The sequence below is a fragment of the Populus trichocarpa genome, chromosome 17 (assembly GCF_000002775.5).
Source record: "Populus trichocarpa isolate Nisqually-1 chromosome 17, P.trichocarpa_v4.1, whole genome shotgun sequence".
Classification (NCBI taxonomy): domain Eukaryota; kingdom Viridiplantae; phylum Streptophyta; class Magnoliopsida; order Malpighiales; family Salicaceae; genus Populus; species Populus trichocarpa.
In genome coordinates this window covers 12,975,084-13,086,838 of record NC_037301.2, presented here as the reverse complement: position 1 = coordinate 13,086,838, position 111,755 = coordinate 12,975,084, and the positions used below count along the sequence as shown (strand labels likewise).

At 31.9% G+C, this 111,755-nt stretch overlaps 10 protein-coding genes, 2 non-coding genes and 1 pseudogene across 16 annotated transcripts in view; 4 read left to right on the top strand and 9 right to left on the bottom strand.

Moving 5' to 3' along the window:
- Positions 1–2,033: 2,033 nt before the first annotated feature.
- Positions 2,034–6,365, bottom strand: LOC18099370 (double-stranded RNA-binding protein 1). The gene is made up of 5 exons (XM_052448754.1): positions 5,931–6,365; positions 4,682–4,944; positions 3,725–3,935; positions 3,134–3,617; positions 2,034–2,708 (listed from the first exon to the last, which is right to left on the bottom strand). The coding sequence occupies exons 1-5, from the start codon at positions 6,295–6,297 to the stop codon at positions 2,651–2,653; spliced, it is 1,383 nt and encodes a 460-aa protein (XP_052304714.1). The 5' UTR covers positions 6,298–6,365; the 3' UTR covers positions 2,034–2,650.
- A 4,340-nt stretch (positions 6,366–10,705) lies between these two features.
- Positions 10,706–12,801, top strand: LOC18099371 (pentatricopeptide repeat-containing protein At1g71060, mitochondrial). 2 transcript variants are annotated; one of them, XM_024588559.2, is made up of 2 exons: positions 10,706–11,144; positions 11,445–12,801. In XM_024588559.2, exons 1-2 carry the CDS (start codon positions 10,772–10,774, stop codon positions 12,269–12,271), a joined length of 1,200 nt encoding a protein of 399 aa, XP_024444327.1. In that variant the 5' UTR covers positions 10,706–10,771; the 3' UTR covers positions 12,272–12,801. The 2 variants fall into 2 exon arrangements, with proteins under 2 accessions (XP_024444327.1, XP_006383312.2); XM_006383250.3 differs by having other exon boundaries at positions 10,706–12,801.
- A 1,167-nt stretch (positions 12,802–13,968) lies between these two features.
- On the top strand, positions 13,969–14,042 carry TRNAN-GUU (transfer RNA asparagine (anticodon GUU)). Its single transcript has one exon. It is a non-coding gene; the product is annotated as a tRNA-Asn (tRNA).
- A 1,732-nt stretch (positions 14,043–15,774) lies between these two features.
- On the bottom strand, positions 15,775–15,856 carry TRNAS-AGA (transfer RNA serine (anticodon AGA)). Its single transcript has one exon. It is a non-coding gene; the product is annotated as a tRNA-Ser (tRNA).
- A 10,472-nt stretch (positions 15,857–26,328) lies between these two features.
- LOC18099372 (probable serine/threonine-protein kinase PBL7) lies at positions 26,329–29,962 on the top strand. Its single transcript, XM_006383251.3, has 6 exons — positions 26,329–27,461; positions 27,551–27,808; positions 27,895–28,076; positions 28,196–28,275; positions 28,366–28,513; positions 29,305–29,962. Exons 1-6 carry the CDS (start codon positions 26,903–26,905, stop codon positions 29,647–29,649), a joined length of 1,572 nt encoding a protein of 523 aa, XP_006383313.3. The 5' UTR covers positions 26,329–26,902; the 3' UTR covers positions 29,650–29,962.
- Positions 29,963–30,502: 540 nt separating this feature from the next.
- On the bottom strand, positions 30,503–30,918 carry LOC7460949 (polcalcin Syr v 3). The gene has a single exon (XM_002307397.4). It carries the CDS (start codon positions 30,855–30,857, stop codon positions 30,612–30,614), a length of 246 nt encoding a protein of 81 aa, XP_002307433.2. The 5' UTR covers positions 30,858–30,918; the 3' UTR covers positions 30,503–30,611.
- A 925-nt stretch (positions 30,919–31,843) lies between these two features.
- Positions 31,844–36,639, bottom strand: LOC18099373 (probable fructokinase-6, chloroplastic). The gene is made up of 7 exons (XM_006383252.3): positions 36,278–36,639; positions 35,459–35,667; positions 34,524–34,736; positions 33,820–34,017; positions 33,569–33,706; positions 32,912–33,028; positions 31,844–32,251 (listed from the first exon to the last, which is right to left on the bottom strand). The coding sequence occupies exons 1-7, from the start codon at positions 36,420–36,422 to the stop codon at positions 32,117–32,119; spliced, it is 1,155 nt and encodes a 384-aa protein (XP_006383314.2). The 5' UTR covers positions 36,423–36,639; the 3' UTR covers positions 31,844–32,116.
- Positions 36,640–44,790: 8,151 nt separating this feature from the next.
- Positions 44,791–45,632, top strand: LOC18099375 (calcium-binding protein CML24). The gene has a single exon (XM_006383254.3). The coding sequence runs from the start codon at positions 44,899–44,901 to the stop codon at positions 45,370–45,372; it is 474 nt and encodes a 157-aa protein (XP_006383316.1). The 5' UTR covers positions 44,791–44,898; the 3' UTR covers positions 45,373–45,632.
- Positions 45,633–47,596: 1,964 nt separating this feature from the next.
- On the bottom strand, positions 47,597–51,173 carry LOC18099376 (GDP-L-galactose phosphorylase 1). Of its 3 annotated transcripts, XM_052448604.1 has the most exons (6): positions 50,650–51,169; positions 50,370–50,436; positions 49,383–49,813; positions 49,084–49,269; positions 48,715–48,975; positions 47,597–48,109 (listed from the first exon to the last, which is right to left on the bottom strand). In XM_052448604.1, the coding sequence occupies exons 3-6, from the start codon at positions 49,722–49,724 to the stop codon at positions 47,777–47,779; spliced, it is 1,122 nt and encodes a 373-aa protein (XP_052304564.1). In that variant the 5' UTR covers positions 49,725–49,813; positions 50,370–50,436; positions 50,650–51,169; the 3' UTR covers positions 47,597–47,776. The 3 variants fall into 3 exon arrangements, with proteins under 3 accessions (XP_052304564.1, XP_006383317.3, XP_052304563.1); XM_006383255.3 differs by having other exon boundaries at positions 50,370–51,173; XM_052448603.1 differs by having other exon boundaries at positions 49,383–50,436; positions 50,650–51,173.
- Positions 51,174–54,430: 3,257 nt separating this feature from the next.
- On the bottom strand, positions 54,431–62,771 carry LOC18099377 (transcription factor MYB1). Of its 2 annotated transcripts, XM_052448309.1 has the most exons (4): positions 62,516–62,771; positions 62,177–62,306; positions 61,217–61,298; positions 54,431–54,960 (listed from the first exon to the last, which is right to left on the bottom strand). In XM_052448309.1, exons 1-4 carry the CDS (start codon positions 62,631–62,633, stop codon positions 54,514–54,516), a joined length of 777 nt encoding a protein of 258 aa, XP_052304269.1. In that variant the 5' UTR covers positions 62,634–62,771; the 3' UTR covers positions 54,431–54,513. The 2 variants fall into 2 exon arrangements, with proteins under 2 accessions (XP_052304269.1, XP_024444725.1); XM_024588957.2 differs by lacking the exons at positions 61,217–61,298; positions 62,177–62,306; positions 62,516–62,771 and adding exons at positions 55,456–55,585; positions 55,752–56,970 and having other exon boundaries at positions 54,431–55,042.
- Positions 62,772–62,976: 205 nt separating this feature from the next.
- On the bottom strand, positions 62,977–70,106 carry LOC127904480 (transcription factor MYB1-like; annotated as a pseudogene).
- A 16,595-nt stretch (positions 70,107–86,701) lies between these two features.
- Positions 86,702–88,971, bottom strand: LOC18099378 (transcription factor MYB1). Its single transcript, XM_024588234.2, has 3 exons — positions 88,583–88,971; positions 88,137–88,266; positions 86,702–87,364 (listed from the first exon to the last, which is right to left on the bottom strand). Exons 1-3 carry the CDS (start codon positions 88,698–88,700, stop codon positions 86,809–86,811), a joined length of 804 nt encoding a protein of 267 aa, XP_024444002.1. The 5' UTR covers positions 88,701–88,971; the 3' UTR covers positions 86,702–86,808.
- A 21,942-nt stretch (positions 88,972–110,913) lies between these two features.
- Positions 110,914–111,755, bottom strand: part of LOC18099379 (transcription factor MYB1) — a 1,932-nt gene continuing 1,090 nt past the window's right edge. Inside the window, exon 3 of the mRNA XM_024588248.2 lies at positions 110,914–111,536. Within this exon, the coding sequence (XP_024444016.1) occupies positions 110,978–111,536 (559 nt within the window). The 3' untranslated portion in view covers positions 110,914–110,977. The remainder of the gene's footprint in view (positions 111,537–111,755) is intronic.

Genomic DNA, 111,755 nt, shown 5'->3' with positions numbered 1-111,755 from the left:
GAGAGATACTGTTGCTAATTGCTCATATTAAGACTACGTGCTTACTCAATCCACCTGGCATGTTCTTCCTCCTCATTATTTTTAACATTGATTATTATTATTATTATTATTTGTTCTTCAATGGATATTAAGGTTGATCTCTCTACTACATTTACTCCTTAATTTATCTTTGTTCCCTTTTTCATTTACCAGCATGGAAGAGCAGATAGGTTTCCGTTGCTCCATTGTGCCAGACCCAAATAATACATCTAGAGTCTTTGACAGCAATGTATAATCATATTGTCAGACTTCTCCTAAGAAATTTAAATTTTAGAAGTAACCAGTTCTTTATTATGGTACTGAAAACTCATTGAACACATACTTTTGAATTTGAATTCTACCGTCTTATTTTTTCTTCTAATAAAATATAAAATATTATAAGATATAGTGATGAAACTATATAAATTTAAGGCTTCACCTATCAGCTTAAGAAGAAATAGCAAGTTTTGAGTTGAATTTTGTTTTGTACATGAAATGAGTTCTGATCTCCGCAAGCATCTATATCAAGTTGAAGCTTAAGAAAACAAAAGACGTGATATTGTAGTACAAAGATCACACCGTAGGTCGTCTAACATAAACCTCCACTTTTAGGAAGGTAACTTGAACAATGAGGAAGGAGAATCAGATCTGTTATGTTGGCTTGATCCTGTGCAGCATTTTTTTGTTCTCCTTCTTCGTGTCTAAGGTACGTAGGCATATAGACGAAATGTGCATCCATGATCTTCTACAATGCCTTTAAGTTGAAGAATTCATTGCTAAGGATAAATTCGGGACAAGTTATAAGTAAAATGGGTTTAACAGGATGAATTTATTTTTTTATTTTATATAAAAAAAATATGTTATTTAAAAAAAAAATCAAAGAGGTTCGACAAGGTCATATTGGTTAACTAAATCGTAAATCAACCTGAAATTTTAACCGGATCATATTACATCATTTCTCTTCTTATTTTTATTGAAATCTAACCCGGTCTAATCCTAAAATCATCCAGATCACATGTGCATCAGATTCAAGTTGGGTTTTAAAACAGCGCTGCAAAGCAAGCTATGGAAATCTCCTCATTAATTTGTGCAATACAGGTTCATTGGATCACATATATAGACGTACGTAAAGACTCTTCCAGTGCATCTAAGTGGATGGGCATGATTCTGATAAGCCATGGAGATTGCAAGGTCCTTTAATCCAATAGCAGTTTTTATCAAGTCCTTGAAGAGTATCAGCTTCAGCCATACTTTTAACAGAAGGAATCAACGTTGCAGGTTTGCTGGCAAAACAAGGCAGGCCGAACTGGAAACTAACCCGAGAGAGGGACTTGGTTACTTGGTGTTTTATTAAAACAAGTTGTTTTGTTTTTTCTTTAAAAAAATCAGATCAATGTCTTGTCTAATTTAATTAAAAAAACTCTATTTGAATTAGGTTTCAGATCTTATAAGAAACTATGCTAGGAAGATCAATGATTTTGTAGCTTGATTCTGATTTAGGAGTGTTATGCTCTTTCATTCATGCATTAACCGAGGTCACCATAGAAACCGAACAAGGCATCCATTTGAGATTCAGTTCAATTTTATAAATGCAGCTGCATGCTTCAATGAGGAGGCTGAGCGGCTTTTTTTTAAAAAAAAAAAAAAAATCTAGACAACTTCATGCTTCAAATTTGATTTTCAAAATTTTAACTACTATATATTTTATTTTAATTATTTGATATCTTAGAACTTAATTTATTTTTATTTTTATATTAACTTTAATCTTTATTTTTTTATTAAAATTTTTTTATTTATTAAATTTAATTCTTATTTTTTATTGCTATTTATTTTTTTAAATAATTTATAAAATTAAAATTTATTTCAATTTTATCCTCTAACTTTTTCATCTATATTTGTTTTTATTCTTTTAATAAACTTAAAAAATAAAATAAGATATTAATAAATCATTCTCCAAGTCATTTTTCCAAAAATATTTTCCAACTTTAATTTTTAATTTTCATGATGCTATCAAATAATAAAAAAATAATTCAATTTACAAAAATAATCTCGTTTTTCATGAAAACCTATCTCACAAACAACAAAACTAAGTAGCTAGAGAAATCCACCAACAAAAATATGGAAGAAAATGCTGGCCCAATTTAAGTCTCTAACATTTGAGGGGGTAATTCTCAACTAGCCAAAACATACAAATGGACCTTCACATGACTCTTCAATTTATGGAACTAAATCCTCAATAACAGCCTGGGCTTTCTGCACAGGGATAATCTCTCTTGCCCCATAAATGTCATGAAAAGTTGGAGCAGAATACATGTCATGGACGCTGTTTCAAGGAAAACCAGTCGTAACCAAACTGTCAATGGTCATATAATGCAAGAAGCAGCTTAGGGTATACACTCATTTATTGTTGTTAGCTATCATATCAGTAAAAAGGAAGCATAGAAGACCAATAATCATAAACAAAAACAAACTATTTCTACAGAACAATTACCATAGTTCCTACCATTAGTGTCTCATGTCTAATCCTATTTTACAACAAATGACGAGTTTTAGTATATACTCCTAATAAATATGCATACCCATAAAGAGTCATTAACTGCAGGCAGGAGCAGAAAAACACAGGTCAGGCTATTCATTGGGCTACAGAACAAGGTGATGCTTGATTCAGAGGAATTGCATCAGTAGGAAACCTGCATGTTGCACAAAAACGAGCTTCAAAGAAATGAATGAAAGTATAAAGGTGTTCATTCAATATGAATGAAATGATAAACTGAAATAAATCAGCCTTGTAAGTTTAATGGAAGTACATTCCCCTAAAAAAAAATTCAGGTTACTTCCAGAAAAACAAAATTTCAGAGGTAGAAGGTGATCCTTTTGTATCAATATTATCTTCGGGTTTGCTTCCAGAAGATTTGTTCTTAGCAAACAGCATAGATTGATCGTGTAAAGATGAATTATGGAAGTTGGTTTATTCACTAAATTGTCAAACCCATAAAGCATTTAGAAAACACATGCACATGCATATTCAGAAGAAGAATTCAACATATGATCCATCACAAGCAAAAATAAACAAAAGAACACAGCAGCAAGCACAGAAAAAGATATTAAAACTTACTGGGTATCAGTTTCTTTGTTATCCTTTTTCTTGTTCTTCCTCCTCTTTTTAGCTGAACTAGAACCAAAGTCAACAACCAGAGGCTGTTCTGAAACAGGGTGCAGATCTGGTCTTGGTCTCTTGGAGTCATGGTGGGAAGGATGCATTCCTGAAGCTGCAGGTGGAATTGCACTCACTGGTACAGCATCCCTAACAACAGCAGTGCTTACCTCTTGCTCTTGATCGACTGTGGTTTCAGAGCAATGTCCAACTTTTACTGCCACAGGTACAATGTTTGCACTCACTGGTGCAGCATCCCTAACAACAGCAGTGCTTACCTCTTGCTCTTGATCGACTGTGGTTTCAGAGCAATGTCCAACTTTTACTGCCACAGGTACAATGTTGGGTTGGGAATGGCTTGGGTCCTTGACCCTATCCAATGCAGCATAGAGTTTGCTTTTAGACTTGATTATTTCATAAAGAATTTTTGATGACCCAGAATTACCTGTTTCATAGCTTGAATTAGTCAATCACTCTCATGACCCATATATATATATATATAAAATCGGTAATATGAAGCAAATTCCCAATTCAAAATATAGGTAAGGGTACCTATAAGAGAAAGGATCACAGCACGTGCTGCCAATTGCTCAGCCTCTTTCTTGTTTCTGCCAGCATCACCAGTATAACTTACACCATCAAAAACCAAAGTAGATATGAAAACAGGCAGCAGCCCAGGCGACTGAACAGTGTTGTAAGTAGGTTTTTCACGATTCACCTTCACTGCAAATTCATTCAGAATGGATTTGCAAAACACCGTGTCCTGTAAATATAACCACACAAGAAAATAATAGGTGGAAATGGAAGAAGCAAACTGTAAATAACCACACAAGAAAATAATAGGTGGAAAAGGAAGAAGCAAATTCAACATTCTTGTCACGACACGGTGCTCTAACTGGGCTATTCCATATTCACCTTGACTTACAGGACAGATTAAAAAATTATAACCAAACAATAGAAAGTGAAAAGCAAGGAAAGGTAAGACACAAAGCAACATTTTAAGAAAAACTGGCACCAACATACTAAAACTGTTTGTATATAAATAGTATCAAAACCATTATGCTTCAGTGCAATGCCTTTTTCTATTCATTTATACGCAGAAGGGATTTAAAAAAAATCAAAGACTGTAGAATGAACTGTGAATCAAGTATTGAAATATAGTAATCAGCAATATTACATCAGAGGCAGCATTCCTTGAACCTAGTAAACAAATTTCCCAAGGAATATGGCATTCACCGCCAAGCAAACAGGGGAGGGATCTATACATTGACATGAAGATTAAAGACAACCAACGATAATTTATTTGAACAAAAAAAACTATTGTTGTTTTTTAAAACTAAGGGATGCCACATAGCTTGTCACAACAAGAACTTAATCTTTGGAAGAATGTAATTAGCCTAAAATAAAAAACTAAAATATGCACAAATTCCCTGAAGACCAACAACAAAAGGAAGAAGAAGAAAAGTTAATAGCATTTGACAAGGTAAAATTTACAATTTGTTCACAGACCCCAAGTAGAAGTGGACATCCTTCATCCTTTACTCTTTTTAGGATACTCTCAAGTGCAAGGTTCGCAACATCTTGTTCAGCTGCTTTTCGATGCAAGAAAGTTTTTTGGGATCTATACCGTGCTCCATCTACCCACACAGTCGATCTAAACCTTGGCATATGAGCAGGTCCTTCATTTAAAGTTTGATATACAGGGAGCTGTAAAGATGATTTTTGTGTGTATTCTTGCAGACGATTCTTGTACATCAGGTTGTCCGGAAGGCCTGAAAATTCTCATGCAAATAAAAATTTTAATCCATCTGCATTATCAAATATAATCAAACTTTAAACAATTACATACAAAACATGCAAGCACCAAACTAAATGTGAAATATCAATGGTGGGTGGCCATCAAACCACAATTAAAATTCATGAATACAGAATAATTAATATCACTTGCACATGATAAATTAAGATGGTTCCCTAAGCAAGACGCACAAGGCCATCTGCTAGCTTGTGCTGGTAAATTCCATAACATTGTTGGAACAAAAATCATAGGATTCAAGAATGACAACTAGTCAAATTTACAGTCAATAATAGCAGAGTGACCTTTTACTGAACACAGTGAAACAGATTTTACATGAAACAATCAATACTTTTTTCCTTAATCAAGCAATTATTCAATAATGTCAGCGTACATGCGCACCTCTGGCAATTCTTCTAGAATCATTAAATAATTTGCCTTCATAGTCAAGTAGAGAAACTTATTACACCAACAAAATGTGTTCTTCTGTTTTATCACAACGTTTTCAAATAGTGAAACTAACGCTATCTGGGACTAATATCCAATAATAATTACTATAAATAAAAAAAGAAAGCACTGTCCCATCACAGCAAGGAAACAAGATATTTTGCCACTCGGTAGCCTATAAACAACAAAAAAAAAAAGTGATTCCTCTTTTTTTAGATAGGAGAAAAAATGAGTACTTTTTAAAATTGAACCAAACTCAAAACACATTAAAGAAATGCAATTAAATAACCAAGACATGCACCAAAAAGAAAGTTTATTCAACTCTCTTTTTCTTTCTGTTTGTTTCGTAAGAAAATGGGAAAAAATCCCAGAAACCTTCAAGATACAAACTTTGTATTCCCCACAAAAAAAAAATCTCTATCAGAAACTAACCCAGTCAGAAACCCATTAAAAAAGTCCCAAAAAAAGTAAACACTCAAAACCAGACTTTGAACAAAATGCAAACCTATAAAAAGTCACCTTTTTTCACTAATTTCTTTGAGAAAGAGATATTTTCAGAAACCCGAGACGTAAGGGTAGTGGTAGAGGCAGCCGGAGACGGAGATAGAGTGGAATCAGGAGCTGGAGCTGGATTTGGGGTCGGGTCAGGAACTGGCGCTGGGCTTGGGGTCGGTTCATGAACTGGCGCCGGGCTTGGGGTCGGGTCAGGAACTGGCGCCTGACTTGGGGTCGGGTCAGGAACTGGCGCCTGATTTGGAGCTATTACTTGAGATGTAACTGGATGTGGAGCCAAATCAGGAGTAGTACAAGGAGGTGGAGCCAGAGCCGGAGGAGCTGGAGAAGGTGAAGCTGGGTTAGAGAGTTCGGATTCGGTCGGATTATCCATGTTTAAAAGAGGGTTTTGAAAGTGAAAATGAAAACTGGTTTTGTGACTGGTGCTCGAGAGATTTAAGCTAAGATACGATATGCTAAGAATCCAACAGAGCACGCACACGTGCGTGCGAGTCTTTCATACTTGCTTATGTGGCACTGGTTAAAGTGGTCGAACTGTGATTCATTTTTATTTTTTTTCCTTGTGTTTTTTTTAAAAAAATTATATCATTTTTATAGGATAACATTAAAAATTAAAAAATATTTTTATAAAAATATCTTACAGTGCATTATCAAATACACCATAAAATAGCTATGGTCGGTTTCACGATTCATAACAACTATGAAGGTGTTTCGTATTTTTTTTCATTTTTTTTATTTTATTTTTATTTTTTTAATGTTTTTGTGATCTAATTTTATAAAATAAAATTTTAAATTATAATAAAAAAACAAAATTAAAAAAATAGAGTGCCACAGTATAAAACATGAAAACAAATGAAAAATATAATTATTTATATATGTAATTCTTGATTTATTTGATTAAACACACGGTAACTTTAATATTTAAAAAATTAATTCTTCAAGCTAAAACATATATCAACTTGCATTTTTTTTATTAAAATTTTTTTTATTTAACTCGCGACTAAACACAAATAAAATTAACTGGTACATTTTAATGAGTAATAACCTCTTATTGTAAAATTTGCAATTGAAATTAGGTATTGTTTCGGGGATCATGATTTCACCGAGAATTTAATCAATTAGAATTTCATACAATACATTCATGAAAGTGAGTCGTGAGGATATAACTAAATTCTTTCCCTGAAAATATAATTTAGTTTTGATTAATAAAATGATTAGTTTAAAGATGATACTTGTTATAAAATAGAAAACAAATAGTTATTTGAACTCACTTTGTTGTGGGTTAAATAAAAAAAAATTTAACAAAAATAATTGAATATATAGGTTTTTTTTAATGTGTTTTTTGACATATATAATTCTAAATATAAATTAAAAAGTTTATACATATATCTAATTAAATAAATTGAGAACCATTTATATCAATAAATAAATAAAAATTATTAATAATAACTAGAGATAAAACTAGAAAAATTAAGAAATAAATATATATCTAAATATTATGCTTAATGACTTTGTTTATTAAAATTAATTTTTATTTAATAAAATAATAATAGAATAGACGCACCTGAAATCGATTGCATAAAACCAAAAAGAGAAACATATTATGCAAAGTTAAACATATTAGAAATATTATTTTGGAATAAATATTTTTTATTTTTTAAAATAAATTTTATCTATATAAAACATATAAAAAATTATAAATGAATTAGAGTAATCTCTTTAAGATGTTAAACAGATATAAAATAATTAAAAAAAACCATTATTTAAAAAACTAAAAAAAAACAATCTAAAAATTATAGAGAATGAATATTAATTTAAATATAAACTAAAAATACTTTAAACTATATATATTAAAAATAATATTCAAAAAATAATAATTTTTTTAAAATAATAATAATTTTTTTTTAAAAAAAAAAGAGGCGCTGCTAGCATTTACTAGCTAAGCTGGTACGCTTAGCACATTTTTTAAAAACTCACACATATGAGCATTTCTTTACATGGCAATGGGTGAATGAGTCATCCGCCCCAAAAGTTTTTGACAAAAAAATAAAGTTCGATGACATATCGGATACTTTTATATGTGCTAATGGTTTGTAGATCTAAGAATCCATATTTGATCTCAAAGAAACTATAAAAACACCTTGATAAATATGTATATGACATTAAAAAAAAATCTAAAAATATGCTTAAAAATCTAAAATCAATCCAAAAAAATTTTAAAAAACTTTTTGAGCATAGATTTATCATCTTAGACAAAACACTTATGATAAACGTCCATCATTAAATGTAACTCATTGAAACTAAAATTAACTTTTTTTCATAATTATAATTGATGTTAATTGATATATTTTTTTTCTATAACCAGAATTCAACCAGTTTCTTTTTCATCTCTCAAATTAGATATTGAAAAATAAAGGAAATAAGATGTTAGACCAAAATCAAATTTCTAAAAACTCGAGAGACCAAAAGTTTATAATTTGAAAAGTTAGAGGACCAAAGTGAATTTTTTTATCCAATTTTAAAATTATCACCTATTTTCTCTTCTTTTATCACTTTAGTCCTCATTCTTTCAATCTTATCTTTGGTCAATAAATTTGAAGCAATTTCGCTACAATTTAAGTCTGAAAAGATGCAATTGGTTAAAAAACAATTTAAGGATCAAAATGAAAAAAAATTATCAAAATTAGTACATGTGAAATGTGAAGAGCATGCACGATGATTTTTGCTACCATTTTTCCCACAATATTTAGGAAGTGTTTGAGAGTGTGATAATAATTTTTTTTTAAAATGTTTTATGCTAAAAAATAAATTAAAATAATATATTTTTTATTTTTTAAAAAATATTTTTGACATCAGCACATTAAAATAATATAAAAATATTAAAAAATAATTTAAAATTAAAAAATTAATTTTTTTTAAAACACAAAAACAAGTAATTTCTTATTGTTTCATTTTATTCATGGAACATCGTGAAGTGATAGTAGAAGATAACACACAGGAAACAACAATTAAATTAAAATATATATAAAAAACTATTTTATCATTGAAACTTAATGTCTTATCCAAGTTTTGTTTGAAATATTCTTTGTAATTTTTTTTTTAAAAATCATTTAATATTATTTAATGGTGGTATTATTTTTAGAAAAAAAATCATAGTTTAAAGTTTTAAATTATACATATGCATGAATAATTTCCCGTTATGGTTTTTTGAAAAACAATTACAAATTATTAATAATAAAAAGGTTACATAAACATATTAACTAGTTTAATATGCTTTTAAATCTACAATTTCATTGTAAAAATATCACGTGTGTGAAATATTAAATAAAATAACATGAAAAAATTCATATGAATAACAAAAGTAAAAAAAATTCAACATAATAAAGCATTGAAAAATAAATAATAATAATATGACAAAAAAAAAACTAAAGTCGAGGCGGGCATGCCTAGCATAGTTTTAAAACCCGGTCCGGTTTGGTGGGTTGACCTGGGGCTGGAACTGGGCCGGGTTGAAAAAAACAGGGGAAGAAAAAACTCAGTGTGATCCGGCTGACTCGATAAGACCTGATCAAAACCCGATTGCAACTCGTTGACTTATATTTTTTTTTACTAAAACGATGTCATTTTAATTTTTTTTAAAAAAAATTGACTCAAATAACCTGATTAAAACTCAAAACCCAAATCTTGAACCAGATCGGCCATCAGACTGAGTCTAAAAACTATGATGCCTAGCTCTATCTAGGCGCACTTTGGCTCGTTATTAGACTGTTATTTTTTAAAAAAAAAATTCTATATGAAGATAACGTGTCATATTCATAGATGGTGTGTTGTTTATGCATCGTATATTTCATTGCTTGTTGGAATCTGGATAATCGCATCAAATTCAAACGAGACATGGGCTAAATATAAAAATATTGTATTTTTTTCATTAAAAAAACCATATCCAAACAATCTTTTGAGCTTTTAAATAAATCCAAAGTTAAAAATCATTCGTGAACACTCTATTTAAAAATTAAATTTAAATTTTTTAAATTTAAATTCTCATATCTCTATATTTCGATGATGTAATGGTATAAAGTTTGTGTTTGTACCCTGTAGGTTTATTGGTTTTAATTTTTTTAATTATGATCAAATTACCTCAGAAGTAATTTGTTTTTTATTATTATTTTTGTTTGATCAAATTCAATGGTAAAAAATAATTTAAATAAAATCAATGGACATGACTTATATATAATAATAAGCTTTCCCAACAAGCTATAAATCATTTTCTGAAAAGTTAAAATAGTAATAGACTAGCTTAGAGATTAGTTTGATACATATGAATGAAAAATGTTGAATTGAGTGAAGTATCTTTTCCATTGTAGATATTCAACCTAAACCGAATTTAATTCATATAAAAATTAACTAATAATTAAATCATTTTTGTTTTAAAAAATGATACTTACTAGATAGAAATAATTAACAAAATTTATTTAAATATCCCATGATTTAATCATTTTTATATTTATTTTACATGTTTTAAAAAATTACGGTTTATATTTTAAATTTTATTGTATACATGATTTTTTAATTTAATTTATTTTAAAACTTTGATGTACGTGTAATAATTTATATTCTAAATTATTTTATAATTTAATCTATTTTATAATTATGTAAATTATAGTTTTTAAAAAATATAAAGATTAAATATAAAAAACTAGTAAATTATACGACTTTTAGTAATTTTCCCTTTCCTTTATTAAGCCGAAATAAAAGAAATTGGAAAAATGATAAATAGGAAAAAACCCCTGGACTCTGCAAAGTCTTACCAGAGAGGCAAACCCTTCCTTCTTCTCTGTCAAATATCGATGGCCAGCAACAGCAAGAAGAGACTACTCGATAATGACCTTAACCAAGGCTTCATCAGAAAACACCGCCACCATCACTCTCCCTCATCTTCCTCAATAACCAAGAAACCCTCTTTCCAATCTTATCTTGAAACCCCAAATCTCCCACCAACAATCAAACTCCTCTGTGAAATTATAGCAAACACACCTTCTCATAATGTGGAATCAGTTCTTGATGCCACCGTTATACGTGTTAAACAAACCGATGTAGAACAAGTTCTTAAATTGTCTTATTCTTCACCTGGCTCAGCTGTCAAGTTCTTCAGATGGGCTGGCTTGCAACTTAATGACAAACATAGTCCTTATTCTTGGAATCTTGTTGTTGATCTTTTAGGTAAGAATTCTATGTTTGATGCTATGTGGGGTGCTATTAAGTCTATGAAAAGAGAAAACTTGGTTTCTTTAGCTACTTTTGCTTCAGTTTTTAGTAGTTATGTTATTGTTGATAGAGTTAAAGAAGCTATTATGACTTTTGAAGTTATGGATCAATATGGTTGTACTCGAAATGTTGTTGCTTTGAATTCTTTGTTAAGTGCTATTTGTCGAGAAGGTAGAACTTTTGATGCTGTTGAGTTTTTACATGTGGCAAAGAATAGGATTTTACCTGATGCTGATTCATATGCGATTTTATTAGAGGGGTGGGAAAAGGAAATGAATGTGGCTAGTGCGAGAACGACTTTTGCAGATATGGTGAGCATGGTTGGTTGGGATCCAAGGAATGTTCCGGCATATGATACGTTTCTGAGTACTTTGCTTATGGGGTATGATGGGTTGCGCGAGGCGATGAAGCATTTTGACACGATGAAGGACAGGGGCTGTTTTCCTGGGGTAAAGTTTTTTAGACTAGCACTTGAAGAGTGCTTGAAGTGTAATGATGTTAGAGCGGCTATGTTGATTTGGGAGACATTGGTGGCAAGGGTTGGGTTTAGGCCTGATATTCAGTTGTATAATTTGATGATTGGTATACATTGTTATGATAACCAAACTGATATAGCGAACAAGTTTTTGGATGAGATGATTTATAATGGAGTGTTCCCTGACTCACAAACATATAATGTGCTGTTCCAATACTTGATTAAGTATAAAAAGTTGAAGGAGGCATCATTTGTGCTCAACGAGATGATCAAGAATGAATTCTTTCCTAACAAAACAAATTGCAATGCTGCTATTAAGGCATATATGGATTCGAAGGAACCTTATATGGCTATAAAAGTGTGGAAATGCATGATGGAGAATTATGGTGAATCAGACTTGGAAGAGGCTGGAAATATGTTGGTTGTTGAGCTCCGCTATCATCATATGGTTCCAGAAGCAGTAAAGTATGCCGAGGTTATGATTGAAAAGGGAATCAAGTTGACCTCTTCGTCATTATCAAAGTTGAAACAGATGCTTAATGAGGAGAAAAAGCCAATTTTGTATGAGGAACTTCTGAGAAAGTGGAAAGCTCATCGGGTAGACTAAAATATGTTGAAACTAAATAATATCAGCGATGCTTACATTAACTGGTGTCTTACAATTATTGCTGCAGGACTTGCACACATGTTTCATGCTGTAGACAAAAAAGACCACATGACCCAAAATGGGTGCCCTAGCCTTTTTTTATCATAATGCTATTTAAAATTGTGACTCTTCGATGTATTTGTAGAATGCTGAGTAATGTCATTCTAGCTGATTATCCTTCAAATCATTATTAGATGGACGTTCAACTTTACCTAAGGAGTATCCCTTTGTCCATATCAGAGTAGGAGGTAGATACCACCACTATTATAGTTTTTCTGTTTGTAAATCTATGTATCACCTTGATTCCTCTCCACTGTCTTGGCAAGACAATATTAATGGTGAACAGTATTTCTCATATTCCTGATGAATATGTTCCTAATGTTCATGGCAAATGGTGCCTCAAGAAGAAGAGGTTTTGAGGCGGGGGGTTCAATATTGCTTACATCAAGATAGTGGTTCTCTTGCTATTTAAATGTGTCTTTCTCCTGTTATTATTTGGATTTTCATTTAGTTTTTATGTGGATTTTCCTTCGCTATGCCTGCTGGCTTCTTTTTGGTTTCTGTTACATGTGGTTCTCTTGCTATTTAAAGGTGTCTTTCTCCTGTCTAGCACTTGAGCGTTCATCCTGCAGAACTTGGAACACCATTCCTGTGCCTAGAATCCTTTTCTTTTTTTCTTTTTTTCAATGAGAGGGGGAGAGGAAAAAACTTGGGATTCCCTTAGTTTGGGTTTCTCTTTCCGAACTTTCATGAATCTTTGGAAAATTCAATCAAAAAGTTTCTAAGAAGAACAGAAGCCAACTTCCATTTTAGGCATGTATAGAATTATTTATTCCTCTAGTTTCTCCTAGATTTCCAAAGATGGGATTTTTATTCTTGTCTCGTGTTTTTTCTTCCCTTCATTTTTTCAAGAATCAAACACAATGTACATAAGCATACGGTATTTCACTTATTCGTTTTTTTAAATGTATTGATTCTCCACATGCACACACTCACACCCCACACCTTCGCACTGTGTTTGATTAAACAGATCCCTTTGTTAATCTGTATTTCACGGAGTACATCGCACTTCAAATGCTTGCTATGCAATACTCCATTCAGTATAGTACACTCATGCGAAGGATGCCGCAGCTTGCTAGCAGTAGTTTTGGTGCTAGATTATATCTCCCATATTAGAATTGCAGCATGACTGGATTTTACTGATTTAGTTCATCTCCACTTGAGACCCCAGATCATGACTTCAATGAAAGTTTCCATTCAAGCAACTTCTTCCCCTTGGAAATGACTCTCCTGTAGCAAGTACTAGTAGTATTTTCCCCCTTTACTCAGCTTTTGAAGTTCAAAAGTTTGATTTTTTATTCTGCTTCTTTATGCTATACACCTTCCATTCGAGACGCATCAAATGATCCTTGTATGGTTTGTTCATGTTGGTGGCTTTTGAATAAGAAAGAAGCAAAAAGAAAATTGATGAGAATAATAATAAAAAAATAAAAACAAGCTGCAATATTTGGATAAAAAGAGTAAGAATATAGCTAATTACCGGTATTATACGGATGCACATGTTTTCCCTCGGATTGTTCGAGAGAAGCCGTCAACCGTTCAGAAACTTTGTCTGTGGTTTTGTATATATAAATGTAAACTTATTAGCGACTCAAGCAGCTGGAATAGCTCAGTTGGCTAGAGCGTGTGGCTGTTAACCACAAGGTCGGAGGTTCAAGCCCTCCTTCTAGCGCTTCCATTTTTCTTTATTTCCCCTCCTCTCGCTGGCCTTTAAATTGTTTTAGAGCTCAAGCAAAATACATTTTGAAACAACTATCGATTTGTTCTGAATCTTCTAATCAAATCACGAGAGTTTGAAAATAGAATTAAAATAATTTTTATTTTAATTCTATTTTCAAACTCTCCTAATTTGATTATTATATTTTCAAACGATATTTTTTTTATTTTAATTATATTTTCAAACACTCCTAATTTTTAGGGGTAAAATATTATAGGAGAACATTTTTGGAATGTAGGCTTTATCCGTTTAATACATTTCTTTCCTCTTGAATGCTTATTTTACAAAATAATTGTAACTAATATGGACATTTTGGTGGTTAAAGGCATTAATTTTTATATCTTTTTTCATGTGGTTAAAGGTATTTTGAATTAATTGTTGCCCATCAATATTAAATTGACTTTTCTGCAAAATGGCCTGGTCTATTGTTTGAATTCTATTCATGGCTAACCCTCTAATTCCTATTAATTGTAGCATTTGATTTGGTGCAAAATGGTAATTGAACAAGACATGGGTGACAAGGAGTGTTAAAGGTTTGGGTATGAGATATGAGAATGTTTTTAGTAATTGGAATGAGTATAAAGTGTGCTAAATAGATTAACATTAATAATAACAAAAAAACTAAAGGAGGAGGAGAATTTTTTATTGGACACTTCCTCACATATCATTATTTACTTGAATAATATTTTTTTAATTTATATATTTTTTTCAATTTTATTTTTCAATATGAGGTTTATTGAGATTGAGTTCATAATTTTTTCCAATTTAATTTTTATGAGTTTATCTCAGACTCATAACCCAGATCACGATTTTAACACGTTAACTCGAGTTTTTTTTTTCTAATTAACTTTATTTTACTCAATTTCATCCTTCAACATTATGTTAATTGAAAATTAGGTTTCATGATTTATTTCAGTCTACTTTCCATAAGGTTATTTCTATCTCATGACTCGGGTAACAAGTTTGATGAGTTAAACCTGGTTGACTCGAGTTGTTTTTTATGTCCTTTTTTAACTGATTTTTTTTTAAATTTTATCTTTTAACATTAGATTGATTGAGAATTGAGTTTCATAATTTGTCTCAGTTACTTTCTTTTAGGTTATCTTGGTTTCATGATCTAAGTCGTAAGTTTGACAAGTTTACCTGAGTTGACTCTGGTTATTTTTTTGGATTTTTTAATTGATTTTTTTTTCCAGTTTCATCATTCAACATTAGATTTATTGGAAATCGAGTTTCATAATTTGTTTCTATGGAATTATCATGATTTTATAATTTGATTTAATCTGAGTTGACTTAAATCAATCCAATATATTGTTGTCTCAATGTTTATTAAAAAAATTTCATTTTAAGTAAACTATATTTTTACCAGAGTCATCTAAATTTTGACTTAAACTATATTTTTACCAGTCATCTAGATTGTTTTTGGATTTAGCAAAACTACTAAGTTATCAGATAAATTCCTACACTTTTTAAATTTTTTTATTAAAAAAAAATCAACAATATCTAAATATATTTTTATATATATAAAAATTAATCTTACCTGTAATATTATTGTGGCTGATGATGTAGTAGCGTCTAAAGCCATAGCACCTTTGTTTATTTGGGCTGAAAAAATCATTCATAAAAGTTATCTTTCCCTCTGGAGATCCAAAAGAAATATAGCATGAAAACGTGAAAAAATAAAAATCGTGAGCGGCAGGATTCGAACCTGCGCGGGCAGAGCCCACATGATTTCTAGTCATGCCCGATAACCACTCCGGCACGCCCACAACAGTTGATGATGTTAATGTGAAAAACTATTAATACCATGTGTAGAATGGATGTGTTATACAAGAGCATCATAAAATTAAATAAAAGGAAAATCAAGGAATAAACAAAGCAAAGTGAAAGAATATTCCAGATTGTCTCCATCAAATAAACTTCTAGCATTAAGAGTTAATGCCAGGATGAGATTTGTACACGTGGCCTATAATTTGCCTGTATTTTGTATCGTGATATTTGTGTTGTTAACGAAACTAAAGAAACACAAGTAAAAATGAAATGATAATCAAAATATTATATAGTATTTTTTAGTAAATAAATTAAGATTCATATAAATTAAGAGCTCATATATTTAATAAAATAATTAAGGTTAGTTAATTTTAAAATATTTAAGGTTATTAACTATGTAATTAAATATCAGCTTATTATTATATATAAAACAAAAAGATTGAAATTAGTTAATTTTAAAGTTTTCAGGGTTATTTTTTCCTTTTAATCTCAGTAAACATCACTTTCTATATTTCCTATATTATTTAAAGTAAAAACTAATATAACTTTAAGCTGTTTTTGAAAAAAATCACTTTACGTACGTTCTAAAAAGTAATATATTTTAAAACAATAACTATAAATTTTTTGATGTTTTAATTTAAAATAAAGCTAGAAAAGAAGAGTAGAGGGTCAAATCGGCTTCCAATCCCATTCTCGAATTTAGAAGACAAAAATGGTAATTAATTACATGTTCTTTCGATCCTTACCTCGGCTATTGAACAAGGATTCAAATGTTGATATTTTCATATTTAAAAAAGATACAGTAAATTTAATACATCTTGTTAGAAGAAAATAGTTCAATCCACGAGATGAACTCTCCAAGAAATCAAGATTCAAGGAGGAAAAGAGGCTCTAACATGACATTATTATTCAATCAAGATTCAATAATATTATTAGAATAATTAGGGCATCAGTGTACGTATCATGTTCATGTGCATGGAAGTCAACGAAACCGATTTAAGAAACCGAAGCAATTGAAATATAAGCTCCACCATGTGAATTTTTATGTCATTCTTTTTTTTCAAAAGTTTGAAAATCAACGGCTCATGTACGATACGACCACCACATGGTCCACCTTATTATACAGGTTGCCCTACGAAGCAACAGGAATATTGGGGAAGAAAATAATTAGGACCCATTTTGTTACAACAAGTTGATCCGTTAAATAATCATACTTGTAAAATTTGTAGAATATATTGATAAAATTTCAGGTCGATGAAATGGTTGAATAAATCTTGTCGTTTGACTCATCTATATTTCTTCTCAAGTTTACATTTTTTTGATACATATCCATGTAAGTTATTATTCAGGATTCTGATTTTTTGCATCCTAAAGAATATTGGTACAAAACTAATTTATTATTAATACACCAATTTATGATCAAGGATTATATATATAGACATCAACTTATGATGATAAAGGAAGAATTTAGTAATCATCTAGTAGGTACTCTAGTAGTAAAAACTTGGGACCAAGAGGTTTGCTCTCCCTGTGATCTCAGGTTTAAACGCTGTAGTTGTTAATATTATGACCACTGGAAGCTTACATGATTATTAATTTTAGGGTCTGTAAAATTAGTCGAGATACACACAAGCTGACTGGATATCCACGTTAATCTAAAAAATAATAATTTAGTTAATGTGTTTGAAAGCTTGGCTTGTAGGCGGGCTACACAGAACATTATAGTGTACACTTTTGTTCTCGTGCTTCTTATTCTTTACGTGAGAAATATATCCCTTCTTTTGCACTTCTTTCAATCTTTTCATGGGTAAATCTACTTTCTTTTTTATAAAATATGATACTATTCTTTTCCCAGCCCCTAAAGATAAATGAAAGAGATGCTCTACTCGTTAAATTTCCCTTTTTTCCAGAAAAAAAAGATGTTCTAATTTTCTTTTTTAGAGAATACATAGAAGATGTTCTTAATTATGCTAGCACTATGTAAGATAAAAGAATAAAGAGAGAGAGATGTATGGAAGAAGAGTTATATAAATATATTTTTTTAATTTTCAATATTGTTACATCATGGTCTTATATATTACAATCTCTGATTCAAAAATCCTATCATTAAAAATGCAATGAATGATTTGATATGCACTTAATTCCTAGAATATCTTTTGCATATATGATTACAATTATTTTCAGTATCAGTAATCTCTTGTGCAGATATGATTAAAGATCACAATTATCTTCAGTATTAGTGATCCCTGATCATGATCTCTTCAGTATTAGAGATTCCTGACTATGATTTTCTTCAATATCAGTATTATCTTCAGTAGATATGATATTATCTTCAGTATCAATAATCACTGATCATGATTATCTTTAATATCAGTAATAATCTCTTGTGCAGATATGATCAGAGATCACGATTATCTTCAATATCAGTGATCCCTGATTATGATAGTAATCCATGATCATGTTTATCTTCAGTATCATTATTATTTTCAATAGATTTGATAATATCTTCAACACACTAAAGAAACTTGGACAAAAAAAGTACAATTCTATTATGATATTAAAAAATTAAAATCCACATCAAATTAATCAATGCATAAATAGAAATTATTGATAACTGTGACCCCTTCCTTCTTTGCCAGCACCAGAAAATGCTAATATGGATACAGATTTATCAATGCAAAGAAATTAAAAATGAAATATAAAGAAAAATTAACAAATAATACTCTTCGAGACTTCACTTTGGGGAGTAAATAAGTTTGTGCCAAATATTGTTTTCATGGTTAGATCTAAAAGAAAAATTAAGTAAAAAACAATTATAAACGTCGTGGGGTTCGGATGAGAAAGAAAAATTAAGTAAAATAATAACATAACTACTTCAGTACTAGATCACGAGTCATTTGTTGAAGTCAATGCTTCATTATGCAATCTGATATTCATTGCTCACAGTACATTTGTTTAATAATATTTAACTATCGTTTAATTACCATTTTTATTTTTTTTTCAATTAAGGTATACATTAATAAAGCATTGCTATTTTATCACTAAAAAAATTTATGTTCTTAATTGGAGTATAAATATAAAATAAGTACTTCATTTTTCTCAATACTCCATTTATAAATAAAAATAAATACTTGAGAGAGTTTTTTTATTTATTATTTGAATTGCCAGTTTTCATGGTACAATATATTTTTTTAATGCATTTCAATTTATTTTAAGAATATATGTTTTATTAAATATAAGTCAAGCTACTTGTTGCAAAATGTAATATATATGAATATTAGATCAGATAAATAAAGTATCAAGTTTAATAAATGACTTGTGTTCTAATAGTGAAGTGTTTGATGTTATTATTTTTTAAGGTTAAGTGTTCGACTTTAATAACTGACATCAAATATTGAATTATTTATAAGGATAATAATGGCATTTCAGATAAAAAACAAGAGTCAGCTTTGTTCAGTAAGAATGTCATTAGTAACAATACTTTAATATATGTTTATTATCCGAGAGATAAAAACATTAAAAATAATAATATATTTGATTGAATAGATAAAAATATATATATAAAAATATTTTTACTCGGAAAATTTTAGAATAATTTTTTATATTTTTAAAATATGAGATGCATAAGAGAGATGTTTTTAAAGACAATATCCATTATTTTTTTTTATTTCTAAAATATTATTGTAAATTTTTTTTTAATTTCAATAATATTATCCAACTAAAAATACAAAGATAAAAATAGTTATTATTATAATTTTAAAACTTAATTTGAGGTAATGCTAGAGTTACGGGGTGTGGGTGTCAATTTAGGTCAACATTTAGCCCGAGTTAATTCAATTCTTTTTAAAAAGATCAAAATGATATCATTTTGATAAAGAAATTCAAAACAAAAAAAATCAACAAGTTTGTGTCCTATGTTTTACCATGGGTTGAACTCATCATGAATTCAACTCAGGTTTTTGAACGAATCAGGTCGAATCAATTCTTCGTCTAACTTATCTTAAACCTGGATGGTCTGATCCAAGCTCCGGGTTGGTCGGGTCCTAGAGCGACCTGTCGGGCAGGTCCAAGTTTTATAACTAAGATTATCATACTATTTTTAATCTCAATACTCAAACTAAACTAAACTAAATAAATAATATTTAATTATTTTTTAAAATATGTAAATTTGATAATAAAATATATTAAAGGCAAAATATTTTTTTATATTTTATTTTTTTATTCACTATTAACCAAATATAATATAAAAACAATCACTTTATTATATACATTATTATGAAACACAATTTTATCTTTGTTACCCGTTTTATCTTTTTTTTTTTTTTTAGCATCACTATTTTTATTTCTTTTATTAGAGGATAGTAACGAAACATAGGAGCGACAATAAAAGCACCCCTTCCGTACTAGGGAAAAAAAAAGAAAAAAAAAACGTTATAGATGGGAAATTAGAATTGCAACTACTTCTTTTGCTCTTGTAGAAGTAACCACTAAATTGTATATAGGACATAAGATATACATTATTTGTAAGGTAAACATTACAATATTCATCGTTTTTATTTCTCAAGAATATCCTCTGGGGCCATGCTTTCTGGCCTCTGGCTTTGGGATCAAATTAAGAACTGGTCATGCTTTCTTCTCTTATGTAGTAAGAACATCATATCTTTTCAACATCACGTTCAATGAACCCCAGCTGGAATCCATGGAATTATTATGGATAATATCATGTCTTTTCAACCCAATTTCAATCAATTAATTGATTCACGAGGCGGGCCTCAAACAGTTCAATGCCATAATGATTGTGTCAAAGACATCAATGAATTATATAAGTGATCAATGTCGGAAATAGTTGTCGTTATGGTGATGTAGACAAAATCAATTTAAAAGTTATAAAATTAAAAATAAATAAAAATATAGGATGTCTCCTAAGTTTTTCCACTCATCATAATTTTTTTTATATATAATATATTACATTAGGACTATTATTTTTCTAAACTTTAAAAAAATATTAAGAGTATGAAGATAATTTTGGCAATATTATTAAATCCAATCAAGTGGTTTGATCTTGAAACCTGCTAACCCGACTCCTTGTCTAGCTTGAATTTCAAATTAAACCGCATGAAAATTGATCCAAAGTGAATCATTTAATTTAATGAGCCCAAAACAAACTTGGATGTCCGGTACAACATGATATAACTTTTAAAAAAACTGTAAGACAATAATTTTTTTTTAATATTGAGACAATGCCAGATTGGATTGACATCGGTTACCCTGGAACCTGGGTTATAAACTTCAATGGGTTTAGTAACTTTGATGTTTTTGTAAATTATTTTTATTTCATTTTATGATAAAATTAGATGTTTGCAACATCAAGCACTAGCTTTAAAAAAAGATGTTTATTTGAGTTTGTGATAAGCCTATAGAAAGTAAAAAAAAAATAAACCATGAATTTCATTTCCCAACCAATCCAATATTGAAGAAGAATTGGGTAAACTTGCTAAACCTGTTAATTGAGTAACCTGAGTCAACACGTTAAACTTGCAAACGGGGTAATGAATTTTAATGGGATTAATAACTTGTTTTTTTAAATTGTTTTTTATTTAACTATATGATAACAAAATTGATGATTGCAAAATCGAGTATCAAACCAATATTGAGACTTCTCTTAAGACTATAATAACCTTATAGAAAGAAAAACGAAACAAATTATGAAACTCAATTTTCAATCAGCCTAATATTGAAAGATGAAATAAAAAAAATAAAAAAATAAAAGAAAAAAAGTTAAAATCGCTAAACCCGTCAACAGGCCCATGGATTTTCTAAAATTTAATAACATTTTTTTTCTAAACTATTTTTTTAACTATACAATAAAGAGAAAAATAGACGATCACATAATCAAGTTTAATTAGTAAAAAAAAAAACTATCGCTAAACCCGCGAACTGGGGTAACCATGGTTACCTCGCCAAACTCACAAACCGAGTCATGGACTCCACAAAGTTTAATAACATAGTTTTTTTTTTTAAAATTTTTTATTTAACTAATTTTTTTTTAAAATAGACCATATCGTAATGCTGAGATATATTTTTGTTATATCAACTCGATGCTGAGATATTTTCTTGATACCGTGATAACCATATAAAAAACAATTTAAAATAAATTATCAACTATAAATCCCTATAAAACATATCATATAAGAACTAAATTAAAAAAATTAATAACCAAAGAAAAAAAAGAGTCAAGATAAAAAAAAAAAAAACACACTGCGGAGAAACAATGTTTTCCCCACCACCTTAATAAAATGAGTGAAATTGTTTTCGAATAAATTTTTATATTTTTAAAGAATAAATATATGGATTTATGTCTCATATATTTTTATTATTTATATATTTTTTTTTTATCTTGATATAGTAACCAAATACTATCTGATAACTATAAATCACACACTCTAAATCCAAGATAAGTCGAACTTTCTCGAAGAAACAAAGTCCTTAGAATTTGATATATTCTAAAAGGAGTCAAAATAAAATCTTGGGATGAAAAAGAAACTAAGCTTTAGAGGGTTTCCCTAATTAGTCGCTAAAATAAACTCATCTTTATGGGATGCTTTTTAATATGTTACTTACTATAGAAAAAGAACAAAAATCATCAACCTTAAAGCAACTCTACACAGGTTATGCCCAATCTGTCTGTACTTCAGCATTGAAAGTGTGCCATGCATCATGGATTTTTGCCTCACAAAAGGATCAGAATGATTGTAACCAAACTCACAAATTCTAATTAATCACCTCCTAATCTCTTTGGTAGGTCCTAATCAGGCACCGGCTACAAACGTGCACGACCAAAATCATAATTATCGAGTTGGTAACCTTATTTCGGACCAGTCAAAAGCGACCAACCTTGCCTGAATTCTACCATTTCTAGCATCACAGCCAGCCTTGTCAAAAATCCAATGCTTGGGTCCCAAATGGCATCGCATCCCAATTCTCTTCGGTGAGGAGACAAGTTGGGTCCCTTTTGTATCAACGATTCTACCAACAAGATAGGCTGAGGCTCAGCTTAAGCTTGTTCTGTTAAAATAATTCTTGTGGAGATCCTTTATCATATTAAAAAATGTTAATAATCAAGCTAGGCTAATTAGGACTGGCTTAAATTCTATCTTGTTTAAATAATGGTCACCTTTTTTGTTTTCTTTTTTTCGAGCCTCTTTCTCCTAATCCTATCACACTCTTGATTTGTGTTGTAGCATCACAGGCGGCAACAACAAAGAACTTCCAATTTTTTTTTCTATGTAACTTTAGTCAAATATAAATACATCTTGTATTATATAAATTCATTTAAGGAAAATAATTTAATCTTTCGCACTCTCTACCATATATATATATATATATTTTGTTAAATAATATTTATGTAGTCTTATTTATTAAGGGTAGAATAGTACTTTCAATTTAACCTATATATACATTTAGTTTAAGAGTAATCATTCATAATATATAGATTATTCAGAATTCTAACCTTCTTTTTGTATTTGATTTCAATTATTTTAACATATATATTCAATTAGAGAACAAATTTGATCGTTTCTTTAATTCTGAATCTATTACCAAAGCTTTCTTTTTATTATTTTCCCGTACCTTTTTATGGAATTTCCTTTTTTCTTTCTTTTTTGTTTTTCAAAAAAACATGATTTTTGGAAGGAATTTTCCAGCAATTGAGCCGATGAGGTTACGTAGGTAAGGTTTCATCATCAAATCAATCAAATTGTAAGAACCCTGTTTTAGAATTTGTCAAAGATAGATATGTAAGTAGTTCTATTCCCAAAATCTTTGGACAGAAACTAAGGAAGATTTGATAACAAGACAAGGTACTGAAATAGATAACAAAACATACCATTATAACATCATCATGACGTAAATACCAAAATTTCCATTTCCTATAAAATCAAAGTTATTAAAGATAGCTTCTTGTACGAGCTAATTTGAGATAATTATAGATTAATTAAAATGATATTATTTTAATTTTAAAAAAATTAAAAAGATATTATTTATTATTTTTATAAAAAAATCAAATTAATTTTGACTGGATTGACTAGACTGATGTTTAATCTTTTTGATTAATTAAGTTAATTTTTTTTTTAAAATTTAGAATAGGTTAGGGCCGAGTAATCGATATACAAATTTTGTTTTTAAATTTTGCTTAATTTCGAAACATGAGATGCTTATTACTGAGAAGTTAAAACTATTTTTCCATTGCTTGGAAGCAAGACCTTTCTCATACAAGAAATTGAGAGATGCTCTTCATAAATGTTTTTTTTTCCTGGTTATTTGTGATTTATTAACCATTAATTAAAAAAAATATAAAAGAATGGAAAAAGGAGTGCTTACAAAAATGTTACCCATAGTATGTTTAACCTAATACTCATAAAAATGTATATCCACGGTAAGAATTAACCACCTTTCCAAATGGGAGAAAAGTTTTGAGTGATTGGTTTTCTCGGCATATATTTAAGTTATTTTTTAAAATAATTTTTTTTTCTGAAAATAAATTAAAATATTATTTTTATTTTTTAAAATTTATTTTTGATATTAGTATATCAAAATAATAAAAAATATAAAAAATATTTTTTAATAAAAAAAATTAAAATTTTTGGTAAACATATATTCAACCGTGCATTGCCAAACAAATTTTTAGGTAATAAAAATAAGGGAAAATAAAAAAAACCATCGACTATGATGTGCATGGCTACGGGCTTCAGACATAAATCTAAGGTTTTTAACAATTTTCATGTACGAGATATAGGCTCCCTTTATTTGCTAGAAAGTAGTTTTCTTTCTAAAAATGAATTATAGAAAAGTAAATTATTTTCTGATGTTTGGTAGTGTAATAAAAAATAAGTAGGAAAACACTTTCCAGTGTTTGATTATGTCATGAAAAATAAGCTGGAAAAAAACTTATTAATGTTTGATTTTTCTCAAGTTTATTAAAATAATGAGGAACAAATCTTACAAATTAAAAAGTTGAATGAGAATGAAATTGAAAAAAAATATAATTTCATAAATTATGTAAAATAAAATAAATAATAATCAAAATAATAGAGATCAAATCTAAAAAAAAATAAAAAATAAAAGATGAAGAAATTAAAATAATAATAATTAACATTTCATAAATTATTTCAAATAAAATAAGTAACAATCAAAAGAATGAGGATCAAATTTGATAGATAAAAAATTTTAATAAAAAAATGATAAGAGAAAAACAAATAACAATTATAAAAATAAGGACCAAAGTTAATATAAAAATTAAATTTTAAGAGATGAAATTGAAAAATAAATATTTAAAACAAAATATATATAACATTCAAAAGTTTGAGGACCAAATTTGATATAATCAGCAAATAATATGATATTTCTAAATTTTTCACAACTTCCAAAAAGTGTTTTTCGCCCACATTTTCCAGAAAAACACTTTTCTGAAAATCAAGTTAAATTTTTCTTTGACTGGAAAGTGTTTTCCGTTGACCAATTTTTTCAATAACAAACAAACACAGGAAAGTTTGGAAAGTAGTTTTTCAGAAATCACTTTCCAGAAAACAAACATAGCTATAATATAGGCAAACCATTCATATATATATATATATATATATATATATATATATATATATATATATATATATATATATATATATACACAAAATTTTGTTGTTTAATTTTTTTTTCATTAATAAATCACAAAATTTTGTTGTTTCATTTTTTTTTCCCATTTGAATCCCAAAAGGTAAAATAGAAAATTTAAAACAAATTCCATTTACCATCTAAATCAATATTTACTATTAAAAAAAAACAATATAAGTCAACAATAACGAATAAATCTTCTTTTCTTATCCTAAGTTAGGTGAATTCTGATAATTCATAAGTTATATATATATATATATATATATATATATATATATATTCACAAAATTTTGTTGTTTCATTTTTTTTTCCCATTTGAATCCCAACAGGTAAAATAGAAAATTTAAAACAAATTCCATTTACCATCTAAATCAATATTTACTATTAAGAAAAAAACAATATAAGTCAACAATAACAAATAAATCTTCTTTTCTTATCCTAAGTTAGGTGAATTCTGATAATTCATAAGTTATATATATATATATATATATATATATAGCCTCCTTTGTTTACTTAGAACTGAAACTTAAATTCTTTCACCTTCTCATGAAAGTTTTCGGGATCGAGCTATAGCTAGTTTTGCCTGTACACGTAGAGAGGTTGTTGGAGGTTGGCAAAAGAGTAAAGACCTTTGGATGGTCACCAAACTACAAAGCAATCCTTGGTATGATACACATGTCCTAATCAATTTCTTTTCTTGTCTGAATTTTCGTTCCCAAAAAACCCCATCAAGTCACAGGCCTCACCTTTTACATTTAATAAGCCTTTGCCCCCTTCGTCATCTCTTTCGTGTTCTTATTTCATGATCCAATCTGAAAAGCACTCTTTAACCCACAATCTTCATCTTCTTGGTTGGTGCCCTTTCTTCTTTCATTTAGCTCATGCCTAAAACTTGCACTTGTGGGGTTCTATTTGTCCACTCTGACATTAGCTGAAAGAATCCCTTGTTTCTCTACGTAATCAACTCATTTTTCCCTTGAATAATAAAATACCATCAACTGAATCCAAACCTCAATAAAACCCATTTCATTTTTATAGGTTATAAGCTTCAAGGGACCATACACCTCTTCTTAATTGCCACCTTCTCCCTCTACTCGAATCCCCATTAAACTAATCAACCCTTCACGGCTTCACCTATACATACATACATGCATACATACATACATTGCATTGATTTATGCAAACAAGGACCATAAACCATTGAAGTCCATTTCTTTCCTTCCCATCTCTCTCTCTCTCTCTCTCTCTCTCTAGTCTGTATAGAGAAAAGCAAATTCTCCCCCACCCTTGAAGCAAAGGAGGCATCAACTTTAACTTTTTTTGTATTCTCTTTTTCTGGTTTCTGGGCCCTTGTGCATTCATTGTGATCTGCTTTCAAAATGGGGTTCTGTCAAGGCACTTGTAGAAACACAAAAGAGCCATCAAATAGCTCTACTTGTGATGCTCTCTCCGCTTCAACTATCATAGCCAAAGATCATTCCTTTGACTATGATAATGAGCTGAAAATGAAAGGTTTTTTGTCAAAAATGTTTTGGCAATCTGGCTTGGCCTGTTTTTTACCAAATGAGAGTGATGAAACCATTAAAAAGAGTAATAACAAGAATGGAAGTTTAGAACACAACAAGGCATGGCTGCTGGCAGAGTCCGGTGGTTGTGGTAGTGGTTCAGAGTTAACAAATGCTGATCCACACTCAGTTCACTCTTCTTTCAGGTTCAGTTTATGCTCTCAAGTTGAGCTTGAGTCAATGAACATGAATTCTTCAGCTTCTGCAACTGTTTTGATGGTGAATTTGGACAATGGATTGAATGAGACGAGAGCTAAAGAGCTTAAATGGAGGAGAATTCAGTCTCTTGAGAGGAGTATCTCTCCAGTTGCAAATTCTTTGGTCAGATTCAGTTATAGTGAAATTCTTGCTGCTACTAATAATTTCTCAAAAGGTAAGAAATGAAATCTTTTGTTTTTGGTTTTGAATCTTGAAGTTGGTTTCTTGCTTGAGATTTTGATTTGTTCTTGTTGTGATGGGTAGGTAGAGTTTTGGGAAGGGGAGCTTTGAGCTTTGTTTTTAGAGGTAAAGTTGGGTTCTTGAGGACCGCTGTGGCAATTAAGAGATTAGACAAGGAGGATAAAGAGGCTTCAAAAGCATTTTGTAGAGAATTAATGATTGCTAGTTCTCTTTACCACTCAAATATTGTGCCTCTGGTGGGGTTCTGTATTGATCCGGAGGAGGGTTTGTTCTTGGTGTACAAATATGTATCTGGTGGAAGCTTAGAACGCCATTTGCACGGTATAATTTCTTGTTCTTTGATTTGGAAATTTGAAATTTGATTGAATTTGGTGGAATTTGAGTAATTTATGGAATACCTTTTGCAGATAAGAAGAAAGTAAAGGTAGGAGTCAAGGGTTCTTCAGGCCTTTCCTGGTCTGTGAGATACAAGGTTGCACTTGGAATTGCACAAGCAATTGCATATTTGCATAATGGAACTGAGAGATGTGTTGTTCATAGAGATATTAAACCCTCAAATATACTCCTTTCTTCCAAGAAAATCCCAAAGGTAAGGGGGTTTGTTTTATGGTTTACAATCTCTCATTTAAGTGGTTCTGTGGTATTCGGAGTCAATTTTAGTCTACGCATGCTCTTTTTATTGACCAATAATGACAATTCTGCTTGCAGTTGTGTGATTTCGGTTTAGCTACTTGGACTTCTGCACCTTCAGTCCCTTTCCTTTGTAAAACTGTCAAGGGGACATTTGGGTATGAGAAAAGAAACCATACATGTCTTTTTAATGGTTCAACAAATTTATATTTCTTTTCTAATTTTTTGATTAAATTTTTATTGCACAGCTACTTGGCTCCTGAGTATTTCCAGCATGGGAAGATATCTGATAAGACGGATGTGTATGCTTTTGGTGTGGTCCTACTGGAACTAATTACCGGAAGGAAGCCAATTGAAGCAAGAAGGCCACCGGGGGAAGAGAATTTGGTCCTATGGGTAGGTTACTGAATTAATTTCCTTTAAAATTTCCATTAGTCCCTTTGACTTTGTAATGCTTGATTGAAGGGCCCCTCTACAAGCTTTTCCATGAAGAGATAAGGCATTCTATTAGGCAATGCCATAGTCTACAAGCCACATTCTGATCATGCCTATTTAGATTAAGTCAATCCTTTAATCAGACATCAAGCGAACATCACAATTCTTAGTAAACTTTGAGCAAATATAACCTCTATCCTGTAGTTCTGTAAAAAGGATGAAATTTATGCATCAGTTTTTCCCTGCAGATTGTAGGGAAATTGATTGACAGTAAAGACTGTTATACTGGTGGCTAGAAATCTAGGCTTTCGCTTGACATTTTCAATTCCATCTAGTTTACTTTCGACCTCAATTATATGATGACTTTAGCTAAAACATGAATTATTAAGCAATTGTCATCCCAGAATCATGCACGAATTTGCCAAATTTGTTGTAATATCATGTAGAGGATGATTTTATTTGTTCTCATGGTTTTGCTATTTTGAAGGATCCTATCATTACTAAATTTTACTATGATTTTTGCCTTAAAGCTCTAATAAAACCACGTGCTTTTACTTTGGAAACAAGGTCAGTCATAGTAGGATTTGATTGCACTATGAAAAATCATTTCGACTTGAGCAAGTAGCAAACAAGCCTATCATAAATATTGGCCATTTGTTCGCAACATGATGACATTTGTTCTTTTATTATGAATAGTATCTGCTTGGCTTGGATGTGAAATTGAACATCATGGACCCTGCATTCTTTTGCAGGCTAAACCTCTATTGCAGAAGGGAAAAGGAGCCATTGAGGAGTTGCTTGATCCACGACTTGAATGCACTTTGAGAAATACAACTCAAATAATCCAGATGATTCAGGCTGCCACCGCCTGTGTAAGTAATGAAGAATCTCGAAGGCCAGGAATAGACGAAATTATTGGCATGCTGAGAGGTGAAGAACAACCAATCTACTCAAACAGGAAGAAGTCCAATTTTTCTGGGATTATAGATTGTTACCCTCAACTACAACAGACAAAAAGTGAGATGAATAGTCACTTAGCCTTGGCTATGTTAGGAGTTTCAGAATTTGAGGATGATGATCACCTTTGTTGTCGTTAAAACATGGTATATTCAACTTTCTGATTTTTCTCTTTGGTGGTTTTGCTTGCCTTTTTTCTCTCTCTCTGAAGAGAAAAAGCCTGGAAATCAGAATCAAAACGAGTGTAAAAATTGTAAGTAGGAAAAACGAGTTTGCTTAGAAGTGTGTAAATAGCTTCCATTCTGCTGCCCTTGGCTTCAAGGGCCAACAAGATAGATTTTATTTAAAGGCTAAACTTCTAATTTTATAATCTTGGAAGCAATATGCTGATTTTCTAGTAATCTTCCCTTGATGATTGTAAAGACTGAGAGTAATAGATTCATTTCAAGGTTAGACTTGTTATTTTATATTTCTTAAACACAACATGCAGATTTGCTTGTTTTCTTAACTTGTTGACAGTAGAAAAGCTTGAATATGATGCCTCTTATCGTTCATGCGCGTGTTTGTTGGCATGAATCAAGTGGGACAGAGCAGTTCATCATGAAATGTGAATTCTGAGTTCTCGAGAGGCCATAACTTGCATACTAGCATATGGTTTTTCACTAAATCTTTGTACATGACCACAGAACTTGAAGATCATACTGTAGTAAATAGCCAAGGAATTGAGCATCCTATGACCATAAAATGATAGCATGACGATCACAATCAATGACTAAAATTAAGATGCTGGTCAATTCTTTGTGCATTTAAAATTTTCTGGAATAGGAGCCATTTTTCAGTATGGGATCTGAAAGCGTGAACTGGCAACGTCTTGTTTGACCGCAAAACCACTCTATTGTTGCAATATCACATCCAAATACTCAAGATACCTAATTTCATATATAGAAACATTAGTTGATAAAGATGTTTGTAGTGTAGCTACGAAAGCAAGTCTGTGTCAATCAAAATTCATTTAGACTTGCCGCTGCCTTAAAACAATCATAGATTACAGCACATCTTAAGTAAAAACAACAAAGAAAAGGAAAGGATATATGTTGGAAGATTAAAATATCTTAGCAACATCCTTCATCAGGCCACTGTTAGCCTTAGCAAAATCTAAGAACTCCTGATATGAAATGGATCCATCACCATCAGTATCTATCTCAGCCATCATGCGCTTGACCTCCTCTGCTGTGACTGAGCCGAGAGTCTTCAAGCAATCGCCCAGCTCTGCTGCAGAGATCTTGCCATCACCATTCAAGTCGAATCTTTTGAAAATGCGATTCAGCTCAGCTTGTTCGTCAGCCATGTTGGTGTTAAAAGAGTGTTTTGATCCTGGTCTTGTAACTGAATGAGGATGATTGGGAGGTAAAAGAATTGGGTTTTTAAAGAGATGATTTGTTTGTGTTTCACTCTAAGTTCATCCAATGAATTCGGAAAAGGAATGGATTGCCCGAAAACTCTCAACTATTTTGTCCATAAATATCCATCGGTTGAAATGGACAAATCTAAACTTAGAATTTGTTCAAAAAAAGGAGAAAAATTAGGACAAAACATGGGATGTGATTCGTATGACTCGACTCCTACAAGGAAACATAGGATGTGTCATTGGTTGAGACATCAGCTTGTCAAATAATGAAGAGTTATAGTTAAAGCGATAACTACTGTAGATTTTTGTTCTTTGGGACTCGTGTTGAAACATTGCGAGTGTAGATAAATGTCTAAATTTTGACAGGAACTAATGGGAAATGTCTTTGGTTGTTTCAATAGTATTAAGCTTTTCATTACAACATAACTTTGAAAGCAAGTCCTCCCCAAGAGAGCCTCCAAATTATTAAGCACTTGATATCTCTACTTGGAGTTCTCAGGTTCAAATATTGGAAGACTTGAGATTTACCCTCGGAGATCTGGGTTCAAATCTTGGGAGAGGGAGTAAGAATGGGAAAAGTTACTTCCTTTCGTAGCCTAAGAAGCGTTGTAGAAAATTAACAAGATATTTGAGAGCGAATTAGATGATGCTCAATATTCAAGCAAACTTACAATATTGGTTTTGCAGTTATGTTGATGTGGGTCATATCAAGGCTAGGTTTTCTGCAGGAAGCCAATAGGGAGAGAAAACAAGGCTTATACCAGCTGCAGATTGGATCGTGAACTTAATCAATCTCGTTAGATTCTTTCTGTTTAAAAGATCACAGCTGAGAGTTTATCAAAATTTTGCAGGCCTTATTTGTCAAGAAGCACTTCATTAGTAGGGTGAGGGAATCATATAAATTGCAGAGAAAAAGACAATAGAAATCACAAAAATTGTAAATTTATTTTATTGGTGGAGTCCTCAGCTGAATGTTTACAATATGGTGTGAGACAGGGGGTTTGGTGTTACCCGCAAGAGTCAAATGATTTCACTCAACAGATTATGGTAAACTTACAACAATGAACTGGGTAGATATGTTTTGAACAATAGAATTAAATAGATCCTACACTACCACCACCCTCCATTGCTAACATTGTCGAACAATCCAATGAAATGGAATGGAATTTATTACCTAATCACAGATATCACAAGAAACCCTATCCAACAGAATGAAGGATGGCATTGTGCACAGCTTCTCTGGTTGGTAAAGCTGGAATTGCACCTCTCCCCTTAACAGTCAATGCACCACAGGCATTAGCAAACATCAGAGCTTCTCGCAATCGGTCCTCATTCTTAAAGATTAAAATTAAAATAAGATGGATCAGATGGTAAAATGCTTTACGATGTTACAAGATGAAGTGCACTGTTTATTAAACAAGAAATCATGAAAACCAAAGACAATATTGCACTAGTTTGCATGACAACATTAACCTGGAATGTCTGTAAATTAAAGAATATCATAAAATAATCCTACTGGAGATTGGAAACCAAAATTGCATAAATAGATACATAAATTTTAGATGCTGGAAAGAAAAATAAATTGGGAGTTAAGCAATTTTGAGAAGTTCTCGACATTGTCTAGCTCTATGAAGTCCTTGCATGGTTATAACAAACTCCCTACCAAATATTATCCCTTCTAAGTACAGCCGAAGATCAAGTTTCTTCTATACAATGGAAGAAAGCGCCCTATATTCGTTATATGTTTGCATGAAATGATAGAACATGAGCGTATACGGTTACTGAGATTGCCAAGGGCAGATCCAAAACTCAAATGTTCGAGTCAACAGTTGATATATTGCAAAGGTAGGATTATGCAATACATTCGAACAAACAAAGTTACATTATGACGAAGATACCAAATGCATACATGTAAATTTGTGCATGCACACATACAACAGCAGTATTGACCTGAAGAAACTACCATTTTTAAATCAAATTGTTAATGGCATTACCTGGAGCAAGGAGAGATCCTTAGCTAGCTGTGACAATATTCCAGCAACAAATGCATCCCCAGCACCAGTGGTGTCCACAGCATCTACCTTTAAGCCCTTCACCCTCCCATTGAACTCCTGAAAACATATAAGAAGCTACTTAGCAACAAATTTAGAAGAAAAGGTTATCTGCAAGCTAGGGAGATTTCACAAGGCATTAGCACTATGTTAGAAGCTCAATCAGTTTAAAAATCATAGTACATTTTCCCTAAATTTACAAGTCAAATCCTCCAAATTGATAGAAAGACAGCATTTTATAGCTGGTCTCAACAGAACAAACTTACATAAGCAGAGAAGGTTTTTATAAAATTGCAGTTTTATGTTAGAGTTGATAAAAATATTTTCCAGTCACAATAATTCTCTCTAAATCAAAATATCTAGATTGCTTCTCCATGCCTGTTGTTCTACAATGTTACATGCTGCAGCAAGACTCTCTCTTTCTCTCTCATGAACTAAGGCTGTGGAAGTGCATCTTACATCAATTCCTGTCATCACCCAATCTCAAAGAAATAATACAGCAAAACAATATTTCTCAGTGACATGCATGGGCGAGGAGAAGGAGCGGGAGTATTGTAAGTTGTAAAAGTAAATGCTAAATGACATATTTTTAGGACTTACTTTGGTGTAATACCTGCAGCCCTCGGGCCCTTCGGTGACAAGAAGCAATTTATGATTTGGATGGCATAGCTTACGAACAACAGCATCATCATATGGATCTTCTCCTTTAGTCAAGAAGGATATCTCTTCTTCACTTATCTGAAAGACATAATTTAAATGTGACCGTCAGAGTGGTTTTTTTTATCCAGATTGTGTCTAGTATGTACATTAGGGGAAGGAAAACAATTGCCAAAAAGAACCCAGGTACTTACCTTAATAATATCAGCAGTGTCCCAAATGCTCAGAATCCCTTCTCTGGCACTCTCTGCAGAAGGCCATAGTGGAAGCCTCAGGTTAGGATCGTAGGATAAAACAACACCTGCATTCTTGGCAGCTTTTGCTGCAGCAATGTGGGCTGATTTGCATGGCTCTGTTATAAGACTTATAGAGCCATAATGAAGTATTTTTGCCTGCCAGGGGACAGAAAAGAGGAGAAACAAACGATTTTTTATCTTATCTTTTTTAAAACCAGTGGGTCTTAAATCTAGATTTTAAATTAGTTTTATCTAATAAGGTGCCCGAAGAGCAGTAAAATCTTCATAAGTTCTAAAAGAATGAAAAACTATAATCTCTGTCATTCAAATTAGAAACGTAATTCATACGTACATTAAAAGTTTCCATAGTTAAGTTAAATCTATCCTTCCATTTTGGGTCTGTTAGGTGTTTCTTTCTAAGAAACTACAGACTTTTGAGTCCAAGAACCATTTCTGCCCTATTGATTTATCATTCTTTTATAAAAAATTCAAAAGGTGCCTAAGCAAATGACTTTATTTCAAAAAAATATTTAAAAGATGATGAAGATGAAGATGAACAGACAATATTTGAACTGCATCTTCCATTTTAAAAATCTTCTATAAAAGGGATTTTTTGCGCTTTTAATTTTTAAGCAATCATTACAAGTATAAACCTCACATACCTTTCTAATCAAATCTAGATCAAGTTCAGCTTCTTGAAGCAACATATCTGCACTAGGATTACGGTAAAACATGAACTCACGTTCCCCATCACTCCTTAATGTAACAAATGCTAAAGCAGTCCGTGCACCAGGATCAAAACGCATCCCTTCACTGTTCACATTATTCTCCTTTAATATTTCAGCAAGCATGTATCCGAACTCATCTTCACCAACCTGTGCATGTCGTACAAAAGATTCGAGATCTGAGAGAATAGACGAGAGATAAAATATCTATGGTTAATTTTTGTCGAAAACACACAAATATGATAAATAAAAGCATGGAATGGCATGCTATGAAACTGATGCACAGTTAATTTTTAGAAGAAAGAGGGAATAAGCAATCCTTTGTCAAGAATGCACTAGGTTGAAAGAACAATCAATATAACTATGTTGTTAACAAAGCGAACTACTGCTTTGACAGCTCCTGGCTTTTACAGATAGGTTCTATCTCCAACTATCCATAGTCTATAAGCAATAAATCAATTTCCATTCAACTCAAAGAGGTTGATGACAGTTTTTCACTGTTAGATATCATGAATTTCAAGGAAAGAGTTTGTGGTAGTGGATGCACAGAAGCATTTAAATTCCTAAGCTGCTGTGCCGTACAATCTCAGAAAACTCCTGGAATCTGCAAGCAAAATCTCTGTGAAACAAGAAGGTTGTTCTGTGTCTTGACGCAATTAAGATGGAGAAAGGAAACATAGATGACACTATAATAGGATCCTAAATTTAATACCACAATCCTAGATTACCCGGCCCTATAGAATCAAAAAACCAGTCAGGCAGAAGTTTTAATCCACTCCTTAACAAATTGGCTCTTTGAAAATGAATTTATCCTTGCTTCCTTATTTTCTACTCATTTCCACAAAAATGGATTGATATTATCATAATGGTACCTTCCCAATAAATGCTGATGAGCCACCAAGACGAGCAATACCGACAGCAACATTAGCAGGTGCACCTCCTGGAGCCTTTTTAAATGCTGGCGCATCAGCCAATGAAAGTCCACTAATGGTCGGGACAAAGTCAATTAGCATTTCACCAAAGCAAACCACAAGAGAGGAATCTTTCGTTTCTGGAAACCCATCACCTCCTAATGCTTTACCTAGTATGCATAAGAAAGGAAGCAAATTAAAGGGTCAAGAGTCACATAACAAGTTGATGAAAAGTTGAAAAAAAGAGAGAAAAGAAGTTCATATATCTAAATAGATAGCAAAAACAGAAACGTAATGCATTTGGTAAAAGAAGCTGATGCCCAAGGGAATTTGAACTATAAAGGCAAAAAAAATTTCTTCTCTCCAGCAGAATATATTTCTCAAGATAGCAGAACAAAGCTCAATGTGCCAAAACTATTAAAGAATTTGAAGCCTCTTGATGATATGACATCTACAAGATTGGAGCTTTATAGGCCTTAAAGCTCAAAAATATTCTCTGACTCTTCTAAATTTATCATTTAACAAAAAAAGTTCAAAACAAAAACACAACCTGAGATTCAACTTGACATCTACTACGCTATTATGAGACTAAAACTGGCAGAAGCCAAAACTTGATCATCGAAACTTCAATTTAAAAGACATGGCCAGTCGTTTCCAACAAGAATCAGCGCAATTTAAACTGACTATGAAGAACCCATCAAGGAAAAAACACTTTGACATACATCAAAACTCAAGATAAAGTGAAGTAATTTATGATTCCAAGAAACAAAAAATGCTTACTTTGGAAGCTCAATCGAGGAATGGAAACCGAAGAAGGGCAAGAAAAAGCTGAGGCTTTAACATTCCCTCGTCTAAAACTAAGTTCTTGACGAGAAGACAAAGCCACACTACCTAAACGAAAAGCAGTAGAGTGAAGAGCAGCCATGCACTTCAAAATCAAAACTTGATAACAAATTGTGGTTACTTAGTTTTTATGATCTGATAAGCCAATTGGGTTTTGGACTTAGTTGTTAGAGAGAGATATAGAGTGTTTTGAGGGGTGGAGGGAGTGTTGTTGTATAAAAACAAAGAAGATTTGAGCGGAGGATGCAAGAGAGTGAAGTAGTTTGCTGTTTGCTGTTTGCTGTTTGTCAGCTTGTGGATTATGGACAAGACAACTCTTTTTACTCTTGCTTTGCTTAGGTAGTCTGTTGATGGCTATTCTCTTGTCTCTCGAGTCAAATTGGAATGCATAAATTTATTTTTATGTTTTAAAAGTGATATAAAAGAATTTTGAAGTTTTTTTTATATATATTTTTAAATTATTTTAACATTTTGATATTAAAAATAATTTTAAAAATTAAAAAAATATTAATTTAATATATTTTTAAATAAAAAATACTTTAAAAAATTATTATTATCACAATATTAAACAAGTATTATAACTAAAATTAGTTTTTTCCTTATTTTTTTCATGATTCCCTTAAAAAAATAAATATGATTTTGATTATGGTATTGCCGTTGTTTAGATAGCAATCCAAAACACTTTGTATTGTTCGAAATCAAAACAATTGTAAGTAAGAAAAACCTACAAATTAAAATTAAAAACTTAATTTGGATAGAGTTTTTAGTTAAATAAGATAAAATATTAATTTAAATAAATTTTAATAATTTATTTGACTTAATCAAACTTAAATATAATTTAGACTTGATCAGATGAACATAAAAAAAAATGATTGAAATATTATTGTTTTAATAAAAATAGTTATCCCAGCAACATGTTAATTGACTCAATAGCATAAGATTAAAGACAACTTATGCATTTTAATCTTATCCATGGGCCGGTAAATATAGCCCACGAAAAAATAGATAGAAAATATAAAATAGCGATCAAGCCCAGATAAATAGGGATCAAGCCCAGATAAAGCAGAAAGTTATAAAGCCCAGTTCCCTTTCCTTGTCGACCCAACTCATTCCTAATTCCTTCCGTCTATTTCCAAACACTGTGAATTCTCCGAAAATTTTATTTTATGGTACTTAATTATTGGATATTTACAATATAAAAAAAATGATATCTGATCCTATAAAAAAGTGATAAAAATTCATTTTCCTATTAAATAATAATTTTTTGAATTATCTCTTTTTATATCTATCTCTTTCATATACTATAAGTTTTTAATAGTTATAATTTGAGTGTCATAAAATTTCTCCAGACCCTCATGAACAATTATATTTTTAAATGGTGCCATTATGGACTGCAAGCTTTGTGGATGTTAATAGCAACTATTCTTATTATAAATTCATTGAAATTCTCAATAAATTTTAATAATGCATAGTTTTTGCTTAATTTATTCATTAAATATGTACTGTAATAATATTTTTAGTAAATAAAAATCATATAAACAATACATTAAAACTATCAAAAATATAAAAATTATGAAAAATATGCTGGTGGATCATACTTGTCAAGCTTGTCTGGAGTCATTAGTTAACTTGCGGGACACTAAATAACCACGAATCTATCATATTCAAAACAAAATTATTTTAACTTTTTTTTTTTTTTTTTTTTTGACTTAATTAGATTTGATTAGGTCTATTAAGTGGTGGATTAACTCATCAAGTTATCCATATTTAACTAAATCAATATGTCAAGGTTGAAATTTTCTAGAGCCAGGTTTAATAATTATATTTGAAGATAAAAAGTTAATTTATAACATGGAACTCATATTGACCCACTATTTTTCTCTACAAAGGCCGTTACTATAGTTATAATTGTGAACTCATATTGACGGTGTTATAACATGGAATAAAGTTAACAAATTACTATTATTTTGTCGAAAATGACCATTAATTAAAACCATTAAAAAAAATTGGCAAGTCGAATTGAAAAAAAAAAAAAGAAAAAGAAGAAATTAAGGAGTGCAATGAAGCTCGATAATGACTCCCTAGGGGGTTTTTTTTTTTTTTTTTTTGTGAAGTATAGAAGTAAAGTATAATTGACTGGCAGCATTAGTTGAACTAATTACAAGTCCAAGCCCTACAGAATTCGTTCCATAACACTCAACAGCAGACACAATCACTCACGTTTAACAATATCTTAATTACTCCATTATCTCCCCCTTCTCCAGATATCATGCTGAACTGTCCCTCGACCCATTTGGAATTTACTCGCTCGTTAAGGTTCACTTGTGTGCTTGTCACTACATTTAAAACTGCAACAAACACACGTACCAATTAGTATTGAGGTTGTGACTGAAGTTGACAATCAACCACAAATATTAATGTTTGATTAACTTAAAAATTGAGTTTTGTTTTTGGTGAGACTCATTTAAGAAGATGTTTGTTTACGCGGTAGATTCTACTTTTAAAACTCATTATGTAAACATCATGTTTGATAATATTAAAATGCAACTGAATGTTTGTGTGGGACCTATGTATTTTTTTTTGTTGAAACGCCGGTTCCTATAAAGCAGCTGAGAGCTGTTGCTCACGTCTGCCAACCTGGATAATTCACCTGAACACTGTTCACGTGAATAGTGCCAGGTGAATTTCACTGGCACTGTTCATGAACAGTGCCATGATTATAACTACTTATATTAAAAAAAATTATTTTTTAAAAATTATTTTTACTAAAAAAACTAGTGTTTAATATTATTTAGTAACACTACATAAATTAGAAGAACATCGCATGATGACGTAACATTTGTGGAATTTAATCGCAATTTCAATTTTGTTTCTGATGATATTTTACCTGATTTTGTTGCACGCTCAAAAAACCATGAAAACTATAGTCTTTATCCGATTAATTTCATACATCACGAAATTGTAGATAAGGTAATGAAATAATAAAAAAATATTTGATATAAAGTATTATTTATTTAATGATGTAATAATGGCAGTTAAATCTACAATATTTAAATTAAAAACCATTAATATTAATATATATATTGTTTAATTATTTTATAACCTCAATTTGAAAAGCATGTTAACACTACAGAAATTAGAAGAATATCGCATGATGACGTAATATTTGTGGAATTTAATCGCAATTTTAATTTTGTTTCTGATGATATTTTACCTGATTTTGTTGCACGCTCAAAAAACCATGAAAACTATAGTCTTTATCCGATTAATTTCATACATTACGAAATTGTAGATAAGGTAATAGAATAATAAAAAAATATTTGACAAAAGTATTATTTATTTAATGATGTAATAATGGTAGTTAAATCTACAATATTTAAATTAAAAACCATTAATATTAATATATATATTTTTTAATTATTTTATAACCTCAATTTGAAAAGCATGTTAACACTACATAAATTAGAAGAACATCGCATGATGACGTAACATTTGTGGAATTTAATCGCAATTTTAATTTTGTTTCTGATGATATTTTACCTGATTTTGTTGCACGCTCAAAAAACCATGAAAACTATAGTCTTTATCCGATTAATTTCATACATCACGAAATTGTAGATAAGGTAATGGAATAATAAAAAAATATTTGATATAAAGTATTATTTATTTAATGATGTAATAATGGTAGTTAAATCTATAATATTTAAATTAAAAACCATTAATATTAATATATATATATATTGTTTAAATATTTTATAACCTCAATTTAAAAAGTATGTTTAACCAAACACATTAAATTACCTTTTATTCATCCTCAATTTCAACCACAATTTTAACCAAACATATATAAATACCAAATCAACCTCAACCAAAAGTACTTTTTATAAAACAATTTTTTTCAAACCACAACTATAAAAGCTACCATAGTACCAAACATACTGACACTGTGACCGCGGTTTAACAAAAGCAAAATTTATATGCTTCTACTCTACTGTTCACATGAACAGTGGAGAGGTGGAGAAGTGGAGAGTAATTCACTCTCTACTGTTTACGTGAACAGTGGAGAGCATCTCCGCTGTTCATGACTCGGATGCGTCTCTAATGTTCATGACCTGGACAGATTCCGGCTCTAACCTAAATGCATTGGACTGAGTCCGACCTAGTAAAATAAAAAAATCCAACAAAATTTCTCAGGCATTATGTTTTATTTGAAAAACTAGTGTTTAACATTATTCAATGACACTACATAATTATATTAGAAGAAGATTCTATGATGACGTAGTATTTGCAGAATTTGATGGCAATCCCAATTTTATTCCTGATAATATTTTACCTAATATTGTTGCACGCTCAGAAAACCATGAAAAACATTCTTAACCAAATACATTAAACTACTTTTTGTTCAACCTCAATTTCAACCATAATTTTAACCAAATATATATTTTTCCAAACCAACCTCAACTATACTTTTTATAAAATAATTTTTTTCAAATCACAACTATAAAAGCTATCATAATTATGTTTGTTTTAATGATTGTAATTAAGGTTGAAGTTATGTGTAACTTAATTATGTATAAAATTTAATCATAAAAACTAATTTTTTAATGAATCGGATGCACAAAACAAAAACTCAAGCACAAAAAAAAAAAAAATTCCTAGTCGGTATACATTGAAGGCTATTCAGGATCCTTCAGGAAGTGTCCCAGTTGAGCTGGTAAATGTTCTTGGACGCGTATTTATATGTCAGAAAACTGGTACAATGTCGGCCCTCTTGTCGGATATCAAAATAACAGAATATCTAATCTTCTAGTTCATAATAATAATAATAATAAATAAATAAATAAGGTCCAATTAGATCCAATGTTCTGTCCACCATTTCACAACTTTCTAAGAAAGACCAGTAAGTTTTAAGTAAAGGAAAATACCGTGGTGACAAAAGGGTGTGTTAAGTGTTTAATTTTGTAAATATGTATGTCACGCCATGAAAAACATTATAAATAGTGAGTTCATAATATTTTCTGAGAGGATTTAAAGTGAAATTTTTCACAGTGAATCTCCCACGTCTTTTAAAATTTGTTATAATTCATCAAGATTAACACTAGTTCATTTCTGTTTAGACTTATATCACATGATACTTTTTAAAAATCAAAATCACGAATTTGTATTAATTAATTAATGCCCATCAACTCAGCTCATTTTCCTTTGTTTCAACGTGTAAATTATATTTTATTTCAAGTTATATCTAGAATATTTGAACTCAAATGAATTGTTCTGACCGTCTATCTCACAAAAAAAACATAAACTATTATGAAACAAGGAATAATAACATTCCATTGGATTTGTTAACCAAAGCATCCACATGGGTATATATACTTTAGACCAGACTTTTCTTTTTCTAGAATGCAAGAATCCATCTTTTTGCCTGGTCTGAATACTCGATTCAAACTGTCATAACTACCAAAACTCCTCAACATATTGGCAACCAAAAAAAAAAAAAAAGGAAAAAGACTTCAATGATGTCCTCCACGCTTTGTTTCCTGCCTAAGATGTCCTTTTCAGCCGTTTCTGCTTTGCTTCAAGATTTCGATTACACGCTTGTAAAGTCACATAAGCAAATAGGAGCACGCATGCGTTGAGCAAGTATTCCTTCATTATTATACTACCAAACTCTCAATTTGTGGGAAGTCTTTTATCCCCTTTCTAAGACGTCGTTCTTAATATATAGTTTTTTTTAGTGTGTGTTATTAATTCGTAGTCATAAATGGTAAAATAATGGCTAGTTGCCAAATTTGATTATGATATACCAACTCGATTTCTAGCCATTTACTATTATTATTTCAAGAAATTAAATTATGATAAAAAAATCCAATCTTGGCCAATTTTGCGGATCGAAAGGAAATAATTTGGACAACGGAATTTAACCCAAGAGATGAGGACGACTTAACAGAATAAATCATATCTCTGTCCGTGGACATTTGCCCTCTGACTGCAAAAATGACTCCATGGTGTAAAAGCAGCTCCAAATGTTTTACCGAGGGTATTTTTTAATTAATATGGTTATACATGCCAGTTTGTGTGTACCATAACTAATTTTATAGGTGCTAAAATTAATAACCATGTAAGTTTTCAGTGTTCCTGAGGTTTGTGAAACTTGAACTGGAACAAATTTAAGACCTGATCAATTGAACTACACAATTTAAGCTTAAGGTTATTCTTCTTATTATCTCTAGATACCGTGTTTTATAATATATTGTTATATTTGATTGAATAGATAAAAACAAAATAGTAGTTTTTGAAATAATTTTAGAATGAATTTATAAGTAATGATTATTTTTTTATTTTTACTATTTTTTTTATTGCGAAACAGTATTAATTAATTAAATGCTATCTTAAAAAAAAATGAATTGATGATTGAAGATGCATTCGCTTCTTAATTTTTAAAATTCAAATCTCCATCAGACTAAAATGGGGAAAAAATAATTATAATAAATTTCTTAATTTTCTTGTGTATAGTCTATTTTTTTTCCTTACCTAATAGGAGAGAACGATTTAATCTCAATTTCTCCAATGATACCATGCCACGAGAAAGAATTATATGTTAACATACATGTTCCTTTCAAGTGAATGGTATGCTTTAGCAACTACGCGCTTCCTTCAAAGAGGCTAAATGCATATTTTTCTTTTTAATCTTTGAAGTAAGGTATCATGATGCCAACTTCAGTTACATCTTCCTTTTTTTTTTTTTGGATTGGAGGAAACCCCACTTCCTGAAAAGCGCACTTTGTGGATCCAGGTGAACAAGTAAAATCCCGGCTGTCCCAGACTTTTATAAGAGATACACGCTGTGCCTCGAACTCGAAACCTGCTGTGTAGATCTTAAACTCTTTTTCATCACGACATGTTTCCTGGAAACCAACTGCTGTTACATCATTAATTACTACAGACTAATTACAGATTTTAGCATCCATGGCACATATATAATCATCTGTTAATCTTTATAAATTTCTTCTAATAAATCTAGAGGAGTGAAATTATAAGAAATTTGGTTCTTGTCCAAAATTGTTATCACATGCCTAACAATGATTAAAGTGATTTATTTTAATTTTATTCGACGACAAATGATAGTTCTAGACTAGATCCTTTTCTTAAATGATTTTAAAGGCATTTGATAAATTCTGATCCCAAATTTTAATTACCTTTGCATCCTTCTAATTATTGCTATTCTTCCAATCGAATTAATTAAAAACTTGATTAGGGTTTCTATAATCATATATATACTCCCATTAATTTACATCACGCGTGAGTCCCTATCATTAGCAAACAAGAAGAAGTTTCCTTCTGTGGAGTATTCATCATTATTAATTATAATCTTCTCAAGATCCATTATAAAACAAAATATCTAAAAGATAGGCTCTTTAATAACAAATCAACCAATTGGTTAACAAATCAAATTGATTATGAAATTATTATCTAAAATATTATCGATCTCCCTCTAGTCAAAGCATAAATAGTCATTGAATAAAAGTATTAGTGTAATTAGTCCCTTAATTAACAAATTGAGGATTAAAATTGAGACCACTACTTGGATTATATTTATCTTTTTCTTAATAAACACGTGCCATCCTCGTGCTTGACTATATTAGTCATTGAACAAAAAAATCCAGTGCAAGGAGCACATGAAAAGATTTGGAATTGAAATCGAGACATTCTATCAACTCTACTTGATTTTTTTTAATACTTTCATTTTAATCCCAGACTTGTTTAGATATCAATTGCATCCTTTTTTTTTTTGTTCACAGACTACTTATACTTTAACCAATAGCTTAGTGGGATTTTTAATTATCTTTTCCTCTTTTTTTCCTGTATTTTTTTTTTATTATTAACGTAAGTGTTCGAGCCAACTTACGTGTACCTCAACTAATCTTATGGGTCCTGAAGTTAATAACCATATAAATCTCCAATGACTTTGAGGTTTGTGAGATTCAAACTAATGAGAAAGCAAACCCATGGCTTGATCAGTTGCGTTCCACTTCTTAATTTTTTTTTTAATTCTTGGTTATAAAAGAGAGGGCGAGATTCTTTAAGGGATTAGAGTGATGAAAAACTTAAATTTTTTTTTTTTACCTTTTCTTAACTCTATTGGTAAATCATGCAATGTAAGATGCTAAAGGTTGTCCCAATATAAAAATGATGAACATATTTGTCTAGATGCATGACTTAATTCACCATAATAATACTTTATAAAATTGAATTAACTCTCCTTCAAAAGGTCAAACACCCTAACCACTCTCCTTCCATGTCCACCCACGCCTAAACCACTCTCCAAAAAGTAAATATTTGGTCACTTGCCAAAAAAAAAAGAAGAAAGGAAAATAAAAAACAAAAACGCGTGGAAGCCGCGTTTAAAGCCTTTAAACCAACACCACATACCCTATATAAAACGCTTCTTGATCTCCACAAATACGCTCAGAAAGAAGGAAAAAAACCCTTCTAGTCTACTCTTTAATTTCCTCCTCCAGCAGCAAAACCAAAAGTCTGTCTTTTCTTTTCATTCTACAATGGCAAAATCAAAAAACCCAACGACCTTCGGTTCCATGGACGACATAAGGAAAATATTCAACAAGTTCGACAAAAATGGAGATGGCAAGATTTCTTGTAGTGAGGTTGTAGACAACCTTAAAGAACTGGGCACCAAGATATCACCAGCGGAAGTCCAGTCCATAATGCAAGAATTCGACAAAGATGGTGATGGCTATATTGATCTTGATGAGTTTGTCGACTTCATCCAGAATGGTGGACTTGACGATGGCGGTGGCAATGATAGTAAAGAATTGAGGGATGCGTTTGATTTGTATGATAAAAACAAGAACGGGCTGATTTCAGTTGATGAGTTGCACTCGGTAATGAAGATGTTGGGGTTGAAGTGTAGCTTGAGTGATTGTCGTAAGATGATACGTGAAGTTGATCAAGATGGTGATGGTAATGTTAATTTTGAGGAGTTTAAGAAGATGATGACTAGAGGGTTAGCGTAGATTAATTAATTAATTAATTACTACTACAATGTTTTTCATTTTATTTCTTAGGTTTGGTTTAACGTTGTAGGATTAGGTTTCTAATTTAGACAATTAATGGTGTAATTATATATAATTAGCAGTTTGAGGTTTTAATTTTCCTTTTGTTTTAGTTTTCCATTGATGTTTTTGCGGGTTTGAGGCAACTTTAATCTGCAAAAACAGCAAAAACAGTCAGTGGTGGAATTTAGTAGTTTTTAATTTGGATTATTGTTGATAAATCTCTAGCTATTTTGTTCTTAATGAATTATGATAACACATGATTCGAGATAATTAAGAACCTTGTTTGTTTTTCTTTGGATTCTCAATATTTTTTTTGTGCTTGCGTGATCCGTGACTTTCTTTTTGCCTTTTTTTTTTGAATTAATTATAATTATATCCTTTTCCTTATAATTTCATTAAAAATATCTCATCTTTACGCCTTAAGTTCATGCCATCAAGTAGATGAGATTTACCATGGTTCGATAAATTTGGAGTCACATAGAATTATTGGAATCAATTCTCTTATTAGATAAGATTTACCAAGAAATTATGGTATTATTTGTTGATTAATCTTTCATAAATTGTAGTTTTGATTTTGAATTCGTGATTATCCTAAGGTGAAGGTAGTTTCTTCATGAAACTTGTGATGGGATTGGTGGAAATTATATCAACAAGAATCATGTGGGGGCACGAAAATTATGTGCTTCACGCTCTATATATATATATATATATATATATATATATATATATATATATATATATATATATATATATATGTGGTTGCTGCCGATTGCCTTTCCAATGCTGAGCTCAACACGGCATTGGTTTGGGTTCTTTAATTAGTTGCTCCATCTTTTTCAAGTCACGCGTTTTTCCTCCTCCGATGCTTCTAGTTGTATATTGGTAGTAGTTTTGATGGTTGATGAAGTCAAATTCTATCGATTATATTTGGGATTCAGAGTGTATGGAATTAAGTTTATATCTAATTGGGTTTTTTAAGACAATAAATAGGGTTTTTGTAGTGCTTTCAGTAGAATTCTATTTTTTTTTAATTTTTTTTATATTGAATTTAGGTAGATAATAAATATTTGACTATGTATAAATTTTTAAACGTCACATGTGAAAATGATTTGAAAATATTAAAAAAGTAATTTTAAATAAAAAAATATTTTAAAAATTATGAAACACATGTTACACCGGCAACACCGTACACCGCCCCTGAGTCAACTAGTAATTAAGAGTTGATTTATAGATGGACGTCTTTCGTTTATCCATTTCCCTTTTCGTTCATTGGTTGACGAGGCATGTATACGAACTACGTGCCAGAAATGATTTTCTTTTTCTTTTTTATTATTCGGATTGAGGTGTAGGTGGTGGGAATCAAAGCCATAACTTGTTCCTTCAGCAAGCTTCTGTACAAGTATAATTGAGAGACTGATTGAGCTTTATTTTAAGGATTCTTATCTCGACAAGCCCTGCAAGAAATCTCTATCCCATGTGGGTGTGATCACACCACTACTAATGGAGGTCAACAATTAGGATAGGCAACCCCTGGAAGTCCTAGAAGCTTACACCAGCACTAATGGTGGTCAAAGATAGGATTAGGATAGGCAACCGCTGGAATTGTTAGAAGCTTCTACCAGTCGTAATGCTATTTTGAGCAACCAGAGGTCGCCATCTTAACAGAGCATCATAAACTACAGTCTTTTAAAACCTGAAGCTAAGCTAATGTTGTCCTCCACTATATGATCCTTCCGTATTCAAGTGTTAATAGATTGCGCAAAAGCTTACATCATTAACCTAATCTATTCATTTATTTGTTGGATTGAATGATTGGACTAGTGTTAAATCAGTTTTCAGTAATTACATTTCGTTTCTCTTTAGCAAGTTGAACCTCTAATCAATTGGAGAAAGATGTGCCTTTCTTACAGGCTTTGTGGTAAGATTACTGTAAAACAGATGGTGGACCTTTGCTGTTCACCTCTTTGCGTTACTGGGAATTTACTGGGGTCTTTGGATCAGCTATTCAAAATTTCCATGGTGGTCTATGTTGGCAGATCATTGGTGAGCTGGAGAAATTTTATCCAGGCTTCTTGAAAAAAATGGTTATTGGTTTCTGAAACTATTCTCTTCCTCAGATTGTCCAGGTAAAAATGATCTGCCTCATTGCACCTCTACAACAATAATGTGATAGACTCAGCAATGAATGGAACGCAAGAACTTCAATTGAAAGCCTAAACCAAGACATCGATTAAAAGGATTGAAACCAGAACGAAGCGTATGGGAATGGAAAGAACCTGTTGTTCTGGTATAAATGACAGCTAAAATAGGGTATGAGAACTATTACAAAATGATAGTTTTGTAAATAAACATACATAGGCTTTCAATAAAAGACCATGCAATCTTGGGGTAAATGTGCTACAGCTTCAGGGGAAGGTTGCTCATAGATGGGTTCTCGCTCAAGATCTCTGTTATTTTCCTCTATTTCTGTCTGAAAGCCTGCTGCTTCCAATAAATAAGCCTTTACTTGATGGAATCTCTTGTTTGATAGCGAAACCTCAGCAAGAAGTCTCCACGCATATGTTTCTGAGGCATCGTCAAAATCCTCCTGTCTCTTCAGCACTATATGTCCGCTGATCTCCCAAACGGCTGGATTAACTTGAGTGTCCAGCAGCTCCTGGCTTGCTTCTCCGCGTGCTTGTTTCTCCGCATAGCACTGAAAGTTCATCAGGATGGAGGAAACAGCACTTCAGATATCTTTCAGTAAAAAGAGGGAGAGGGGGAGCTCACGAGACACTAAGTAAAGGGTAGCAGTAAAAACTGCAGTTTCCACTTGAAAAATGTACGTCTTCCTGGGAGGTGAAGGTTGCATAAAGCAAAGGTAAAATCCAAATCACCCCCCAGGATTTAAAGTGTTCCAAGCTATGTCCTATATCTAAATGCATCATTTTGTGGAAGAAAACCTCAGGCTGCATGACCCAGACAATAGGCAGAAAATCAAACTCTAAAATTAATCGATTTTTGCAGGTTAATTGCCAGAATGTCTTGGCCAACAATTGCTTGGGAAATTCAAGTTCTGACCATTCCAAGAAACATATTATATTCAAGGTCAATGTCATAGTTGTTTCAGATTTCTAGTTAACACAAACTTTCCTGACAGCAACAAAGCCTAAAGTATGGACGTACAAATTATTTGTCTCTTTATTCCGTTCTAATTACAAATAGCTTACAAATCTTGTCTCCACTTCATAAAATCATGTACCTAAAGGACTTCAACAATAAACTTTAATTCATGTGGGTTATAGAAAGAGGAATATTTACCTGTGGAAAGAGAAAAATTCTTCTTCCACAATCAGTAATGAGCACATTGAAAGGGATATTGTTGTTCTGGAGGAAAATGCAAGAACTAGCTACTGAATCAGATAGATCCTGAACTGTACTTCCACCCTCAAAGACAAGACCTCGCACTGGATAATTCAGGAGCTGCGAAACGATTACTCCTTCATCTTGCGGACTCTTCATTGTCATTATTCTTCTAGTTGGAGCTTTCTCAACAGGGAAGGGTGCTGCTAAGTAATAAGCCTGCAAGAATTAGAAAATTTATTCGTAATTAAAATCCAAATGATCCCTAAACCATAAATTAATAGCGCATAAATAGAAAAACGTTAGCAATTGGATATAGAAAGTTACTTGAAAGTGTAGGTGATTAATTGTGGCGAAAGCACCCAAACTGTTGTAACCCACTCTAAAGAAAGGATCTGCTGCTTCTTTAGCCATATGAAGAGCAAGTAAGAAGCTGCCATGATCAATCCTCTGAGGCAAGCAATTGAGAACTTGGGGTATCAAGAGAACATGTCCATACTCAATTGGACTCACCTGATTATCAGCATTTCACAAATAAATGAGACGAGCAAAACATAAATTCCTATGAAATATGAAAAGTGGAAAACAGTAAAAGAGAATCAGAATAATAAGATCAATTTGCTTACATTGATAGCAACAACACTTGAGCTGTTGGAATCAGCTGTTATAGGCGGCGCACTAGGAAAAAAATGTCTGTTGTGGTCAATGCTTTTTTCAAACCTGAAAAGCACTTCTTCTTGTCCCACTTTGGTGAAATTGAACTTAGTCTCATCAAAATCCTGAAGCACCTTATCAACCCTGAACTCAGTGGGTCTCTTCTTCAGATGGCGGCCCTTGTTCAGTTGCGCAATGAAACCATATCTACCAGGAATGATCTTTGTATCACAAGCAGTTACATCATAGCGGAAAAGGCCACGGCTCATTCGATCCTCCCATTGTCCCAGCAACAGGTTGTGCAGGAAACACATATGAGGCTGCTCTTCTGATGATTTCTCAACACTATTTCCAATCAAATTCGAATTGTCTTCCTTGAATGCATACAGAGGCAGCTTAGACACTGAAAAAAAAAAATCAGCATTAGAAGAATTTGTGGAGAAAAACAAGAGCGTATCCATAATATTCTGTCCCTTTTTTCTACACATTCCCTGTCAAAGCCATTCATAGTTTCTAAATTCTATAGGAATTAGCAAACAAGTTTGCTGCTTTCCTTTTTTTAATAACACTTTTAATCACAACACCTTGCTAGAATCATCTTCTCTTTTCCTCCTAGACTTTTCCACTATTTGGAACAGGACATAGTTCCTGTATGAAGGTTTTTGCACATAAAGTTCAACTCTTGCCTGCTATCAAAATCATAGAAAATAAAAAAAGCCAAGATTTTCATAATGAAAACTCATCCACACCCTGCCTAACAACCCATCATCAATCGCTCATGTGAACACTGTTCTCCATTTTTTCTCCACAAGCAAACAAGGCTTTACATGCCACTAAATTACCAATGTCAACAACAACGTCATGAGAATTGAAAAGTCTCTTTATTCTACGTACACAAAGACATAATCTCCAACCAAGATTAATCAAACAAAAAATCTGGGAAAAAAAACCCTACATACCAGGTAAGCAACACTTCCCAAGGCAATTCCTGCCACACCCTTCAAACCCCTTTTCAGAATTCTCCTCCTGATAATTTGAAACCACAGTAGGAACCTTCTTTATCGTCAGCACCATCTTTATATTATATATCTTCTTTTAATCAAATACAAATATTCCTAAAGAAAACCTGCAAAATATCTCTATACAACAACTAGTATAAATAAAAAGAAGAAAACGCAGAAACTGTCAAACTTCAGCTGCCACCGCCAGCCAAGAAAAGGAGATCAGAAGGGCAACCACCTTCAGAAGGAAGAGCACCCCTTCCACCGTGTGGTGCTGAGATTCTTGCACTGCCTATCTTGTTCTTGTTCTTGTTCTTTTGGTGTTGAAATAGTAATTCTTGGTCGCTATAGTTCTGATTTTGGTCTTGTTGGAATCCTTTTCCAAATAAAGAAGCCGTGTTTCTGGAAACTGATGAATAATCAAACTAGGTTATTATTTTTATTTTATTTTTGTGTGCCTTTCCGTTTCTTTCTCTGATTCTTCGTCTCTATATTTGGTCTCTTTACACTAGTTGGTGATGGCGGTGTCTCGAGCTCCATGAGCTTCGAAATAATATATAATATAAATAGTTTTGCATTGATTATAGGAGTTATTTTATGGGCCTGGTTTTGAGCAGGCTCAGGTCCAAATAATAACCGTATCCATGGATTGTTATTATTATATTTAATAAATTTGAAATTTTGGATTGGGTTGGATTTATTGTTAAATTGGATAATTTATTCATTTGATTAAAATATTATAATTATTAAACCTAATTTAACTTTGTGCGTTAACTTGATTTGCTAACTCAATATTTAACCTAGATTAGTTTTGTTTTTGATACATTTAGAAGTTGAAAAGTGATTTAATTAATTAATTAAAAATTTAGTTAATTTAATATCTAGCTAAACTAGATAAAATTTAAATGAGTTGATTTTAAAAAATAATTTTATTTTTTTTAAATGATTTTTTTATATATATCCAAAACAATGTTGTTTGAAGTAGATTAAGTTGACCTGATCAAGTTATGACTTAAATATTAAGACCGGTCTAATAATTATTGTGAACTACTATAAATTCAATTGATTTTATAATTTATTAAGCATTTTTTTAATTAATTTTCTTATTTTTCACTTAAAAAATGAAAAACAAATTGAACTTAAAAGTTAATTCAATAACATGTAAGTTGATACAGTAACCGAGGCATTTGATCATTCATATCTCATATTGGATAGAATAATTATAATTAGCACGGTCCATTTTTAAGTGAATAAAAGTATATTATATAGACATCTAATATTTTTTTTCATGAACGATAAAGATATTTGTCAGATAAATCTAGTCAATATTTATAACCGAAATAATTTTTTCACGTGGCTCAAGAACATTGACAAATTATTAATCCTAAAAAATAAGTCTGAAAATAGACGGTTACCTTTTTTTTTTTCTTTTCTTTCTTTCTTGTTTGAACATAGATACGTCATTAATCCGAGCTCAAGAAGAATTTTATTTTTATAAAAGCCCCCGAAGCTAGATGCTGGATATCGAACCACGTGCCAAGCCATGGATTTGCCAGCTACCACACAGTGACTCAAATGGGCCAAAACCAGGTCTGAATAATATATATGGGCTCTAATGGAGTTAGAAAGAGAATGCTTAAACCTCCATTTCAAAGTTATTTAAAAAACAAAAATTAAATTGAAGGTTTTTATAATTTTTTTTATTGTTTGATGTGCTATTGCTAAAAATAAAAAAATTATTTTAATATATTTTTAATTAAAAAATATTTTACACCACATTAATCAATTAGCCTAACAATTTCTTCTTTTTTTTTTCTTTCTTTTAGTTAAAGAAACATCTTGATTAAAAAGAAGACTAGAAATGTGGCCGACCATCAAACCTTATAGAATTGACAATCAAAGCTTCAATCATAGCATCCTGTAACCAGATAGGAAGGAAATTGGCTAAAACACAAACTCATAATCACAACACTTGTGTCTAAGAACAATGAACATGGGATTGATATTCTTTTTGTTTAGATATTCTTTTTTTTTTAGATATTCTTTTTGTTTCGCTGATGTGTTCTTCAGGGATTGATATACATGTTTAAAAAATTAAACACTTAACACACCCTTTTGTCACCATGATAATTTCCTTTACTTAACCATAATGATAAAGCCAACAATAACCACTTAGATTACAAAACCAAGATGGCTTGCCAAACATTTATAGTAATTATGATGATTTATCCATGATTTTAGACATATAAATACCTCATTAGTAAATTACTAAGAATTTAAAATTTAAACATTTAAACTAAGTGAAAATGAAGTATAATTGTGTTGGAGGACTACGTGGAGCATTTCTAGTTGATGGTAGCCAAGATGGCTTCTCATCATGTTAGACTTAGTAAAATTCCATATCAGAATTCTATGTTTCATTTGAATCAAATTACAGAATATATAGATATAACGGGAGATTTTAGAGGTCTATTCAGTTGACCCTTAAACAAAAAGATTCGATCCATACAATTAGTATTTCTATTCTAGTGTGACTCAATAACTCATGCTAACATCGAGCTAGAGTAATGGCCAATCTAAATTCATTACAAGAGATAGTAAAACTCTAATAGTATTTAGTTTAGCAACTTGTGAGATTATATGTCAATGTAAATCTTTTTGTCACCAATCTTGCTTTGTATCGGTCAATAAATCCATCAATTTTATATTTAATTGAGAGCACCTATTTGCACCGCAATATCTTTTTTCCTTTCAGGTTTTTGTATCAACCTCCATGTGTTATTTTTCTATAAAGCTTCCATCTCTTCTTGTATGGCTTGTGCCCACTTAGAATCAATTAAGACTTTCTTCATATTATTTAGAATCTGACACGAAGATAATGTCTATATGAAGGTCTTAATAGGCTTAGATAAATTGATTAAATAGACACACATACTAGGGATATTAATTGAAACATAAATTTAAAAATTATTTTTAAAAAAGATATATCAAAATAAGATATCAGTAAAAAAAGCAATATAAAAAAATAGGTTGGTTGTTGTGGTTTAATTCGTCAAATCCGTGATCTAGACTATGAACTCAACTAGGTTCAATATTTTATTTCCCCTTAAATTTATATACAAAGTAAAAAAAAAAAAAGGCCAAAAAGAGCCCAGACTCATGGACCTCTATCCTACATGTTTAGGCCATTAAAATGAAGAGCCCTTGAGCGAGTTTGGGCTTATTTTTATTTTTTAAAGGGAAGGATGTCAACGTTTTTGAAAAAAAAAACCCGGCCTACCAAGGCCGATAGTCATATGTTATTTGTCAACCCATATTCTTATCACCATAATGATGGCTAGAAAATCATGCAGCTAATCTTTTGGCCAAAAACCCTAATTTTCAAGCTATTTCAACCTAAAAACACCTCATCAACACCCTTATAACACTCTCAGACCATTTTATCAACTGTAAATACCTAAAAAATAGTTCAAAAACCCGAAATCAAACCGATTTAATTTTGGGTTTCTCGACTCAAATTTGGTTTTTCATGCAACATCGAAGATCTAAACAACCACCATAAGGCTACTCTCATCTCATGGAACCCGTGGAAACAAAAAATCATTTTGGTGGCCGAAAATAGAGTGAACAATGAATTTCTATCTCATCACCGAAATTCGGCAACCCTTCATCTCCTCTCTCTAACTAGGTACAAAAAAAAATAATGCAAATGAACTTGTGTACCAAATTTTTTTTTTTGAAAAATTTAAGAAGACTTAAATTGTATACATTGTATTTTTTAAAAGATCGAGGATCTAAGTGTATTTTTCATGCATTCTCTGTCATGCCTTCTATATTTGGCGTCGTTTTCATTTCGGTCTCCTTTCTTTTGATTTCACCTTTAACTAATAATTTAGATGCAATTGGTCTTCAATTAGGATTAAATCAATATATAAAACTTTGAGGACTAAAATGAATTATAAAAAAATAAACAATATATCCTTGATTTTTTTTTTTGTGAATGTGTGAATATTGTCGGCTAAACAGTAAACACCCCCACCATTTTAGATTTGCACTTCATTAGTTTGGCACCAAATATTACAACAATACAAACTAACTTATTTCAAGTATTGACTAAATTCCAAAGGTCTGCTGCATCAAAAGAATTGCCACTCCAACAATGCTGTCCTTGTTCACAGAACACGTCTCCAATTCTCATCCCTTCTGGAGCGCTGTCCTCTGCAAAAAGACTTTTGATGGGCTCTTGGTCAGATTCTGACCCCGAACGTAGACATCCGGTGTTGCTCGATACACTAATTTCTTTGTCATCTAACAAGCTTTCCCACCGCATACTTTCAACTTCAATAATATCGGAAGGGGACAATGCTGATGTAGACCATGGCTTACAAAGATCGTACCCATATTGAAAACCACCATTGAAAAATGGAATACCTTTTCCTCGTAACCAGCATAAACTTTTGAATTTATGAGGTCGAGGCTTTATTATGTTGGCTTTTGTTATTGCTTTTGGTTCTGGTTTTGTTTGAGCTTCTCTGGTGCCAGAAACCACCTTCTTACTCAGGTTTGTGTTCCAATAATTCTTTAAATCATTTGCTGTTCTTCCTGGAAGTCTACCAGCAATCAATGACCACCTGTGTAACAAAACATAATGTAGTTTATATATATGTACATATATCGCGCAGAAAGCATGACCTTTTGGCTTGGATTTGAGCTTTGTAACTGTGTAATTTCTTAGAGCCACTTTCTTGTTGGCTCCTTCCAATAATATTTCATCAACTTTCATAAATAAAAGTAAGCTTCGATCAATTCAAGCCTTCAAACTTTCTCGTTTCTCCCTCTCTCTCTTACAAGAATTTCTTTTAGTTTTGCTATATATTAGCTGCCATTGGTGATTTTTATTAGATCACTAGCAATATAGTCTACCACTTCTTCATCCCTTGTTTTTTACATCTTTTTCTTCAACAATCTCAGATCGAGTATTGATACTTCCATGCAAGGTTTGCAATGCATGTAATATATAATATATTTACACATTTTCACTTGCCTATTGCCAAGCAACCTGTGTAGCTTGATAATCAAGTCTTCTTCGTCCTCAGAATACTGTCCTCTCTTGATACCTGGCTTGAGATAACTCAACCACCTCAACCTGCAGCTTTTCCTGCATCTATTCAAGCCTGCAAATGAAAATTAAGAATCAGGGTACAGTTTTTCGAAGTGTCCAGCTAGCTAGTTGAATATTCTTTGTCGCTGTAACCAAACACGAGAGACTATACTCGATATAGGCATATAAACATGAGAAAATCTATTGATTTACAAGCATGAACGAAGTCATTTAGATACCTGCTTTGGAAGAAACTTGATGCCATCTTCCTTCACCATATTTCTCAACGCAATCCCTTAGAAGTATATCTTCCTCTCTGGTCCATGCACCTTTCCTTATTCCTGATGAACTCACCATAGTGCCTCTTATGTAGTCTATTTCCCACCTAATTAATGCTAGCAAGTCTATATACAAACAAGCGAAGTACATTTATATCACACTCACTCCAAACTATCATATATATATATATATATATATATATAGTACTGTTATTACCAAGACAATTTTGTAGTTTCAAACAACAGCGATATGCATGGAAACAGTTCTTGCAATCATCAGCTACCAGTCCAACAATTTCAAACGGTTAAATAACGTTTTTAGTGGAAACGGTGCAAATTGTGTAGTAGTTTCAAACAACAGCGATATGCATGGAAACGGTGCAAATTGTCTACTAGTTTCAAACAACAGCGATATGCTTGAAAACCGTGCAAATTGTCTACTAGTGCTAGTGCTCAACTAACAATCAATTGGAAGGATTATGAAATCCATCCAAGAGGCAAGACGGGCAAACACCATCTAAAGTACCCCAAATCATGGTTATAAATGTTTATTTTTTTTTTAAAAAAAACTATTAAAAAATTATATTTCTCGACATTGCCGGTTTTCGAAAACCAATTTCCTTATAAAACAATTCAGCTTAACCCTCTACTTCTTATAGGCCATAGGTTAGCGTTCTTATTCCTACCCAACATAGTAAAAAATAAAGGATAATGTGGTTATTTATAAGTTAAAATTTTCAAAACCAATCATGAAAAGACACTTAAAATATTTAATTTTTATTAATATAGTCTTCACACCAAAAAGCCATTACAATCTATCTTAATAATACTGAATAGAAAAACAAAAAAAATAAAAATAGAAAAGAATAATAATACTTAATAGAAAATAAAGTAGGAGAAAAATTCATTTAAGTAGGAAAACTAGAAAAGTAAAATAATAATGAATATGCAAAAAATTTCTAAATTAAATAAAAAATAAAAAAATATTTTTATAAAAAACTGCCATAACAACCATTTATATAAAAAACTGCGTCTTTTTTTTTAAGCTGGGTTTGACCCAGCCCATACAGTACTGAGCTGGACCCAATTAGTCCATCCGATCACTTGCCCAAGCTGGTGACCCGGCTGGGCAAAGGCTCGCATGCGTGAATTATTCAAAGCTAAAGGAAGAGAACGTGAATAATGGAGCTAAAGGAAGCTTACCTGCTCTGCTGGTGAAGAGGCCGATGATGGTGTGATGGCTGACCTCCTCTCCTCTGTTCCTTCTGTTTCTTTTTGGTTCTGTGTTTTGCTCCTTCGTCTTCGTTCCCTCTGCGTCTTTAGTTCTGTTCGTTCTCTATGGGTTTGCGTCCTGTGTTTTCGTTCTTCTCCCCCCGTCTCTGGTTTTTCGTTTCTGTTTTTTTCCTTCTGTTATCTCTGTTTTCGTCCGTCCCCGGTGCCTTTCCTCTGTTCCTCCTGTGTGTCTCTCCCTTGTGTTCTTGTTTTATCCCCAGAAAACCCCCTGTTCTCCGTCTGTTGTTTTTGTCTGCTCCTTCGTTCTCCCCCTCCCGGTGGGATGTCATCCATTACTGTAGGTGGCACAATCATGGGGCACAGAGAGTGCGGAGCGATTGTTTTTTAAATGAGAAGGTAAATTATTAATAAATATTTGATATTATATACTATATAGATATATATTATAATAAAAAATTAATTTGAAATATATGTACCAACTCAAATCAAGTAAAATTAATTTAAAAATACTTTTAAAATAAATAAAAAACTTATATTATAATTATTCTCTTTGAGATTTTATATTTTAAAATTATTTCATAATGATTTTATTTTTAATCTCATTAAAAATATCTTTTTTAATATATACAAAAAACTTTCATTCATCTATTTCTAAATCTTCTAAGGACTATGAAAGTTTTTTGCACCAATTTTATGCTGCCATAGGATACATAACATCTAAATTCATAGCTTAAAAAGATTGTCACAAATTGATGTTGTTCTTGCTGACTTGTTATTTTGTTCAAGTGGATTAAACATAAATATTAAATATTTTCTTTTTAATTTATCTATTATGTCCCTAATTTTTTGCGTTGTCCTGTACTTCATTTTTAATCACTAGTTAATTCATCACCATCATTTTTCATATGAAATTCATTGCAAAATACTTATCAATTCATCAAAAATCATTTCAATTAATATCCATTAGCATATAATATTACCCATACACATATATTCAACAAACCCATAAATTATTATAAACCCCAACATTTTCAATAACTATTTATAAAGAAATAAAACTAAAATTAGATAATGAAACAAATAGAAAAGATAAAGGAAACTTCCTAAAACATAAAGCATAAGAGGTTATTTGCTTAACTAATTAATAGCTTAGGGCTTGAAGAGAAATTTCGTAGAAAAAAAGAAACATGGACAATAGTTAAAAAAAAAAAAAACTTAGATTAATTAGTAGCTAACAAAGAAAATTAACTCTGTGAAGCTATTATATTAATATTTTAATATAAAATAATACTTAAAAAATAAAAGGATAAAGGAGCAATTGCATTCTCTTGTCCCATTGTGGCTCCGACACTGTATACTAAACCTTTTCATGGAGGAGCAGATAAAAGAACTCAAAGCAGTTAAAAATCAATATTGATTTCATAAAGGGGAACCAAGATTATTTCATGCAAAAATAAACCATATCAATCCTAGGTCTTATTTGGGATCGAGTGTTCTTTGTTTTAAGAAGAGACATTTCCATGTTTAAAGATACTATCTTCAATTGTAAAAGTTGATGCATCGATTGCAGTGGGCACAAAGTACATGGATACCATTGAAAATACTGTTATCGCTTATATAGCTTTTGCAATGCGCGATTTAAATTTTGAAAAATCTCTATTATATTAATATTTTAATATAAAAATATACTTTAAAAAACAAATTAAGGAGGCAATTGCCTCCTCTTGCTCTATTGTGGCTCCGCCACTGGGCACATACATGACAGTGATTGATGGTGGATTTCCTGTTGAATCGGAGGGATGAAGAAGGCGATGAAAACGATGTCGTTTTCAACTGAAATGATCATTTTCAATTTGATCCTTGAACTTTTAACACTTAATAATTGGGTCTCTAATCAAGGAAATTCTTCTTTTTTTAATTATACCCCTTGATAAAATTGTAAATGAACCCCTGAAGTTTAACGCTATTTACAAAACAGTCCTTGTGTTCTGGATTATTCAATTGAGTCCTTAATTGACTCTTCAACTTTTATTGTTTTCAAAATTACCCCTGGAAAAATCAATTAAACTCCCTAAAGTACCCCCGCCATTTCACTTTGGTCCATGAACTTTAATTTCTTGCAATTTTGCCTCAAATTAGCCCCAAACTTTGATATTTCTTCAATTAAGCTCATGATTTCATTAATTAATTAAATCAAAGTTTAATTAAGTCTTCAAACTTATCAATTTTTCTAATTTTTTACCAAATAGACTCCTAAATTTATAATTTCATCCTTGTTAGTCTTCAAACTTTTAGTATGTGTTGTCTTAACCCAATTATTAAATTATTTTTTTATTCATTTTTTGCTGTTATTTATTTATTTATTTTTAATTTTTTAATTTTTTTTTCAAAAATTGGATAATAATAATAATATTGTACCAGCCATATAACTTGCGCTCTGCTGTGGGCTAAATGTTTTTTCTCTAGCAAAAATATTGTACATACAAGTTTTTTCAGTGCATTTTTGTTCATAAAAAATCATAAGTATAAATTAAAAAGCTCATATATACATTTAATCAAATAAATCTAGATCTATGTGTGTTAATAAATGAAAAAAAAAAGTATTAACAATATAAAAAAATAAAACTGAGAAAATCAAAAGACATGTATATATCAAGATATTTAGTTTTGCAAGACATAACATTTAATATATTGTGCTTACTGAATTTATTTATTAAAATTATTTTTTATTCAATTAAATGATATTAAAAATATAAACACATATTAAATTGATTAAATGAAATAAAAGTGAAAAAACTATTATGCAAGACTGTACACATCAGAAATATTATCAAAAAATAATTATATTTTATTTTAAAAAATAATTTTTTTGTATACAAAAAATAAAAAATATTATAGATGAATCAGAATGATCTTTTGAAAAATTAAATACACTAAATACCATAAAAAAATCTCTATCCAAAAAGAGGTTAAATAATAATAATAAAAATCACATGGATATTAGTTGAAATATAAATTTAAAAATAATTTTTTAAAAAAATATATTAGTAAAAAAAGCAATAACAAAAAAAATAGTTCAATTATTATGGTTTAATTCATCAAAGCCATGATCTTAATAATAAACTCAATTAGGTTAAATATTTTCTTTCTTTAAATTTATATTCAACCTAAAAACAATGTGCCGAAAGAAGCTTAGACTCAAGTTCTATGACCCGACATGTCTAAGCCACCAAAACAAAGAAGCTAGAAACTAGGGGTGAGTAAAAAAATCAAAAAATTAAGAAAACTGGAAAAAAAATAATAGAAAAAATCGAACTGTGAAAAAAATAGATTAGAATTTTTAAAAAACCGACAGGTTCAGTTTTATAAGACCGAAACCAAAAAAACCGAACTGAACCTGAACAGAAAAAAAAAAACCCGAGCCAAACCAAAAAAAACCAAGGCAAACCGAAAAAACTCAAGCCAAACCGGTTTGAACTGGTTTTTGTTCTAAAATAACCGAACCGAACCGAACCGAAACCAGTCGATTTGAATCAGTTCTGGTTCGGTTTTGGTTTTTTTTTAAACCGGTTTAGTTATTTTTTTGATAAAAATCAAACTGAATCGAAAGTGATCATTCCTATTATAAACAAACATGGTTTATTTATTTATTTATTTTAATTTTTTAATGAAAGGACGACAAGCATTTTAGATTTTAACCTAATTAGTTTGGCACGAAATATTACAACAATACAAACTAAAGTATTTCAAGTATTGACTAAATTCCAGAGGTCGGCATCAAAAGAGAGGTCACTCCAACAATGTTGTCCTTGTTCACAACAGAACACGTCCGCAATTAATATCCCTTCTGGAGCGTTGTCCTCTACAAAAAGACTGTTGATTGGCTCTCGGTCAGCTTCTGACCCAGAACCTAGGCATCGTTTGTTGTTCGATATATTAATTTCTTTGTCATCTAACAAGCTTTCCCCCCACATACTTTCAACTTCAATAATATCGGAAGGGGACAATGCTGATGTAGAACATGGCTTACAGAGATCGTACCCATATTGAAAACCACCATTGAAAAATGGAATACCTTTTCCTCCTAACCAGCATAAACTTTTGAATTTATGAGGTCGAGGCTTTATTATGTTGGCTTTTGTTATTGCTTTTGGTTCTGGTTCTGTTTGAGCTTCTCTGGTGCTAGAAACCACCTTCTTACGCAGGTTTGTGTTCCAATAATTCTTGACATCATTTGCTGTTCTTCCTGGAAGTCTACCGGCAATCAATGACCACCTGTGTAACAAAAAATAATAAATTTTCCGTAGAGTTAATTAAGGTTTCGATCTACTTCTTCCTTTCTAAACAAAACGGAAGTGGCATGGGTAATAGAGTGTGAGTCGGGCAACGTTGTTAAATAGATGGAAGACACTCGTCAGGACCTACTATGGAGACTTCAAGGCTTGTTTAATAGCATTAAAATTCTCCAACCAAAAAAAATACTATTAAGATTATGCTTAGTAATTTAATCTGTACTTCTCAGCATGCCAATAGGGAAAGGAACTATTTAGAAGATGGACTGACAAAGCAAGGTCTACACAGACAGCATGCCCTTTCGGCTTGGCTTTGAGCTTTGTAATTCTGTAATTTCGTAGAGCCACTTTCTTGTCGCCGTCAGCTTTCATTAAAAAAAGAGAGGAGTAAGGCTTCCATATCAGTTCAAGTTTTCCTCTTAAATTTCTCATTAAATATATGAGATAGCATTTTATTTATAGAAAATTATCCTCTTCAATCAGTTGAAGTCCCTCCCTCTCTTTCGGAGACTTCTTTGGCTTAATTTGCTATTAGCTGCCATTGGTGATTTTTCTTAAACCACTAGAAACAGTACCACTTCTTCTTCATTCGTTGGTTTTTACCTCTTTATCTTCAACAATCTCAGATCGGGTATTCATGCTTACATGCATGGCTTGCAAGGCTGGGGTTCTTAGTAAGACTTTATCATCATCTCTATATCCTTTTGTATTGTTCCCAAGCTTTCTTTTCTATCTTTCGTATTTCTTTTTTCTCATTGTTAGTTCTTTTCCTTACTAGGTGCTTTTAGTGAATACTCTGTCTTGTCAAAAAAAAAAAAAAAATTCTAGATTGGTTAAGAGTCTTAAGACATTTTCACTTGCCTGTTGCCAAGCAGCTTGTGTAGCCTGATAATCAAGTCTACTTCGCCCACTGAAAACTGTCCTCTCTTGACATTTGGCTTAAGATAGTTCAACCACCTCATTCTACAGCTTTTCCTGCATCTATTCAAACCTGCAAATTAAAATTAATAGTCAGTGTATACTTTTTCGATCGTTCAGCTAGTTGAATATTATTCTTTGCCTCTTGCGTAGCTGTTCTAAAACACCATATGTAGAAAAGAGAGACCATAATGTTTGTCGAAAAGATAGGGATGAGGATAGCCCTCTTCGGTCCCTAGAAACCAACACTATTTACAAGCATGAACGAAGACATTTAGATACCTGCTTTGAGAGGAATTTGACACCATCTTCCTTCGCCATATTTCTCGACGCACTTCCTTAGAAGTATATCCTCCTCTTCGGTCCATGCACCTTTCCTTACTCCGAATGAGCTTACCATAGTGCCTCTTACGTAGTCTATGCCCACCTCATTAGATCTAGCAAGACTTCATTAATAAAGATACAATCACGTGAAGAACATTTGCATGTTGATCACTGACTCTAAAATATCGTATATATAAAGTACTTTTCTCAGCTCAATTTAGTAGTTTCTAACTGCAGCGACGTGCATGATTTGTAACCACACGCGGTTTTACTTCTGAGGTGTATGGTTCAAAATATGGAAACTGTTTTGCATTCATCAGCTAGCTACCAGTCCAACAATTCCAAATCGTTAAATAACGTTTTCGCCCCTCGATTGGAGTTTGGATATCAGTTCTCGATAAACACTAGGTGACAAAATTTCATGATCTTTTGGGAGAAACCACCTTCTTACGCAGGTTTGTGTTCCAATAATTCTTTACATCATTTTCTGTTCTTCCTGGAAGTCTACCAGCAATCAATTACCACCTGTGTAACAAAACATAATGTATTTTATATATATGTACATATATCGCGCAACATATGTGAAATTAATTGCGGTAATTATAATTAAATCAAGAGAATTTCCCTTTGTAACCTAATTGACTTCATTTTAATACAATTGGTTTTCTTATCATTAAAAACAAAAATACCTCTTTATATTCCAAAATACTTTAGCTTCCAAGTGAAGTGATTTTGAACTCTCCCCTAAGCTATATGGCTTCGATCTACTTGAGAGTGATTCGGTCAACGCTGTTTAAAAGATGGAAGGCTCTGGTCAGGACCGACCATGGAGATTTCAAGGCTTGTTTAGCAGGATTACAATTTTGATTAGTAATTTAGACTGTGGTTTTCAGCATGTCAATAGAGAAAGGAACTATATTGCAGATGGGCTGGAAAATTAAGGTCTGCACAGACAGCATGACCTTTTGGCTTGGATTTGAGCTTTGTAACTGTGTAATTTCTTAGAGCCACTTTCTTGTTGGCTCCTTCCAATAATATTTCATCAACTTTCATAAATAAAAGTAAGGCTTCGATCAATTCGAGCCTTCAAACTTTCTCGTCTCTCCCTCTCTCTCTTATGAGGATTTCTTATTGTTTTGCTATTAGCTGCCATTGGTGATTTTTATTAGATCACTAGGCGCAATAGTCTACCACTTCTTCATCCCTTGTTTTTTACATCTTTTTCTTCAACAATCTCAGATCGAGTATTGATACTTCCAAGCAAGGTTTGCAATGCATGTAATATATATATATATATATATATATATATATATATATATATATATATATATATATATATATATATATATAATATTTACACATTTTCACTTGCCTATTGCCAAGCAACCTGTGTAGCTTGATAATCAAGTCTTCTTCGTCCTCAGAATACTGTCCTCTCTTGATACCTGGCTTGAGATAATTCAACCACCTCAACCTGCAGCTTTTCCTGCATCTATTCAAGCCTGCAAATGAAAATTAAGAATCAGTGTACACTTTTTAGAACTGTCCAGCTAGTTGAATATTCTTTGTTGCTGTAACCAAACACGAGAGACTATACTCGATATAGGCATATAAACATAAATAGACATAGAAACCTAATATTCATTTTTTAATTTGTTGTTAAAAAAACACAACTATTTGATACGTGGCAAAGCACGAGTTAAATAAATAACACGTGGCAAAGCACGAGTTAAATAAATAACCAGTTAGCTATAACACACAAAGTTCTCCTATTATAAAGTGCTAATTGGTGTTTGAAAAAAAAACACTATATTTATAGAGACATTTAGACTGTTCATTGTGCAATTAAAGATTTATTTATCCACGTTTAATTTAGAAATGACAAATGAGCAAGATTTATTGAAAGCTATTGTTAAGTTTTTTGGATGGAAAAGCAGAAAAATCATTATATCATTCACTAAATTTTATGATTTGAGCTTTTGAGTTTGACAAGATATTCTGAGTTAATACAACCTTAATTAATATAATTACAAGTTTATCATAATTAATTTATTATATTATTTTAGTATCTAAATATATTTTTTATATAAAAAATAATTTGGTTTCGTGACAAAGCATGAAAACCAAGACTAGTTATAACTAGAAGTCCTTTGAGTTTTATTTTTAGCTAGTACTAGCTTTAATATAATCATATTACCCTAATTTTTAACCATAAATCATATCTGAGAACATCTTCATCAACCTGAAGTTAACGACCATGTAAGCTTTCAGTAGCCATCATATGAGCAACCACAGGGCTCGAATCTGAGACCACAGAGGAAGCAAACCTCTTGATCCGAAGTTCTTACTACTCCCAAATTCTTGATTCATGTAGATGATGTTCTAGTCACTCGGTGTCATCTAGGTAACGCGGGTGATCTTATTCAATACCTATGGAATGAGTTCTCTGTCCTAGATCCTCACCAATTAAATATTTATTGCCGTAACTATTTTTTCAACACATAATATGTATGTCATTTTCACCAATATATATAATGCGCCTTCATGGCGACAGGAAGCGTTTTAATGTTCACCTATAAAATCTGTTCCATAAAAATCTCTGTTCCAAGCACGTTAGAAATAGCTACGTCAGTTTTTAATGCGATGTATAATATTTTTTAAGAAAATGTTTTTTATTAAAAATGTATTACGATAGACACACGAACACACCTTAGGGAGTTTATTGATATACGTACGGTCTGAGTATTTGTGCAATTAATTAGTCTCTCGCAACTTGAAAGTGGCTATAGCATTAGTTTGACTGTGATTTTCTTTGGACAAGAACTAACTTTCATAAGAGTTTAGATGTTCCATAAGGGTGACTACGCACCTTGAATACAAGTTTAGGTCATCTCAGTTCAGTTCTCACAGTGCTAACAACTGGTACATGTGAATACACATGACATGGTCCATAGCTAGCTAGCAAGGTGTGAGCGAATGATCCATTGCTAGCCGGGTGGCACTGGTCCATGAGTAGCAGCACATAAAATCCCTACCCATCGACTTCAACCAAAGAGATAGCAGAGTTAAAGCTCTCTTTTGAAACCTGCCATTAACCATTGCACTGTTCTAGGCATACACCACCTAATCCCAAGCCAATTCACAAAACACTGCCAAAGCTTCCAGGAACCATTAATAAGAATTGCCAAGTTTGAACCTGAAATATACTCTATAACCATTTTCTTCCAAATCCCATTTAAGTCATTACTTCTTCTAAGTACTCTCATATAATAAAGTCGAAAGCCTTGTGAAAATGTACTTTCAAGATAAATCCATGCTTACCACTTTTTTTTTTTTTACACTGTGGACCACCGATTAGCTATCATGAATCCATTTAATATTTTTCTTCCCACTATGAAAGCCATTTGATTTGGGCTGATAAGACTTGGCAGTACATTTATCAAACCTGGAGGATAGCACTTACCAATTATTTTGTAGAAGCCATGAACCAAACTAATTGGTATGTACTCCGAGAATCTATAGTTGGTTGCTTTGCTTTTTTGAATTAGTGCCACGTGAGAAGTTTTAATACCTTTCAGCAATTTCCCATGTCTGAAGAATTCTATAATCATATCAAAAATTTCTCCCCCGATGATCAACGAGCACACTTTCTTGTAAAGGGTAAATATGAATCCATCAGGACCTGGTCCCTTTGAGCCTTCGGCCTTCGCAGTTCCACATCGCTTGTCTGACTTCAATCATAGTAATATTTTGTCCCATTTCACAAAATTGGGCTGAAGATAGTGTATTGAAACCCTCAGGACCCATACTTGCCCTTATTGAATCTGCCTTTCTGAATAGGTTGGAAAAGTATGAAACAACAGCAACCTTAATGTCTATTGGAGAAGTGCAAATGACTCCTCCACGACTTATCTGTGTAGTATTATTTCTGCTTCTTCTCATACTTGTTGCCAAATGAAAGAACTAGGTGTTCTAATCATCTAGCTTGCACTTATTTTTTCTTGACTTTTGACTCCTAATTGCCTCAGCACATTTACTAACTTTCCAATGTTCAGAGTTGAGTCTATTCAAATCTGTAAGTTCTTGTTGTATAAGTTGACAATACTCCTCTCCTTTTTCTATTTTTTGAATATCATTTTGAATCTGTATCAGTTTCCTATATATCCTGGTTGCCAAATTCAGCCATGTTCCACATTCTAAATTTGGAAGCTATACAACAATCTTCTTGACCAATCAAAATCTTTCCGGGTGCTTGCTGCAATATTCAGCCCATAAGTCTTCAAGTTTCTCCATCTGACGGTGGTTCGACAAGCCCCTAGGGTAACAGAATAAAGCCAAGTCTAGGAATTGCAAATGACATTCTGGAATCGCAAAGGCTCTATCAATACGACTCATCGATTGTCCTCGAAATCTAGTGTATCAACAGCCATTTAAAGGATGCTCTAGCAAATTACAATTTGAAATGAAGGAACCAAATTCCCTTGAACCAACCACATTCAAGCACTTACTACTTTTATCACTATGGTTCAATGTTTCATTAAAATCCCCTACGATGAACAGAGGAACCTCAAAAGCTACCTGTAAAGTAATAATCTCCTCCCACAGTATACACCTCTCAGTAACCAAACTCCCTGCAAAAACACCTATAACTGCACATATAAAGTTCGTTTTAACATGGAGACGAAAACTGCTATCCATTGCCCACTGTATGCAATAGTTTTAACCTTAAAATTACCTTCATTACCAAGATGCCACCAGTGTTATTAACAGAGTCCACTGAGAACCACTTGACATTAGGATCATTCCATATTGCATATAAACTAAACTAGGTGTGCAAATTCTCCGCTTAGTTTCTAAAAGGATGCGAATGTCATTAGTGTTTTGCAAAATCATTGTTTTAACAGCTCTCTTATTAGCAGACATGCCCAATCCACAACTATTCCAAAAAGAAAATCTGCATAGAAGGCAAATAATTCCTTACCAAGATAAATGCAGACCTGCTACTATTGATTTGCAGCCCAATCATCGATCTCCCTATCTAGATCTTCAACATTCCTAAAACCCAGAATCAATTTTTGCATTTGAATTAAGATCTTGTGGTCGTGATCTACTATCCAATATTTTCGGAAACAGAATTTCATCAGAAACAGCTGCTTTACTGATTTCCAAATCCCAGCTATTATGCCAACTACCAATCGCATCCATGTCTGTTGCCAAATGTGCACATATTACAATTGTAATATCGTCAGCATTGGCAGTATCAGAGGTATCAGCAGTGCTAGTCTCTGTTTCAGTATCATCTTTCTACTTCATCAGGTCAAATGCTGCCACATTGCACTCGATAGCTTCGAATACTGGATAATGCAGAGGATCCAATTCCTGCAGTTTAATCTTATAATCTTTCCCATTTAATTGCAAAGTAATGTACTCCGTAATGAATCTATTAAGCCGTGTACCAATTAAAAGATTAACATGGCCAGGACTCTAACACCCATGTTTTGGCTTTACACCCAAACTCAACCCATATTGTTATTTTTTTTATTAGGATTTGATTATGGAAGGATTTTTAAAGTGTTTAGGATTTTTATATTAATTTGACGGTTGAATAATTTAAGAGATTTAATTAATGTTTTAGGGTGTTAGTTGAATTAAATCTAACTGATTAGACATCTAGCTAGAACTTTGAGTCTTGAATAACCGATTTGTTGTTCTTGGGTTCTGTAAATGTGGAATTGGCAGATTAGTGTCATACCCTCTTCGCAGGGGCACACGGCACGATGACATTTTTCAAATGGTGTCTTGGAGTAGTCTTTAGTTGAATAAAAGAGTTGTCACTTGAAAGATAAGGAACTAATTATATAAATGAACTAATTATATAAGGAACTAATTATATAAATGAAAGATATTAACATCTTTATTATGTCTTACCTGAGATAAGCTGCATTATTTTTTTTTCTTTTTGTTTGCTATGGCCTCATAATATTTCTATTCCTATCAGCCTACTATGAAGGATTTTCTAAGATGAACAAGCTCTGGTTTCCTAAGTCAAAAACTTGGTCTAAAACGGTGATATATCCTTAATTATCATTAAGGTTTCTTTATGGGTGAAATTAAAATTTTTACTACCACGTCATTCCAAATAATATTTAGGATAAAATTCTTTGTATTTTTTATCTTTATATTAGAAATGAATGAGTTGTATTATTTCCAATAATATTTTTAATATTAAATTTATAAATGTTTTATTTTAACCTTATATTAAAGGTGAGTAATTAGAAAAACAATTATTATTCATAATAATATTTTAGATTTTAACCCCTTTTAGATTTTTTTTTTATCCTTATATTAAAAGTGAATAATATTTTATTGTCAAAAATAAGTTTTTAATATTTTTTTGAAAGACTTGGCCATATGTTACTTAAAATAAAATTTTATTTTTGAAAAAAAGATTTTTTATTTTTTTTGTGTGGAAAAGAACCGATTCGTTTAATACTAAAAAACCGCTTCACGTATAAGTTATAATTTCAAATATTAAATAAGAATAAAAAAAATTAATAAAGGTAATTCTAATTAAATAAAAAATTTCTCTTTGTAACCTGATTGCACTCTCCCCTAAGATATATGCAAATTTCAATATAATTCGTATTCTTAACATAAAAAATTAAACTCTTTTATATCCAAAAGACTTTAGCTTCCAAGTGATCTCCCCTAAGATATATGCAAATATTTATCATAAGTAGGGCTTAGATCAACTTCTTCCTTTCAGAACAAAACTGAAGTGGTAATTGATAGTGATTCGGTCAATGTTGTTATAATGGATGGAAGACTTGTTTTATAGTATTGCAATTTTGCTTAGTAATTTAAACAGCAGTTCATATCAATAGGAAAAGGAACTATATAGCAGATGAACTGGCAAAGCAAGGTCTGCACAGACAGCATGACCTCTTGGCTTGGCTTGGCTTGGCTTTGAGCTTTGTAATTCTGTAATTTCTTAAAGCCACTTTCTTGTTGGCTCCTTCCAATAATATTTCATCAAATTTCATTATGAGAAATAGTGAGGCTTCGATCATTTCAAGTCTTCAAACTTTCTCGCATCTCCCTCTCTTTTTTGAGACTATTCTTTGGTTTTACTATCAGCTGCCATTGTTGATTTTCTTAAATCATTAGCAACAGAACCACTTCTTCATCCATTTGTTCTTACCTCTTTTCCTTCAAAAATCTCAGATCGAGTATTTATACTAACATGCACGGTTTGCGAGGCTGAGGTTCTTACTAGACTCGTCATCATCTCTATCCTTCGATTTCTTTCGTATTGTTCGCAAGCTTTGTTTTCTATCTTCGGTATTTTTTTTTCATTACTATTTTATTTTCTCATTTGGTTCTTTTAGTGAATGCTCTGGCTTGTCCAAAAATAAAAAAATCAAAGAAACCAAAGGGTACCACCAGCTTGATATCGGCTTCCTTCATCATATTTTTCAACGCATTTCCCTGGAATTTTATCTTCCTCTTCAGTCCGTGCACCTTTCCTTGCTCCTATTGAACTTACCATAGTGCCTCTAACAGTAGTGTTATCCCATCTAATTAAAGTTATCAAGTATGTAAGATATATACAAACACGTGAAGTACATTTGCATGTTGATTAGTCTTAGACGCAGTAAAAATTGTAAATACAATTTTTTTTTTAGGATTCTCAAGGATCTCGACAGATAAATTTAGAGTTATTTAAGATTTATACAAATATTATCCGAAGATTATATGGTTTTTCAGTTTCAAATAATTGCTTCAAGGTTGAGTTATTACAAAACATAAGTTATCCAAGTATCTAACCTTTAACAGTAATCTATACGAACTATTAGTGAAAAATCTCATAAACCCTTTAGAAGAGATTGATTGTTATGTCTTTTAGTGTTACCTCTTTTTTAATGTTTTTAAGGTGTTCTGTATTGTATAGTGTACTATATAGAAAATAAAAGACATAACATTCTATTTATAGAAAAATATAAAAATCCTATAAATTAATGATATAATATTAATTTGCCACCCGAATAATATCACATTTATTATTTTAGGATAATTTTATAAATTTAGTCAATCAAGTCCCTACTTGATTTTTTCAAATCTAAAATTATTGTAATTCCCTATATAAATTATACTCTAATCCTCAATTTCTAAAACTTATTACAGTTAAGTCACACTTGATTAATCATTTCATTTTAATTTCTAACCAGTGATTTTTATGAGTGTGACCCATTAGATTGTCTAATAAGTTGGCCTAAATACAAATCACAACCCTAAATAAATATGATTAAATAAATTAATTTATTATCAATTTAACAATTAATTGATTTATATTTAAAAATCAAGTATAATATCCAGCAACCTGTCATGATCCCTCAAATATTAGGAAAGTCATAAGTGGTTTGACTTAACCTTTCAATGACCAGTTTTTAGTGTAATTATTATCATTTCATTATCAATGTTTTGATTTAGACATTATAGCATAGAGTGTGTCTACTCTATCAAATCATGTTTGTTCCCAACACCATAATAATTGATTGTTTGAATAAGATTTGAAACTCTTTTCAAATCTCATTTGACTTTGCATAAGGATTTACAATCAATACTATTTGAAAACAAATGAAACATTTTCCTTAATTCATATAGGGTAACGAATTCTCTCTTGATTACTCAAATATCTTCATATAGTTTATGTTATACCCAATATCTGCTCGTTTGTTACCCTTGATTTAGGACAACATGTAGCAGGATCAAAACATAACATTCTCTATATAAGATAATTTAGTGATATCAAATTTAAGAATCACTTATACAACCGTCATGTGAACCTTTTTATAGACACAAATGATCTCTACATATAGAATTCTCATGCGGGTTAATTCAGTGTGTATTATCTAACAAGCACCTACATATTAATTCTAGTTATCCCTCATACCTCAGCAAATAAGATAAATTGCTTCCTTTCACAAAGAAAAAAAATATAATATGTATGAGTTTTAACAATTCTAATTAATATCTAGTTTTAATAGAATATTGACCATGAATATTTAGGAATAATGCTTTGATGTAATAGAAATCTTATAATTATAATAACTTTTTAATTTTATTTGCAAAATATTTTTTGTTTTAAATTTTTTATCTTTACTCTAGATTAATTAATTAAATATTAGACTCATTAATAAAATATTTGATGAATACTAAAAATTAATAAAATATTTATTATAAATAAATATATTTATATAAACAAATTTAATATCACATATAACCAACCAATTCATATTTTATATATATTACTTTTCTGAGCTCAATTTTATAGTTTGTGACAACAGCGAAATGCATGGTCTGAAAACACAAAGAGGATTCCAAAACGTTAAATTAACGTTTTCACACCCCGATTGGAGTCTTCCATTTTGTTATAAGTGCTCAATAAATACCAGGAGACAAAATTACATGATCTTTCAAATTAAAAATCACTGCTCAACTAAAACCCTCGTTCGGTTACTATAGTTTTATTTTTTTTTAAAAAAAAAGGGAACTGTGTCCGCACAGAGCAACACTGTTTATACACTCAAGTGGACCAGCTCCTGTTTTGACATAAAACCATGCATTGATGATGGACGGAAAAGCCTGCATGGTGCTGCAAGTTGTCTCCTAGTGCTTGTGCCTCAACTAACAATCAATTGGTAGCTTTATGAAATCCATCCAAATTGCAAGACGGGAAATGATCATTTGTGACTAATATGTTGCACTTAGCAAGAAACAAATTTGGCTTGGGAAGTTCCGAAAACTGCAGATCAGGTGCTGATTCGGTGGTAGGGTCCTGTGAAAGGGAAGTTTCAACGCCGTGCAATGCTTATGGGAAACCCTCTTCTAGGTGATTTACTGTTTATATAAGATAATTTTTTGATGGTTTTTTCTCAATTTTTTTCACTTTTTTTTTATGGTTCCATCCTCTCTCTTTTTTCATCCTTTTAAATTATAGTAGAAATACAAAATTAAAAGATAAAGAGCCACAATGAAGAATATAAAGCTAATCTCTAAACTTTTATAATTTTTATTTTGGTTTAAATATTCATTTTGTTAATTTTTCAATCTATAAAATTTGAATTAAACGGATTAACTGCATTTACAAGTTTTGCTTATTAATTTCAAATTAGACCAAGATATCAAATCATTCGAATATGGGGTTAACCTGCCGGCCGAATTTCTTAACCATGAAAATAATAAGATGTTAAAGTCTTAGCTATGGGACCAAGAGTCAAATCATCGAGGGGTGAATAGGCTTTTTTATATATATATATAAAAAGAAGTGATTGCATAAATAACATTGACAACTACTCTTTTTATAAGTTTAAGAGTTAACTTAAATAACTTAAGTGTTATTTAGTTGCATTTCTAAATAAAATAAATGAACTCAAAAAATAAAATTAAATCTCTTTACAAAAGACAAGAACCTAAGCTTTGAAACGAAGATAAAAATTAGAAAAAGCTAATTGAAACTAAAAGCAAAAGGAAGTTAAGAAAATAGTGCAGAAGAAGGCAAATGAGATGTTGCTTGGTACATAATGTCTCCCTTTTAGCTTTCTTTTATACTAATTCTTTGAATCAAAATTGGTGTTGAATTACTAGAATTAAATCTGTTGTTCTGCCTTAATTACCCAGCATAAAAAAAAAAAGAATTACCCTGGCAGTTTTTTTACTTTAAACTAACATTTTATGTATAAATAAAAGTTTTTAGGTTAAAATAAAAGACTGTTCAGACTCTTTATTCATGATTCAAATAAATAAATGGGATGAAAAAAATTCTTTATGAGTCATAGAATTTATTTTATAACAAACTCAAATCTAATTTCAAAACAAGTTAGCAAAAAACAAACATGGGTCTTGGAGCTCGGGATGATTTCATCTTGAGCTAAGCATGCATGCAAGAATGACTTAAGTCCAAACTTATTTTGTTTAGGCTCATTTATTATTCTTTAACTTTTTATTATATATATAAATTATAAGTTAATCTTGTATTTTTTTTTCATGTGAAATAAAGGTTACCAATCAAGAAGTTTTTGAAATTAATTTTTTTTACCCGTAATTTATTTTAATTATATTATTTTAAATTAAAGAATTTTTATTGATGAATAATTTATAGTAAAATTTTAACCCATGAGTTCACATTTAATTAGAATTCAAATAAAAATAAATAAATTTCTAACACAAGTACTGGATAGTAATTGCCACCTCGTTTTGCAAAAGTCCCACCATAGCCGGAAGTTGACCACTTCAAGGTGACTGTGGTTTGTCTTGTTTATAAAATGATTTTAATTTGAAAATGTATTAAAATAATTTATTTATTTTTAAAAATTATTTTTGATATTAATATATTAAAATATCTAAAAATATTAAAAAATTTATTAATTTAAAATAAAAAAATAAAAATTTAATTTTTTAAAAAACATTTTTAAAAAACAATAATAAACTATTCCTGTAAAAAACCGAAGCGTGATACCCATTTACTCCCCAAGGAGAACTTTCGACCTCTCATTTTCATTCCACACCTCACGCTACTGCAGTTATTTCTCGCCCTGCACCAGTTTGTCTTTAGCTAGTGATTGTTGCGTGGCCTTTTCATGCTCTAAAAAGATCTTTGCAAAATGGACATGCAATCTGCTGTATTTTTCTTATCTCTGATCCCATAAAATTGCAAAGAAACAGGTCATAAGCTTTCCAGGATATGTTAGAAACTTGGCATGATCACATAAATCGAGTGTTTCCATCCCAGTTCAGATCTGGGTACGTAAATTCCACTTCTCCTCCATTTTCTTTCAACTGAGCTCACCATCATCATCAACAAATCGCTTCCACCAAATTGCAGGAGGATTCAGAGGAGAAGATAATAGGTGGATTAAAAAGTTATCCTCATTTTTTACCTCGTATCAAATGTCACCGAATGTTAAAATAATTACGAAAACACTTAAGAAACTAGATTTGTTTAAAATAATTGATATGAAAATTTATTTGGATACGAAATAGCACGTAGTAATTGATATATTTGCTTGTGCACAAATATCACAAAAATAAAGACTAATTTAAATTCCTTCAAGTTGTTGTTGATCTTGTACTACAATGATCAGAATCCAAAGGTTCACATCAAAAGAGATGCCACTTCAACAACTCTGTCCTTATTCATAGACATCACAAGCTTCTGTCTCTCGAAGTTGATGTGCTCTACAAAAAGACTGTTGATGTGCTCTTGCTCAACCTCCAAACCCACCCAACCAGCTGTTTTGTCTTTCAGATTTTCCACAAAGGTCGACCCCAAATTCAGCACCAGCAGTAAAATATACAGAGTAACATCTCCCCTCGACCAGTTACTTAAATTTTTAAAGCTTGTAAGTCGAGGCTTTATTATGTTAACTTTTGCAAAGGTTCTAGTTTTGATCATGGTACATCTTTTGTGTTAGAAACCACCTTCTTACGCTTATTTGTATTCCAATAAAAAATTTTATATGATTTTCTGTTCTTCCTGGAAGTCTACCAGTGACCATCTGCATAACAAAAAAATAAAAATAAAAAATCAAAGAAAAAATAGAAAATAGAAAACAAAATCAAATAATGCATATGCCTACATATATCTTAATTTAATATTAGTTAAAGGAATCAATGATAGCATTTTAGATTTAAATATTATATAGGTCCTTCACCGTATTTTTCAAGCATAGAGATCCCTGCTCTGGAAGGAACAAAATGCCATCTTCCTTCACCGTATTTTTCAACGAACTTCATGTTTGTTTAAAATTGTAGAAGTTTTTGTTTTTTAAAGTATTTTTTATCTAAAAACTTAATAAATTTATGTTTTCATATGGTTTTTAATTATGTGTTGATATTAAAATAAAAAAAATTATTTTAATATATTTTTTATTAAAAAGTATTTTGCTCGACGTTACTAAACATATACGCTAACGCTATCTTCCTCTTCTATCCATGCACCTTTCCTCGCTCCTACTTAAATATAGGTTGATCATCAACTTCAAACCATCATTTATACTGCACTTTTCTCATCTCAATTTAATTTGTAGAGGAGGGAACGTGCACAGTCTGCAACCACAAAAGGTTTTACTTCTGAACACTTATGATCCCAAGGATGATAAGGTCTTTTTACTATTCATAATCTACAAGCCTGCTTCGTGCCAACTATTGGGATCTTGGTTTTCTTCGGTGTTTTAATCTATCCTTCAGCCTATATCCCATGTTTTGTTTTTTCTATTGTATTTATGTAGCATTTTTTTCCCCTTTGTCTTATATAAAGATCTTCATTGATTATTTCTTCAGCCACTGGTTCATCTTTCTAAACCCAAACATAAGGTCATTCTCATAAGGTTTTAAAATTAATATGGATGCGGAATGGTCCACCAATTATTTCATTATCATGTGATTCATGAGTTAAACACGTCGCATTCATGCCATCATATACTGGAATTCAGCTACTCATTCCAAATCAAAAGGAAGATTCATCTAACTGATGAAGGTGTTTGATGAATGTGTAACGGGTGAAGAGAATTCACAGAATGAGAAGCTAAGGGAAGAATTGAGAATCTGAGAGAAGAGAACAGAATTGTATTCTTGCTATTTTCACGTGTAGATTGTTTGTTACAACTGCCTCTTAATATAGGCATTATGGAAATGAGTTGAATTCTCGTGTATTCTGTTTACATTATTGAAACGGTGCGTATTAAAAGACAAGCGTGAGTAATGCATGTAAATGAAACGGTGTGTGTTGTTGTAACAGAATTCTAATTTGTTGGTAACGGCTTTTCCCTCCTTTACTTTCTTAAGCTGAATCTTCTTGTATCAAGTCTCCATCCTTCAAAGTCACCTTGTCCTCAAGGTTGAAAGTTGGAAACCTTAACTGAACATCATCTATGAACTCCCATGTTGCTTCTGCAGGCGATAACCCCTTCCAATGAATTAAAACCTGTGTAGCAGCTTGTGTTCCCCTTTTGACCATCCTTCTATCCATGATAACTTGAGGCTGTAGCAGAGGCTCGTGTGGGCTGTCAGGTAAACTGTGGTGTACCATTCGATTTCCCCTGCTTCTTTTCAATAGAGATACATGAAAAACGGGATGGATGGTGGAAGAAGATGGAAGGTTGAGTTTGTATGCTACTTCCCCAATCTTTTTGATGACAGTGTAGGGGCCATAGTATTTGGCAGCTAATTTGTGGTGTGGGTGAAGTATGGATCTCTGTTTGTAAGTTTGTAATTTTAAATAGACTGAATCGCCTACCTCCAAGACCCTGTCACTTCTCTTTTTGTTAGCCAGTTGTCGCATTCGATTCTGTGCTTTGGTGAGGTTGAGCTTGACTGTCTGCAGCAATTGTTCCCTAGTAGTGAGGTAATGATCGACTGCTTCCAAAGCTGAATCTTTTGGGAAATAAGGGATGTGTATGGGTGGATTAAAACCATATAATATGTTGTAGGGTGTAGTTTTTGTAGCGGTATGGAAGTTTGTATTATACCACCATTCACACAAAGCCAACCATTTGCACCATTGCGAGGGATTGTCGCCAGTCATGCACCTGAGGTAGCCTTCTATGCACCGGTTGACCACTTCTGTTTGTCCGTCAGATTGGGGATGGTAGGCGGTGGAGTAATGGAGATTAACTCCTTGCAAGGCGAATAACTCTTTCCAAAATTTACTAAGGAAAATGGTATCTCGATCACTTACTATGGTTGCTGGCATCCCATGCAGTTTGTAAACTGAGTTCATGAAGGTTTTTGCCACGGTGGTAGCTGAATACGGATGTGAAAGTGCCATAAAGTGGGCATACTTGCTAAACCGATCCACCACTACAAAGATAACTTCCTTGCCTTCTGATTTCGGGAGGTTTGTTATGAAATCCATACTGATATCTGTGAAGGGTGCTGTCGGCACTGGAAGTGGTTGCAACAACCCTGGGCTAGCCACATTTTCTGTTTTGCAACGTTGACAGGTGGGGCACTCTCTAACATACTGCCTAACCTGTTTCTGCTGTTTTCTCCAGTAAAACATGCTGGCAAGCCTTGCGGTAGTGACTGTAGAACCCGAATGTCCGCCTAAGGAAGTATCATGATACATGGAAATGAGTTGATGCTGAAGAGTTGGATTGTGTCCCACCACTAATTTGCCTTTTCTGAAAAGGTAGTTGTTGCTCCATTTATAGTGAGGGTGTGTAGCCGGGTCCTTTATGAGATCCTGGATGATAGCTTGAATCTTGTTATCTTCTTGCCATGATTGTTTGATGTTGTCCAGTACTGGAGCCTCTATTGTTGATAGAGTGAGGGTATGGAGTTCATTGCTACTTATTCTGGAAAGAGCATCAGCTGCAATATTCTCCCTTCCACTACGAAATTCAATTTCGTAATCAAACCCCAATAGTTTGGTGAGCCACAAATGCTGAGAAGGAAAAGATAGTTTTTGATCTAGTAAGTATTTCAAGCTAACATGATCGGTTCTGATCTTGAAGGATCTGCCCCACAAATACTGCTTCCACTTGTGTACTGCCATTATGATAGCTAGCATTTCCCTCTCATATGTAGATAACGACTGTTGTCTTGGTCCCAATGCCTTGCTAATAAATGCAATTGGATGTCCTTCCTGCATGAGTACTGCTCCAATACCAGCACCTGAAGCGTCAGTCTCCACAATAAAAATTTTGCTCAAATCGGGTAGTGCTAGGACTGGAGGGTTCATCATTTCCTTTTTAAGAGCTTCAAAGGCCACCGTTGCCTCTTGGTCCCAACCCACTGCATCCTTCTTTAAAAGCCTGGTCAGAGGGCGACAAATAATGCCATAACTTCTTATAAATTTGCGATAGTACCCCGTGAGTCCCAAGAATCCCCTCAATTGTTTGATGCTCTGAGGCAGTGGCCAATTCTTGATGGCCTGTAGCTTTTCTGGATCAGTTGCTACCCCCTCCTTAGATATAATATGGCCGAGGTATTCCACCCTATCATCACAAAAAACACACTTGCTCTCTTTGGCTACCAACTGATGTGATCTGAGCAGCTCAAAAACAGTCTGCAGATGTGCTTGATGCTGCGTGTAGGACTTACTGTAAATCAAAATATCGTCAAAAAACACAAGAACAAACTTCCTTAAATAAGCTCGAAACACCTCATTCATCAAGCTTTGAAAGGTGGCCGGCGCATTCGTAAGACCGAAAGGCATCACTAAGAATTCGTAATGGCCATTGTGTGTTCTGAAGGCTGTTTTGTGGATGTCTCCTGAGTTCATTCGAATTTGATGGTAACCCGAACGTAGGTCAATCTTGGAGAAGACTGATGCTCCTGTCAGCTCTTCCAGCAGCTCTTCAATCAGGGGAATGGGAAATTTGTTTTTGATAGTCAGTCTGTTAAGAGCCCTGTAGTCAATACACAATCGCCAGGAAAGATCCTTTTTCTTAACCAATACAACCGGTGATGCAAATGGGCTATGGCTTGGTTGGACTGTGCCTGCTTCCAACATTTCAGAGATTAGCCCTTCCACTGTATCCTTTTGTAGGCTGGAATACCTGTAAGGACGTAGGTTGACTGGTTGTGCTCCTTCTTTTAAGGGAATGGTGTGGTCATGAGACCGACTAGGTGGTAGTCCAACCAAAGGAATGAAGACATCCTGGTAGAGGTGAAGTAGTTGTTGTAGGGCTGCCTTTTCTTCTTTGTTAAGATTCTTTGCAGAGGTGGATGTTGCAGTATCAGGTGTGTCCTGAATCATCCTCAAGCTGCAGAGATTGATACCTGCAATGCTAGTCCTGTTGCTCAGTAGACCACTCATCTGACCGAATTGAACCGATTGTAATTTCACTGGTTCTTCTCCCCTTAAGGTGGTTTGTTGCCCTTGCCATTCAAAACTCATCCACATGCTTTTGTAATTGCACACAATGTCTCCCAGGGTGGCTAACCACTGGACCCCTAGGACCATGTCACAGGCCTCCAATTCCATGACAAATACATCAGCCTCACAATGTATTCCTTGCATCTTCCATCTAAAACCCCTGCAAATAGAAGAACATAACATTTTTCCCCCATTGGCAGCCTTGACCGTTACTGGGTTGATGGGGCTTAGGACGCACTGAAGTTGGCTAGCAACCCAAGTATTCATGAAATTATGAGTGCTACCCGAGTCTATCAATATAAAGATTGGTAGTTTGTCTACCCTACCTGTCACCTTGAGGGTGTAGCATCCTGGAACCCCTTCTAATGCATTCATGGAAATGTGGGGGTCTGTGTCTATCAACACTCCTGATTCCTGCCCCGATTCTACCATATTGTCTGTCTCACCTTCATCATCACCCACTAAGCATATGGAATAAAGTTTTCGTGTTCTGCATTTGTGCCCTGGTGTAAACTTATCATCACACCAAAAACATAAGCCCTTCACTCTTCTTTCTTCCATCTCAGTGCTTCGAACATTTCGGGTAGGCCTTCTCATTGGCTGGATTCCATTGTGTGTTTGAGGGGTAGGTAGCAACCCTGGTTGAGTAGAGTGTTGGGAAGTGGATTCAAGGAATTTATTTGGTTTGTATGGAGATTGTTGCTGGTTGGAAGTCTGATTGTTGCTAAAAGGTGAGGTTGGTTGCTTGATTGGTTGGTTGTGAGAACTTTTGTAGAGGTTTGTGTTTTCTTGTAAACGGGACAGATTATAGGCTTGATTAAGGGATTTTGGTTCAAACATTTTTACCAAGTTCTTAATTTCTGTCTCAAGTCCACCAAGGAAGAAAATCAAAGCGTACCTTTCATCAATCTCAGCTCTATTCCACAGGATATCGAAATTCCTGATGTAAGTCTCCAAATCGCCTTCTTGCTTCAGATCTTTTAATTCTTCCAAAGGTTCTTTATGGCCACCAAACCTGCCACATAAGCCTTCCACATATTCCTTCCAAGTTACTAGCTGGCCAACCTTGCTTCGCATGAAATTTTGGTGCCAATATAAAGCCACACCATCCAAGTAATATGAGGCCAGTTTAAGCTTCTCTGTTTCAGGGACTTCTTCCATTTCAAAAAACTGATTGCACTTGTATAACCATTTGTGTACATCTTCCCCTTCAAATGATGGAAAATCTCGCCTGGGTTTATGGAACTTGTAAGATCCACTCTGCTGCCAGTCATTCTTGTATAACATTCCTTCTTGGCTGCTGCGGTGATACTCCTGGTTGGAGCTGGTTGCTCCTGTAGGTAACTGTAGTTTTTGTAGTAAGGTATTCTGCTGAAGTGAAATACCTGAAATGAGCTCCTCCAACCTCAAGAGGCGTGTATCGCTAGACAGCTGCTGTTGTCCTTGTTGTTCTAGCAGTTTGGCCATCTTGTCATTCCACAGACCTTGCTCCTTGTTAGTTGTTGCTATTGCCCCTTCCAATTTCTTAATATCTTGAGACCTAGTTTCATGAGTCATTGTTCAGGGTCCGAAGATAGAAGCTCTGATACCACTTGATGAAGGTGTTTGATGAATGTGTAACGGGTGAAGAGAATTCACAGAATGAGAAGCTAAGGGAAGAATTGAGAATCTGAGAGAAGAGAACAGAATTGTATTCTTGCTATTTTCACGTGTAGATTGTTTGTTACAACTGCCTCTTAATATAGGCATTATGGAAATGAGTTGAATTCTCGTGTATTCTGTTTACATTATTGAAACGGTGCGTATTAAAAGACAAGCGTGAGTAATGCATGTAAATGAAACGGTGTGTGTTGTTGTAACAGAATTCTAATTTGTTGGTAACGGCTTTTCCCTCCTTTACTTTCTTAAGCTGAATCTTCTTGTATCACTAACTTATATGTCAATTCTTTTTCAATTTGTTATATTTGCAAAGCTTTTTCATAGCCAGCAGAATTTAGAGAGAAACAAGTGAAGTGTTCAAGTATTTTTAAAAAAAAATAAATAAATAAGGCAAGCAATAAGTTGTATGTGTCTTAATAAACAAATTAAAGGCCCCACATGTTTACGCTTTTTTTACCTTATTTTTTAATGCTTTTTGTTTCTTGCAATTTCATACTTTATTGGATTTTTTAAAAAAACAATATGATTTAAGTTTTGCTTAGTTTATGGATAGGATGTCACAGTTTTTTTTAAATAACTAGTAATGTTCCATATGAGGTGTGGATAATCGGGCGGTTAATATAAATTTTACTATAAATTGGAATCTGCAATGATGTCATGAGTCATAAGTATCTTATCATCTCGTGACAACCTAATTGAGAATAATTGGCATCTGTAAAACTATGTAAGGCAAAAAAAGAACTGCGAGTAATATGTAAGCCATGTGATGCCGTACCCCAAAGATAACGCAAGATGTGTTTCACGGCAGCCCAATGAGAATCTGTAGGAGCATGCATAAACTGACAGACTCTGTTAACAGCAAAACAAATATCTGGGGGCGTAAAAGTGAGATACTGAAGAGCACCCACAATTTGACGAAAGCGGGTAGCATCAGAAAACAATGGATCGGGCAGAATGGTAGTTTTGGATGTAGAGATAGGGGTATCAACAGGTTTGCAAGATAACATACCAGCCCGAGTGAGAATATCAAGTATATATTTATGCTGGCAGAGCATAAGACCCATACTAGTAGACTGAACCTCAATACCCAAAAAGTAATGAACAAAACCCAAGTCGCGAAGCTTAAATTCTGAGCTCAGTAGCTGAATGAGGCGTTGGAGCAGAAGAGAGTTACTACCCGTAAGCAGAATATCATCAACATAGACCAGAAGATAACAAATATCAGCACCAACAGAGAAGATAAATAATGAGGAATCCACCTTAGAGGCACGGAAACCAATAGATAACAGGAAATCATTCAGACGAGTGTACCAAGCCCGCGGAGCCTGTTTTAAACCATATAGAGATTTATGCAATCGGCACACATGAGAGGGGAGAGCAGAATCAACAAAACCTGGAGGTTGTTTCATGTAGACCTCCTCATCAAGAACACCATTGAGGAAGGCATTATGGAGTCAAGCTGATGAATTTTCCAACCACACGAAACTGCAATGGAGAAGACTAATCTGACGGTCGCCTGTTTGATGACTGGACTAAAGGTTTCAGAGTAATCAATACCTTCTTGCTGAGTAAAACCTCTAACAACCAGACGCGCCTTATACCTCTCGATGCTGCCATCAGATCTGCGTTTAATCTTGTATACCCACCGACTACCAACAACATTCATGGAGGGATGAAACGGCACTAAAGTCCAAGTTCTGTTTGCGCGTAAGGCCTGAATTTCCTCACGCATAGCACTATGCCACGCCTCATATTTGTTAGCATCATTAAAAACAAGTGGCTCATGAGAGGGATGAGAAACTACCCGGCTGAAGGAGACAGCAGAGGCTGCGGTAGTGGCTGTGGACAGCGCTGTCTTGGGCTGCCTTGGACGAAGAACCATGGGATGTTGACGAGCAGCTGGGCATGGAGAAGTGTGACCTGTACCTGGAAGAGGCTGAAGAGGGTATGAGGAGAGGTCTACACAGAGCTGCAGACCAGCTGGAGAAGCAGTGGAGGGACTGGTCGGCACTGCAGACACTGGTGAGGCTGCTGCAGAACTGGGATGAGCTGATGCAGAACTGGGCTGCTCTGTTGCAGCAGACCTGAGAACATGCACATCTGGTGATGGAGAACCTGTACCTGCACAATGATCATTGGAAATACAAGCATATGGTGACAGTATGGTAGTGTGGGATGGTGATGAAGGGGTGGCAGAATCAATGGGAAAAGTGGTAGTCTGGTGGGGTGCGGCAGAGGGCAGAATTGGGTTGTGGTTGGGGCTGGTTTGGTAAGTAGTAGGCTGAAAGGATGGAGGAGGGTGCAAGGATGGAAGATAGGTAGGTGGGGTGGGAGGTATCGGTGAGGATGTTACCTGTTCAGACTTCACAAAAGGAAAGACATTTTCATGAAAACAAACATGACGGGAGACATAAATACGATCAGACTCTAAGTCAAGACAACGATAACCAAGATGGGATGAGCTATAACCTAAAAACACATAAGGAGAAGACCGAAAATCTAATTTATGAGCATGATATAGACGCAAAAAGGGAAAACAAAGACACCCAAAAGTACGTAGGAAGTTATAATCAGGAGTGCGTCGAAACAGACACTCAAATAGAGATGTATTTTGGAGAACATGAGTAGGCATGCGATTAATAAGGTAGACCGATGATTCAAAAGCATAGTTCCAAAATCGCAATGGGGCACTACACTGGCCTAAAAGGGTTAGGCCAGTTTCGACAATATGTCGATGACGACGTTCAACAGTGCCATTTTGTACATGAGTATGAGGACAAATTAACCGATGATGAATACCAATGGTCTGAAAAAATTTATTTAATTTACAATATTCACCACCCCAATCAGTTTGAACAGATTTAATTTTAAGAGAAAACTGACGCTCAACAAGTGTTTGAAAACGTTGAAAAGTGGAAAAAACATCAGATTTCACAACAAGCGGATAATACCATATATGTTTGGTATGCGCATCGACAAAAATAACAAAATAGCGGAAGCCATCAGAAGAAAACATTAGGGCAGGACCCCAAACATCACTAAAAATTAATTCAAGTGGGGCAGAAGTTTTGTGACCCGTAGGTCGTAATGACAAACGGGACGACTTTCCTAAAGGACAAGCTTGACACTGAGTAAGAGAACGTCTAGAAGTACATACGATTTTATTGCTGGAAACTAACAAATTGAAAATGCGAGGGGTTGGATGACCCAAACGACGATGCCACAGGTTGGCAGTCGCGGAGATGCAAGGAGACCAAAAAGCTTGAGGAACTGACGTGGCAGAAGACTCGGAGAGGACATAAAGGCCATCATGACTCTGAACGGAAAGGAGAACGTCCTTGGTGACGAGATCCTTCACATAAAACATAGAAGCGTGAAATTCAAAATAAACATGATTATCACGACAGAATTTTTGAACAGATAACAACGGTTTGGTAATGTGAGGCACATGGAGAACATTAGATAATGTAAACATGCGTTTTGGGGAATGTAATTTAGTATGTCTAATATGGGATATGTCAAGGCCCTTACCGTCACCAACATGCAAATAATCATTACCAAGATAGGGTGCAGAATCGGTCAGAGTTCCAAGATCAGGTGTGACGTGTTGATTTGCGCCGGTGTCGGGGAACCAAGTCGCAGCAGAGATATTCCCAACAGCAAGATGAGCAGAAGGCTGCGGAGAGCTGCTATGGAACTGGGAACAATGTGGAGCCATGTGCCCAAAGCCGGAGCACAATTGGCAGCGTACATGCTGCTGTCCAGACCACTGCCCAGCACTGGAATTGCGCATGGTTTGCTGCTAGTGGTTTGGTCGCCAATCTGCAGCAGATTGGTCCCTGTTCTTGGGAGGGAAACGGTTGTTGTGGGGACGCCAATTACCTCTAGAGCGACCCCTTTTGCGGCTGAAGTTAGGGTTGTGATGAGACATAGCATGGTGTGCAGAAAACTGTGGTGTTGGCAGCAGAGGTGGCTGCTGCGGCAGAGAAAAAGAAGACAGCAGAGAAGGAGCGGCAGCCATGGAATGGAAAGAGTTCTTGTGCAGAAATTCATGGGTAAGAAGGTGGTTGTGAAGATCAGCATAGGATAGTGGTTCTGCCTTGGTTATGAGACTCGTTACCAATTCTTTGAACTCACCACGAAGGCCACGAAACACATAAAGATTGAAATCTTCAAGAGACAAGGGACGACCAGCAGCAGCCAATTCATCAAATAACGATTTGGCTTGCTGCATATATAGACTAACCTTGCCAAAGGTCTTGAAAGGAGCCATGGAGTTGCATGATGCGAGAATTAGACGGAGAGGCAAGTGCTTTCTTAGGAGTGCGCCAAACACAATACGAAGTAGAACAATTTACCACGAGATGCAACACATCCACGGAGAGAGAGGAGAGCAAAGCACTCAAAATAAGTTGATCCTGTTGCTTCCAACGAAGAAAAGAAGGGCTGATGATGGAGGAAGAACCAGCAGAGCTGTCAAAAATACGAGATGGAGGACACGGCACGGAATCGTCAACAAAGTGAAAAACACCTTGACCAAGGAGATATGGCTTCATCTGCATTCTCCAATAGAGATAATTTGTGTTCGTAAGTTTTAGCGAAACAACTTGGTGAGTGTTCGCTAAAGGAACAATAGTTGTAGCGTGAGTTCCCATGAGAGGTAAAGGAACGGCAGGGACTTGGGAGGAAGAATCAGAGACAAGCTCTGCAGGTGGAGGCTGTTGTGGGGAAGAAAGGGCACCAGCGGCAGCAGCTTGGGGAGGGCTGGCCTACTGTGCTGCACCACTTGTGGAGAGGGAGAAGTCGGCGGCAGCAGTAAAATCCATGTAGAGAAAGTAAAGAGAGGGCCGGCTGCAAAGGGAGGAAGGAGGAAAAGAATTCTGACGGCAGAAGACTCTGATACCAAGTTGAGAATAATTGGGAGATTTAATCTAATGGTTAGTCAACCCTTTCTATATATATATGTAGGGCAATATATAATAGTAATAGTGGAGGTTACCACACAAAAATATATCTACAATATTTTCTATATATAATATTTTCTATATAAATACTTTCTATAAAGCCTGATCAGCTCGGGCAAAAAAGCTACAATTATTGCGGGCCAGTACGTGGTGTTTAATTTCCAAAGGAAAAGGACAATATACCTTCTCTAGAGTTTTGTTTTCATCTTTAAGCGTCAGCTTACTTTAAAAAGTACAATTGATGATTCCAATGTTAGCCCAGACAAAACTTTCTAGTACCATTAGTTTGTGGTGTTCGAGGATGCCACATCTGTCGCTGCTGGATTAGTGTTTGTTCAGCCCATAAGTTGGGAGGTAACGTTTGGGAAAAGAACGTTCACATATTCAGCCATGGAATTTTTTTTAACGTTGAAGTTATGATGGATGTTTTCTTGGAAAAAATAGTTTTCAAATATGGTTAATGAATAAATATGAAATCCACTCAGAATTTGGTTTGGGTTAAGAATTGTGTTTATGTTGATATTAATACATTTAAATCCATTCAGGGTTGAATGAAAAATTAATATAAAACAACTCTTATTTTACGAATTTTTTCAAGCTTAAAAAAACATCAATCTCACGTTTAAAAATAACAAGAAATTTTCGTGGAAATTCTTTAATATATAGGAAAAGAACACTTGATAATAATAATGTATCAGTGTGATAACAAATATTACAACAATACGAGCTAAATTAAGTCCTTCAAGTCATTGTTGATCTATTTCTGTATCGATTAGACTCCAAAGGTCTGCATCAAAAGAAATGTCGCCCCAACGATTTTGTCCTTGGTCAGAGAACACATCCCCAATCATTATCCCTCCTGGTGGGTTGGCCTCTACAAAAAGACTGTTGATGGGCTCTTGGTTAGCTGTTGAACCAGAACCCAGACAACTATTTTGACAACTGTTTCTGTTCGTTAGATTAATTTCTTTGTCATCTAACAGGCTTTCCCACCACATCCTTTCAACTTCATCAGTATCGGAAGGTGGAAATGCTATGGTAGAATATGGCTTGCAAAGATCGTCCCCATATTGAGAACCAACATTAATAAATGGAGTTCCTTTTCCAGCTCTTAACCAACATAAATTTTTGAAGTTCCGAGGTCGAGGCTTTATTATGTTGTCTTTTGTTATTGCTTTTGGTTCTGGTTCTGTTTGAGCTTCTCTCGTGCTAGAAACCACCTTCTTACGCAGGTTTGTGTTCCAATAATTCTTGACATCATTTGCTGTTCTTCCTGGAAGTCTACCGGCAATCAATGACCACCTGTGTAACAAAAAATAATAAATTTTCCGTAGAGTTAATTAAGGTTTCGATCTACTTCTTCCTTTCTAAACAAAACGGAAGTGGCATGGGTAATAGAGTGTGAGTCGGGCAACGTTGTTAAATAGATGGAAGACACTCGTCAGGACCTACTATGGAGACTTCAAGGCTTGTTTAATAGCATTAAAATTCTCCAAACAAAAAAAATACTATTAAGATTTTCCTTAGTAATTTAATCAGTACTTCTCAGCATGTCAATAGGGAAAGGAACTATTTAGAAGATGGACTGACAAAGCAAGGTCTGCACAGACAGCTTTATTTATAGAAAAAAAGGGAGTAAGGCTTCCATATCAGTTCAAGTTTTCCTCTTAAATTTCTCATTAAATATATGAGACATAGCATTTTATTTATAGAAAAAATAATCCTCTTCAATCAGTTGAAGTCCCTCCCTCTCTTTCTGAGACTTTTTTGGCTTTGCTCTTAGCTGCCATTGGTGATTTTTCTTAAACCACTAGAAACAGTACCACTTCTTCATTCCTTGGTTTTTACCTCTTCGTCTTCAACAATCTCAGATCGGGAATTCATGCTTACATGCATGGCTTCCAAGGCGGGGGTTCTTAATTAGTAGACTTTATCATCATCTCTATGCTTTTGATTCCTTTTGTATTGTTCTCAAGCTTTCTTTTCTATCTTTCGTATTTCTTTTTTTCTCATTGTGAGTGAGTACTGTCTTGTCAAAAACAAAATCTAGATTGGTTAAGACATTTTCACTTGCCTGTTGCCAAGTAGCTTGTGTAGCCTGATAATCAAATCTACTTCGCCCACTGAAAACTGCCCTCTGTTGACATTTGGCTTAAGATAGTTCAACCACCTCATTCTACAGCTTTTCCTGCATCTATTCAAACCTGCAAATTAAAACTAAGAGTCAGTGTATACTTTTTCGAGCGTCCAGCTAGTTGAATATTATTCTTTCCCTCTTGTGTAGCTGTTCTCAAACACGAGAGACTATATATACTCGATACAGACATATAAACATGAGAAAATCTCTTGTGATCAGAATTGCTCATGATCACACCATATGTAGAAAAGAGAGACCATAATGTTTGTCGAAAAGATAGGGAGATACTTATATATAGACCTTGGACTACAGGATGAGGATAGCCCTCTTCGCTCCCTAGAAACCAACACTATTTACAAGCATGAACGAAGACAATTAGATACCTGCTTGGAGAGGAATTTGACACCATCTTCCTTCACCATATTTCTCTACGCACTTCCGTAGAAGTATATCCTCCTCTTCGGTCCATGCACCTTTCCTTACTCCTAATGAGCTTACCATAGTGCCTCTTACGTAGTCTATGCCCACCTAATTAGATCTAGCAAGACTCAATTAATATATATAGAATCACGTGAAGAACAATTGCATGTCGATCACTGACTCTAAAATATCATATATTTATATATAGTACTTTTCTCAGCTCAAATTAGTAGTTTCTAACTGCAGCGACGTGCATGGTTTGTAACCACATGCGGTTTTACTTCTGAAGGTGTATGGTTCAAAAGATGTAAACTGTTTTGCATTCATCAGCTACCAGTCCAACAATTCCAAATCGTTAAATAACGTGTTCGACCCTCGATTGGAGTTTGGCTATCAGTTCTCCATAAACACTAAGTGACAAAATTTCATGATCCTTTGGGAGGAAATCTACTCAACTTCCCTTGCGAATGATTTCCTAAGCTTTTCTTGTAGGTATAGAAAATGTGCAAAGAATTTTTCCCTTTTTTACCCCTCAAGATTACCCAATTCCTACAATACCCGGCTTTCCCAAGATAAACCATCTGTGTTTTAAGGATCCCGTTTGTGGCGATTTTCAACTAGATGGCTTCTGAACATTGATAAGATTTGACCAAAGTTTAATGACTTTCAAGCTCGTAGAAGATCGTTTTAGGTGTAATAGAGTTATACACGACCATGTCAAAGAAGGATCCTCTTCAGTTAATGTTTGTAACAATTAGATTTAACAGTTTTATAAATAGATCATGTCTGGATTTATACTTATACGTTGTTGGTATGTATATTATTGATTGACTTATGAATATAAATAGTTCGTTAAAAAAAATTTTTCGTCAGTAATTTATTGTATATTGGTGATTTTATTGGTAATAAATATACTGATGAATTTATTGTTGGACAAAACGCACAAAAAAATTACATACTTCATTCTATTAATATCTTTATCGATAAATTTAACATATCACTAACAGAAAAATCATATATAATGTCATCAGTGTTTTTATTTATCCATCAATATATCAATCATTAAATATAACATATCACCAATAAAATATCTTTTATAATTCTATCGGTGAGTTAACAATAGTATGATTTTTCAGTAATGATTTGCAGTAATGATTTTTAAACTCTCTCTAGAATATACAAAGTTCAACACAATTATTTCCAAGTGATAATATTTTTAATCCTAAATTTACAAAGTTTTTCTAAATGGAATAAATACAAAATAATAATTAAAATTAATCCTACATATTTAATTGAAATTTAACAAAAAAAAATTGAAAAAAAAAACTAAATTTTAACCACATAAAGAAAAAAATATTTCAATAACAACTAAAATTAAACACATTTATTAGTTCATAAAATTATTAAGAACGCAAAATTGAACAAACATAATGACAAAAAATGAATAAATGATAAAAAAAAACACAAAAAAGGAATGAAAAATTCTTACCTTAATAATGGCATGCTTAATTTCGGCTGATAATTAAAAAATTAAAATCAAAAGAAAAAAAAAAGAGATGAGAAGAGAATGCTTAATTTCAGTTGAGAAGGAGAGAGAGAAAAGAAGAGAAAGAGAAAGAAACACATATGTGAGAGAAGATAAAAGAAGAGAGAAGTAGAAAGAAGAAGATGAAGCCTCGTCTGTTTTGATTCTGGTCTTTTAATTTAGTTTTACCTATAAAATTATCGTCGGTGATTCCGTCTGTAAAGTCAAATGAAAATTCTAAAGTAGAAAGAAGAAGATGAAGCCTCGTCTGTTTTGATTCTGGTCTTTTAATTTAGTTTTACCTATAAAATTATTATCGGTGATTCCGTCTGTAAAGTCAAATGAAAATTCTTAACTTGCGTGAAAGTTTTTAGAAAGCCCTCTAAATATTATTAATGACTTTTCATTCCATCAGTGATGCCTTTGAAAAAAAAATGATCAGTCAAACGATCATTAATTATCAGCGCATTAAAAAGTGAACATTTCCTATAGTCTCTATAATATATCGACAAACAAATTATGTTAGTACACCCGAATGTAATTAACACCGTGAACAACGCTAGAGAGAAAGAAAACAGTTCCTATAATCACTAGAATATATTGACGGATACATTCCATCGATATACTTGTATGTAATGTACAATCTGTCGGTATTTCTATCGGTGTAAAACAATGTCTAATGCCAAATTGCATCTATATTCTCTATTTATTCATCTTGCAAATACTTAATTCACAATTTCACACACAACACAATAACAACAGTTCACATCACAATAATAAAATAAATATTTCATTGTCATTCAATAATAAATTAACATAATTGTCATTACATTGAAGTGAATTTCATCCATAAATATTACATTATAGTTTATGGTATTACACTTTTGTGTTGTACAAAATAATCAGAATTGTCTTCTTCTTCGTTAATTGACTCGTTCTCATCTCCATCGCAATCTTCTATTTGATTTCATAGCTATTATCTTCATCGACTTGTATATGTTCGTTGAAGCTCAAAATATCATTCAACTCCTCAAAGTCAACATCAACCAAAACTCATTAGAAGTCAATCCCTTAACACAAACCTCATTGTTATATGTCTTTCTACCCTGTCCATATTCTTCAGTATCAAACATATGTCCTTTGACGAAATACCCATTAAAGCACTTCACCTTTCTTTCAGGACCCGGACTTGGTAAAGACAAAGTAACAAAAACATTCCCTTCCAATTGATAAACATGGTACATGAAGTATAATAATGAACAATTTACGAGAAATGTTAAATGAAATTAAGTATTCCGAGAGATAAGGATAATTAAAAATTACTTACATATGTTCTGAACCACGTGAAAATTATCCATCTTGTAATCAAAAAATTTGGGATTCGGTCTGTTGTAAGTTTTAGGACAATAAATATTAACGATGTTGTCTACAAGGAATTCAACAATGTATTAGTTTATGGTATTATAAAAGATATGATGTTCGAAAATAATGACATGTTAAGTATTATACTAACTAAATAAAATGTTTCAATCCATCGCAGTTAAATAACACATAATTATGTGTTTGTCTGAATTTTATTTCTGAAAAATATCTTCCCCTCACAGTATTTTTTGGTACGGGTCGTCCAGGATGAGAATATATTGACATGTTCCCACACGAAGGCACTTACTCACCATCATCATGCCTTGGAACACGATTAATTCTTGTTCTCAATTGAGGCTCGAAATAGTACGAGATACATGTTGAGATCTCTTCAACAATATTGGCCTCGCCTATCGGTGCCTCAACATACGCCTTGTTTTTTTTTACTTTTCTCTTAAGGTTGAACATTTGCATGAAATTAAATGAATGTATTGAAATATACAAAGAAAGAAAATAAAAATTTAATCATGATACATGTGTAAGCCCTAACCTTTGGAATTGATACATCCATCTATATTGGACTAGGCCTCAAACGGTAAATGTATATATAAGTTGATGCTCTATCGAGTCGAAAAACAATGAAGGAAATAAGTTTTGAGATTATATTAGTGGTTGCTTTTCAAAATGTTTTTTGCTTGTAAATGTTTCAAAATAATATTTTTGTTATTTTTAAAATTTATGTTTAAAATCAACACATCAAAACGAACCAAAGTCATAAAAAATAATTTGAAGTAAAAAAAAATCCAAAAACTTTCAAAAGCGCTTTTTGAATGCTAAAACAAAAACACCTTAAATCGAAAAGAATTACACTTATTCAAAAGGACAAAGTACAAAAAAATAAGAAAAAGGACAAATTTTCACTGGAATGGTTAAATTGAAGTGAAAAATAGCTCAAAAAAATAGAAATTGAGGACCAAATTGAAAACAATAACACAAAATAAAACTTTAAAAACAAAAGGACCAAAATACAAATACCAAAAACATTGAAGACCAATTTGCATTTTCTGTAGGAGGAAAGAGAAAAGAAAAGGGGGAAAAAAAACCTTACCGACGACCAACCCCTCAAGCGTTGATGACACGTGCCTCACCAAATGAAAGACGACACGACAACGTATTTAACGCCACAACATGTGGATAGTTTTAACCTTTGGGGCACACTGCATGCGCCGTCCAAAGTGCATGAGCATCTCTCATGCGCTTACGCGTGTAAGACATAAGCCAACAACTTTTTGAAATTAAATATTATTTTACTATGATTAATTACGAAAATGCCCTTGACAAAAAAGGAAAATAACAAAAAAAAACCTCCTTGTAAAGACATAAATAACCCTTGACCGAGTATTGTTGACTTAAATGACATTTTAATAATCTACTTGTACCCTAAAATTTTAAAAAACCAATAATATCCTTGGACCAAAGACTTTTAATTTTTTATTCCAAGGTTATTTTAGTATTTTTATTGTTCATGAAAAGAACAAGTCCCTAATACCCTCCTAATCAAGGCAAAATGTTACTAGATTGAGGGGCAAAACAGTAATTTTATTGTTACAATCCAAAGTAAAAAAATTGTTGCTACCCCCCTTTTGTTTTAGTATATATAGTTATATTATCTACTTTAAACCATTTTATATATATATATATATGTTTCAGAAATGATATTATATTTATGTGATCATGAATTTTAGTTTCAACAATGCTAAACATTTCCACATCTTTCATGAAATCCCAGAAATATTACTTGATGTCTTCAATAGTCCTTCTCTTTTTCATTCTTGAATGGTTGATTGCTTGCTTAATAACATGTTGTCAACATCACTACCAGAAAATTGATAAATACAAACGAAAATACCGAGGGAATATTTTTGTCGGTAAATTTTCAAGGGATTTTACCGACGGAAATATTCCCTCGGTATATACCGACGGAATTACCGTGGGAAAAAAATTTAAAACAAAGCAAAAAAAAAGATGACGTGTCATTTTTACCAACGGAATTACCAACGGAAAATATCGTCGGTAATTCCATCGGTAAACTGTGAACATTGTTCATCATGACAATTACAAAGTGAATCACCGACGAAATTTTCCGTCGGTATTTTCCAGAGAGTGTTATTTGGCAGTTTTCTAAAAAAATTCAATTAATGTAAAATTTTCATTGAAATATTACAGACGGAATCACCGAAAGATTGAAAAACCGTCGGTAATTGTTGGCGGTTTCTGAAAAAAATTTACGAAATTGAAAATTTAAATTAAATATTACAAATGGAATTACCGACGGAATAATTAAAAAATATTAATATTCAATTATCCGTCGGTAACGCGCCCCAATAAAAAGCATGAATCCCCTTATTTCACAAGAAACAGACTCATTTCTTCTCCTTATTATTATTCTTCTTGTTGTTCTTCTACTTCTTCTTCTTCTTCTTCTTCTTCTTCACTATATGTAAAAAACATCAATATATATTTCTTTCTCTTCTTTTCTCTCCTCATCTCCTTCTCTTTTCCTCCATGCTTGGGTATGTCTTCTTCTTCTTTCTTCTTTTATCCTCTTAGTTTTTTTTTTAATTAATATGCTTAACGAAATTTTTTTTCTCTCCTTAGCTTCACTTGCAACTACATTAAGGTAAGATTTTTCTTTTTTCTTTTTTTTTCATGATTTTTTTCACTATATTTGTTTTTTATTTTATTTTTAATTGTTTTTGTTCTTAATAATTGTATAAATGTTGTTGTGAGATTTTTTTTATATGAGATCAATTTTTAATTGATTTATTTATAGGATTTTTAAATTTTTAGCAATTGCAACTTTATTTTTTTCATATGAATTTTTTTAGTTGAATTTATTTTTTCTTTTTATTTATTTGTTGCAAATTTGTTTGAGTTGATTTTCTTATCTTTTTTCCAAGCATTTTGAGTATATATTATACAGTGTTAATTTATGCTAATTTAATTATTTTATAATTTTATAAAATAAATTTTTTTAAAAATGTTTTTAAATAATTACCGACGGAAATTGCATCGGTAATTCTGTCGGTAAATCCGCTGGTAATAAAAAAATATTATTACCGAGGGATATACCGACGAAATGAAGCGGATAAATTTATTTTTTTATTACCAACGGATTTACCAACGGAAAAAAATTACCGACGAAAGATTCACCAACAGAAATTCTCCGTCGGTGATTCCGTCGATAAATTAATTACCGATGGAATGTGTGTCTTACGCCGATGAAAAAATTCCGTCGGTAAAACTGTTAAATCTTGTAGTGCATATCCATACATTAGATAGATAGGATCAAGCGTGAACGTAATCCATGAAGTAGCCCGTAGGTGTGTTTGATTATGAAGATGGCGAAAACAAACGTTAACAAAATATATATCCGACGATTGAATGGAGTTTAAATTTTTTAAGGATATTTTACAGGTATTTTTTTTATCAATATTCATCGGATTGTTGGATCTTTTAAGATTGAACTTATAAGATTATGTTTTTTCTATTTTATTTATTTATTTAGTTAATTTTAGATTTTAATTAATTTTTTTATTTAGCTTTGAATACTTTAATTAGGTCGTTTTAGAACTTCTATATGATTTAAATGTTTATTTTTATATTATTATTATTTATATTTTTATAAAATTTCACAGCCTGTTCGTGTTGAGTGTGGTTACGGTTGCTTTTCAATGTGTTTTTTACTCATAAATGTATTAAAATAATATTTTTTTATTTTAAAAAATTATTTTTGATATCAACGCATTAAAATATCTAAAAATACCAAAAAAATATTAATTTAAAGTAAAGAAAAAAAATAAAAATATTTAAAATTTTTAAAAATATATTTTTAAAACGCAAAAACAACCACACCGAGAATACCCATTATTAACGTTAATCTTACTATTCGAAAATCCTAGCTTTTATCTCCAGTGTACACTGCGTTAGTATATATTCATCATATGTGATAAACATGTCAATTTTTCCTGCATCATGTGTTAAAATTAATATGGATGCTGAACGGTCTACCAATTATCATGAGTTAAACACGTCGCATTCATGCCATCGTATACTGGAATTCCGAGAGAAACAGGTGACGTGTTTCTTTCATATTTCTTTTTTTATTATTATTAAAAATTAAGGGCAAGCAAGAAGTTGTACGTCTTTTAATAAACAAATTAAAGGCTGACATGTCTTAGCTTTTTAAATTTAGATAAGTGGAGTCATTCAAGCTATGCCCACGCGTTTAGGCTTTTTTTACTTTTTACTTTTTATTTTTTTAATGCTTTTTGTTTCTTGCAATTTTATATATTATTGGATGTTTTTTTTTTCTGCATAGAATATGATTTAAGTTTTGCTTAGTTTATGGATAAGATGTCATTGTTTTTTTTTAATATGTGCTTTTTATTATCATTTTATTAAATAAAATATTGGTTTCAAAAAATAATGTTACTAAATACAATTAATATTATGATTCATGTTTTGATATCAAATATCTACAACTATATTTATCTCTCAACTTTCTAATTTCATTTTTGATTAAAAATCATTTATTTTTTACTTTGTTTTCACATAAAATTATAATATTCTTTTCAAATATATGCAGCCTTGCATAATATTTTTTAACTTTGATTTTATTTAATCGTTTTTGTGTGTATCTGTTTCGATTATCATTTGAATAAAAATTTATTCTAAAAACCAAAGTTATTAAACATAATTGTGTACATGACCTGTGTTATGAGATTAAATATCTTGATTTATTTCTAGCTCTTTATTTTTTCAGTGTAGTCATCTTATTAAATACAATTGAATAAATGGTTCGTGTTGCGAGATCAAACATCCTGATTGATATTTATCTTTTGATCTTTTCAGTTTACTCTTTAATTATCATTAATATTTTTTTAATATTTATTGCCATGTAATTCTTGATTTATTTAATTAAATAAAAGTATAATTTTTTTATATATATAATCCAGAATTTTTTTAAGTTAAAAAATGAGTTGAAAAGACATTTCACCTCCTGCATATTTATTTATTTATTATTGAAAAATATCATCCGACCCCTGAAAAAAAACAGGTCAAATAACTAGTAATGTTCCATGTAATTAAGGTGTCATGAATTTTACTATAAATACGAATCTGCAATGATGTCATGAATCTTAAGTATTTTATCAGCTCGGGCAAAAAAGCTACAATTATTTGGGGGCAGTAGGTGGTGTTTAATTTCCAAAGGAAAAGGACAAAATCTCTTGTCTAAAGTCTAAAGTTTACTTTAAAAATTACACTTCATGATTCCAATGTTAGCGCAGACAAGCTTTCTAGAACCATTCGTTAACTGTGGTGTTCGAGGATGCCACATCTTTCGCTGCTGGATTGGTGTTTCTTCAGCCCATAAGTTGGAGGTATCGATTAGATTCCAAAGGTCTGCATCAAAAGAAATGTCACCCCAACGATTTTGTCCTTGGTCAGAGAACACATCCGCAATCATTGTCCCTCCTGGTGGGTTGTCCTCTACAAAAAGACTGTTGATGGGCTCTTGGTTAGCTGTGGAACCAGAACCCAGACAACTATTTTGACAACTGTTGCTGTTCGTTAGATTAATTTCTTTGTCATCTAACAGGCTTTCCCACCACATCCTTTCAACTTCACCAGTATCGGAAGGTGGAAATGCTATGGTAGAATATGGCTTGCAAAGATCGTCCCCATATTGAGAACCAACATTAATAAATGGAGTTCCTTTTCCAGCTCTTAACAGTATTAAAATTTTGCTTCGTAATTTAATCTGTGCTTCTCAGCATGTCAAAAGGGAAAGGAACTATATAGAAGATGGACTGACAAAGCAAGGTGTGCACAGACAGCATGCCCTTTCTGCTTGGCTTTGAGCTTTGTAAATCTGTAATTTCGTGGAGCCACTTTCTCGTCGCCGTCAGCTTTCTTTAAAAAAACGGAGTAAGGCTTCCATCAGTTCAGGTTTTCCTCTTATATTTTTCACTAAATATGAGCTTACAATCACGTGAAGAACATTTGCATGTTGATCACTGACTCTAAAATATCATATATATAAAGTACTTTTCTCAGCTCAATTTAGTAGTTTCTAACTACAGCGACGTGCATGTTTTGTAACCACATGCGGTTTACTTCTGAAGGTGTATGGTTCCAAATTCAAATTATCCCACACACTATCCTAGAAGTATTGACCCAGTACGTAGATTTATTTAACAAAAGGAAAATTTCAGCAGACATCTTTCCCTTTGTTAGCTTATGGTATTTTTGGGACTGAAACATAAAAAACTAAAACTAAAAGGGCCAAATATGAAAAGTTAATAAAAAAAGATACCAAAATGTATTTTTTCCATAAAAATGAACCAAAATGAAGAAGAAGAACAACTATAAGGACAAACATGTAATTTTTTTAAAAAAAGGAACCAAAATGTATTTTTCCATCCATTTTTAGTACAGAAGTAGTAAAGCTATGTGCATTTTAAGACCGTTTGTCCCCTTTTGTTTCATTTCTCCTTCTTGTCTTGGCTTATTATGGCTATAATTTTGCACGATGAACTTTTAACGATGAACTTTTAAAAAAATAATTGGGACTGAAACTTTATATGAAAGGATGGATAATCCTTGCCCATTCCTTTCACCAAATCTAATCAGGCGAAAGGATGTGTGATGGTTTTGGTGTTTTACTTTAAATTAATGAACTCTTTTATCATTAAATAATTATTTTAATTGTTAAATAAATCCTCATAAATGATTTTATAGGAAATTAGAATAGCTGCATTCGATATAAAATCTTAATGGGAGATCAAACTATTTTATAATATTAAGATTATTTTTAACATTAACATCTCACATAGCTCTTTGTCCATTCCTCTAACACTACTTCTACAATAGGCAATGTTGTTACCTTTTGCTTTTTACTTCTTCCATGAAACAAGATTACCTCCTTGATGTTAAGGAATTAATTAGGGACTTGTTAAGGAATTAATTTAAAATCTTTAATTTGATTGACGTTAAGGAATTAATTAGGAACTTGTTATAATTAATTTAATATTTTTCGATCTTCCTAGATTAAAGGAATTTTAGTATTTGCTTGAATTAAAAGAAATTTTATTTTACTTCGAGGATCAATATAATTCGTTGAATGAACAATTTCTTGAAACCGAGCATATAACACTAAATTATTTTGTATGTTTTCTTTTCAAAATTTTAATTTTATTTAAGTTTTCTTATTAATCTCCAATCTTTATTTCAATTTCCTATAATTAGAATACTTTCCCCTGTATCTGACCTAGCTTTCATTTTCCCTGTATCTGACCTAGCTTTCATTATAGTGCTACAAAAATTAAAGTCTTAAAAAAAGACTTAATTTAATCTCAAAGCAAGTGCAGAGCACTTGTAAAAAAGACTCATGAAGAAGCATGAGATTAGAGCCTGTTTAGAAGTGTGGTTGCAGTTATTTTTTTTAAAGTGTTTTTCGTGTCGAAATACATCAAAATAATGTTTTTTCATTTCTTAAAAATTATTTTTGAGATCAGCGTATCAAAACGATCCAAAATATATAAAAAAAATTAATTTTTAGCAAAAAATATTAATTTTTTTATGGAACGATATCTTAATCTAAAAAATAACAAGGAATTTGCAGCAATTTGAAGTTCGTTTTGATTTATCTAGAAGAGTTAATAAGGTAATGTATTCTAATTTTTTTTAATGGTTTTGATGTATTTATGTTAAAAATCAATAAAATATTATGAAAAAAATATTATTTTAATATATTTTAAATTAATTTTTTAAAAAAAAAAACTTTATACATAACGTGTTAGTAGACACTTTTATTGAAAAAAGGAAAAACCTGAATAGTAAACAAGAGGATGGTCAAGATTTGAACACAACATTTTCTTTTATTTTTTGTCCAGATGTGAACAAAAGTTAGTTGGTTTAACTACTTTGCTTTAAATGTGTTGACTTTTTTTTTTGTCATGATGGGTGACAGAGACAGTAATTTTCCAAATATAGCTACTGTCGATCTCTTACTGCGCAAGTGCAAGTTGTACACGTGGGACCATTTAGGCCCTTATTTGGGTGACATTATTGAGTGCTCGTATTATCACTGTAAATCTGTCATGGTAAATTTTAACTATGGAGTTTTTGTAATTATTTTCATCTAGTTTTATGCCAGGAATCTAATGAGAATTTTATTAGTTAATATGAAGTAATTATGTGTCTAAATCGAGAGAGGTGACTTAAATCTGACCTGCTAAACAATTCAATATTTAAATTCAATATCTTAAGTTTTTTTAAAAGTAATTTTTATTTAAAATAATATATTTTTAAAAAATAATATTTTTAATATTAGCATATGATTCATAAATAAAAAAAATTAATTTAAATAAAAAAAACATTAATATTTTCTTGATATAAATCAATTCAAAGATCCTCTTGTATGACCTTTTTGTTGAAGGTGGAAACAATAACAGAACAGGACAATTCATCAGAGATGCAGATGGTTAATTGTGTCTGTAGATGATGCCACGGGACCGGCAATTTTTAATATTTTTTTATTTTATAAAGATATTTTTAATGTTAATATATCAAAATAATCTAAAAAGATTATAAAATTTTAATATTTTTTAAAATATTTTTAAAATATAAAAACAAACATATACTTCACAGTTTGTTTTATGTTAAAAACAAATTGGTACGGTGTGTGGTGTAGAATCAACAATCTATCTGATTGATGTTAAACAAAACCCAACAGCCCTTCTTCTTCTTCCTTTTTTCCTTCGTGTTGTCATTCATAAATCAATTCGAAAATCCTCTTGGATGTCCTTTTTGTTGAAGGTGGAAACACAAAGAGGACAAACGTCGGAAATTATGTGACCTTTTATCAGTGACGGAGATGGTTGTCAGTGACGGAGATGGTTGTGTCCGGTGGGAGTAATAGTCGTCCCTACCAGAATTGTTTGTTTGCTAAAAATATCTCCTTCACCTATTTTGCAAAGATAATTAGAGGGTTTTAGAAAACATTTATTTTTTAAAAAATAGATTTGTTTAAATTAATCATTCTTAATTTCTTTCTCTTTATAGATTTTCCATCTCAAAGTTCAAAGCAAGTTTAGTACAAAACGGCTTTGTGTCACTCATTTATTAAATCAACATAGGTCAAAAATCTTTATCGTTCATTATGTTTAACTTGTACTGTATTTCTAAAAAATTTAATTTTTTTACTAAAATTTAATATGATTTGTACCTTTGAATCGTTTTGATGTGCTGATATCAAAAATAATTTTTTTAAAATAAAAAAAATTATTGGCATGCATTTCAGCACAAAAAGTTATTTGAAAAGCAACCGCTACCACACTGTCAAGCATCCTCTGAAGGTTTAGATTAAAAGGCATGTTTGAAAGTGTAGTTACAATTATTTTTTAAAATGTTTTTTATTCTGAAATGTATCAAAATAATATTTTTTTATTTTTTAAAAAATTATTTTTAAAATCAACGCATCTAAACAATCTAAAACATTAAAAAAATATTTTTTAACAAAAAAAATTTAATTTTTATAAAATATAAATTAACCTGTATTTCCAAACACTTTCTATGTCTAATGCTAGTAGCATCGGCCAGATAGCTGGCTTGATTTATTTATAATCTTACAGCTTCTATTTTTTATATTTTTTTTCCTCTACTTTTGTTTCTTTGTTAATTTATATTTAAGAAATTGTGAAAATAAATCAACATTTTTTTTATTTATCCTCTTTTATACTTCTTTTATCTCTCCATTTTTATGATCCTTTAATTTTATTAATATTTTAAAATTAATTTAATAATTTTTCATGTTGTGATTCACAATCATTTAATTACATAAAAAAAATATTCTTTTTCTTTTTCTTTTTCTTTTTAAGAGGAGATTCTTATTTTCATATTAAATATATTCAATTACAATAATTTATTGAGCCTAAAATACATAGTTTCGATTTAATTATTTATATCGAGAGTAAATACGATTAATAAATTATTTTAATTATTCGGTAACGATCTAGGTTATTGCATGGCTTGACTTTGATGTTGTGGGTTCGATTTCTAAAGCAAATAAATCCTTTCAGCCGACGTAAAGACCAGGCACACAGGCCTCCTTAAGCCCATGTGCTGGGCTTTTTTAAGCCGTACCAGGTAGCACAACATGTTTTTTTTTGCCTGCATCGATTTGCGTCCCCTTCAATATTTCAATCAAATCACTCAGATCACATTTCTAATCTCCAGACAACAAGAAACGCAATAATTACCCGAAACCATGTTTTTTTTTTTTTTTTAGTTTAACGTTGGTGTCCTGGCCAGCTTGCGCGCACCTCAACTAATCCCACGGACCTTGAAGTTAATGACCATGTAAGCCTTCAATGGCCATCATATAAGCAACCACAGGGCTTGAACCTGAGACCACAGAGAAAGTAAACCTCTTGGTCCCAAACTCTTATCACTGTACGACCACCTAGATGGTTATGTTACTTCTATTTTTCCTTTCACGTGTTCAAGACAATAATGTCGGATATGGAAGCAAGATCCACAAATTCCTTTCACTTGTTCTATTTGTAAAATAACACAAGTAAAAAAATAATTAGTAATTTGACACATTTGAAATGTTGCACGTATCATCTACGGTTATATTATCACAAATACCATTAGCGAAAAGCGAGCCACAAATGCTAATTGCAACTTGATGTCGCATATGGTATCTACAATATCTTTAACACGAACATTTTAAAACAATTTATTTTTTTATTAAAATATAATTTATATAAACAACACATGACATATTCAATCATAAATAGTAATTGTAGATCCACAAAACATTTTATTAAAAATTAAACTAATTATATTTATTTATAATTTTATTTAAGTTTTCTTATTAATCATCAATCTTTATTTTAGTTTCTTGTAAGAAGAATTAGAAAATTTTCTCTTGGGTTCGACCTGACTTTCACTATAATGTTACCAAAAATCAAGTCTTTAAAAAGAGAAAAAAGTCAGAATTCATCTTTGTGGTTTTGACAACGACCAAAATTTTGGCGTCATTGCCAGTAAAATTTTTCTCGTACAAGTGAACTGATTTTCCTTTAATAGTGAACTGATTTATGCCAAGATCTTCTCGTACAAGTGAACAAGATCTTGATCAGGAGATAAAGAGATGAAAGGAGAACCTACCAACCTTAATGCTTTTAACAAGCAATTCTAAAAGCGAAAGAGAACAGTAAATTTTCAACTCCCAACATTACCCAACAACCTTTATACATTAAATTTTCAAATATTGATTTAGCATGTGAGTTAAAATATGGTTTAATTCATTTACTACTTGTTTTTCATAGCCTTGCAAGTAAGGACCCCCACAAGCACTTCAAGGAATTCCATGTTGTTTGTTCAACCATGAACCCATAAGAAGTAACAAAGGAACAAATTAAACTGAGGGCTTTCCTATTCTCTTTGACAGACAAGGCAAATGATTTGTTTTATTATCTCCCATCCAGATCTATTACCACATGAAATAATCTAAAAAGAAAGTTTTTGGAAAAGTTCTTTTCAACTTCAAGGGCAGGTACTATCTAAAAAGAAATCGGTGGAATTTTCAAGAATAACGGCAAGACGTTATATGAATATTGAGAGCTTTTTGATTAATTATGTGTAAGTTGCCCTCATCATCAAAATTTTGATCAATTATTGCTGCAAATTTTTATGGGAGATTGTTACCTATGGACCGTAGCATGATTGACGCCGTAAGTGGAAAAGCACGCGTAAAAAAGACTCTTCAAAAAGCATGAGATTTAATCTCGAACACGGAATTCAGAGTAATTTAGAGTTCATTTTAATTTATCTAGAAGAGTTAATGAGGTGATGCATTCTAATATTTTTTTAATAGTTTCATGTGTTTATTGTAAAAATCAACAAAACAATATAAAAAAAATTATTATTCTAATATATTTTTAATTAAAATATTTTTAGAAAAAAATTATACATCACGTGTTACAAGACACTTTTATTGAAAAAAAAAACCTGAACAGTAAACAAGAGGATGGTCAGGATTTGAACACAGCATTTTCTTTTATTTTTTGTGCAGATGTGAACAAAAGTTGGTTTGTTTAATTACTTTGCTTTGAATGTGTTGACTTTGTATATGTGGATTTTTAAGTAGGGGTGATCATTTTCGGTTTGGTTTGGTTTTTACTCATAAAAAACAACTAAACCGGGAAAAAAAACAAACCCGAAACCGAACCGAAACCGGCCAAAACCGACCGGTTCCGGTTCGTTTTTTGATGCCCAAAACCGAGAAACCTATATGCTATTTTGAGCTTTTTTTGGTTTTGTAATGGGCTTTAGGATGGGCTTTTAATGGATTTCTGATGGGTTTGCAATTAATGTTGATATTGTCTAATTTTCTTTGAAGATTTCAAAGTATATTTAATTTTTTTACCACTAAATATTAATTTGTATTAAATTGTTATTTTCAATCTTATGTTTATTAAGTTTTTTGGCCGTTGAATATTTATTTATATAAAACTATTAATGTCAATCTTGTGTTCAATATATTTTTTACCTTCCTAATATTTTTATGCTTCTGAAAAGTTTAAATAACACACACTTACAATCACACACCAATAAGTTAAAATTCAAATTGCAAATCATTGTTTTCAAAGGGTTTAAAGAAAAAACAACAAATAATATTATCATAAAACACTCCAAACTAAAAAAAATAAATCTTCATTTGCACATCGTCTCAATAAAAAGCACTTCAAGAACATTGCAATTTAATTCCTGAAATTCATAATCTAGAATTATAATATAATAAATTAAATTAGAAGATATAAAAATAAAAAATAGTCTTTTATCATACGTTTTCGATAAATGCATCATAATTTATGAACTAATTATCATCCATTGCTAGATATAACTTTCTATCAAATTTTACAAAATCAAAAATTAAATATGTTAGAATAAAAATGTATTAATTAATAAATTATAAAATAAAAAATATAAATTTTTAAGAAACATTAGCTGATTAATAATTTATATATATATTGGTACGGTGTGTGGTGTAGAATCAACCATCTATCTAATTGATGTTAAACAAAACCCAATGGCCCTTTTTTTTTTGTTCCTTCGTGTTGTCATTCATAAATCAAATCGAACTTCCTCTTTTTGTTGATGGCTGTGTCCAGTGGGAGTGATAGTCGTCCCTACCAGAATTGTTTGTTTGCTAAAAATATCTCCTTCTACTCTTTTGCAATGATAATTAGAGGGTTTTAGAAAACATTTATTTTTAAAAAATAGATTTGTTTAAATTAATCATTCTTAATTTCTTTCTCTTTTTAGATTTTCCATCTCAAAATTCAAAGTAAGTTTAGTACAAAACGGCTTTGTGTCCCTCATTTATTAAATCAACATAGGTCAAAAATATTTATCGTTCATTATGTTCAAAGGTTTAGATTAAAAGATTATGTCATATTACATCTTAAAAATGTTTTTTAAAAAAATTAATATTTTTTATTTTTTCTTTACTTTAAATTAATATTTTTTTGGTATTTTCAATTCATTTTGATATGCTAATCTCAAAAATAATTTTTAAAAAATAAAAAAAAATATTATTTTAATACTTTTATAATCTTGCAGCTTCTATTTTTTATATTTTCCTCTCTACTTTCGTTCCTTTGTTAATTTATATTTAAGAAATTTTGAAAATAAGTCAACATCTTTTTATTTCTCCTCTTTTATACTTCTTTTATCTCTCCATTTTTCTAATCCTTTAATTTTAATAATTTTTTAAAATTAATTTATTAATTTTTCATGTTGTGATTCACAATCATTTAATTACATAAAAAAAATATTCATGATTCTTTCTGCACATTAACAAAACTTTAAGATTTTGATAAATCTATTCAAGTGATGTGATTCTTAATCTCTCTTTGTTGTTTTTTTTTTTCTTTTTTCTTTTAAGAGGAGATTCTTATTTTCATATTAAATATTTCAATTACAACAATTTATTTAGCCTAAAATACATAGATTCAACTTAATTGTTTATATCAAGAGTAAATAAGATTAATAAATTATTTTAATTATCACGTAGCGATCTACATCTTGTAACTTGGTGGTTATTGCATGGCTTGACTTTGATGTTTTGGGTTCGATTTCTAGCAGAAGCAAATAAATCCTTTTAGCCGACGTTAATAAAGACCCAGGCACACAGGCCTTCATTAAGCCCATGTGACTGGGCTTTTCAACAACCCAATGGCTTTTTTTGGGCCATTTGGGTTTTTGGCTCCCTCCCATATATTTTTTTTAATTTAATTATATGAGATTTTTATTTTTTTGAGTTTTTATTTTTTTATCTTTTGCTTCCTTTTTTTTTCAATTCCTTTCTTTAATATAAATGTTTATTATTTAATTATATCCTTGAGTGCTAGGTTGATGTGAATTGATTTTTGTATTTTTTATCATATAATAAAAAAAATTGACTTTTTTTTATTTTTATTTTATCATTTAACATGAGTTTTTATTTAATTTTATTTGTTTGTATTGAGTTGATTTTTTTATTTAGACCTACCCAATGAAAAAATTAAATCGAGATAACTTCCACTTGATTTAATTTAAAACTTGGGCTGAATAAATATTAGGTTGTGATTTTTGAAGTTTGAATATTTATGTCGAGTTACATCACAAAACCGAAAAGACTTTTAAAATTTAAATATTTTTTTTTACCATAAAAAAATTGAACCAAGAGTACTAGTTAGAACTAAAAAAGTCAAAAAAGTTTATAATAATTTTTAATAAAATAAACATAAATGGCTTCTAATGACAACAATAGATTAGACAGAAGCCAATATGCAAAGTTTAAATTAAACTGGATTATTAGACCCTAGGCTTTATATCCTTGATTTTGATTAATAAGTAACGTATGGTGTCATTCAATATCAATAAATAAATCTAATTAACATATCTGTCACATTTTTAATATCAATAAATTAGATGTTTAAGAAAAGTTAATTTTTTTTTTGCTAAAATTTAACATGGTTTGTACGTTTTGGATCGTTTTGATTTGCTGATGTCAAAAATGATTTTTGAAAAATAAAAAAACATCATTGACATGCATTTCGGCACAAAAAGTTATTTAAAAAGCAACCGTTATCACACTACCAAGCACCCTCTAAATCTATTAGCAAGATTAGATAAGAACATTCTAAATAAATTAGATTTCTAAGAAAAGTCTAAAGTTCACATATTTTAAAACCATAAGCATGCAGTTTTATATGTCATAGAAAATTTGTAAACAATATGAAACATATAAAGATCTTAGTATACATACTAATGTATTATATTAAATAAAACCAAAGAAGGATATTTACTTGTTTAAATACTTTAAAATAAATTAAGCTTGGTTGTTTTAAAAAATTAAATTTTCTGTTCTTAAAACTCTATTGCTTATCACCTAATGTGAACGATGTTTGCAATAAACCTCTCAAGATTGCAATAACATATTTTTGTTTAGATGTACTTTTAATCAAGGTCTACGAACTAAGTATAATGAAACTCGAGTATCTCTCAAGAAGACAACACCTAAACTTTAGATTTTAAAGAAAAATAAAGCTCAAAACAGAGGAAAAAAAGACTCAAACTTAAGGTAAGGAATAATATGTAAAATATAAAAAAATAATGCAGAAAACTCTTTTCACAACCCCCTTTTTATATAGTGAGTTTTTGAACAAAAAAAATGATAAAAATTAATTATTATTAATACCATAGTAAATTACCTCCACAATCAGCTTTAATTGCCCATCATACGATCATAATTAAACATGATATTTTTTGTTTTAATGAGATGATAAAACTATAAAAAAACTATCTAGATTATAATGAGTCAATTCTAAAAAAAAAACTAAAAAAGTATATAGGTGGACAAGACAATGAGATAAAGAAAAAAATGATAAAAATTAATTATCATTAATACCATAGTAAATTACCTCCACAATCTGAGATTATAAAACTATAAAAAAACTATCTAAATTATAATGAGTCAATTCTATAAAAAAAAACTAAAAAAATATATAGGTGGACAAAACAATGAGATAAAGAAAATAATTCTTTATCGGTCAAACCCAAGCCAAAAACTAAGTTGGAAAAACATAATTTCTTTATAGCTCAAAAGCTTATTTTACTGTAAACCCGAACCCAGACCCGGTCTAAAGCCCGAGCTAAGCACGTGCGAATTTAAATCTAAAACTCACTTTTCTTATGTTTTATCCTCACTTTTCTTATGTCACTTTTCTAAAACTCACTTTACATGTTTTCATTAAATAAACTATTAGAAAAACTTGTTTTTTTTTTTTTATATAAGGGATATAGTATTTTTTTTAGGTGGAATAGAGCTTTTAGAGGGTAATGAGTTTCTAAAAAACATGTCAACCAAGAGTTCTTTGAAATCAATTTCTCATTTACTCATTATTTATTTAAATTATATTAATGTTTCATGTTAAAGAATTTAAATTAAAGATTAATTTTCAACAAAATTTCACCTCAAAAATATTTAAATCAAGATTTGTTTTTATCAAAATCAATCTAGTTTAACACTATATACACATAGCATGTCTCAAATAGATTAGAAAATATAAAAGATGAACCATATGAACTAGTACAGTACGCTACAAGAGAAGCCATTAATTCAAGAATATTCATGACCTTCTCGGGAAATTCATCATTTTCCCTGTGTAGCTATAAAAATTCATAATAGCACAAGTTGCAGTCTCCAGTAGAATCTTTATAGCAACAGATTAGCAAATACAAAAGATATAAATAGACAAATTTTACTTTTAATACAAGTTTGATATCTAATCACCACGAATAGAAAATATTCATCATCGAAGAAACTTGTTCACAGCTGCACTACATTAACGTTCTGAGCTCTTGCTGGAGTTCCTGCTTCGCCACTCTCCACATGTAGCAGTCTAAGAAACATGCTCTAAACCACTTTGCCATTAGCCAGACAATGCAACTCTCTTCAGCTAGGCAACTTTCCCTGCTTGGTTAAATTTTTCTTAGAATGGTTCCACTAGCGAGGTTATCCAATTGTATCCTTACGTCTTCTATGAACTGACTGATGTCAAAATCTACATCTCCCTTCTTATCATCTAGAAATGTATCTTTGCCAGACACTTTCTGCAGTTACAACAAACGAAGTACTTTTGTCCTCATTACAGCATTGAAATGCATTTCATTTTCCCAATCAGATGCATATTGACGACAAACTACGTTATCTTGTACCCCAAAATGCACCAAAAATGAGATTCGTTTGTCTTGTTAAATAAATCCTCCTATAGCAAGTAACCTAAAAGGTATTGTGACAAACCACAGAATAAAAAAGTATGAAGAACGACGAGAAATTCGAACATGTTGACTCTATCTTTGCATTAATATTGCTAGAAGATTTTGCTTAAACAAGTTTCCTGGTAGGGGAGTTTGAACTAGAATAGCCTACCATAGTGATGGGGATTGTGAGCGTCCTGCATCCACCCAACAAATACAGATGGGTGGATGCAGGACGCTCGCAATCCCCATCTCTTTTAGGATATACAGTAATATGATGGAGAGCTTTTTCAATGCTTTTTGTTTATTTTATTGATGGGTACTTAAATTTTTCTGAAACTGGACCAGCTTGTCATAAATGAACAGCGCGTCAAATCAATCAAAAAGAGTTGCAACCCATCCCGATGCAAAATAAAGAAAAAATCCCGAAGTTAGAGGGATACCATGACCCCCAAACCGCCAACGAAGCAGGCCCACCATCAGTGAAGTTGCTCGATCACACAATGTCACCATGCCCCTGCTATAGGCTTAGCGACAACCTCAGAAGGTCCCAAGCGTAGAGAAGCCAGCCAAGTAGCTCGGCTTAGCAGACAAGAGCCAAGGAAAGGGACTAAACAAAGATCTTAGCAGCTTCAAAGCGCAAAAAACCCACCAAAGCAACGCCCCACCAAAACCACTCTCTCTAGAGCCCAACTACCATCACTTTCAAAATCAACGGTGCACATTTTCTGGGTCCACAGTGCATGCAGGAGCTTCAAAATCAACAATGCACATTTTCTGGGCCCACAGTATTTCTTGAGCTTAGAAATCCCACCCAAACAGCGCGTTAAAAAAAAAAAAAAAACAAAACAAGTGCAAGAGAAGAGATTTATCAAATACTAATAGAATATTTTGACTAGAATTACGAGATCAAGATAAAAAAATAAAAAAACAATATAATTTAACTCGGTTTAATTTATTTAATTTATAATTTTAGTTATGAGATTGAGATAACTCATAAAAAATAAAGTAAAATAAATTATAAAATTTGATTCTTGTTCGACCTTGTCGAATTCAATATTAAATGATGAAATTTATAAAAATTAAAATTAAAAAAATCACTACTAGAAAATTGATAAATATAAACGGAAACACGGACATGATGTTTTCATTGGTAAATTGCAGTGAATTTTATCAACAAAATATCCACTTGTTATATCTATTGGTATATACCGATAAAATTATAGTGGGAAAAGAAAGAATTAAAACAAAACCAAAAAGTATGATGACGTATCATTTATTTCGTCCATTAACTTGTTGGTAAACTGTTCACTTCTCCCTAACACTGTTTATTATGTCAATTACAAAGGGTATCATCGACGAATTAATTCCATCAATATTTTCTAGAGAGATCTGCAACTGTTCACTTATGAATTGTACTATTCATTATTGTTCTTTATAGATAAAATCACCAATAGACTGAAAAGTTTTTCTCCTCTTTTCTCATTGAGATTCACACTAGTCTCCACTCTTTTGAGTAAAATTTATTTGTTTTGAATATTTTTTAAATATTTTTTTTTCAATTTAATTCCTTATCATTTGATTTTATTTGAGTTATATATCAAATATGATCCTAATTTTTTTTTATTTTTTATATCTTTTTTTTTAGTTGAATTTGTTCTTCAATTTCATCCCTCATCATTTTGTTTTTATGTTAGATTTGGTCCTTATTCTTTTTTTTTATGATTTGGATCCTTTTTTGAAATTAATTTTTTTTATTGATTTTATCCTTCAACATTGGATTAGTTAATAATTTCACTTCATGATTTTCTTTCATAATTGTTTTCTCTTTCTGCAGCTTATAATTATCATTTTTTCTCTTTGAATTCAATACATTTACTATAATTATTTTTTTATCATATAATTAAATTAAATCATCTTATTATATTAAATATAATATATGGCCTGAGACGTGGAACTTATTTTATTTTTTAAAACATGCTTGAACATTATTTTTTTAATTACAAAAAAAAAAAAACACTCTAATCCACATCGGAATATGATACATTTCTAATCGACGAGAAAGCGCGGACCATCTTTCTAATTTAGGCTAAAGTCCTTCGGGTCCTTGTCGGTATATTTCTGTAACGATTTGATTCCGAAGGTTTGCATCAAAAGAAATGCCAGCCCAAGAACTTTGTCCTTGTTCACAGAACACATCCCCAATCATTATCCCTCCTGCTGCGTTGTCCTCTACAAAAAGACTTTTGATGGGATCTTGGTTAACTGCTGAACCAGAACCCAGACAACTGCTGTTGTTCGTTAGATTAATTTCTTTGTCATCTAACAGGCTTTCCCACCACATCCTTTCAACTTCATCAGTTTCGGAAGGTGGTAATGCCGTGGTAGAATATGGCTGACAAAGATCATCCCCATATTGAGAAGCAACATTAATATATGGTGTACCTTTTCCAGCTCTTGACCAACATAAATTTTTTAAGTTCCGAGGTCGAGGCTTTATTATGTTGTCTTTCGTTATTGATTTTGCTTCTGGTTTTGTTTGAGCATCTTCAGTGCTAGAAACCACCTTCTTACGCAGGTTTGTGTTCCAATAATTCTTTACATCATTCGCTGTTCTTCCTGGAAGTCTACCGGCAATCAATGACCACCTGTGTAACAAAAAGTAATATGTTATATATATATACATATATCATGCACCATATGTGAAATTAATTGGGTTAATTTAACTGAATCAAAAAATTTCTCTTTATATAACCTAAATGGCTTCATTACAATATAATTTGTATTATCGACATTTAAAAAATCCCTCTTTCTATAGATAGATAGATAGATAAAGTTTCCTCTTAACTTTTTCGCCTCTCCCCCTC

Excerpts from the sequence above, each read along its gene's own strand:
- LOC18099370 (XM_052448754.1), bottom strand. The coding sequence starts at position 6,297 with ATGGATAATCCGACCGAATCCGAACTCTCTAACCCAGCTTCACCTTCT. Across the intron at positions 3,936-4,681 it reads GATGTCCACTTCTACTTGGG|GACACGGTGTTTTGCAAATC; the intron begins GTCTGTGAACAA and ends TTATATTTACAG. Across the intron at positions 3,618-3,724 it reads TGTGATCCTTTCTCTTATAG|GTAATTCTGGGTCATCAAAA; the intron begins GTACCCTTACCT and ends GCTATGAAACAG.
- LOC18099371 (XM_006383250.3), top strand. The coding sequence starts at position 10,772 with ATGGCCAGCAACAGCAAGAAGAGACTACTCGATAATGACCTTAACCAA.
- LOC18099372 (XM_006383251.3), top strand. The coding sequence starts at position 26,903 with ATGGGGTTCTGTCAAGGCACTTGTAGAAACACAAAAGAGCCATCAAAT. Across the intron at positions 27,462-27,550 it reads TACTAATAATTTCTCAAAAG|GTAGAGTTTTGGGAAGGGGA; the intron begins GTAAGAAATGAA and ends TGTGATGGGTAG. Across the intron at positions 28,276-28,365 it reads ACTGTCAAGGGGACATTTGG|CTACTTGGCTCCTGAGTATT; the intron begins GTATGAGAAAAG and ends TTTATTGCACAG.
- LOC7460949 (XM_002307397.4), bottom strand. The coding sequence starts at position 30,857 with ATGGCTGACGAACAAGCTGAGCTGAATCGCATTTTCAAAAGATTCGAC.
- LOC18099373 (XM_006383252.3), bottom strand. The coding sequence starts at position 36,422 with ATGGCTGCTCTTCACTCTACTGCTTTTCGTTTAGGTAGTGTGGCTTTG. Across the intron at positions 34,018-34,523 it reads ATCTAGATTTGATTAGAAAG|GCAAAAATACTTCATTATGG; the intron begins GTATGTGAGGTT and ends GTCCCCTGGCAG. Across the intron at positions 33,707-33,819 it reads ACACTGCTGATATTATTAAG|ATAAGTGAAGAAGAGATATC; the intron begins GTAAGTACCTGG and ends TATGTCTTTCAG.
- LOC18099375 (XM_006383254.3), top strand. The coding sequence starts at position 44,899 with ATGGCAAAATCAAAAAACCCAACGACCTTCGGTTCCATGGACGACATA.
- LOC18099376 (XM_006383255.3), bottom strand. The coding sequence starts at position 50,484 with ATGGTGCTGACGATAAAGAAGGTTCCTACTGTGGTTTCAAATTATCAG. Across the intron at positions 49,814-50,369 it reads TGGGAAGTGTTGCTTACCTG|TGTCTAAGCTGCCTCTGTAT; the intron begins GTATGTAGGGTT and ends TTTTTTTTTCAG. Across the intron at positions 48,976-49,083 it reads TTAATCACCTACACTTTCAA|GCTTATTACTTAGCAGCACC; the intron begins GTAACTTTCTAT and ends TAATTCTTGCAG.
- LOC18099377 (XM_024588957.2), bottom strand. The coding sequence starts at position 55,941 with ATGTACTTCGCTTGTTTGTATATAGACTTGCTAGCATTAATTAGGTGG. Across the intron at positions 55,586-55,751 it reads TCAAGTTTCTTCCAAAGCAG|GCTTGAATAGATGCAGGAAA; the intron begins GTATCTAAATGA and ends TTTCATTTGCAG. Across the intron at positions 55,043-55,455 it reads CACAGGTTGCTTGGCAATAG|GTGGTCATTGATTGCTGGTA; the intron begins GCAAGTGAAAAT and ends TTTGTTACACAG.
- LOC18099378 (XM_024588234.2), bottom strand. The coding sequence starts at position 88,700 with ATGGTAAGCTCATTAGGAGTAAGGAAAGGTGCATGGACCGAAGAGGAG. Across the intron at positions 88,267-88,582 it reads TCAAATTCCTCTCCAAGCAG|GTTTGAATAGATGCAGGAAA; the intron begins GTATCTAATTGT and ends TTTAATTTGCAG. Across the intron at positions 87,365-88,136 it reads CACAAGCTACTTGGCAACAG|GTGGTCATTGATTGCCGGTA; the intron begins GCAAGTGAAAAT and ends TTTGTTACACAG.